General features: G+C 43.7%; 2 protein-coding genes and 1 pseudogene across 3 annotated transcripts; 2 read left to right on the top strand and 1 right to left on the bottom strand.

Moving 5' to 3' along the window:
* Nucleotides 1-27811: 27811 nt before the first annotated feature.
* phc2a (polyhomeotic homolog 2a (Drosophila)) lies at nucleotides 27812-35146 on the top strand. 2 transcript variants are annotated; one of them, XM_014135255.3, is made up of 7 exons: nucleotides 27812-27960; nucleotides 28580-28788; nucleotides 29022-29151; nucleotides 30999-31110; nucleotides 31986-32112; nucleotides 32250-32529; nucleotides 32817-35146. In XM_014135255.3, exons 2-7 carry the CDS (start codon nucleotides 28636-28638, stop codon nucleotides 32969-32971), a joined length of 957 nt encoding a protein of 318 aa, XP_013990730.1. In that variant the 5' UTR covers nucleotides 27812-27960; nucleotides 28580-28635; the 3' UTR covers nucleotides 32972-35146. The 2 variants fall into 2 exon arrangements, with proteins under 2 accessions (XP_013990730.1, XP_013990729.1); XM_014135254.3 differs by having other exon boundaries at nucleotides 27815-27960; nucleotides 28577-28788.
* A 15715-nt stretch (nucleotides 35147-50861) lies between these two features.
* LOC106566921 (beta-lactamase-like protein 1 pseudogene) lies at nucleotides 50862-52480 on the bottom strand (annotated as a pseudogene).
* A 10437-nt stretch (nucleotides 52481-62917) lies between these two features.
* On the top strand, nucleotides 62918-121275 carry LOC106566817 (ephrin type-B receptor 2). Its single transcript, XM_014135243.3, has 15 exons — nucleotides 62918-63110; nucleotides 93102-93166; nucleotides 94692-95376; nucleotides 108729-108884; nucleotides 110938-111273; nucleotides 112238-112362; nucleotides 112453-112615; nucleotides 112763-112936; nucleotides 113215-113337; nucleotides 113700-113947; nucleotides 115182-115397; nucleotides 116141-116290; nucleotides 116553-116746; nucleotides 117040-117195; nucleotides 117450-121275. Exons 1-15 carry the CDS (start codon nucleotides 63014-63016, stop codon nucleotides 117556-117558), a joined length of 2997 nt encoding a protein of 998 aa, XP_013990718.1. The 5' UTR covers nucleotides 62918-63013; the 3' UTR covers nucleotides 117559-121275.
* Nucleotides 121276-122770: the final 1495 nt, after the last annotated feature.

The raw sequence follows: 122770 nt of genomic DNA, 5'->3' as shown, positions 1-122770 counted from the left end.
AGTGCTGAACTGGGTTTGATTTAGTTTTTGTCCCTTTTAAATATCCTAAAGTCAACATCTCCATACTGTGAACATTTCTCTCATGTAAATGTTGTAGCTACACAAAAAGAATAAACAATTTATTTGGGAAATATCCAGTCTTTGCTATTTTCTTTATTACCATGCTGATGATTTCAAGTTGTATTGGAAGTATTTTTCTGTTGAAGACATTGAATACATGTTTAGTATATTTACCACATTTAGGATGTACATTTTTCTTCTCTGTGAAGTAAGTTCATGTGATTGGTTTATGTAGATACATTTAAATGTTTAACACACAGTAACCAAAAACCTGCTCTAATTTGCATATTCATGCTGAGTTTGCAGCAAATAGAATGTTCGCCACAAGTTTCCCAGAATTGTTTTCCAGAAGATCACAAGTTGCTGCAAATTTACAGTTTGCCATAAAACTAATTTGCATGTGAAAATATGATCTTGCCGCAATAGTAAGTAAAATGAGATAATTGAACATTTACTTTCCTTATATTCGATTCAATCTAATTTCAGATGATTAGAAACTCAAACATGCTTTGCATAATAAGCGTCATACAATGAAACAAATTTGTTTTTTAAGGACAATAAATAGATTGGGCTGTATCAGGTCAGGATAAGGGTCTTAGTGCATTTAGGAAATGGAGCAACTGGCGGTGCAACATGGCCAGTGAGTGGTACACAGCATGTAGTGGTGTATGATTCCATGCTTGACAGTGGGTCACTGCTCACACATAATCCCTTCTGTTATCTTTACCAGATTATGAAGCAAAACTCCTCCAATCAGCAACTCCCCATTACTGTGATGCCAAATCAAATACTTCGCTTTAACGCTCCAAGCTCTATCACATGATGACAGATCAACACAAGGCTATAGGAAACACTTTGTTCAATGTTCCTAAATATTAAGAGTAGGTGAAATGGAATTGCAGAAAATGTCTAAATTGTAGAATAAACATGGGAGAATGGGTGGGCCTGGGAGGGCATTGGCCCACCCACGGGAGCCAGGCCCAGTCAATTAGAATGAGTTTTTCCCCACAATTATTTTTTTATTACAGACTGAAATACTCCTCAGTTTCATCAGCTGTCTGGGTGACTGGTCTCAGACTATCCCGCAGGTGTCATGTCCTGACCATAGTAAGAGGTTATTTTCTATGGTAGAGTAGGTCAGGGCGTGACGGGGTGTTTTGGGGTTTTCTATTTCTATGTTTTAGTTCTAGTTTTTTTCTATTTCTATGTTGGGGTGGTTTGGGTTAATCTCCAATTGGAGGCAGCTGATCCTCGTTGCCTCTGATTGGAGATCGTATTTAAGTAGGGGTTTTTCAACCTGGGTTTTTGTGGGTAGTTTTCTGTTTAGTGCATGTCACCTGACGGAACTGGTTTCGGTCGTTGTGTTTTGTTAACGTATATTAATTAAAAGTTTAATATGAGCACTATACACGCTGCGCCTTGGTCCCCTTTATACGACCCGCATTACAGCAGGGGAAGAAGCCAGATGTGGAGGTCCTGGGCTGGCATGAATACACATGGTCTGTGGTTGTGAGGCCGGTTGGACACACTGCCAAATATTCTAAAACGATGTTGGAGGCTGCTTATGGTAGATAATTTAATGTTAATTTATCTGGCAACAGCTCAGGTGGACATTCCTGCAGTAGGCATACCAATTGTGCTCCCTCAAAACTTGCAACATCTGTGGCATTATGTTGTGACAACTGCACATTTTAGTGGCCTTTTATTGTCCCCAGCACAAGGTGCACCATGGTAATGCTGTTTAACCAGCTTCTTGATATGCCACACCTGTCAGGTGGATGAATTATCTTGGCAAAGGAGAAATTCTCACTAACAGGGATATAAGCAAATTAACACACAACATTTGAGAGAATTAAGCTTTTTGTGCTTATGGAAGATTTATTTTATTTCAGCTCATGAAATATGGGACCAACACTTTACATGTTGTGTTTATATTTTTATTCAGAATAGATTATTTTTCTCATCCCAAATTATGTCATGACATTGACTTCAAAATATTTCATCCATCAGAGGCTTTACAAAAATGTATTAAATTATATTCTTAGCAGATTTGGGTAAGAACAATATGACCCCAGGGCAAATGCATCTCAGTGGCACTAATGGACTATACTTGCGATTAGATTACATATTGCTCAGCATTGTCCCAGGCTACCAGCCATGTCTTATGCTGTAGTCTGATAAATTTGTGTAGAGCTGCAGATAGGATACACATAATATAATACATTGTACAAATAGGTCCTAGCTAGGTCATAACTAGCCTGCTATAACAGGATTACGCAGTATGCGCATGCCTAATTTCAGTCATCAGCTTCATACGTGCAGTACCATACTGTAATCAGATTATACCACAATCACACCATCTACCGCGCTATGGTTTATATCAACCGAGACAGCTGTATCTATGTAGCCATGGATATTTTTGCCGTATCTTCGTATTGCAAAAACACAACTACTTACACACAAACGCTGTAACGCAATACAATATTACTCCTCCAAGATCTTTAAATTATTTTTACTAACCCCCAAACAATCAAAGTCTAGCTCATCAACATGGGGCAATATTATTCCCCTAGGAATACTTGAACATAAACACTTTCAACCAAAACTCTGGCTTGTTACCACCCAAGGCATTTTCTAAAAGATATGATATGAAAAGCTGTAAGAGATTAAATGAATCCCCGGGCAGGGCCATTACCTGTTGGCTTGGCCCCCTGAACAGCCTGGTGGCTTCTGTGGGGCCAGGGATGGGGGTCTTGACCCTGTCTGTGGTGGACATGGTCCTCTGGTCCTATGGACCTGGTAGTGGAGGGAAGCTGATGGGCTGAAGGGTAGGCGGTGGTACTGCAGCAGGGAGAGACGGAGGCAGCTGTCTGATCCTGGCTGGATCCCACAGGGTCTGTGTGTTTGTCAGAGCTCCCATTCATCCCCTACCACCTCTGTCATCAACTGACACTGCAGGCCGCTGTGCAAACAGCCTATTGGACCGCACTGTTCAAACCAATCATTTCACTAAGCAAATTACATGGGATATTGCCGCTTTTAATAAACATATAATATGAAGCCATATGCAGTTTAGTAGTAGACATCTCACCTCTTTCTAAGGGGTGCTAATGTTTTGTCTATAGTGATTACATAAACTCAGCAAAAAAAGAAACTTTCCTTTTTCAGGACCCTGTCTTTCAAAGATAATTTGTAAAAATCCAAATAACTTCACAGATCTTCATTGTAAAGGGTTTAAACACTTTCCCATGCTTGTTCAATGAACCATAAACAATTAATGAGCATGCACCTGTGGAACGGTCGTTAAGACGCCAACAGCTTACAGACGGTAGGCAATTAAGGTCAGTTGTGAAAACTTAGGACACTAAAGAGGCCTTTCTACTGACTCTGAAAAACACCAAAATAAAGATGCCCAGGGTCCCTGCTCATCTGTTTGAACGTGCCTTAGGCATGCAGCAAGGAGGCATGAGGACTGCAAATGTGGTCAGGGCAATAAATTGCAATGTCCGTACTGTGAGACGCCTAAGACAGCGCTACGAGGAGATAGGGCGGACAGCTGATCGTCCTCTCAGTGGCAGACCACGTGTAACAACACCTGCACAGGATCAGTACATCCGAACATCACACCTGCGGGACAGGTACAGGATGGCAACAACTGCCCGAGTTACACCAGGAATGCACAATCCCTCCATCAGTGCTCAGACTGTCCGCAATAGGCTGAGAGAGGCTGGACAGAGGGCTTGTAGGCCTGTTGTAAGGCAGGTCCTCACCAGACATCACCGGCAACAACGTTGCCTATGGGCACAAACCCACCGTCGCTGTACCAGACAGGACTGGCAAAAAGTGCTCTTCACTGACGAGTCGCGGTTTTGTCTCACCAAGGGTGATGGTTGGATTCGCGTTTATCGTCGAAGGAATGAGCGTTACACCGAGGCCTGTACTCTGGAGCGGGATCGATTTGGAGGTGGAGGGTCTGTCATGACCTGGGGCGGTGTGTCACAGCATCATCGGACTGAGCTTGTCATTGTAGGCAATCTCAACGCTGTGCGTTACAGGGAAGACATCCTTCTCCCTCATGTGGTACCCTTCCTGCAGGCTCATCCTGACATGACCCTTCAGCATGACAACGCCACTAGCCATACTGCTCGTTCTGTGCGTGATTTCCTGCAATACAGGAATGTCAGTGTTCTGCCATGGCCAGCGACGAGCCCGGATCTCAATCCCATTGAGCACATCTGGGACCTGTTGGATCGCAGGGCTAGGGCCATTCCACCCAGAAATGCCCGGGAACTTGCAGGTGCCTTGGTGGAAGAGTGGGGTAACATCTCACAGCAAGGACTGGCAAATCTGGTGCAGTCCATGAGGAGATGCACTGCAGTACTTAATGCAGCTGGTGGCCACACCAGATACTGACTGTTACTTTTGATTTTGACCCCCCCCCCCCCCCCCCCCTTTGTTCAGGGACACATTATTCCATTTCTGTCAGTCACATGTCTGTGGAACGTGTTCAGTTTACGTCTCAGTTGTTGAATGTTGTTATATTTATACAAATATTTACACATGTTAATTTGAAAATAAACGCAGTTGACAGTGAGAGGACATGTCCTTTTTTGCTGAGTTTATTTATGAAAATGTCCCTGTTCCCAGTCTGTAGTTAAAAAATATATATTGATGTCACGACTTCCACTGAAGTCGGTTCCTCTCCTTGTTCGGGCGGCGGTCGGCGTCACCGGTCTTCTAGCCATCGTCGATCCACTTTTCATTTTCCATTTGTTTATGTCTTGTTTTCCTACTCACCTGGTTCTCATTTCCCTCATTAAGTGTTGTGTATTTAACCCTCTGTTTCCCCCCCATGTCTTTGTGTGGAATTGTTTGTTGTAAGTGCTTGTGCACATGTTTACTGGTGCGCGTCGGGTTTTGTACCCATGTTGGTTATTTATTTATGCTGTTGGTTTTGAAATTAAACTGCTCCGGCTATTTACCTAGTTCTGCTCTTCTGCGTCTGACTTCACTGCCACCAGTTACGCACCCCTTTACAATTGAACTAGCTAAAGTATTATGTTTGATCTCAATCTCTAGTATCAATGCGCATAATTGATTCAATTTGATCATAATAATTATTCACTTTACTGTTCCATTGCTGGGCCTTTTAGCAACAGTATAAAAACATCATCATTTGATCTGTTTCTGTCAATGTATTGACTAAACCTGTGCTTCTGAACCCTGCTCACTAGATGAGGCTGAGACACCTCAACACTACAGTATGATTCACAATACCATAACTTTACAAACAACTCCTGAATACGGGAACACAAACAGAAAAGCACTCAAATGAAATGTACATTTTAGGTATTGCAATATATGTATTCTTAAACAGATTATTTTGTTAGCAATTTTATTTTAATTCTCCCAGTAAAACTGACATATTTTCATTTACATTTTAGGCATGTAGTAGACGCTCTTATCCAGAACGACTTAGCGCATTCATCTGAGACAAGCACATATCACTGTCATAGTAAGTACATTTTTCCTCAATACTGTAAAGCAGGGGTTTTAAACTTTTCTTGCCCAGGGACCCCCGCTCAGGCAAACCGGCGACCCAGGGAACTCCATATGTTAGCAAAAAAAACGTTTTCAGATGTCTTGTCTTATCAGGTGAATTAGAATGGCAAGAATAATATTAAAGCAAATTTCCTGAAATTCTACACATCTTGCCATGCGGTGGAGTGAACATTTGGCAGTTTTAAAGCTAATTCCCTGAAATTCTACACATTTTGTCATGATTTATGCCATGTTCATGTGATATCTGAGTGAGAGTGACTAACAACATCAATGTGGGCCCCCTTGAGGTCAGGGACCCTGGGCACGTGCCCTGTCGGTAAGCTAATTCAGCCATAACTACAAGGTTAGATTGAAAAATAAAATATAAAAATCCGCAGACCCCCTGTAGTACCATGATTACTACAAGGTTTAGATAGCTGGCTAGACAAACTTACCAAGCAATCCCCTAAACATTTGCCGACATGGGTTAATTGAGTGACTGTCAGTGACTCACATAACAATAGGACATATATTTGTCCGGGGCCCTAAGCTTTGTCACATATTGGTTGGGATACCTTATTTACATAAGTATTCAGACCCTTTGGAGGGTGACCAAGAACCCGATGGTCAGTCTGACAGAACTCTAGAGTTCCTCTGTGGAGATGCGAGAAACCTTCCAGAAGGACAACCATCTCTGCAGCACTCCACCAATCAGGCCTTAATGGTAGAGTGGCTAGACGGAAGCCACTCCTCAGTAAAAGGCACATGACAGCCCACCTGAAGTTTGTCAAAAGGCACCTAAAGACTCTCAGTCCATGAGAAACAAGATTCTCTGGTCTGATGTAACCAAGATTGAACTCTTTGGCCTGAATGCCAAGAATCACTTCTAGAGGAAACCTGGTACCATCCCTACGGTGAAACATGGTGGTGGCAGCATTATGCTGTGGGGATGTTTTTCAGCATCAGGGACTGGGAGACTAGTCAGAATCGAGGCAAAGATGAACAGAGCAAAGTACAGAGATCCTTGATGAAAACCTGCTCCAGAGCTCTCAGGACCTCAGACTGGGGCGAAGGTTCACCATCCAACAGGACAACGACCCTAAGCACACAGCCAAGACGATGCAGGAGTGGCCCAGTCAGAGCCCGTACTTGAACCTGACCGAACATCCCTGGAGAGACCTGAAAATAGCTGTGCAGCAATACTCCCCATCCAACCTGACAGAGCTTGAGAGAATCTGCAGAGAGAAATCGAGAAACTCCCCAAATACAGGTGTGCCAAACTTGTAGCGTCATACCCAAGAAGACTCAAGGCTGTAATCACTGCCAAAGGTGCTTCAACAAAGTAGTGAGTAAAGGGTCTGAATACTTACGTAAATGTGATATTTCATTATTTTTATATATATATATATATATATGTATATATATATATATATATATAAACATTTGCCCAAATTTCAAAAATCCTGTTTTTGCTTAGTCATTATGGTGTATTGTGTGTAGATTAATGAGGGGGAAAAAACAATTTAATACATTTTAGATTAAGGCTGTAACCTAACAAAACATGCAAAAAGTCAAGGGGTCTGAATACTTTCTGAAGGCACTGTATACCCCCCCCCCCCCCCCCCCCCACACACACACACACACACACACATGCATCACGCACACACACACACACACACACACAAATTATGTTATACTATATTTGTAAGGACTTTTTGGGGACCAACAAATGATTCCAATTCAAAATCCTATTTTCCCTAACCCTCAACCTAACCCTAACCTCAACCTGTAACCATAACCCCTAACCCTAATTCATGTGAGGACTTCTGGTACTCACAAGTATCGTAAAACGTGAACAATGTTTAGGTCCTTCATCTGACACCGCCTTGTATAGAGGTCCTGGAAGGCAAGGAGCTCGGCCCCAGTGATGTACTGGGCCATATTTGCCACCCTCTGTAGCGCCGTGCGGTCTGATTCCAAGCAGTTGCTATACCAAGCGCTGATACAGCCAGTCAAGATCCTCTCAGTGGTGCAGCTGTAGAACTTTTTGAGGATCTGCGGGCCCATGACAATTCTTTTTTTGCCTCCTGAGGGGGAAGAGTCATTGTCGTGCTCTCTTCACAACTGTGTTGATGTGTTTGGTCCATGATAGGTTCATAGTGATCTGGGCCCCGAGAAATTTGAAGCTCTCGACCCACTCCACTACAGCCCCGTCAATGTGAATGTTTGCGTGCTTGGCCCTCCATTTCCTGTAGTCCACGATCAGCTCCTTTGTCTTGCTGACATTGAGAGGTTGTTGTGCTGGCACCACACTGCCAGGTCTTTGACCTCCTCCCTGTAGGCTGTTTCATCGTCGTTGGTGATCAGGCCAACCACTGTGTCGTCAGGAAACATAATGATGGTATTGGAGTTGTGCCTGGCCACACAGTTATGGGTGAACGGGGTGTACAGGAGAGGACTAAGCACGCAGCCTTGAGAAGCCCTGTGTTGAGGGTCAGCGTGGCGGATGTGTAGTTGCCTACCCTACAGCCCGTCAGGAAGTCCAGGATCGAGTTGCAGAGGGAGGTGTTTAATCCCAAGGTCCGTAGCTTATTGATGAGCTTGGAGGGCACTATGGTGTTGAACGCTAAGCTGTAGTCAATTAACAGCATTCTCACGTAGGTGATCCGTTTGTCCAGGTGGGAAAGGGCAGTGGAGTGCAATAGAGATTGCATTATCTGTGGATCTGTTGGGGTGGTATGTGAATTGGAGTGGGTCCAGGGTGTCTGGGATGATGGTAATGATGTGTGCCATGACTAGCCTTTCAAAGCGTTTCATGGCTGCAGATGTGGGTGTTACGGAGCAATAGTCATTTAAACTGGTTATCTTGGTGTTCTTGGGCACAGGGACTGTGGTTATCTGCTTGAAACATGTAGGTATTACAGACTGGGCCAGAGAGAGTTTGAAAATGTCAGTGAAGACACTTGCCAGCTGGTCAGTGCATGCTCAAAAGAATGGAGCTGGAGGGAATAGCAGACATTTTACGGGCTTCTGACCAATTGGGCTATTTAGTTTTTTTTTTTGTGCTGATCTTAAGTTTTTCTATACATCGGCAGGAAAGAACGGCAGCATCGGGTAAGCTCAGCGGTGGTGGTGTGTGTCTCCTTGTTAACAACAGCTGGTGTGCGATCTCGAGGTTTTGCTCCCCTGAGTCAGAATACCTCATGATAAGCAGTAGACCATACTATTTGCCAAGAGTTTTCATCTATATTAATCAGAGCTGTCTATTTACCACCACAAACTGATGCTGCCACTAAGACCACACTCAACGAGCTGTATAGGGCCATAAGCAAACAAGAAAATGCTCACCCAGAGGCAGCACTCCTAGCGGCCGGTGATTTTAATGCAGGAAAACTGAAATCCGTCGTACCTAATTTCTACCAGCATGTCACCTGTGCAACTGGACATGAATTAGTGAAATAAACATACTTTATGTCTAATTAAAGCAGAGGTATCCCAGCTGATCAGCACATGCTCTCAGTACGTGTCCTGGTAATCCGTCTGGCCCTGCAGTCTTGTGAGTGTTAACCTGTTTAAATGTCCTCAGGCAGATTACGTCGGTAGTCCAGTCATGATGGATCGGCGGGGCTCCGTATCGGCAGTAAAAGGGGTCCAGGCCATCTTTCTTGGGCATCTTTCTTTTGGTGTTATTCAGAGCCAGTAGAAAGGCCTCTTTAGTGTCCTAAATTTTCATAACTGTGACCTTAATCTGCAAGCTGTTAGTGTCTTAACGACCGTTCCACAGGTGCATGTTCATTAATTGTTTATGGTTCATTAAACAAGCATGGGAAACCGTGTTTAAACCCTTTACAATGAAGATCTGTGAAGTTATTTGGATTTTTACAAATTATCTTTGAAAGACAGGGTCCTGAAAAAGGGACGTTTATTTTTTGTTGAGTTTATATATATACACACTACCATTCAAAAGTTTGGGTCACTTAGAAACGTCCTTATTTTTTAAAGAAAATCTTATTTTCTGTCCATTGAAATAACATAAAATTGATCAGAAATATAGTGTAGACATTGTTAATGTTGTAAATTACTATTGTAGCTGGAAATTGTATTTTATTTTTTATTTTTTATTTTTTTATTTTTTAATGGAATATCTTCATAGGTGTACAGAGGCCCATTATCAGCAACCATCACTCCTGTGTTCCAATGGCACGTTGTTAGCTAATCCAAGTTTATCATTTTAAAAGGCGATCATTAGAAAACCCATTTGCAATTATGTTAGCACAGTTGAAAACTATTGTCCTGCTTTAAAGAAGCAATAAAACTGGCCTTCTTTAGACTAGTTGAGTATCTGGAGTATCAGCATTTGTGGGTTCGATTACATGCTCAAAATGGCCAGAAACAAATAACTTTCTTCTGAAACTCGTCAGTCTATTCTTCTATTCTTGAAGGCTATTCCATGCGAGAAATTGCCAAGAAACTGAAGATCTTTTTTCTTTCTCTCCCCTCATTCTTTATCTGTCATTCTTTCTGTTTCTCTCTCTTTCTATCCCTCTCTCTTTGCAGGTGATGCAACAGGCGCATCATAGACAGCCCAGTACTTGCAGCAGATTTACGCAGCCCAGCAGCAACACTTCATGTTAGACAGCAGCCCTCCAAAAGCAGCAGCAACTGAGCAACGCTCAGCTCCAAAGTCTAGTCGCTGTGCAGCAGGCGTTTGTGTCTGTCTGTATTTGTTGGAGCGTTAGTTGTTTAGAAGTTAATTTAGAAATAGGGTGATTATTAATGACCTTATTAATAGGGGGTGCCCTTTGAGCCAAACAAACCTATTCAAAAACAGTGTTACAGTGACATGTCATTTATAGCGTTTATGGTTTTAAGGGACATTTCAAAACAAGGCATAGGTGGTGTGCGCTATTGAATAGCTAGCTGACAGACTGCCAAAAATACTTCCCCAAGCTGCCTTCCTTCCCTCCATTTTTACCTGCGATGGCGATGCTTCCTGTGGGCTAATATGGGGCTAATGTGTGGATGGATGGAGAGCCATCTGTGCCTCTCTCTCACTCACACACACACACACAGAATGCCCCCAGGCTTCCTGAGCTTTGACAGTGATGAATGTATGTGTACCTGGGAGACTCCAAGGCATATACTAGTGTCAAGGGACCCACAGCATACTTCATATATAGTACCTTGTCAGAAAGAATGGGTTTTGTTTGGGGAAATGAGGGAAGGTCCAGAAACAGGAATACAAAGGTTGGCCATTTTCTAAACACAGAGATGATAGCTCTCGCAGTACATCCAAGTAAACATGTCAGTTGAATGGAGTCAATGTCCTTGCCTATGTCTCTGTCTCGCTATCCTGGGGTTCAAGGCATCGACTTTTGTTTAGAAATCTGTGAAAAATGACAGTGACATATAAATGGACCTCAATAGGATGACATTGAATTGAGAGTATATCTTAATAGCACAGGAGACTGCTGAGGGAGGAAGGCTCATAATAATGGCTGGAATGGAGTAAATGGAACGGTATCAACCACATGGAAAACATGTGTTTGTCTGCGATACCATTCCATTTATTTCATTCCAGCCATTTCTATGAGGCCGTCCTCCCCATTAACATTTTACTGCAGTGGGCTAAATCAGGGTCAGAGTTTCTTGGTAGCCTTAAACAAAAGTATACACCTCACACACATGGTTATGGGCTTAAAAAAAGACGAAACCTTTACCATGTCAGATATAGAGTTGAAATGTATTACATTTAGAATTTGCATCCCAACATTACACTTTATATATCACAGAAGACTGAAATATAACAATCGTTTGATTTTCAGCGCATTAAAAAAAAAGTTTATTAATTATGAAAAATATAAATAACGTTACACACGAGGCCACTAGAGGGCAATATGGTAATTTGACTGCAGGAAAGGGTTACGGTGCAGCCGGGCCTGTGCTCAGTAGAGATGGTTAATAGTTAACCTCTCTGATCAGTGGTCAGTGAATCGCGTATCTATCCTCCTAACAACATTGATTAAAACAATGAACAGTCCAGCATTGACAGCAGTCATTATAGCAGTAACACTTCACAGCCTGCCGGTATAATACTTTATAACTTGCTATAAGCATGTATGAGCCCCATTACAACTATAGCTAAAGAGAACTAATGGTTGCTCACAACTAGCCAAGTTAAGACTCCCGTATAGTTTCCCCCAACATAACATTAATTGGTTCTCCATCAGTATGAGGCCTGGCTGGTCAACATGGGCTCTTGATGGCTGACGTGTCAGTCCCTCCCTGGTGGCACACTCGTCTTACATCTTATGAAGGTCTTTACACTCCATTAGAGAAGCGTAGGCTACACTTGGGGGCTAAAACTGTCCATTACCCTGGCCTGTATTACATTTTCCCTATGTAGTGGCACATATAAGTAATAAAGTAAGTAGAGCCATTCAGAGCCAGAATAGTCCATAGAGCATTAGCCCGTGTCCTCTTTCTGTAGCCTGTGGCAGCTTACAAGTACACTCTCTGGACAGGACGCTAATCTATAGCATGGCCTACTTATAAGGTACAACATCATTGAATGTTTAGTATATTGCAGGGTGGCACAAAGTATCTATTGATGGTTTTGATATTGGAACCATTTCATTTCCTACATTTCCCAGGCTACCATAGTGGCAGGACGACAAAGCTACAATCTGAATGGGAACCCTTCTTAGCAGACAGGTTCCACACAGACCACTGTAAGTAGAACTGTTGTGATATAGCTGTCTCAGTCTGTAGCTAGTCCACTGAGTTCAATAACTGTCCCAGTTTCTGTCTGGTTGTGTCCTTGTGTTCTTGTTTATCTTGGTGTGTGCTACATGTCCACGTCCGTGAGTCTGTTCCTGCATCTCTGTGTCTTTTTCAGGACTTTCTGTGACTGATTATATATAGGGCATGTTCATGAGGGGGCAACCTTACAAAATGTTCATCACATTAACATATTGTGCTGAAGAAATATGTTTGGAATTGTGTTAGTATAGTCATAACAGTACACTTCTGGTCCCGCCCTCACCACCAGCCAAGCTCAGATGGTAAGGGAATGGCACACATGCACATTTCTCATTCCTATTTCACCTAGGTCAATAGTCATCTCCTCTCCACACGACTAGATGGGCCCCCTTCATCTGAATAGTGATGGAAAGTTTGGATATGGCTTTATTTTCTGAACTTTTCTTCCTCTGTCTACTCCATCTAGTTAATGTTTTCCATAGGATTCATTATGATGATTTCCTTCATGTGGCCAGGGTATAGAACTGTGCCACAGCAGAGGCTAATTTAGGTGGAAAACAAAACTCAAGACTTGAGTGTCAGTCATATTTTTCCTAGTAGAAATACTGAGGTTCCTCGTATGATTTTTGGAGGTACAATGCTGCACATGACTGGCCTTATTCAAAATCAAATTGCTGCCATGGAAGAAAATGCCTTAGCCATGTAGTTCATGGAGTTGAAAGTTATTTTTTGTCTTATCATGGTGGGATAACACAACCTTGGCTCAGGGCTTAGCTGGTCCTGATTTGGAGCAGTGTTAGTGCCAATATTTGTTCTTTGTCCCCCCAGCTCATCTTCACTCCAACTGCAGCTGTTGCCACTGTCCAATCAGAGGCCTCCGTACAGTCCGTCATCAACCAACAGTCTAATAGTGCACAGGTAATATTCACCCCACAACATGCACATCCATGTGCACTCACAACCTCAATGAGCACACATACTGTATGCACAGACACAGGCACACACATTATCACACAACACACACATGGATACTATATTGTCGTTCCAAAAAGCCCCATATACTACCCATCACTGCGACCTGTACGCTCTTGTTGGCTGGCCCTCGCTTCATACTCGTCGCCAAACCCACTGGCTCCAGGTCATCTATAAGTCTTTGCTAGGTAAAGTCCCCCCTTATCTCAGCTCACTGGTCACCATAGCAGCACCCACCTGTAGCATGCGCTCCAGCAGGTATATCTCTCTGGTCACCCCCAAAGCCAATATTCCTCCTTTGGCCGTCTCTCCTTCCAGTTCTCTGCTGCCAATGATTGGAACGTACTACAGAAATCTCTAAACCTGGAAACACTCATCTCCCTCACTAACTTTTAGCTGTCAGAGCAGCTCATAGATCACTGCACCTGTACATAGCCCATCTATAATTTAGCCCAAACAACTACCTCTTCCCCTACTGTATTTATTTATTTTGCTCCTTTGCACCCGATTATTTCTATTTCTACTTTGCACTTTCTTCCACTACAAATCTACCACTCCAGTGTTTTACTTGCTATATTGTATTTACTTTGCCACCATGGCCTTTTTGCCTTTAACTCCCTTATCTCACCTCATTTGCTCACATTGTATATAGACTTATTTTTCTACTGTATTATTGACTGTATGTTTGTTTTACTCCATGTGTAACTCTGTTGTTGTATGTGTCAAACTGCTTTGCTTTATCTTGGCCAGGTCGCAATTGTAAATGAGAACTTGTTCTCAACTTGCCTACCTGGTTAAATAAAGGTGAAATAAATAAAATAAAGTTCTAAATCCCCTGATTCCCGCAGGTGCAGAACCTTGCCATCCGTAGCCAGCAGGAGGCTCCCTCCTCCTCCTCTCAGCTCCAGGGCCTGTATCTCAAACAGATGTCTGGAGAGGCCCAGCTCTCCCTGGCTGGCCAGCTCAGGAGTCCCACCCTGGGGCCACAGGGAGCCCAGCTGGGGCCCCTGTAGGCACCTTCAGAGGGCGGCAGAAGCGTGAGGGCCACATGGAGCTGAGTGCCCACCTGGTGAGCGTGAGACGCAGTTTGACGGCCGTCAGCAGTCAACCCAGGTACATAACATTCAAAGCACCCTGGTCAGGACTTCCATGCTCAAACGCATTATTAGGTTAGCATAACAGAGAAACACAGGTTTTCATAAACATGATAACTGTAGTGCATGTAGCCACAGCCAGAGCTGCTATTTCTGTGCCATGCTGAACAGATTTGGAGAAGTGCTAAGCAACATGAGTGTCCACATTCAAAAGGGAATCATTCTGCTGTTGATTTTTTTTCCTTTTGTGATATAGACATCAAATTTCACACCCAGTTATGGCAAGTCTAAAGACGTGTTCTTTCATAATTTTGTCAAAAGGCACTTCCATAACCTTGTCTCCACTATAGGGCCTTTTGAGTTCTACAGTATTTCCAAACCACATCACCAGGGAGTCACAGGGCTGTCTGTCAGACCTATCCAAAGTATTTTCTGTAAATGCAGGCCAGCCCTTCAATAGACAGACAGCCCTATCCACGTGAACCCACTAACAGAGGAAATGGGTTATTATTACAGGACTTAAAGGGGAAATGGCCTAATCAGACAGAAAGCCTCAGCCAGACCCCAGTAACAGCTCCTATACTGAGCAAACATGGCAGAGATGAGTCCTAAAAATATCTTAATGGCAAGAGGAATGACAGCTTCAAAACACAGCAGCAGCAGTACACTCAGCATAATTCTAATATGAAGAGGTCCTTGACTATAACTAGATTTCCAACAGTCCAACATTCAACCTCTACTGCCTGTGTGCAGTATGCAACACTATGTGCAGACAGTGATCCAATTCCGTCCTTCAATCTTGTTATTGGTAGAATTGTTTAGAAATGTTGAGTTTTGTGCTGAACCTCTCCACTCAATTTTTTCCTCATGAGGATCTAATTAGAAGTTGGCATAAAGGGGATCTCCCAAACACTCTTACACAATCACCTCCTTCCTGCAGCAGTATAGCTTTAAGAAGCTCTAAGCAGAACCAGACTGTTTCCGTAGTGAAGCTAAAGGTGAGGAGGACAAGCTTGCAGCGGAGGCCTGACCCATGGGTCTCCACAACCGAGCTACAGTACTCCTAATCAGTTACTACCAGATGGGGGTTGGCTGGGTGCACGCCATTCAGCGCAGCACATCTTCCTCTCTGCCACCATGTGCTTACAGGAAACCCTCCCCCCCCATCTCAGGGACCAAAATCAATAGATCACAGGCAGGATCCTCTGTTTTCGATAAAAATGCATGCCACGATAGTTGCGCTTCTGTTTTGCTTAAAATCGTTTGGTGGTATTTCCTTTTGATTTAGTTGCGTTTGTTGGGTTATTTTGACGGGCTCAATTGGTTCATGTACGGAACATTGTGTGCTGGATTCTATTATTTATTGATATGTGTAAAACCAAAAGTAGACTGCGGTCTGGCCCCTTAGTCGCAATATTGAATTGGATGCAAAACAGCCTGCCCGCAGCTAGACAGTGGTGTGTGAATATTGGTCTGATGGTGTGCTTTTGTCACTTAAAGGTGTACTCTCAAACTTTTGGATAATTTCAGCCAGTTATTTTGAAAGTGGTGCTCACAAGGAAAAAATGGTCCACAAAAATTGTCAAATTGTGTACTTTGTTATCCATTTTGTATGATATGCTACAATTCGTATGATACATTATGAATCCAATTCGTACAATATGTTACGAACTTAAAGGGGAATTTCACTCTGTGGGAATCTGGGCTTGTTTTCATCATGTCTGGGGCATTTATTTGTAGGACAGTGGGGGGGTGGGGGGGGGGGTGTGTGTGAGATATAAAAATAAATGTAGTCCTGCTTTATGGCATTTCGCGAAGGCTCTATGTTATACTAATTGCAAAAATGTTTTGTCCATGTAGATATGATTGTCCTTGGACAATGGATGTCTTTCAGCGATATTCCTATCAGCGGATTCATTGATAAATATCCAAGCAGACCATTTTTTTCCAGTCTCTGAAAGCCTACAACTTGTGTTGGGCGGTGCTTTTTTGGTCTGGCCCCCATCCCTCCCCCAAGGCGGGCCTTTTTGAAAAGGAGTGTCACGGTTGTCGTTGCTAATGGAGGACCAAAACGCAGCAGGTATGTGGATGCTCATCTTGTGTATTTATTTACAAACTAAATGAACAACAAAACAGTCTGGCGAGGCACAAGGCTAAACTCAGAACAATCTCCCACAATTAAACAGACAAACACACCCAACTAATATAGGACTTCCAATCAAAGGCAACACCATACAGCTGCCTTCAATTGGAAGTCCACCCCAATTAACCAAACATAGACATACAACTAACTAGATCAACATAGAAATACGTAAACAAGGAACAGTGCCCAAAAACCCCGGAATACTTAAATAAAATGCCCTTTTTAGAAAACACCACCCCTAACCACATAAAACAAATGCCCTCTGCCACGTCCTGACCAAACTACAATACCAATTAACCCTTATACTGGCCAGGACGTGACAAGGAGGTGGACACTAACCACAAAATTGTTTGGGCAAAACTGAAAGAACTGACCAGACGCAATGACTTCAAGTGATTCCTCTTATCAATACGAATTCGACCATGGAGCATTTTTTTTTATAGAGATGCACGATATATCGAATCGGACGATATTGGCTAAAAATGCCAACATTGGTATCGGCTGATGTCTAGTTTAACGCCGTTGTGAAAAACCGATGTCAAAGCTGACGTGCATACATATATAACGTAGGTATGTGATGTTATGAAGCCACGTAAAATTTTGCGCTGCACCTGCAACACAGTATTCCTAACCTAGCCCACAATGTCTGCTGTGTGGATCGAGCAGTCAACAAGTCGAGCAGTCATTTGAAAGAGTAAGAAAATTTCAGCGAGACAACAAAGACAAAATCCATTAATGCCAAGATAATGGAATTCATTGCCCTTGACAATCAACCGTTCTGTCGTGGGTGATGGCTTTCGCGACTGGTTGAGCACTGGTACACACTAACGTTACCAAGTGCGCTATTGTTCAGATGTTGCCCTGCCGGAGTTACACAGTAATAGCTCACTGCTATTAGCTTCACGACATACTAGGGAACACCGTTTGGGTCTTTGCGTGTCAAAAAAGATACATGTCAAATAACACTATTTGACAATAACTCTATTTGACGTGTTAAACTCGCTTTTAATTTGACACATCAAATAACACAGTTATATTATAGATTGTTGGGTGTTCTGAATTTGCACGTGTAAGCCAAGCCCCACCACTACTATCAGTAGCACTGTCAAAGCTGTACAAAAAAAGTCTGGAAACACCGGCCACAAACAATGTGTTTACAATGCCGCGTGGGTAATAAAGCATTATTTGTTCAACCACAACTTCTGGGGTAGCTAGCTAGCTTTAGCTTGGTACCTAGCTAGCACCAATACAACCAATCTGAAAACAATGACCAGTAGAAACTGCAGTCATTTTCACTAATCTTAGCAATGATTTAGGAATCCTTGTGAGTAAGTATTAGCTAGGTAGCCACTTGTTGTTTGCCAATTGAAATTGAACTTTAGTTCATGAAAAATAAATAGCTAGGCAGCTACTTAACTCTGTTGCCCAAAGCTTTTTTTTTCTATTTTCTTTTTCTTATTTGTTTTACCTGTTGCCCAAAGCTAACGTTATAAGCAGCCAGCTAGCTTCATTGGCTAGTGAGGAGCGACCTGATCGGGTTATGTGTTGTGAAGCTAGACACAATAAGGATTAGGCACAATAGTGGAATTGCGGTTTGCCTTCAAAATAAAAGTACTGCTTTGAAAGTGATGCAGAAGGTTACAATTGGTGGAATCATGCCATATTTAGACTAGATAATGTGAAGCAATGAAATGGGGTATCAGTCTACTCGGTGACACCCACAGAACACAACTGTGAAGAGCTTACGCAAATATTAGTGTTGTAACTCTTATCGCGGGACTGTGACTGTGAAATCACCTCCTTAGTCAGCCTATTGACATTCATATTGCACTTTACAGCTTAACCTAAGGATTGGGGATCAATTAAATGGGGTAACAGTCTACTCAATACCCAATATATTTTTTCCCAACGTCCTTCTCAGTTATAAGACTCCAAACCATCCACACAGTATTGTTTTTCCTCTGGAATAGTGTTCAATACACATAGGTTGACAATACATGTGTCTCAATTCACAGTTTCAGAGTCCCGCAATAAGAGCTACGATGCGAATGATCTCTGGGTGTCACTGAGTAGACTGATACCCCATGTCATTGATCCACAATACATAGGTAAGGCTGTACAGTGAAATAAGTATGCCCCCAATGCAATTCTAAAGTATAATCCATGCAGTGTGATTTCAACAGATTTTTGTCAAATTAACAAATGATTGCCTTTTGTTGATTTTATATAACAACATTCCAACCTCGTTTAGCATGATCTATTCAATTATGTGAGTGGTGATCCTAACTGACCTAAGACAGGGAATTTTTACTTGGATTAAATGTCAGAAATTGTGAAACTGAGTTTAAATGTATTTGGCTAAGGTGTATGTAAACTTCCAACTTCAACTGTATATCAAATCAGTTCTCTAGGTTTAATTATTATGTGATTAAACTAATCATGTAAACATTAACTAGGAAGTCGGGGCACCACGGAAAATGTTGATTACGAAGTTATAATTTTCCGAATGTAACTCTTCAGATATTTTAATATCTGATCAATTAGTCTTCTATTAATGAATTCTGAATCGTTACCTTATTAGTCTCATTCCAAACGTCAAATTCATGGTTATCTGCACGAACCTTAGTTTCCATAATGAATCAGCAATATACAAATTGGCTTAATTATATATTTACTAACTAACTAAATAATGACACAGAATTACATAACAAACAAACAGTAGATATTGGTTACCAACAATGATAGAAAAGTTCCTAGTGGGCTAAGCTGAGATGACGACTTGGTAGTCAAAGGAAAGGGGTGTGCACTGAGAGCGGAAAAGACTAAATGGATTCTATGCACACAGTCTATAATTATATTAATTGAAATGCTAATCCTTTGCACATGAAAGGCCGCTCATTCGAGAACAATTGCAATGTATATATATTTACGCCTGTATCTCGTTGTTGTCTTCTCTGTTGGAATCCTCGATCATCCTATAGGGTTCATCAGTCTCTGGTTAACTTTCCCAGAAGTCACAATGTCTTTCGTGGTTGTAGGTGGTTAGAATGAATGCTTCAGAGTACCATTCAGAAATGTTCCAATAGATGCTTCGGCGGTTGTCGGTATTCTTGTTCTAGACTTACGTAATTGTCTAAGATTTGCTCTTATTCTGTAGTGATCGATAGTCTCAGAGTTTATCCATTTCCAGCCGTGTAGCCAAACTACAGCTGTATGGTCTCTGATCTTGTAGTTTTAAACCATTTCACACGTAGCTTCAGCTACATGTTTTCTAGTCTAATGTGAATTTCATCAGGAGTGGGTTTTATACTATTCAGTAGAAAAGGCCAGTTCCATGACGCCGCCGTAATGTCTGTGCTCACGTGGGCGTGGCCATTGATTTGGTTAACTTTATATGAAAACCCATTCTCTCATTTAGAAGGTTAACATCACATTACATCTTTTCGCAAATAGCTTCATGTTTAATCACATGTGTTTCACAATATTTAGATGTAAACCTAACAGCTGGGAAATGTACACTTGAAGAGATACAGTTATGTGTGTTTCCTGTCCTTCATGAGATCACCAAATGAAACACACTCGTCATAACTGTCCCCTAAGTGTCCACGGACCATTCCCACATTCTCAAAAGTAGAAATATTGTTTAATTCTCCCATTTTGGGGATTAGGTGTTTGGCCAAGAGGGTCTTGCTGGCTCCACCCCCATGCCTTATATGGACATCCTGCCCTAACGAGGCAAGCCTGTGCATCATTAAGCCATGGAGTGCTTGGGGATAAAAGAGGAAGCGGGCTGCACTTACTGAGAGAGGACTGAGAGTGTTATTGAGAGCGTGAGAAGAGAGAATTAGCTGTGTAATTACCCCCCCCAGACTGGACTGTGAACTGGTTGCTGAATTTCCCCCTTTCCCACAGTGTGCAAATCTCCATAAGAAATTCCCCATTTGTATTCTAGTTGTGTTTTGTGTGCGTTTTTGGTTATTGAACTTGGTGCCGTGGGAACCCCACCCCCCTTGAGCCTGCTACATGTGGTGGAGAATGCGGGCAAACCAAGCTCAATAACTAAACAGATATGGAGCACAATGGAAGCATTGGTGAAACAGCTGGTGGAGGCGAGCCTAGCGCAGCAGGCTATGCTTCGGTAACTGCTGGAGGAACAGCTTCAGCAGACCGCTCTCCTGCGAGCTGAACTCAGCAGCTGACAGCCGCCCAGGCCGGCGTGGCTGCAGGCGCAGCAGCCTCTTGTCCCTAACCCAGTAGGTTTATACTGAAGCTGACAGAGGCTGACGACATCGAGGCTTACCTCCAAGCCTTTGAGAGGATGGCGGCTACGGAGAAATGGCCCCATGAGCAATGGGCCAGCCTGCTAGCACCCTTCCTGTCAGGCGCAGCACAGAAGACCTATCAGGATCTGACGGCTGACCAGGTGATGCATTATGAGGGGCTGAAAAAGGAAATCCTGAGCCGGTATGGTTACACCCTGAATAGCAGGGCACAAAGATTGCAATATTGGGCGTATGATGCTACAGCGTCCCCCCGATCGCAAATGCATGATCTAATTAGGCTGGCCAAGAGCTGGCTAACTGTTGAATCACTGACGCTCACCCCCATCGAAAGTGGTCATAGATACATTTCTACACTCTATCCAGTTCAAAGCAAAAAATTTAGCAAGCCAAGCTAACCCGCAGAGCGCAGATCAGCTGGTGGAACTGGTGGAAGGTCAACAGGTGGCTTTGGAGGTCCTGCGCAGCGGACAACCACGGAAGGCTGAACCCTCCACTTGCCCAAAGGAGCGGAAAAGGGCGGAGGACAAGGACCATACCGGGACCCCCAACAACAGCCAGCTCCCCGAGACAACGCCACTTCCTGAACCTGGACAACAGGAAGAACTACAAGTGTGGCGAGCCGGGACACATCGCCTGGAACTGTCCAAACCGCGATGTCCTGATGCCTTAGCCACTGAGGTTGCCACCCGGAGTCTCTGCGGCTTGCTGATGTGCATGCTGGGCTAAGGAGAGTGGTCCTTCCCCTGTCACCCCGGTAAGACTTTCCACTCCTCTCCTCTTTTGACCTCACCCTCTCACCTTCCCCCCCTACTCACAAGGCAGGCAATACGCTTGACCTCATCTTTACTAGATGCTGTTCTTCCACTAATCTCATTGCAACTCCCCTCCAAATCTCCGACCACTACCTTGTATCCTTTTCCCTCTTGCTCTCATCCAACACTTCTCACTCTGCCCCTACTCGGATGGTATTGCGCCGTCCCAACCTTCGCTCTCTCTCTCCCGCTACTCTCTCCTCTTCCATCCTATCATCTCTTCCCTCTGCTCAAACCTTCTCCAACCTATCTCCTGATTCTGCCTCCTCAACCCTCCTCTCCTCCCTTTCTGCATCCTTTGATTTTCTCTGTCCCCTATCCTCCAGGCCGGCTCGGTCCTCCCCTCCTGCTCCGTGGCTCGACGACTCACTATGAGCTCACAGAACAGGGCTCCGGGCAGCCGAGCGGAAATGGAGGAAAACTCGCCTCCCTGCGGACCTGGCATCCTTTCACTCACTCCTCTCTACATTCTCCTCTTCTGTCTCTGCTGCTAAAGCCACTTTCTACCACTCTAAATTCCAAGCATCTGCCTCTAACCCTAGGAAGCTCTTTGCTACCTTCTCCTCCCTCCTGAATCCTCCTCCCCCTCCCCCCCCTCCTCCCTCTCTGCGGATGACTTCGTCAACCATTTTGAAAAGAAGGTTGACGATATCCGATCCTCGTTTGCTAAGTCAAACGACACCGCTGGTCCTGCTCACACTGCCCTACCCTGTGCTTTGACCTCTTTCTCCCCTCTCTCTCCAGATGAAATCTCGCTTCTTGTGACGGCCGGCCGCCCAACAACCTGCCCACTTGACCCTATCCCCTCCTCTCTTCTCCAGACCATTTCCGGAGACCTTCTCCCCTTCCTCACCTCGCTCATCAACTCATCCTTGACCGCTGGCTACGTCCCTTCCGTCTTCAAGAGAGCGAGAGTTGCACCCCTTCTGAAAAAACCTACACTCGATCCCTCCGATGTCAACAACTACAGACCAGTATCCCTTCTTTCTTTTCTCTCCAAAACTCTTGAACGTGCCGTCCTTGGCCAGCTCTCCTGCTATCTCTCTCAGAATGACCTTCTTGATCCTAATCAGTCAGGTTTCAAGACTGAGCATTCAACTGAGACTGCTCTTCTCTGTGTCACGGAGGCTCTCCGCACTGCTAAAGCTAACTCTCTCTCCTCTGCTCTCATACTTCTAGACCTATCTGCTGCCTTTGATACTGTGAACCATCAGATCCTCCTCTCCACCCTCTCCGAGTTGGGCATCTCCGGCGCGGCCCACGCTTGGATTGCGTCCTACCTGACAGGTCGCTCCTACCAGGTGGCGTGGCGAGAATCTGTCTCCGCACCATGCGCTCTCACCACTGGTGTCCCCCAGGGCTCTGTTCTAGGCCCTCTCCTATTCTCGCTATACACCAAGTCACTTGGCTCTGTCATATCCTCACATGGTCTCTCCTATCATTGCTATGCAGACGACACACAATTAATCTTCTCCTTTCCCCCTTCTGATAACCAGGCGGCGAATTGCATCTCTGCATGTCTGTCAGACATATCAGTGTGGATGACGGATCACCAGCTCAAGCTGAACCTCGGCAAGACGGAGCTGCTCTTCCTCCCGGGGAAGGACTGCCCATTCCATGATCTCGCCATCACGGTTGACAACTCCCTTGTGTCCTCCTCCCAGAGTGCTAAGAACCTTGGCGTGATCCTGGACAACACCCTGTCGTTCTCCACTAACATCAAGGCGGTGACCCGATCCTGTAGGTTCATGCTCTACAACATTCGCAGAGTACGACCCTGCCTCACACAGGAAGCGGCGCAGGTCCTAATCCAGGCACTTGTCATCTCCCGTCTGGATTACTGCAACTCGCTGTTGGCTGGGCTCCCTGCCTGTGCCATTAAACCCCTACAACTCATCCAGAACGCCGCAGCCCGTCTGGTGTTCAACCTTCCCAAGTTCTCTCACGTCACCCCGCTCCTCCGCTCTCTCCACTGGCTTCCAGTTGAAGCTCGCATCCGCTACAAGACCATGGTGATTGCCTACGGAGCTGTGAAGGGAACGGCACCTCCATACCTTCAGGCTCTGATCAGGCCCTACACCCAAACAAGGGCACTGCGTTCATCCACCACTGGCCTGCTGGCCCCCCTACCTCTGAGGAAGCACAGTTCCCACTCAGCCCAGTCAAAACTGTTCGCTGCTCTGGCACCCCAATGGTGGAACAAGCTCCCTCACGACGCCAGGACAGCGGAGTCAATCACCACCTTCCGGAGACACCTGAAACCCCACCTCTTTAAGGAATACCTAGGATAGGATAAAGTAATCCTTCTAACCCCCCCCCCCCCCCCCTTAAAATATTTAGATGCACTATTGTAAAGTGGTTGTTCCACTGGATATCATAAGGTGAATGCACCATTTTGTAAGTCGCTCTGGATAAGAGCGTCTGCTAAATGACTTAAATGTAATGTAAATGTAAGAACCAACAGAAAGGACACCACAGCACTTTTGGACTCCGGGAGTATGGTGACCCTGATCAAACCTGACTTTTCCCTGTCCCTGAACCTGACTGACACAGTGGCCATCACGTGCATACACGGTGAGACCAAGGACTACCCTACTACACTCCTCCACCTACAGACCACCAAGGAACAACACACAGGGCCAGTGGGAGTCGTCCCAAACCTGCCTGTGTCGGTCCTTATTGGGAGGGATTTCCTGATGTTCCGCTAACTGTGGACCAGTATGTCCGGAGACGTGGGGTACAAGAAGGGAGGAGGAAGCCGGAGAGGAGAGAGGGATGCCAGAAGGAGGGATGGCCGGATGTGTGGATTCCAGGAAGTGGACCCCCAGGCATCAACAGAACCCCTCTCGGAGGGTGACTCGGGTGAAGCAAGACTGGAGGAAGGTGTGGCGAGTCTGGAAGACATGTTCCTGATGGACCATGAGGTGGCGCCAGAGCCCGCCTCTCTAGCGGGCCGGTTCGGCACGGCCCAATTGGAGGATCCTAACCTGGCCAGCGCTCTCCAGCAGGTGACCATAGTGGATGGAAAGCCCATGGAGGGGGTAAGTCAGATCTGTATCAGGTCATGAAGAAGAATGACGAATGTATGGAGTTGTTGTTGGTGCCCCATCCCTTTGTACAATCTGCCATGCAGTTGGCGCACTCCCACCTTCTTGGGGCTCACCTAGGGGTGGAGAAGACCTTAGACCAGATCAAGGCATGATTTTACTGGCCAGGTGTGAAGAGAGCAGTGGAAGATTACTGCCGCAGTTGCCCGGAGTACCAGCAGGTGGCTCCAAAACCACACCTTATCAGCCCCTTAATTCTCCTACCCATTTATTTCAGTCCCTTTCAGCAGGATCGCAATGGACCTGGCGGGACCTCTACCCAAGAGCATCCGAGGGTACCAATACAGCCTGGTGATTCTGGATTATGCAATGGCCCACAGTTCTCAAATTCGCTTACGACTGGGGTTTCCGACACAACACCTCCAGCCCCAACTACCCAAGGTCTAATGGCTTAGCGGAGAGTTCAGTCAAAATTGTCAAAGGTCTGATGAAAAAGGCACACGATGGAAAGGAGAATTTCCTAAAAAGTCTGATCTACCGCAGCGCACAGCCGCAGAACGGACAAATGTTCATGGGGCATTGCATCAGAACCAACCTACCCATCCATGAGGACATGCTAACACCCAGAGGTACTCACAAGTCAAACTCGCAAAGGGAAAAACAAAGACAAACAAAAACAGCGACATGACAACAGTGCAAGACATTTATCCGAACTGAAACCTGGAGATCATGTATGACTCCAAGATATCACTACAAGAACCTGAATGCAGCAAGGACAAGTGCAGAGAGAAGTTGCACTGCGATCCTGTGAGATCCAAATGGAGCATGGATCACAACTGAGACGAAACAGTAGATCTAAGGCTTCAGCCATTCACGCAAGAGACTGAGGATCATCAGGAAGATACTGCTGAAGTGTCTGTACCACTGGACAAAAGAGTCAGAACAACCCTGAGTGACCACTGTCCAACTGTTTCAGTAAGCACTTCAGCAGAACGACCAAAAAGGACTGTCAGAGCCCCAGAAAGGCTTATTGAGAATTGCTCAAAAATTAAAAAAACACCTGGACTGAATGTTTTCGTTTATGTGAAAACAAATAGAGCCCCAATAGAGTATTGTTGGACAGACTGTTAAGTTGAAAAATAAAAATGTTTATTGCCTCTAAAATGATGAGCGATTTTGAGAAAAAAAAGGAAGAAATGTATGTTATTGAAAATTGTATGTTATGCAGGCTGAGTAAACAAATGTGAGATTTGATATGTGACATGTTTAGTTACAGAGAAAATGAGTTTTTTTTAAAGAAAGGAATATGTGCTATGTGTTAATAACATGAAGACTACATTACCCAGCAATCTATGTGAGGATGGGGGTAGTTAGAAGTATGCCTTAGATGGCTACACAAGGATATTGCTAGCTGAAGTATCAGTTTATTAAAAGCAGTTAAATCTGTATCCCCAGATGTTTGTTTTCTTTAAGTCCCATAGACCATGATAATGTGTTAGGCCTCAGGGCATCTATTGTTTGGTTTATAAACACATTCTATGAGCGGAAGCCTCAGTCCAGGCTTCACCGACTAAAGCCAAGACTAAACATGCCCTGGGGTGTCTGTCTGTTTGGGAAGTTATTGCTGTGGTAACCATCGTACAATATACCTGGGGCTTTATAGGCCTACACACTTAGGGCCAAATCCTAACTCAATGTGCTCAACTTATAATTGTGTACAAGGAATGTTTGTTGTTTATTGTTCGTTTTGTGAAAGATACCTGACATTTCTTAGTTTAAAGCAAAGACTAATGTTGATTTGTGTTGTTTTTACAGCGTACACATAAATCCAGACACCAGATCCTGCAGCAGCATAAACAGCAGCAGTTTGTGTTCCAGCATCACCAGACCCAGCACCTTCCTTTGAGGGGCCAGGCCCTAGTACTGCACACATCCTCCATCCACAGCCACTCTCAAGCCCAGATGCTACAGGCCCTGTTTATCCAGCACCAGCCCAAGCAGGGCCCTGTCCCTGTGCTGTCCAAACCCCCTGTTTGGACAGCACAGGTCCACCCACATGGCAGAGAAGGGTTCACACTCCCTCCCTCCCTCAGACTCACTCCGTCTGTAGGCCTAGGCAGCCCAGGCACAATGGCCATCCCCACTCCAGCACTCCCCTCAAGCGGATGACTAAATCTGTCACGCCCCAGAGTCCATTGTTCTGCCCTGCCACTTGGGGAACGCGACAGCTTTAGCCATAATTAGAGGAGAGGGGCCAGGCTTTGTCATTCTCCCCATGGGATAGGGGGAAGAAAGGAGCACTTGTAATGTCTGGCAGGTGTATATGCACAAGGCCCATCCACATTCAAACATGAATAATATACAGCAGTGGAGGCTTCTGAGGGGAAGACGGCTCAAATGAATGACTTGAACGGAGCGAATGGAATGGCATCAATCACATGGAAACCATGTTTGATGTATTTGATACCATTCCACCTATACTGCCCCAGCCATTACCTCAAGCCTGTCCTCCCCAAAACTTGCCACCAACCTCCTGTGATATACAGTACTTTCAAGAGGCCAGGAGGCTGTTACTCAGCATATACTGAAGAGTGTCCAACAGTGCCACTTGGCTGCTTCGAGTTAGAACACCATGTGATCAGGGCACTCCTCCTCTAAGTGTTATTAATAGGTGGTCCATATTATAGCCTTGATCTAGCAAGACCAGTGGTGCCTTGGACTAATTTTCAAGGGCCAGCATGTCTGCTTGTCTGACATACAATGAACATTGTCTTTACCATTTATGTCGTTTTTTGATATAATGATAAAATATGAAAACATTAGATGCCCTACCTCTAGGGTCGTAGCTCAAAAGTTGAAAAAAATCCATCTTTCAACATTTCCCATTCCAATGATGTCTCTAAATCAAGGCAAATGTTATTTTTACATAGACTTTCACTTCTGTTTTGCCACTATATTTCTCAAATAATGTGGTAGATTAAACTGGAAAGGAGTGGGAGGTGAAAATAGTGAGCCAATCCAACCAATCAGAGAGGAAGTCCGTTTGAGATACTCGCCGCCATTGGATCACATTCCAAATAGCAATGGTGGGGGCGCTTTATTTCCTATTCACTTCCCGCATACAAAGGGATTAAAGAGTGTACTGTGTGCTTGCTGCAGGGGTAATAGCGACCGAACAAACAGAAGAAAGCACGTTAAAACGTTGGAATGATTGCATTGCTTGTTTAACTTCTACTAATGTAACGGGTGCGTATTTCCACGAAATATTTGAGTACATGATTTGTGTGCTTCATGTTGCCTAGGCAGAGAGGATATGAAAGGAAAGGTTGTTTGGAGCAGTGGAACAAAAGGGTGTTCTTTCGCTCCGTGTTGACCATTGTCAAGGCGTTTGAATCAGTTATCAGATCCCCTATATTTGTAATTTCTTGTGGCGGGTTTCTCAATTTAAGTTAGTGTTCAAATGTGGTCACATTTACTTTTCAAGCAGATGTCGATGAAACCTTTGATTTTTGTTATAATTGATTAACATTACGAATTTGCGATAATCAACTTGCGTAAAATCATTTAGTTATTACAGTACACATTCATTGTATGAAATACAACTGTTTTTTTTGTAGGCCTAGGTGTACAATTTAAGTGGGGAGAAAAGTAAACAAACAATTTCCAAAGTGGTCCAGATATTCTGCTGAAATTATTCTCCACTGCATAAAATGTTAACAGATTACTCAACGACATGAGTGGTCATTCACTTAATTATTTTATTTTTGTATACATCAGTACCGACTCTTGCATGATGTCAGTCAACATTTGACATATCAATATATCATTTTATTTACTCGCGTTAGAATATTATTATTCCCAGCAGGTAAGGGAGACGCTGAGGGGCTGAATGCGCAACCAGGTGCAGGCTCGCTTCCAGTCATGACCTCGGGGAATGGGAACAATGCGCCCACGGTGACCGGCAGCACCCCTCATAATGGCGAGAGCAAACCGCCCCAGGCAATAGTGAAACCCCAGATCCTCACCCACGTCATTGAGGGATTTGTGATCCAGGAGGGAGCCGAGCCTTTCCCTGTAAGTAGTAGGATAATGAAGAAGCTTTCCACCCACTTGGCACATGGCTGTTCAGAAACACACAAAATATGTAAGGTGGGCTTTCAACTGAACCATAAGGACAGTTAGCACTGTCCACGAGAAGGAGTGCACTTCCCTCTAGTGGACAACATTTGACTAAAACCTCCATTCTGTACAGTTCAGCATTTTACTATGGGGGTAAAGCAGTATGTCTAAAGTGTCTGTCCTTTCAGGTGGAACGTCCGTTGTCATTGCTGATCGAGAACCTGAAGAAACACAAACAACAAACACATTCCGACTCTGAGAAAACAACCTCCTCCAACAGCACGACAGACTCTGAGATGGAGGACCTATCACACCAAGGTAAAGGGCCAGCCTGGAGGACATAGGGCTGCACCATGAATCAAATTTGCATCAAAATTGCAATACTGACATGTGCAATATCCATATTGAAAGAGATCATATCGCATGCAATATTTTGTTTACTCCGTTTGTCGTCTCTCTCCCTCTTCTTGCGGCTGCTTCCCACACATACAAAGCCCTGCCCACTGTCACTCAAGCAGTGCAGTTCTTCCTCGCTGTTAGATTCACTATACATTTGCATGATGTTCTTATAGGTCAAATGCAGTCAACAGATTGTACCAAACAAGAACGATTCTACTTTTTGTTTTAATGTAAATGGATATTTTTATGATTCCAGTTCACCCAAGTATTGGTCACATACACATATTTACCAGATGTTATTGTGGGTGTAGCAAAATGCTTGTTTTCCTAGCTCCAACAGTGCAAAGTATCTAACAATACACCAATCTAAAAGTAAAATAAAGGAATTAAGAAATGTGTAAATATTAGGATGAGCAATGTTGGAGTGGCATTGACTAAAATACAGTAGAATAGAACACAATATATACATATGTGATGAGTAAAGCAGTATGTAAACATTTATTAAAGTGACTAGTGTTCCATGTATAGAGGGCAGCAGCCTCTAAGGTGCAGGGTTGAGTAACCGGGTGATAGCCAGCTAGTGACAGTGACTAAGTTCAGGGCAGGGTACTGGGTGGAGGCCAGCTAATGATGGCTAGTTAAGTCTGATGGCCTTGAGAGAGAAGCTGTTTTTTAGTCTCTGTCCCAGCTTTGATGCACCTGTACTGACCTCGCCTTCTGGATGATGGCAGGTGAACAGGCTGTGGCCCGGGTGGTTGATGTCCTTGCAGTGTGTCCCCGGGGATACGTTGGGCAGACCACACCACCCTCTGGAGAGCTCTGCGGTTGCGGTCGGTGCGGTTGCTATACGTGGTGATACAGCCTGACAGGATGCTCTCAATTGTGCTTCTGTAGAAGTTTGAGGGTCTTGGGGGGCCAAGCCAAATTTCTTCAGCCTCCTGAGGTTGAAGAGGCACTGTTGCGCCTTCACCACACTTTGTGGACCATTTCAGATTGTCAGTGATGTGTACGCTGAGGAACTTGAAGCTTTCCACCTTCTACACGGCGGTCCTGGCTCCTATCTATATATATATATGGCTGTGTTCCCTCCGCTGTTTCCTGAAGTCCACGATCAGCACCTTCATTTTGTTGATGTTGAGGGAGAGGTTATTTTCCTGGCACCACTCTGCCAGGGCCCTCACCTCCCCTGTAGGCTCTCGTCATTGTTGGTAATCAGGCCTATTACTGTTGTCGTCTGAAAACTTGAGGATTGAGTCGGCCACGCAGTCATGGGTGAACAGGGAGTACAGGTGGTGTTAAGCATCAGCGAAGTGGATCTTGTTTCCTACCTTCACCACCTGGGGGCGGCCCGTCAGCAAGTCAAATCCCAATTGCAATATTTGGTTACATTTTTTATAATAATGATTTTGCCTTATCGTGCAGTCCAAGGAGGACATCTTCCTTGGCCCACTCTAAACCCAGAACTACAAGTTTCTCATTGTGTCATTGGCTACCTGGCTTCATAATCTCACTTCTGCTGGAATTTCATTGGCTCATTGTTTGCACAAATTGGCACTTTGATAAGTGCCTTGATATTTGGCACATACTGTACGAATTTCTTGTATACCTTTTTTTATTTGTGTCAAATCTGGCAAATGTCTGAGCCATGTAACCATGCCACTCACTGCCTGCCATGTCAACTGGGATTCAGTGTTCAGACCAACTGTATTTTTTACCACTGCATCCCTGGTTCCCATTTGATGATATGTATCTGTTTTGCTGGGCAGAGCTGAAGCAGCAGGAGGAGCCCACCCTGACGTGTGAGCTATGTGGCAGAGTGGACTTTGCCTACAACTTCAAGAGATCCAAGAGGTTCTGCTCCACAGTATGTGCTAAACGGTAAGGCCTGGGTAGAGAACATGCTGGGACTGAAATCTGAGGTGTATTCATTAGGCACCAAATGGAAGGACACAGACTGCAAAAGGTAAGGACTATTTGAGCCAATTTTCTTTTCCCATTGTAAAACATTTTGCTAAGGTGTGGTCTAATGCAGTGGTTCACAAACTGTAGGGGGCGTGCCCCTAGTCCAGCTTTAAACTTACTCTTGAAAGTTGTAATAGTAAAATGTGCAATTTCAAAATTGGCTAGTGCATCATTTCCTCTTGTCATGTTAGTCATTGTATACGTTAGAGCTATTTAACTTATCAGAAATGTCCAGATCAACTAGCCCATGCCAGCATTTTTTAAAATGTATTATTTTTTTTGTCACTCAAATACAGTATCACATAAATACACTATAGACTTGGCAAAATGTATACAATTGCAAGAAGAAAAATGTGTGACCCATGACAATGTGTAGAATTGCACTAAATAACCTTCAAACTTCCAAATCTCAACATCAACAAGTTGTCATGAACAGTGCTTGTGCCCATAGAAATAGACATGGTGGACGCAGGGTATTCTCCAATGCTGGAAGGGGGGCCTAGAATGAAACAGTTTGGGAACCCCTTGTCTAAATAATACAACTCAGGCTTTCTGAAGGACATGTTTGTCAGCAGTTGTTGCTGTAGTAATTATAGCAGTAGTACACATGTGTACGTGCAGAAATAACAAATAAATGCTTGTTCTTTACTTTAGCCTATAATTTGTTTCTCTGACAAATGTAGACCCACAATTAAATGGCTTGCTCAGCTTCTGACATACTTGATTTCCCAAGCTACTTGTTGATACATTGTCCATTCTCCACCCCCACACACAATTTCATTTTTGTGCAGGTATAATGTGGGGTGTACAAAGCGAATGGGCCTCTTTCCAAATCGACAAACCACCATGGAGAAGCTGAAGAAGCAAAGAATGTCGGCTGGAAACCAACAGAACTCGAGTTCAGAAACCAAAAAACGGGTATAGAGAAAATGTAGAGAATAAATGCATTATGACTTTAAAAATGTATTTCCATTGATGCCCTCTTTCTGCAAGGCAGGTTGAAGCAGACCTGTCCTATATGATCACTTAAAAGCTAAACCCTCCTGTGTTTTCAGACTCCCACCACTGGCCAACAAACTGGGGGTGGATCAATGACATCCAGCCACCCCTCTCACGGGGAGTCCAGCCAGTGTTCGGACATGTCTAGCTACGAGGGTCCTCCTTCGCCCCCCCTGTCTGCTGCCAGCTCCGGTGCTCACAGGCCCCAGCTGGGCAGAGGGCCCGAGCACGTGGATGGATGTGGACAAAATCTGCCCCTCACCCAGCACTTCCTGCCCAGCGACCCAGCCAAGTGGAACGTGGAGGACGTCTTCGAGTTCATCTGCTCCCTGCCAGGTTGGCACTGCCACATTTTCCACATACCCCAACAGATGTTTAATATCAGCCAAAATGCCGGAGTAGCAGCCCCATACAGCAGTGGTCACCAACCTTGGTATTGGAGATGTGCAGGCTTTTGTTTTAGCCCTGTAGTAAAACACCTACTTCAGCCAACACTTAGTTCAAATCCAGCTTGAAGTTAATGTTTATTTTGCACATGACACAGCAGGTGTAAGACAGTACAGTGAAATGCTTACTTCCAAGCTCTTTCCCAGCAATTCAGTGGCTGTTTGATTTGTTCCCAGGTTGCCTGGAGATAGCCGAGGAGTTCCGCTCGCAGGAGATTGACGGCCAGTCCTTGCTGCTGCTGAAAGAGGACCACCTTATGGGCACAATGAACATTAAACTGGGGCCCGCGCTCAAGATCTTTGCCCAGATCAGTGTGCTGAGAGACTCGTAGCCCCTCTCTGGAGTTGCTACACTGTTTTCCTGCAATGTTCTCTGGACCCCTCAACTCCGACCATGCTCAAGCCTACTGCTGTGGCAGGTGCGTTCCAGGGTGGTGGCGGATGGACGAAGGTTGTCTCTGTCCCATAGAAGATGATGGTCCACAGGATATTGACAGCGCTATTGAATTTTAGAGCTTTGACTCTGGACTCTCCTATGCCATGCAGGAACTGTTATCTACTGTATGAGTTGTACTGTGGATCTTGTACTGTTCACATTTGATTCACAAGTAGCTCACCCAGCCAGACTCCAAGTGGACAACAAGGTGGTACTTAAGTACAGAAATGCCATTACTAGTAGTCAGTTTCTAACAATTGTGAGATAGTTGCATCGTATAACTTTTCCATAGATAATATATTTTTGGTTCTTGACTGGAAGTTGGTGTTTAGGGCATTTTGGTCTTGGTGGAAAGTGGTTGAAAACCTGCCTAGGACTGTATTTTACAGTTCATGCCTTGAAATGTTGTAATTAAGTATTTTTTTATATATATATATATATATATATATATATACTGCTCAAAAAAATAAAGGGAACACTTGAACAACACAATGTAACTCCAAGTCAATCACACTTCTGTGAAATCAAACTGTCCACTTAGGAAGCAACACTGATTGACAATACATTTCACATGCTGTTGTGCAAATGGAATAGACAACAGGTGGAAATTATAGGCAATTAGCAAGACACCCCCAATAAAGGAGTTGTTCTGCAGGTGGGGACCACAGACCACTTCTCAGTTCCTTTGCTTCCTGGCTGAGACGCTGTGGAGAACGTTCTGCTGCCTGCAACATCCTCCAGCATGACCAGTTTGGCGGTGGGTCAGTCATGGTGTGGGGTGGCATTTCTTTGGGGGGCCGCACAGCCCTCCATGTACTCGCCAGAGGTAGCCTGACTGCCATTCCCCAGACCTGAATCCAATTGAGCACATCTGGGACATCATGTCTCGCTCCATCCACCAACGCCACGTTGCACCACAGACTGTCCAGGAGTTGGCGGATGCTTTAGTCCAGGTCTGGGAGGAGATCCCTCAGGAGACCATCCGCCACCTCATCAGGAGCATGCCCAGGTGTTGTAGGGAGGTCATACAGGCACGTGGAGGCCACACACACTACTGAGCCTCATTTTGACTTGTTTTAAGGACATTACATCAAAGTTGGATCAGCCTGTAGTGTGGTTTTCCACTTTAATTTTGAGTGTGACTCCAAATCCAGACCTCCATGGGTTGATAAATTGGGTTTCCATTGATTATTTTTGTGTGATTTTGTTGTCAGCACATTCAACTATGTAAAGAAAAAAGTATTTAATAAGATTATTTCATTCATTCAGATCTAGGATGTGCTATTTTAGTGTTCCCTTTATTTTTTTGAGCAGTATATAAATTCAACAAGATATCCTCAGAAATCATTGCATCCTTGTAAGTGTTTGTCTGGTATTTTCTCTAAAGAACCAGTGTTTTGAGGATTGTAAATTGGAATTACTGTGTTCACTTTCTCAATATTCTTTCTACTTCTGTGAAGGCCATTTTCAAAGGGACAAGCCGTAACAATATGTAATTGTCTGTCCTAACTGGCTTCAAAGTAGTTTCCCTGGCCTCCAGAAATCAGGGCTAATGGAAATGGATTTACTGTTATGAAAAAGTAACTCTCATTCCAAGTTTGAATTATTCCGTGTGATGTACTGAGGTTTAATTTGGCAGGAACATTGGAGGGATGTTCAGTTTCCCTCACCTGTTGTGGATGAAAAACCTCTGACGTTTTGAATAAATTGGTGGGTTAAAATGATAAAGGAATCGATTTACCAGACCATCACCATTCCCAATTCCATTTGGTACTCAGTATTGAATTAAAGGGTTAGTTCACGTAAGGAAAAGCAGATGTTAATAGATTTAAATCGCTCTGAATTTTGTTTTTTTGGTCATCACTGCAACATGTCTAGTAGGCATTTATAGACTTTATTGAAGCCTGTTGTAACACTTAAACCAAAGCAGCATCATGTTTATCTGATGTTTAGTATTAAACTCACATTGCATTCTTCAAGTTCTAAACTTGGTTGTTTGAGTATTTGTATTTATGGAACTAGTTCTCTCGTACCACATTTTGTACCTCAAAAATAAAACATTTAAATGGTATGTGTTTATTCTTCTGCACCAGACCATACTGTCATTTATTACAAATTAATTCAATTGTGACAAATCCAGATGGAAAGATTTGACTGTTTGTGAATGTTTAATTGAAATACATTTTGAGTGGTGTCTCCCATACAAATAATCAGTTAATAAGAACTATTCAACTGGCTGATTTTAAAAATAAACATCTTTCACAAATGTGCTCCTCTACTGTATAAACTTTGAAAAGCCATGACCCATGTAAGAGTACGAAGCTTATCAAAATAAGACATGGTGAGAAAACAGCAATTGAAGATGAATATTTTTCGATCAGACATATTTTGGAAGAAGCTGACAATTTGTAAAGAAATATGAAATGTATCTAGAATGTCTTATTTTAGAAAGGTTGGCAGCTGTTTATTTCAACAGCCAGTACAAGTGGCAAACACACAGATCTCAGAGTCATGAGGATGGGCAGCCACAAAAGTTGTTCACAAACACTCAAATTACCACTGAATATTCTTAAGTATTTACACAAGCATACTTATCGGTGCTCACAAGATTACAGTAAGAATCCACTAATCAGCAAATGGACTAGACAACACTATCCTTTTGAAGATAAATGTGAAAATACCAATGTTTTCAGCCGATCAATCCTCGGGTTGCTCCCTCTTCTCGTGACTCCCTCAAACTCCTTTAAAATTACAGTCTGGGAGCTTAGTTGCTAATTAGCATGGTTCCCATTCTGGACCGCAAACCGCGGATCCCTGATCCAGTTTTAGTCATGAGTGCACCTAGTGGAAAATGTTATGGAGTGCAGCTTCAACTCACCTGGCCTGGCACAAAGGCATGAATGTTTATGTTAGAGAAGACTTGGCACACACAGCCACTGTGCTGGTCTTTGCCAAACGAGGATTCTGCTTAAGGCTCCCTTCACTTCCAGGGAGAATATGAAGTCTCCTTCCTATGGAGAAAATAGAATACAAAAATGGATCATTGCAGCAGCTAGGCACCATGTGCATAGTAGTGCCCAGCTCACACTCTAGGAGTGCTTTTGGAAAAACCGCAACAGAGAAATACAATGCATTCGGAAAGTATTCAGACCCCTTGACTTTTTTCACATTTTACATTACAGCCTTAATCTAAAATGTTCCTCATCAATCTACACACAATACCCAATAATGAAAAAGCAAATACAGGTTTTATATTTTTTTGCAAATTTATAAAAAATGAAAAACAGATACCTTATTTGTGTAAGCATTCAGACCCTTTGCTATGAGACTCGATATTGAGCTCAGGTGCATCCTGTTTCCATTGATCATCCTTGAGATGTTTCTACAACTTGGAGTCCATCTGTGGTAAATTCAACTGATTTGACATGATTTGGAAAGGCACACATCTGTCTATATAAGGACACACAGTTGACAGTGCATGTCAGAGCAAAAATCAAGCCATGAGGTCGAAGGAATTGTCCGTAGAGCTCAGAGACAGGATTGTGTCGAGGCACAGATCTGGGGAGGGTACCAAAAAATGTCTGCAGCATTGAAGGTTCTCAAGGACACAGTGGCCTCCATCATGCTTAAATGGAAGAAGTTTGAAACCACCAAGACGCTTCCTAGAGCTGCCCCCCCAGGCCAAACTGAACAGTCGGGGGAGAAGGGCCTTGGTCCGGGAGGTGACAAGGAACCCATTGGTCACTCTGACAGAGCTCCAGAGTTCCTCTGTGGAGATGGGAGAACCTTCCAGAAGGACAACCATCTCCGCAGCACTCCACCAATCAGGCCTTTATGGTAGAGTGGCCAGACGGAAGCCACTCCTCAGTAAAATGCATATGAGTTTGCCAAAAAGGCATCTATAGGACTCTCAGACAATGAGAAACAAGATTCTCCATGATCAAACTCTTTGGCCTGATTTCCAAGCATCACGTCTGGAGGAAACCTGGCACCATCCTTACGGTGAAGCATGGTTGTGGCAGCATCATGCTGTGGGGATGTTTTTCAGCGGCAGGGACTGGGAAACTAGTCAGGATCGAGGGAAAGATGAACGGAGTACAGAGAGATCCTTGATGAAAACCTGCTCCTGAGTGCTCAGTACCTCAGACTAGGGCGAAGGTTCACCTTCCGGGACAACGACACTAAGCACACAACCAAGACAACGCAGGAGTGGCTTCAGGACAAGTCTGAACAACAAGACTTGATCCCAATCGAACATCTCTGGAGAGACCTGAAAATAGCTTTGCAGCTACACTCCCCATCCAACCTGACAGAGCTTGAGAGGATCTGCAGAGAAGAATTGGAGAAACTCCCCAAATACAGGTGTGCCAAGCTAGTAGCTTCATTCCCAAGAAGACTCAAGGCTGTAATCGCTGCCAAAGGTGCTTCAACAAAGTACTGAGTAAAAGGTCTCAATACTTATGTATTTACATTACATTACATTTAAGTCATTTAGCAGACGCTCTTATCCAGAGCGACTTACAAAATGGTGCATTCACCTTATGATATCCAGTGGAACAACCACTTTACAATAGTACATCTATATCTTTTTTTTTTGGGGGGGGGGGGGGGTTAGAAGGATTACTATATCCTATCCCAGGTATTCCTTAAAGAGGTGGGGTTTCAGGTGTCTACGGAAGGTGGTGATTGACTCCGCTGTCCTGGCGTCGTGAGGGAGCTTGTTCCACCATTGGGGTGCCAGAGCAGCGAACAGTTTTGACTGGGCTGAGCGGGAACTGTGCTTCCTCAGAGGTAGGGGGGCCAGCAGGACAGAGGTGGATGAACGCAGTGCCCTTGTTTGGGTGTAGGGCCTGATCAGAGCCTGAAGGTATGGAGGTGCCGTTCCCTTCACAGCTCCGTAGGCAATCACCATGGTCTTGTAGCGGATGCGAGCTTCAACTGGAAGCCAGTGGAGAGAGCGGAGGAGCGGGGTGACGTGAGAGAACTTGGGAAGGTTGAACACCAGACGGGCTGCGGCGTTCTGGATGAGTTGTAGGGGTTTAATGGCACAGGCAGGGAGCCCAGCCAACAGCGAGTTGCAGTAATCCAGACGGGAGATGACAAGTGCCTGGATTAGGACCTGCGCCGCTTCCTGTGTGAGGCAGGGTCGTACTCTGCGAATGTTGTAGAGCATGAACCTACAGGATCGGGTCACCGCCTTGATGTTAGTGGAGAACGACAGGGTGTTGTCCAGGATCACGCCAAGGTTCTTAGCACTCTGGGAGGAGGACACAAGGGAGTTGTCAACCGTGATGGCGAGATCATGGAACGGGCAGTCCTTCCCCGGGAGGAAGAGCAGCTCCGTCTTGCCGAGGTTCAGCTTGAGCTGGTGATCCGTCATCCACACTGATATGTCTGACAGACATGCAGAGATGTGATTCGCCGCCTGGTTATCAGAAGGGGGAAAGGAGAAGATTAATTGTGTGTCGTCTGCATAGCAATGATAGGAGAGACCATGTGAGGATATGACAGAGCCAAGTGACTTGGTGTATAGCGAGAATAGGAGAGGGCCTAGAACAGAGCCCTGGGGGACACCAGTGGTGAGAGTGCATGGTGCGGAGACAGATTCTCGCCACGCCACCTGGTAGGAGCGACCTGTCAGGTACGACGCAATCCAAGCGTGGGCCGCGCCGGAGATGCCCAACCCGGAGAGGGTGGAGAGGAGGATCTGATGGTTCACAGTATCAAAGGCAGCAGATAGGTCTAGAAGGATGAGAGCAGAGGAGAGAGAGTTAGCTTTAGCAGTGCGGAGAGCCTCCGTGACACAGAGAAGAGCAGTCTCAGTTGAATGCCCAGTCTTGAAACCTGACTGATTAGGATCAAGAAGGTCATTCTGAGAGAGATAGCAGGAGAGCTGGCCAAGGACGGCACGTTCAAGAGTTTTGGAGAGAAAAGAAAGAAGGGATACTGGTCTGTAGTTGTTGACATCGGAGGGATCGAGTGTAGGTTTTTTCAGAAGGGGTGCAACTCTCGCTCTCTTGAAGACGGAAGGGACGTAGCCAGCGGTTAAGGATGAGTTGATGAGCGAGGTGAGGTAGGGGAGAAGGTCTACGGAAATGGTCTGGAGAAGAGAGGAGGGGATAGGGTCAAGTGGGCAGGTTGTTGGGCGGCCGGCCGTCACAAGACGCGAGATTTCATCTGGAGAGAGAGGGGAGAAAGAGGTCAAAGCACAGGGTAGGGCAGTGTGAGCAGGACCAGCGGTGTCGTTTGACTTAGCAAACGAGGATCGGATATCGTCAACCTTCTTTTCAAAATGGTTGACGAAGTCATCCGCAGAGAGGGAGGAGGGGGGGGGGAGGGGGAGGAGGATTCAGGAGGGAGGAGAAGGTAGCAAAGAGCTTCCTAGGGTTAGAGGCAGATGCTTGGAATTTAGAGTGGTAGAAAGTGGCTTTAGCAGCAGAGACAGAAGAGGAGAATGTAGAGAGGAGGGAGTGAAAGGATGCCAGGTCCGCAGGGAGGCGAGTTTTCCTCCATTTCCGCTCGGCTGCCGGGAGCCCTGTTCTGTGAGCTCGTAGTGAGTCGTCGAGCCACGGAGCAGGAGGGGAGGACCGAGCCGGCCTGGAGGATAGGGGACAGAGAAAATCAAAGGATGCAGAAAGGGAGGAGAGGAGGGTTGAGGAGGCAGAATCAGGAGATAGGTTGGAGAAGGTTTGAGCAGAGGGAAGAGATGATAGGATGGAAGAGGAGAGAGTAGCGGGAGAGAGAGAGCGAAGGTTGGGACGGCGCAATACCATCCGAGTAGGGGCAGAGTGAGAAGTGTTGGATGAGAGCAAGAGGGAAAAGGATACAAGGTAGTGGTCTGAGATTTGGAGGGGAGTTGCAATGAGATTAGTGGAAGAACAGCATCTAGTAAAGATGAGGTCAAGCGTATTGCCTGCCTTGTGAGTAGGGGGGGAAGGTGAGAGGGTGAGGTCAAAAGAGGAGAGGAGTGGAAAGAAGGAGGCAGAGAGGAATGAGTCAAAGGTAGACGTGGGGAGGTTAAAGTCACCCAGAACTGTGAGAGGTGAGCCATCCTCAGGAAAGGAACTTATCAAGGCGTCAAGCTCATTGATGAACTCTCCAAGGGAACCTGGAGGGCGATAAATGATAAGGATGTTAAGCTTGAAAGGGCTGGTAACTGTGACAGCATGGAATTCAAATGAGGAGATAGACAGATGGGTCAGGGGAGAAAGAGAGAATGTCCAATTGGGAGAGATGAGGATTCCAGTGCCACCACCCCGCTGGCTCGATGCTCTAGGGGTATGCGAGAACACGTGGGCAGACGAAGAGAGAGCAGTAGGAGTAGCAGTGTTATCTGTGGTAATCCATGTTTCCGTCAGCGCCAGGAAGTCTAGGGACTGGAGGGTAGCATAGGCTGAGATGAACTCAGCCTTGTTGGCTGCAGACCGGCAGTTCCAGAGGCTGCCGGAGACCTGGAACTCCACGTGGGTCGTGCGCGCTGGGACCACCAGGTTAGAGTGGCAGCGGCCACGCGGTGTGAAGCGTTTGTATGGCCTGTGCAGAGGGGAGAGAACAGGGATAGACAGACACATAGTTGACAAGCTACAGAAGTGTTGTTTCTTGTATTATTGTCTCTTGTGTCTTTAGAGAACTGTTTCACTTTGATATCCTTTTTCTTCTGTCCTGATTTTCTCTTTCTTTTCTTCTGTTAACTAGATATTCTTTGTTGTTCTTCGTTAGCTAGCTAGCTTCTTCCAAAAGAGTCCCTAGCAACTGCTTAGCAACTGGTAAACAATTCAGCTAGCTAAGATAACTACAATTTTATGAAAAATAGTTATTTTTCAAAAGCCTATCTTCTTTGTTTGTTGCTTGTTTTTTCTCCTATTCAGTCTTGCAGTTTTCTTTTGCTTTTTTCCGATGTACTTCACTCTAAAAACCATGTAAATTTCAATATTTGTACGAGCTCATTTTTCAGCTGCTGCTGCTCAAATTGGAGTTCCGGAACAAATGTAAATTTGATATTTCCATTTTATTTTATAGATTTGCAAAAAAAAAAAAAAAATGTTTTTGCTTAGTCATTGTGGGGTATTGTGTGTAGATTGATGAGGGAGGGAACTATTTAATCAATTTTAGAATAAGTCTGTATCAAAAGAAAATGTGGAAAAAGTCAAGGGGTCTGAATACTTTCCAAATGCACTGTATATACACATTGATTTGAGGTTTCCAGGTTTCTGCTTTGTTGTCCGCAGGAAGAGGTACCCACTTGCATAGTTGATATGTAGCTACCTGATGGCTGTTTCACTTAGTCTTTTTCCTCTAATTATTTGAATGCTTCTTTGTGGACGCTGTTCAGGTGAACTCTACACCACACAGGCTACCATCTAACCCGACAATACATTTACTTGTGTCTCTCACATCAATGTACTCAAAATAATCCCATATGGGGCTTTGTCGTTATTGACTGAACACTGGTGGTTTGCTGCTGCCATTGTTCACGCTCTGCACGCCCTTTGGCTATCTTAACTACCTAGCAGATTTCTTTACTGTTAGCTAGTGATAGCTAGTGGTAATCTACTATTTTTTAAATTTTATTAAACAGTAACATGCAAAACACAAAAAACAGAACAGCCAGAGGGATTACCAAATCAAATACAGACATGTAGCGATTACATTTTTTTGACATTTTGTTTTGCATACATTTTAATGGTTATAAATGGTTTTACAAATCAGATAAAAAAAAGGGGCTTTTTTTCATACATTTTGATTTGTGTATGAACATATTTCCTAATAAAATAAAGAGATTTATGACATACTGACATTCAATTGTGGAAACAGTGTTGTAAAATAATATGTCAAACTTATTATTAAATATTTCAATGGTTGTAAACCTTTTGTTGCCAAGATATCGTTTCACATCAGTCCAGAACACCTCCTATTTAAACAATTACAAAATAAGTATTCAATAGATTCAGTTTCTAGTTCACAAAAACTGTATTCACTGGTAACATCAGGTATATATTTAGAAATCAAGCTATTACATGGGTAGAATCTATGGATAATCTTAAAGTAGATCTACTTTACTTTATTGGTCACCTTAAATATGTGTGGAGTGAGTCAAACACGGCACCATTTCACATCAAATGATGAAGCCCAACAAAGTATAGCAGAAGGAATAGAATTCCTGTAGAAAATAACCCTTAGTAAACAATTGTTGAATTGCTTATCTAGTAAACCTATGCCATTCACCTTGATATTGCTGACAATAGATGTTCCAGAATATGCATTATTCTGTAGTAAAGATTTTATCCCAGTAGGTATAGCTTTTATAACAGTGTCATATTCCTTGCTTGAAACTTCAAAGTTGTATCTTTCCATAAATTCTCTCCGTATAAAAAGATTCCCACTAATACTAACTAGTTGGCTGACAAGGACAATGTTTTTTGAGAACAAATTATGGTAAAATAACATCTTGTTTCTATGTAATGTCGACCCATAATTCCATATAAAACATTTATGAGGTGAAATGTTATGTTTATACAGCAAAGCCCAGCACATTAAAGCCTGCTTGTGAAAAGCCGCCAATTTCACAGGAAGTTTACTCACAATATAAGGACATTGTAGTAAAAAATTAAGCTCTCAGAGTTTATGAAAAAAAATTAGGAACAATATTCCAAAAACTATGAGGATTTTTTAAGTCCCTTTTAACCCAGTTGACTTTTGATATCTGATTAAGGAGAGTGAAGTCTAAGACATTTAGACCGCCATCACAAACCCTTTTTATCTTATGTGGCTTGTTTTTCCATATGAAGCTGTACAATAGCCTTTCTAAGGATTTGGGAATGTCAATAGATGAAAAAAGATAGGATTTATGAGATAGCCCCTCAGCTTTGGATAAAAGCACCCTCCCTTGAAGACTTAAATCTCTCTCTAACCATGAGGATAATTTAATTTTGATAGATTCAGTTACATGATTCAAATTAAGATCATTAACAGCCATAAGATTTTTGGTGATCTTTACACCAAGGTAGGTTACAGTATCTTTTTCAGAGATGTTACAATCTGCTGGAATGACAGCTCCTTTCAGAACAAACATCACATTTGGAAACACGTAATACCTAACCTGAGAATTTGGAGAACTGCTTCACAATATCCAATGCCAATCTAGCTTGTGACACATAAAAAAAAAAAAGTGAGGTGTCACCCGCCAGTTGGGATATCTTGCGCTCTCTGACTTGGAATGTAATGCCTTCAAATTGACTTTGAGAAACTAATGAGCATAAGGTTTGAGATACTAACAAATTAAAAAAGGTGAGATTGGACAACCTTGTCGTATTCCTTTGTTAATGTTAAACCTTGAGGAAGTTCCATGACAGAGTTTGATTCAGCTGTTGCCACCATTATACAGAGTTCTAATAGCATCAACAACAAAAATTACCAAACTTCAAATGCTTAAGACAATCAAAGATACATCGGAGGGATCGAGTGTAGGTTTTTTGAGAAGGGGTGCAACTCTCGCTCTCTTGAAGACGGAAGGGACGTAGCCAGCGGTCAAGGATGAGTTGATGAGCGAGGTGAGGTAAGGGAGAAGGTCTCCGCAAATGGTCTGGAGAAGAGAGGAGGGGATAGGGTCAAGCGGGCAGGTTGTTGGGTGGCCGGCCGTCACAAGTCGCAAGATTTCATCTGGAGAGAGAGGGGAGAAAGAGGTCAAAGCATAGGGTAGGGCAATGTGAGCAGGACCAGCGGTGTCGTTTGACTTAACAAACGAGGATCGGATGTCGTCAACCTTCTTTTCAAAATGGTTGACAAAGTCGTCCGCCGAGAGGGAGGAGGGGGGGGAGGGGGAGGAGGATTCAGGAGGGAGGAAAAGGTGGCAAAGAGCTTCCTAGGGTTAGAGGCAGATGCTTGGAATTTAGAATGATAGAAAGTGGCTTTAGCAGCAGAAACAGAGGAAGAAAATGTGGAGAGGAGGGAGTGAAAAGATGCCAGGTCCGCAGGGAGGCTAGTTTTCCTCCATTTCTGCTCGGCTGCCCGGAGCCCTGTTCTGTGAGCTCGCAATGAGTCGTCAAGCCATGGAGCAGGAGGGGAGGACCGAGCCGGCCGGGAGGATAGGGGTCATAGAGAGTCAAAGGATGCAGATAGGGAGGAGAGGAGGGTTGAGGAGGCAGAATCAGGAGATTGGTTGGAGAAGGCTTGAGCAGAGGGAAGAGATGATAGGATGGAAGAGGAGAGAGTAGCAGGAGAGAGAGAGCGAAGGTTGCGACGGCGCAATACCATCTGAGTAGGGGCAGAGTGAGTAGTGTTGGAGGAGAGCGAGAGGGAAAAGGATACAAGGTAGTGGTCGGAGACTTGGAGGGGAGTTGCAGTGAGATTGGTAGAAGAACAGCATCTAGTAAAGATGAGGTCAAGCGTATTGCCTGCCTTGTGAGTAGGGGGGGACGGTGAGAGGGTGAGGCCAAAAGAAGAGAGGAGTGGAATGAAGGAGGCAGAGAGAAATGAGTCAAAGGTAGACGTAGGGAGGTTAAAGTCACCCAGAATTGTGAGGGGTGAGCCATCCTCAGGAAAGGAACTTATCAAGGCGTCAAGCTCATTGATGAACTCTCCAAGGGAACCTGGAGGGCGATAAATGATAAGGATGTTAAGCTTGAATGGGCTAGTGATTGTGTCAAAGGAGGTGATAGACAGATGGTTCAGGGGAGAAAGAGAGAATGTCCACTTGGGAGAGATGAGGATTCCAGTCCCGCCACCCCGCTGACCAGATGCTCTCGGGGTATGCGAGAACACGTGGTCAGACAAGGAGAGAGCAGTAGGAGTAGCAGTGTTTTCTGTGGTAATCCATGTTTCCGTCAGCGCCAAGAAGTCGAGGGACTGGAGGGTAGCATAGGCTGAGATGAACTCTGCCTTGTTGGCCGCAGACCGGCAGTTCCGGAGACCTGGAACTCCACGTGGGTCGTGCGCGCTGGGACCACTAGGTTAGAGTGGCAGCGGCCATGCGGTGTGAAGCGTTTGTGTGGCCTGTGCAGAGAGGAGAGAACAGGGATAGACAGACACATAGTTGACGGGCTACAGGAGAGGCTATGCTAATGCAAAGGAGATTGGAAAGAAAATTAACTAAACAACTGGGGAAGCGAGAGAGCAGGGCCTCCCTCACTAACCATTCGCTGAAACACTCAAATATAACTATTCCAACTTCCACTTAGAAATTATAATTGATGTAAACTACAGTGGTTCATAAGTAATACAGGTTGAGCGGATTTTACATTTCTGCAGTTCCCAATATTTCCCATATTCTGCATTAGAGGTAGCTAAATTCCAATAAACAGAAATTTGATTCGTAATCATCATTAAGAAATCATCATGCAATAACAATGAGTTATTCAATTTTCAATAACAACTAGAGTATTTCTTACCATCATTACTGTACATTATTACAGACAGCCATATAACGTTATGATCCATCAGGACTGCAGGCAGTATTTTTACCTCTACAGTGTTGGGCTCAAGGCTAGAGGTTATCACCCACAAGTAAATTCTTGATTGTACTGAACATTCTCTATTACTACATGTGTACTGTTTCTCTCCAGGGTTTTTAACTCTCCATATGTCAATTAAGTCCAGGCTTTGGCAGAAATTCACCAATTTGTTCACACCAATGTTAGGCCTATGGGGCAATCTATAAGTCTCATTAGAATAAACCATATTAAAATCCACACCAACTATATTCTGACTGGATGAGTATTTTCCCAGAAGACTTTTCTCAATTTCCTATAGAAGTAAGTCATTTGCAGGACTAGAACATTATACATATACTGTACCAGTCAAAGGTTTGAACGCACCTACTCATTCCAGTTTATTTTTTATTTTTACTATTGTAGAATAATAGTGAAGACATCAAAACTATGAAATAACCCATATTGAATCATGCAGTAACCAAAAAAGTATTAAACAAATCTAAATATTTTTTATATTTGAGATTCTTCAAATTAACCACCCTTTGCCTTGATGACAGCTTTGCATTCTCTAAGGATTTTTATTTAACCTTTAACTAGGCAAGTCAGAAGCATTGAGCATTCTCTCAACCAGCTTCATGATGAATGCATTTCAATTAACAGGTGTGCCTTTGTTAAATTGGAATTTCATTCCTTCATAATGCATTTGAGCCAATCAGTTGTGTTGTGACAAGGTAGGGGTGGTATACAGAAGATAGCCTATTTGGTCAAATATACCAAGTCCATATTATGGCAAGAACAGCTCAAATAAGCAAAGAGAAACGATAATCCCCCTTTACTTTAAGACATGATGGTCATTCAATCCAGAAAATTTCAAGAACTTTGAAAGTTTCTTCAAGTGCAGTCACAAAAATCATCAAGCGCTATAATGAAACTGGCTCTCATGAGGACTGCCACAGGAAAGGAAGACCCAGAGTTACCTCTGCTGCAGAGGACAAGTTCATTAGAGTTACCAGCCTCAGAAATTGCAGCCCAAATAAATTCTTCACAGGGTTCAAGTAACAGACACATCTCAACATTAACTGTTCAGAGACTGCATGAATCAGGCCTTCGTGGTCAAATTGTTGCAAAGAAACCATGACTAAAGGACACCAATAAGAAGAGACTTGCCTGGGCCAAGAAACACAAACAATGGAAATCTGTCCTTTGGTCTGATGAGTCCCAATTTGAGATTTTTGGTTCCAACCGCTGTGTCTTTGTGAGATGCAGAGTAGGTGAACTGATGATCTCTGCATGTGTGGTTCCCACCCTGAAGCATGGAGGAGGATGTGTGAAGGTGTGGGGATGCTTTGCTGTTGACACCATCAGTGATTTATTTAGAATTCAAGGCACACTTAACCAGCATGGCTACCACAGCATTTTGCAGCGATACGCCATCCAATCTGGTTTGCGGTTAGTGGGACTATCATTCGTTTTTTTCAACAGAACAATGATCCAACACACCTCCAGGCTGTGTAAGGGCTATTTGACCAAGAAGGAGATTGATGGAGTGCTGCATCAGATGATCTGGCCTCCACAATCACCCGACCTCAACCCAGTTGAGATGGTTTGGGATGAGTTGGACCGTAGAGTGAAGGAAAAGCAGCCAACAAGTGCTCAGCATATGTGGGAACTCCTTCAAGACTGTTGGAAAAGCATTCCAGGTGAAGCTGGTTGAGAGAATGCCAAGAATGTGCAAAGGTAAAATCAAGGCAAAGGGTGGCTACTTTGAAGAATCTAAAATCTAAAATATATTTTGATTTGTTTAACACTTTTTTGGTTGCTACATGATTCCATATGTGTTATTTCATAGTTTTGATGTCTGCACTATTATTCTACAATGTCGAAAATAGTACGAATATAAAACCCTTGAATGAGTAGGTGTGTCCAAACTTTGACTGGTACATTACACAACAAAAATTATATGTCCACTAGCCAATGTCCATTGGTTTCCATTTGAGTAAAAAAAAAAACAGTTAAAATTGTGTGCTAAAATTGCAACCCCAGTTGAATGATTAATCACATGGGCCAAGAAAATTTCACTGCCTTACTGATTCTTCCAAAACATATAGTCCTCTTTGCATGAATGTGTCTCTTGCACGAATACAAGATCTGCGTTGCAGTCCTTACAAAACATAAAAAAGCTTTCCTCTTCAACAAGTTTCGTATCCCCCTGGCATTGATTTACAAACTTCAAGTCCATATATACAAAATAGAAAGGAAAATCATATGCAATCTCAACTCTACCCTCTCTATAGAAAGATTCTTCATAAATGTATTAACAGAAGTTAACTTGTAAACCATAACACCACAATTCAAAACTAGAACACTAGTTTATTGTGGAGGAAGTGGCTAACTTGTAAGCCTACCAGTGGAGCAAATCACCCCCAGTCGAGCCAATCAGAGCCTTTTCCACCTGCAAAAAAGGCTCTGATTCCCTTGTAGTATCCACCCTTTCCTTGACTTCGGGCCTATTGGACAAGAGGCCACAACTTTGCCTTTGCTGCCTTGTCTGCTGCAGTCAGGTCCTCACCACTTTCCTTTGCTTTCTTCCAAACTGCATCTCTCGCTGTGCGAAAGCGCACTGGATGAGGATCGAGCGGCTGCCGATGGCATCTTGCTTCTTCCCAATACTATGAGCGACATCCACAGCCATGTCCATATATCATTCTGGGAAGTCCGGGGCCACACGGTTACAGATGTCACTTACTTTGTGCATCACATTCTCACCCTGGTCCTCAGGACACCTTAAAGCTGTAGCCCCCACCTTCTCCGGTATTGCTCTGCTTCCGACAACTGCTCTTGATGATGGCAATGGTTTTTTCCTGTGCAGTACATTTATCAGAGGTTGCAGTGTTTGCAAGTTTAAGATCTTTGATACTCTCCTTTTTATGTTTTCAAGTATAATTTTCTCCAGACCATCAGCTCTTTCATTTATCTTTGCAGTGACATCATCGATTCAATTGACCTGGAGTTAGCGCAAAGACAATTCTTTGTATTTTTGGGTGCAGAACTACTGACTGGAGAATCAGAATCAACCGAATGTCCAGATTCCTCCATTTCTTCTCCTGAGGAGTCTGGTGGCGGTGTCTCTCAGGTGTATGAGGGGAACGGCACCTCCGTACCTTCAGGCTCTGATCAGGCCCTACACCCAAACAAGGGCACTGCGTTCATCCACCTCAGGCCTGCTCGCCTCCCTACCTCTGAGGAAGCACAGTTCCCGCTCAGCCCAGTCAAAACTGTTCGCTGCTCTGGCACCCCAATTGTGGAACAAGCTCCCTCACGACGCCAGGACAGCGGAGTCAATCACCACCTTCCGGAGACACCTGAAACCCCACCTCTTTAAGGAATACCTAGGATAGGATAAAGTAATCCTTCTAACCCCCCCCCCCCCCCCCCCACCCTTAAAAGATTTAGATGCACTATTGTAAAGTGGTTGTTCCACTGGATATCATAAGGTGAATGCACCAATTTGTAAGTCGCTCTGGATAAGAGCGTCTGCTAAATGACTTAAATGTAAATGTAATGTTAAATGTAATGTAAATGTATGGACTGGCGACCTGTCATTCAGGGCAGAAAATATATGGAGAGTTGCACCATGATTGGCTCAGTGCTCTGTCATTCATGGGGACACTACGTCACTGCCAAGTCTAACGGTAGAGCTTGAAAATTCAAGCCCCTTGGGTGCTGCCATAGAGTTACATTAGAAGTGCCCATCCAAGAAGGCTCAGGGTTATTAGCTGAGTGCTTTTTCACACATATTTTTCTTCCCTTTTGCCAAGTTTCAGATTAAATTAGCAGTCTACTGAGTGTTGTTCTCTGTTGTGTTAACTATAAACTGAGTTTTGTTACATTTAAGTAAGTTTGAGAAGGATAAAAGTTTAGGTTACTCGGAGTAAGATAAATTACCATCTGCACGCATCGCCATCTTTTCTCTTCCCGGTAATTGGTTTTTCTGATAGCCACGCTAGCTTCACCCTCTTGTGGGTTCCAGCAAGCTAGCTAGCATGCTAGGTAGTGCTATAGCTTCAAGCCCCAATCCAGTAGGGGCTTGAAGCTATAGTGAGCTTCGATTTGTCATTGAAAATGAATGGGCTTCTGTTGTTCCATCACCACCCAACATGCTCTATTGATCTCGGCCATTATGCACAAGCTAGGCCAGTTTGAAACATCACCATCTCGTGGCAGCATTTACCTGCCAGCTTCAGAAGCTTTTTTTAAGCTTAAAAACCCCATTAGATTTTTGCCCAAAACTAAGATGAAAAAAATACTAAAACTGCATCTAATTGATTATGGTTTTTATTTTACGTAGTTTTTCCAACAGGTTTCTTAGTTATTTTATGTCAGTTTGCAATTATTATTTTTTATGATTCGTTTTTGACACAAAGTGTCAGTGTCAGAAAGATTGACTTTATTTTCCTGTTCAACGTCATTATGAGGATTGTTTTAGGACAGAGATTCAAGTGGACACTATTTCAGAATTTCTTACAAATTAATAAATAATGTATTAAACTTTGACCTTATTAGGAAATGTTTTGAATGAGTTCTGTTAGTCAGCCACCAACTCAATAGGGCTGACTTATTTTTACAGTGATTCAGTCATTCAGACACATGACAGGGACAAACATAGTAGTGACACTTATGGCTCAGCCTCCTCGAATGAGACAGGAGTTCCCATAATTGCAACTAATGTCCAACTTTGGGGGGGCTCTATAATTTAACCATGCTCATACAATATTTGTTTAAGGGTTCCACAGGCGGAACGGGGTTCTACTAGCGGAACGTCTGTCCTCAACAGGTTAAAATGCAATTTTGTTCTTCTACAATGGTAAATATGAAATAGCTTATTCAAAATGAAACTAACACCACCACCACTCTGTCATGGTTTAAACCATCTTCTTTCTATTCTGCCTGTCTGTCTCTCTCTCTCTCTGTCTGTTTTGAGCTTCCGCTAGCAAACTTGCAACATTGTTTAAACTGTCCATTGAGCTCAGCACAGACACAGACAGCTGTATTTGCGTCCTGTACTTCAGACCCTTTTCAGGTGTCCCAACTTTTCTTTTTACAAAAAAGGTTTATTTGTCAGCAAGACGCATAAATTAATTCAGACTACAAGTGTGTGTCATTGCACTTTTTGGTGTTTTGTAACAGATGTCTCCTTCTGTTCATCTAAGCGCAAGCGCATGCTTAAATAGGAAGTCCTGTGAAGAATATAGAGCCCCTCCCGAATGTCACGCTATAATTTGCACCCTGTTCTGAAATGATCCACTCGAAATCTAGGATTCCATGTTATTCCTTACCATAAAAAAAACAGTTCAGTGTTCAGTGTTTAACCGTTGAAGATTGGCGGCGAGCTATCCGGAGTATTTTGTAAGTGTTGAGTCCAGGGTGGTGAAATCCAGATGACACGCCCTTCTTGTTGAAATTGTAAAAGTTAAAGAGTTGCCTGTCCTGGCTCTCCAGAGACACTGACATGCCATTGACCTTCAGCTTGCAGTGGTACTCCCCATCGAACACCACCCTGAACACCCTCTCCTGCAAGAAGTCCAGCCTGATAGTCCTGTACTTGGCTGGCACTGTGGTGTCCACCTGGGACCCAAACTGCTGAATGACCAGCACCCCATCCAAGCCGCCTTGAGCTCATAGAAGGTCGTGTTCTGGTAGTTGAAGAGGCCCGTGTAGGGCGTGGGGTCGAGGGTCGGGTGGCAGGGAGAGTTTGCGCTGTGCGTCTCTGAAGGTGCTTTCCATCGCAGGGATGAGGTGGCTGTAGGCCTGTATGACCAGTTCCCTGTCTGCTGCTGGCAGCCTCACTCCGGCTATCAGCACCACCAGGCCCACTTTTAGCCGGAGAACCAGGGAGAAGGTGGCGGCGCAGCCGCCCTGTTCTCCGTCCTTACGGACCACCTCATAGCCCAGCTGCTCATTGACCTCCCAGGGTGTGCCAGTGTAGTTGGTGAAGTAGCCCTTGTGACGCGGAACAGAGGGGTCAGCAGGGTCTTCAGGATGTCCTCTTAGAGGAGGGACTGGCTGTAAGCCCCCAGAATCACCATGGCCAGTTTGGCCATGTTGGTCGCTGTGGAGTACATCTGGCCAGCGGGCCGGTACCAGCCCACGTCATAGAGGAGTGCCAATTGGCCGCTGCTCTACACGCCCACTGCCATCTGGCTTTGAATGGCCCGGGGTGATGGCAAAGCCTGTCTCCTCCATCCTCAGCTGCTCCAGGATGTTGTCAGACACCCAGCGCTGATAGTCCGAATATGAGAATTTCTTGGCCAAGACATTAGCCAATAACGAAAAGGCCACGTTGTTGTAGTGACATGTAAGGGAGCAGGAGGAAACATTGGTAATGTCTCAGTCACATGAAATCCCCACCACCCTTTACAAAAATGTACTGGATAAGATGTTGACAGGAAGGGGAATTAGGTGTACCTTACTTGGTGCTTGGGTCTGCCACAAGGGCATCATCCTGTAACAGATCTATAGCAACCGCTGTGTCTCCACCCCACAGTAGATTTGTTGCCCGAAGGTGCCTGAAATGGAAACACAAATTTGGGAGTCAAACGCTATGGTCAAATGAATGACAAAACTGAGTTCTGGAGTCAAAGGAATGTACAAGGGAACTTTCCTCAGGTTTAATCCAGTGAAAGTACAGTACAGTACAATACAGCACAGACAGAGGGATCTGGTCAGGAGAAAAGGCTAACAAGCCATGAGCTCATTAACCTCTAAGTATACTCTCTCTTCTCTAATCACGTAATGGCCAGGGTAAGCTAGTCATGAAGAGGAAGAGTGCCTTTACAAGAGAGCTGTCCGGCCATCAGGGTGACATAGGTTTGAGTGAGGCTGGGTATATCTGAACCAACCTTGACATCCACATCATCCCACCGCTTCCCCAGCAGGTTTTTGATGGTGAAGTTTGCTGCATACTTCTCCAGAGTCATCCAAGAAGGCCACCTTGCCTTCCTCCCATAGCTTGTACAGCATCAGTGTGGGGACGATATCCGAGAGACTAGCGATGCTGCGGGGAAAACAATTGTCTAGTGTTATTCCTCCTGCAACCTGTGGATGGAAAATACATTAAAGTTGGTCTCCAGTTATCTTACAGATATTGCACCTCTTAAAGTATTTTCCTCAATCAAAGACTTTACCTAACTAAGCATTCCTAGGCAGATGAGGATAAATTGGTTAGTGGACAAGAAGTGTCTGATTAACACAACAGTGCCTAATATCTTTTCAAAAGTAAACATGACATTGAACCAAAAGATTGTTGTATCAAGCACATGGCAGTCTATAGGAATACAAGCCAATAGCAATACAAACCAGAACACTGTCAATCCCAGGTGCTAATGCAATCAAATGTACTACCCATTGCTATCTACCCACACTTAATCCTAGCCGGTGATCCCTGAACGGGTGATTCTATTCCCTGTCCGCCAACTAGGGGCTGTGATGTCATAATCTGCAGAGATTCTGCTGTAAAGCCATGTTGGAGAAGGCCTAGGAGAGGAGGGAACCCTTAAGCTCAGCTCTCATCCTCAGCAATCAAATCAGTTCACGACAAACAGGGGAGGGCAAATAGATTCACATTTCACAAATCACCCATCTATACCATTCTCTTAATTACACTTGGGATTTAAGAGCAGACACATGGTTGGTGTGACCATTAGAGATCTATGGAGAAATACTTGTTGATGATTGTAGATGTGGTCTAATTAGAAATTGGCCATGTACGTTTGACATGTACTACTGTCTCTCTGTAACACTAATCTATCACACTGTCTCTCTCTACTTCCACCAAGCCATTAGGTTTGCCTCTGGTTGAAGCGATGTACTTACAGCATTGAGGACGAGGATTTACACCAGCTAGAGACAAATTATAATTCACCTCTTCACGTGACAGCCACTGTAGCTGAGATTTGGTTTTGGGTGCCAAGATTACCACTGCCTGTATATGTTGCTTTGGAAGAAGGATTACATTTATATGACATATGTAATATGCACTCAATTCCAACACATATTCCCCTAACACAGATACTCCTGCTTTCATGTCAAAAATGATAACCCTGTTCAATGAGCATTGTGTTTCCGTTAAAGTGCTGGTTGGAGATTTCAATTGTACCCGCAACTCAAATCTGGACAAATAATCTCAAGTCCCCGCCACAAACCCCAGATTGGCAAAGATGTTGAACTCTCTTACTATAGAGATGGGACTGATAGATATCTGGAGAGAGAATAATGGCTTAGCTATGGACTATACATACTATTCCAATGTCCATAACACCTACTCTCGTATAGATTACATTTTTATCCTTAAGATTTTCATAAATTCTGCCACTTGTACAATCAGACCCATAGCACTTTCAGATCACGCCTTTGTCTGCCTCCGCTTTGACCTCTGTAAAAACATCCCGAGGTCAAAGAGCTGGAAATTCAACATCTCCATGCTATCAAACAAAGCATGCCATACATTGGTCACTACATGGATAGACAACTACACACAAGACAATAAAACATCTCCTTTTTCTCCGGCCACAATGTGGGGCTCTGAAAGCCACACTAAGAGGTCATCTGATTGGATATGCTTCCTCTAAGAAAAAAGCAATGGAAGCACACAGGTTAGATCTTGAGAGGGAGCTGGAACGCTGTGAAAAAGTACATAAACAATCCCCAGACAGCGCCTCCTGGAGTCAACTTAAAACAGCCAAAGCCAAACTAAACTTTGAGTATTCTCGAGAGATAAAAAAACTGTTTTCTTTACTAAATAGAATACCATAAGTATGTATCTTCTGATCCAAATAAGATACATTTAACTTTTCATGATTTTTAATGCAAATTATATATTTCTGAGAGAAAACATACAGATGCAGAGACCGACCAAGAACATCTCAACTCCCACTCAGTCCTGAGGAGGCCCTAGAGGCATTTACCTCCATGCCACCTAACAAGTCCCCAGGCCCAGACGGATTTCCCAGAGAGTTCTACAAAGCCTTTTGGCCCCAGCTTAGCCCTATTTACATGCCAATCCTGGAAAACTGCGCTTTCCCAGACCCTATGTACACAACCTGCATTACAGTGTTTCTCAAAAAGACAAGGACCCTCTCTCCTGCTCGTCCTTCCGGCCAGTAAACTTGTTGGACTTTGACAACAAAATCATTACCAAATTGCTCACCAAAAGACGAAACACCCTTCTTCCCAAAATAATAAAATCGGAGCAAACTGGATTTATTAGAGACAAGTACTCTTCTGATAACATTCACTGTCTTTTTGATATTATAGATGAACTAAACACACAGAAGACCTGCTGTCCTGCTGGCTTCACTGGATACTGAGAAGGTGTTCGACAGGATGGAGTGGAGCTTTCTGTTCTCAGTCTTAGAAAAGACATTTGGCATTTCATATGCTGACTGCAGAAAGTTTATGGAAGCACTGGATATAAGTACATATGTATGAGGAAGGGTTTATGATTTATACAAGTACAGGTAGGAAGCAGATGGGTAGGAAGCTCAAATACCTAAGAGAGACAGATACAGTAGCTTCCTACATAATGTATCAGGCATGACGCATTCGAGTCATAACGCGTTCCAATCAGACCACAAGAGGGCAGTAGATACTGTGGCTATAACCGGGCTGCGGCACACTCATCACATCATAAAAGATTAAAACTGGATTTGGTAATAACAACCATGATAGCAACATTAAGCACCAGTAAGGATTGATTGGATTTCTCCGGGATCTGAGTTAAGCCAGCAACAATATTATTAGGATAATATAATTGTGTCTAACAAAACACATTTTCCTCTATTAGTGTACTCAGAGTAGGTTCTAGATATACCATGACAGCTCTAACAAAATCTAAACTAATGTATGCTTTTAGTGCAGAAATTGAGGAGGCCTTATCAAAATAATTTTAAGTAAAGGGGTGGAGGTGCCTGACCAAGTTAGAGTAACTACAGTAATCATGTGAACTGTGTATGCTCTCCCATTGGTCAGTTTAAATGAATTGTTTCTGTGCTCTGACTGGTTCCAGGTGTGACTATGAACAATGCACCTCCACCTGTTCCCTCAAAATAGTGGTAAATTTCCTGAAGCCTGGTACAGTCCTGCTGTCTCCAAAGCCCCGCTCCAGATATAGTCCATGAACATTCCTTTTTCAGTTGATAATCCTTTTTCAGTCTCTGTGTGTTTTTTGTAAGGTTAATAGTAGGTATTCTGAATACAACTATTGTGTGTTTTTATATTGTGTTGGTTAGTACATTTAAGGGCTTGACTTATTTGTATGCATGCAGCATATATAGTCCCATTGTTCATTGCTTCGCGTGATGTATTGTTGCCTCTACCTTCTTGCCTTTGTGATATTCTCTGTGCCCAATAATGTTTGTAGAATGTTTTGTGCTGCTACCATGTTGTGCTGCTGCTATGTTGTGCTGCTACCATGTTGTTGTCATGTGATGTTGCTACCATGCTGTGTTGTCATGTGTTGCTGCCATGCTATGTTGTTGTTTTAGGTCTCTCTTTATGTAGTGTTGTGGTGTCTCTCTTGTCTTGATGTGTGTTTTGTCCTATATTTTTATTTTTAATCCCAGCCCCCGTCCCCGCAGGAGGACTTTTGGTTGGCCGTCATTGTAAATAAGAATTTGTTCTTAACTGGCTGCCTAGTTAAATAAAGGTGAAATAAAATAAATAAAATGTAGCACTTTTTAGTCTTTATGACCCTTTAACATTTAATGTCTATTTTGGGATAACTTTGTGTTGCATGCCTTCCATACCAGGTCTTTATTGACCTTGGCCTATCCTAGAACTTGTCTTACAGGCTGGAACTAAATCAACCCCCCCCCCCCACCCCGCACACACACTTCTTTATATATATATATATATATATATTTTTTTTTTTTTCTTCTTCATATTTCATATACATTTCATGGTTTACAATATCAGATTAATTCATACAGTCAGATGGGTCATTACACCATTTTTTAAACATATCTTTTTTTAAAGCTTGCATTTAATTGCCACTCCCTGTTGCACACAACAACAAGCTTTCATTCCCCCTGTCATATGGGGATTCATGGCTGATTTAAGATGAAATCGTGAAACCCTGTTATGGTCAACACTGTTACTTTATTTGGCACTTAATAGGCACTTACTATAGTCCTTTTTTTATTTAACCTCTTGAGATGGGATAACACGTTTTTTATTAAGTTGGACATTATGCACTTTACGACAGAATGTTCAAATGAAATGAAATCATAAGTCATTTTTTATCTAAGTTACACTTCTCAAAAGGCACCAAACTGGTGGAACAGCCAATATATATTTAGATGGGTAATGGACATGGACATTTTTACATTGTTAGAAGGCCATGCCTCCACATACCTAAAATGAATGAGAGGTTAGATGGGTCCTGAGGGACAGGACCAAGAAGCACAGCTCAGAGGTATACAGACAGGTATGGTAGAAGATTCTCAGCGGGACTAAGCCATCCACACATAATGGATGCAAATCAAATATTTTAAAAATAAATAATTACAACAAAAGCAACAACATCAGTCAGGCAAGCAGTTTTCATATTCAAAATGAAAGAGGTAATAACTTCATCTAGATTGTTAAAGAAGGATTTAGTAAGAAAAACTGGAACACATTAAAATAGATGGATAAACCTTGAAAGAAGCATCCAGCTCTCAAAGTCTAGTTTGGTATGTTATAGTAACTTTGTTTGCCTTTAGGAGGTCTTTCAAATGGCGGGTAACTGAGACACCCAGATATGTGAACCCTTTTGAATGGAAGTGCAGCTGAACTGATGGAGCCATCATGAGAGAACACAAAATATTTGACTTTTATGCAGATTCATCTTACGTCCAGATATTTTCCCAAATGTTTCGAGAAAATTCTATTAAATTCTACTACTAAGGAAGTTCTGCTCACAAGAACAAAGGACCTCCAACTTCCTAACATAACTTTATTATTATTCGTTTGGAAATAAATTTGTATCACAGGCAGTCGGCATACAGTAGCTACAGACAAAACACAAAGTGAAACCACACCCTTAGAAAAAAGGGTTCCAAAATGGTTCTTCGGCTATCCCCGTAAGATAATACTTTTGGATCCAGGTAGAGCCCTTTTGGGTTCCATGTAGAACCAACAGAGTTCTAGCTGAAACCAAAAAGGTTTCTTCAAAGGGTTTTCCTATGGAGACAGCCGAATAACCTTTTTAGGTTCTTCAATAGTTCCTTTTTTTCTAAGAGTGAATCCTCAGAATGGATGACTGCATGTGAGTGTAGGAGGAATTCCTAAGTCTCGGAGCCTGTCTTATGTTCACAATGTGTGTTAGATATGTCCTTATGTGAGTAATTATGGACTGTACCAAAATGCAAAAGAGAGAGAGAATGCAAATTAGAGATTTTCTAGACACCTCTCCACCCTTGCTCCACAAGCCAAGCCACTTCCGGATGGAGTGAAAAGAGGAAGCTGCTATTTGCTGCTGTCCATTTCTGACCCCTCCTATCTCTGCTGTGACCTCATCACTGCAGCCAAGCAGGAGAAAGTGGGAGGTCACTGACAGACAGGACTGACAGACAGATATGTATTAACCCCATGCAGCGTTAATAGTTTTTCTTCACACTGCCATCATACAGGAGTCAAAGTGAGATGTCAATTACAATCATCTTGACATTTATATGTTCTATATCATTCCTTAATTAATATTGACTTTATAAATTAAGATTTTTGATTATGCAAAAATAACAGAATGTAGGTTTTGGGCACCAGTATTGCACGACTGACTGCCTATTTCTGCTAGTTTCTTCTAAACAGCATTTATGAAAAATCTAAAATAAAAAGATGGTGAATTCTCAGAAGAACAATGTCTGGCACGAGATATTAAAGTACTTATTAATTACTGTATTTGCTTCTTCCTGCAGCTGCGTGGCAGTCTTTGTAGAGACCATTTAGCTCCGGAAATGTCTTCCAGAGCAGGCTTGTGTCACCTCCATCAGCAAGGTCAATTTTTTCAATTTAGTGCAGAGGCCTGAAAGGCCAGACGCACTTCAGTACGCATCATTATCAAGGACAAGTTCACTGGGTGCGTGGGACTGGAAATTGTCAGGGTAGTGTTTACTTACTGTACTTCTCATTTCAGGAAACAGTTAGGATTTGTGGTGGTGAAATATTGAAAAAAATATATATATTAAGTATGGCATTAAGTACGGCATCCATATTAGCACATCTTCGGACATCTTCAGACATCCACCATGTACCTTGTCACCTCTTCACCTCACGCCTCACTCTGACTTATCTCACTCCGCCCTGCACTAGTCAGGAGTCACCGAAAAGTGACCTTGACCATTTCAACCTTATTCTTTGCAATGAATTAATTATCATATTTTTTTGTCTAGTAAATACTTATTTCCCAAGCACTGGTTTTTGCCTGGAGGCCCAATTTTTCCACATAATGATCCAATCCCTGATGGTTTTGTTTTGTCATTACAGGCAGGAAAAGGTCAGGGGTGTTGTTTGATCATAGTGTGAGTCTTCAGCATTTGCCTCGGGGAAAATCAGGGAAGTGAGTGTGTGTCTTTTCGTAAGTCCATAGACTATTGAATTCTATAAAAAGACCTTTATCCAAGACCACGCTAGTTGTGTAGCTCTTTTGTACACCGTGTTACCATGTGTGTACGTATCTGCGTGTGTGTGTTTGTGTGTTTGTGTGTGTGTTTTATCCCTTTGTATTTGAGGGTATGAGCTGACCATGGATCAGTTTTATAACATTCATAAAAAAATCTGTGGCCGACTTTACTTCCCTATCTAGTCAGGTTGTGTTGCTAAATTTGGCTGTGTGGCAGGATCGACATAAATTAATAAAGAAATGAGCGTTATCAGTGAAGGAAGCCAGAGAGGGAACCAGCTTCCAAGTTCAATTTATGACCCATAAATCAAGACAGATTAGACCTGACTGGATTGTTGGTGCCATGTGTGACCTACAATCTGTGCTCAGCGCGCATTGTCAGACTAGAGGGTGGCCGATCTCCCTGTGCAAAGGTTTCCATGGGAACGACCTCTGGCTCCTCTAATCTGCTTTTTTCCAGCCCTCACTCATCTTGAGACTGAGTTATGCTGGATTCCTTTATGTCAGTCCCATAATCTTCTGCTCTATTTCCTCACCCTAGACCCACTCCCTCTTTGCCTCCCCCCGCCCCCCTCCTCACTACCTCCCGCCCTCTCTGGTCAGCAGGCGCTCTGCTCTGTTTTATCTTCCTTACATCTTTATCTACCGAAGCTCTACTGTGTTTTGCTGTGAATCAGCCTGGTTTTCCAACTGAAATACCAGCAGCATGTTTCACATTCATCTGCTATATAATTGAATTAAAATACCCAAAAAATATGTCAGATTTAAATTTTTCCAGAAAATGCATTGTATGATTAATGTATACAAATATTTCAGATGTAAATATGAAATACACAGAAGCACGACTGGGATGCTTTGTCATTATTTTGTTATTTCTCTTGACATTGAGCGGATCTCAGCTTTCCACAGGCAGCACAGGAACACAGATGCAGCGCCAGCCTGCTGCGTACTCTCTGAGAGTGTACAGTGACAATAGACATGCATATGGTTTTGATCAGCACATCAATGTGTTTGATGTGTCCCTGTGCATCAAGCATGTATAATTCAGAATCCAAATAGATGTGATGTGCTAGATCCACCTAGCCGCTAAATGACGCGAGTACATCAAGGCCCATAGAGTACAGTATTCAGGTAGGATCAACGTTCACATTATTAATGCAGTGGCCAGTGGGTGGTTTAATTGTTTTCATTCTAAATCGTTTTTTCATTGGTTGTATTATTCTGTCTTTATGCAATATGGAAACAGGTTTTTTTTTACTACAAAATATTATCTTAAATACATATTTATTCAAGCTATTAAATTAGGACTGTATCCAGCAATCTTATCATAATTAATTTATTTTATCATAATTATCTCATCATAATAAATGTATTGATGGGCAGATCTTAATGAAGGTGTTGTTGGGAAATGAATGTACTGTTCTTACAGTAGGGGGTTTTAAGGCTTGATATCAGGAGCCCTGGGCTCCATGTCTGTCACATTACTTTAAGTGCTGTTGATTAGAGAAATGCAAAGTGTTAATCCATGACTAAATGGGGGTCAATTCCAGGATGCATAGCTTTGTTGATGTTCTCAGGTTAGGGTCAAAGACCAAGTGTGCACTTGACAATGGGCCACTTGTTTCTTACTGACCATACCAAATCCTAGCATTTCAATTGGATGATCCATCACACTAAGCAGACTCAGACAATAGTCTACCCTCTCTATGATTTTAAAGCCCCAATCTGTAATTTCTGTTTCCAGCAGTCAACCTGACTCCCAACCTCTCCAGAAACCATTATGTCTAAAAAACACAACTCATATCATGTCGTTTCTATTTCCTACTCAGGGTGGCACCCTTGTTCTTGAAGGATACTGTACATTCAGGTAAAGCACCAAAGATGTCTGACCTTTTCATCTGAAAATAGTTGACATGCTTATCTTTGTTTATTATTCACCTACAGATTATCATAAGTATAAATATATACATGTATAAAAATGACACTTACTGCTGAGGCATTTGAAAAGTCATAATATTTGAGCAGAGAGATTTAATAATGTTCATGCAGCTGTTTCAAAGAGCCAGTGGCTTTAATGACCATTAGTTAAGAAACACTATGCAGCTTCTATCTCCACTCAACAGTGTGATCCTAACACGTGTGTGTGTGTGTGTGTGTGTGTGTGTGTGTGTGTGTGTGTGTGTGTGTGGTGTGTGTGTGTGTGTGTGTGTGTGTGTGTGTGTGTGTGTGTGTGTGTGTATGTGTGTGTATGTATGTATGTATGTGTTTATGTGTGTTTATGTGTGTTCCAAAACATGTCCTATAAAGACAGGCTCAGTCAATCAACAAAACAAACAATTTAACCACTTTATTCAAATATTTTATGAATGTAGGCTCTATGTAATTGTAGCTACAACTGGTAGTAGGCTATGTATAGTGGTGGTGGTAGTATTGTTGCTAGTATGTACACAAAAAATATGAAATCCACTGTATAATAGTGTACATTGAGTTTATTTAATTACAACAATTATTAAAATCGCAACAGGAGGGATCGTGCAAAGGAAGATTGCAGCCATCTCCAAATTACAGATACACTACAAAAGTATTTGGACCCCTGCTCGTCGAACTTCACATTCCAAAATCATGGGCATTAAAATGAAGTTGATCCCCCTTTGCTGCTATAACAGCCTCCACTCTTCTGGGAAGGCTTTCTAGATGTTGGAACGTGGCTACGGGGACTTGCTTCCATTCAGCCACAAGAGCATTGGTGAGGTTGGGCACTGATGTTGGGTGATTAAGTCTGGCTTGCAGTCAACGTTCCAATTCATCCCAAAGGTGTTGGATAGGGTTGAGGTCAGGGCTCTGTGCAGGCCAGTCAAGTTCTTCCACACCGATCTTGACAAACCATTTCTGTATAGACCTCGCTTTGTGCATGGGGGCATTGTCATACTGAAACATGAAAGGGCCTTCCCCAAACTGTGCGTCTAGAATGTCATTGTATGCTGAAGCGTTAAGATTTGCCTTCACTGGAGCTAAGGGCACTAGCCTGAACAATGAAAAACAGCCCAAGACCATTGTTCCTCCTCCACCAAACATTACAGCTGACACTATGATTTGGGCAGGTAGCATTCTCCTGGCTTCCGGCAAACCCAGATTCGTCTGTCGGACTGCCAGATGGTGAAGTGTGAAGAGCTATACACCATTCCAGACGACGCTTGGCATTTGGCAGGATGATCTTGCTCGGCCATGGAAACCCATTTCATGAAGCTCCCAACGAACAGTTATTGTGCTGACCTTGCTTCCAGAGGCAATTTGGAAATCGGTTGTGAGTGTTGCAACTGAGGACAGACGATTTTTACACGCTACGTGCTTCAGCACTCGGCGGTCCCGTTCTGTGAGCTTGTCTGGCTTACTGCTACGTGGCTGAGCTGTTGTTGCTCCTAGACGTTTCCACTTCACAATAACAGCACTTACAGTTGACTGGGCAGCTCTGAAATTTGACGAACTGACTTGTTGGAAGGTGGCATCCTATGATGGTGCCACGTTGAAAGTCATTGAGCTCTTCAGTACGGGCCATTCTACTGCCAATGTTCGTCTTTGGAGATTGCATGGCTGTGTGCTCGATATTATACACCTTTCAGCAACGTGTGTGGCTGAAATTGCCGAATCCACTAATTTGAAGGGGTGTCCACATACTATTGGCCATGTAGGTACATTGCCCCCTGTATATTTCACGTTGGTTTCGCCCAAACGTTTGGATTATGCGTGTTCTCCCTGCAAAAGCGGTTCGTTCTAACCATTGGCTGTGTGTGGTTTTGCGCTTCTGTAGATGAATTCGCTGTCAATGGCCCGCTGGTGGACCTGTTTTCTATGAATGCCTTGGCTTCTTACAGCCAAAATGCCAAGTATTTCAGTTGTTATGGATATCTTATATTTTGTATGGATATTTCCAATGGTAGGGGCTGTCGAAGGTAAGAACGATGCTTTTTCTTTATCTCGTCAGAATGCATAATTAAAACGTGCATGAACGACTGTCATAAGCTCTCAGCAAAAATCTATTAATTCTACAGTGTCAATTATTCATTCCGTAGGCGTAAGGTATAGCGCAAATACCATGTAGCCTACATACAGGAATGGTGTGGTATTCTGATAGTATTTTCGATTGTTTAAAAAAAAATGATGACAGTAAAGGCTTTCTGAGGGACTGTCACATTGGAACGCCGATGTTTGTATGCATGAAAGCCTGATGGAATTCTGTTGAGAAAAAAAACTATTATATTAGATTAAATGATCAAATAGAAATGCAGTATATCGTTTAGCAATGATAGGTAAAACAGTGTTAGTCATTTTAATAGTCCAAACCACAAGTTTTGACTCATAAACGAAGTGTAGGCATAAATATTGTAGCAATGAACATGTTTCATAGCATATAATTATAATACGGTAGCAAATGTCGTTTAGACACCTAGCTGTGTGTGGTGTGTGTGTGTGTGTGTGTGTGTGTGTCTGTGGAGGGGGAGGGGAGGGGCATACTTGTAGTGAACAAACCCTGTAACCCCATGCTCATGGCAGTCGTTTGTGTTATTCCTTCGATAATAGAAAGTAGAGTACATCAAATAGACTGCCTATACACGAAATATTAAGAACACCTTCCTAAAATGTAGTCGCCCTCAGAACAGCCTCAACTTGTCAGGACATGGACTCTACAAAGAGTCGAAAGTGTTCCACAGGGATGCTGGCCCATGTTGACTCCAATGCTTCCCACAGTTGTGTCAAGTTGGCTGGATGTCCTTTGGGTGGTGGACCATTCTTGATACACACTGGAAACTGTTAAGTGTGAAAAACCCAGCAGCGTTGCAGTTCTTGACACAAACCGGTGCACCTGGCACTTACTACCATACCCCATTCAAAGGCACTTAAATCTTTTTGTCTGGCCCATTCACCCTCTGAATGGCACACTTACACAATCCGTCTCAATTGTCTCAAGGCTTAAAAATCCTTCTTTATCTTGTCTCCTCCCCTTCATCTACACTGATTGAAGTGGATTTAACAAGTGACTTCAATAAAGGATCAGAGCTTTGACCTGGATTCACATTGCCAGTCTATGTCTACCAATCACTGGACCCATATGTTCACTTGGCTACGCATGCCTCTCTCTAATATCAATAAGCCTCGTCCATTACTGTCCTGGTTAGTGATTACTGTCTTATTTCACTGTAGAGCCTCTAGCCCTGCTCAATATGCCTTAACCAACCATGTTGTTCCACCTCCTACATATGCGATGACATCACCTGGTTTAAACATCTCTAGAGACTATAACTCTCTCATCATTACTCAATGCCTAGGTTTACCTCCAATGTACTCACATCCTACCTTACCTTTGTCTGTACACTATGCCTTGAATCTATGCTATCGTGCCCAGAAACCTGCTCCTTTTACTCTCTGTTCCAAACGTGCTAGACGGCCAGTTCGTATAGCCTTTAGCCGTACCCTTATGCTACTTCTCCTCTGGTGATCTGGAGGTTAATCCAGGTCCTGCAGTGCCTAGCTCCACTCCCACTCCCCAGGTGCTCTCATTTGTTGACTTCTGTAACCGTAAAAGCCTTGGTTTCATGCATGTTAACATTAGAGCCCTACTCCCTAAGTTTGTTTTACTCACTGCTTTAGCGCACTCTGCCAACCCGGATGTCTTAGCCGTGACTGAATCCTGGCTTAGGAAAACCACCAAAAACCCTGAAATCTCCATCGCTAACTATAACATTTTCCGCCAAGATAGAACTGCCAAAGGGGGCGGTGTTGCAATCTACTGCAAAGATAGCCTGCAGAGTTCTGTATTACTATCCAAGTCTGTACCCAAACAATTCGAGCTTCTACTTCTAAAAATTCACCTTTCCAGAAACAAGTCTCTCACTGTTGCTGCTTGCTATAGACCTCCCTCTGCCCCCAGCTGTGCCCTCGATACCATATGTGAATTGATTGCCCCCCCATCTTTCTTCTGAGCTCGTGCTACTAGGTGACCTAAACTGGGACATGCTTAACACCCCGGCCATCCTACAATCTAAGCTTGATGCCCTCAATCTCACACAAATGATCAATGAACCTACCAGGTACAACCCCAAATCCGTAAACATGGGCACCCTCATAGATGTCATCCTAACTAACTCGCCCTCCAAATACACCTCTGCTGTTTTCAATCAAGATCTCAGCGATCACTGCCTCATTGCCTGCATTCGTAATGGGTCTGCGACCAAGCAACCACCCCTCATCACTGTCAAATGCTCCCTAAAACACTTCTGCGAGCAGGCCTTTCTAATCGACCTGGCCGGGGTATCCTGGAATGACATTGACCTCATCCCGTCAGTAGATGATGCCTGGCTGTTCTTTAAAAGTGCCTTCCTCACCATCTTAAATAAGCATGCCCCACTCAAACATTTTTTTGAACTAGGAATAGATATAGTCCTTGGTTCACTCCAGACCTGTCTGCCCTTGACCAGCACAAAAACATCCAGTGGCGTTCTGCATTAGCATCGAATAGCCCCCATGATATGCAACTTTTCAGGGAAGTTAGGAACAAATATACACAGGCAGTTAGAAAAGCTAAGGCTAGCTTTTTCAAACAGAAATTTGCATCCTGTAGTACTAACTCAAAAAAGTTCTGGGACACTGTAAAGTCCATGGAGAATAAGAGCACCTCCCAGCTGCCCACTGCTCTAAGGCTAGGAAACACTGTTACCACCGATAAATCCACTATAATTGAGAATTTCAATAAGCATTTCGCTACGGCTGGCCATGCTTTCTACCTGGCTACCCCTACCCCGGTCAACTGCCCGGCACCCTCCATAGCAACCCGCCAAAGCCCCCACCATTTCTCCTTCACCCAAATCCAGATAGCTGATGTTCTGATAGAGCTGCAAAATCTGGACCCATACAAATCAGCCGGGCTAGACAATCTGGACCCTCTCTTTCTAAAATTATCTGCCGAAATTGTTGCAACCCCTATTACTAGCCTGTTCAACCTCTCTTTGGTATCATCTGAGATTCCCAAAGATTGGAAAGCTGCCGCGGTCATCCCCCTCTTCAAAGGGGGAGACACTCTAGACCCAAACTGCTACAGACCTATATCTATCCTACCCTTTCTTTCTAAGGTCTTCGAAAGCCAAGTTAACAAACATATTACCGACCATTTTGAATCCCACCATACCTTCTCCGCTATGCAATCTGGTTTCAGAGCTGGTCATGGGTGCACCTCAGCCACGCTCAAGGTCCTAAACGACACCATAACCGCCATCGATAAGAGACATTACTGTGCAGCCGTATTCATTGACCTGGCCAAGGCTTTCGACTCTGTCAATCACCACATTCTTATTGGCAGACTCGACAGCCTTGGCTTCTCAAATGATTGCCTCGTCTGGTTTACCAACTACTTCTCTGATAGAGTTCAGTGTGTCAAATCGGAGGGCCTGTTGTCCGGACCTCTGGCAGTCTCTATGGGTGTGCCACAGGGTTCAATTCTCGGGCCGACTCTCTTCTCTGTATACATCAATGATGTTGCTCTTGCTGCTGGTGATTCTCTGATCCACCTCTACGCAGACGACACCATTCTGTATACTTCTGGCCCCTCTTTGGACATTGTGTTAACTAACCTCCAGATGAGCTTCAATGCCATACAACTCTCCATCCGTGGCTTCCAACTGCTCTTAAACGCAGGTAAAACTAAATGCATGCTATTCAATCGATCACTGCCCGCACCTGCTCGCCCGTCCAGCATCACTTCTCTGGACGGCTCAGACTTAGAATACGTGGACAACTACAAATACCTGGGTGTCTGGTTAGACTGTAAACTCTCCTTCCAGACTCACATTAAGCATATCCAATCCAAAATGAAATCTAGAATTGGCTTCCTATTTCGCAACAAAGCATCCTTCACTCATGCTGCCAAACACACCCTCGTAAAACTGACCATCCTACCGATCCTCGACTTCGGTGATGTCATCTATAAAATAGCCTCCAACACTCTACTCAACAAACTGGATGCAGTCTATCACAGTGCCATCCGTTTTGTCACCAAAGCCCCATACACTACCCACCATTGCGACCTGTACGCTCTCGTTGGTTGGCCCTCGCTTCATACTCGTCGCCAAACCCACTGGCTACAGGTTATCTACAAGTCTCTGCTAGGTAAAGCCCCGCCTTATCTCAGCTCACTGGTCACCATAGCAGCACCCACTCGTAGCATGCGCTCCAGCAGGTATCTCACTGGTCACTCCCAAAGCCAATTCCTCCTTTGGCCGCCTTTCCTTCCAGTTCTCTGATGCCAACGACTGGAACGAACTGCAAAAATCTCTGAAGCTGGAGACTCATATCTCCCTCGCTAACTTTAAGCACCAGCTGTCAGAGCAGCTCACAGATCACTGCACCTGTACATAGCCAATCTGTAGACAGCCCATCTATCTACCTACCTCATCCCCATACTGTACTTATTTATCTTGCTCCTTTGCACCCCAGTATCTCTACTTGAACTTTCATCTTCTGCACATCTACCATTCCAGTGTTTAACTGCTATATTGTAATTACTTCGCCACCATGGCCTATTTATTGCCTTAACTTACCTCATTTGCACTCACTGTATATAGACTTTTTGTTTTCTTTTGCTCTACTGTATTATTGACTGTATGTTTTGTTTATTCCATGTGTAACTCTGTGTTGTTGTATGTGTCGAATTGCTACGCTTTATCTTGGCCAGGTCGCAGTTGCAAATGAGAACTTGTTCTCAACTAGCCTACCTGGTTAAATAAAGGTGAAATAAAAATAAAAAAGAAATGTCATGGAAAGAGCAGGTGTTCTTAATGTTTTGTATACTCAATGTATATGTTTCTATGTCGTTGGTTCATCCCTCACCTATTCTGAACATTAAAACAAAATGAGAAGAAGATTTGAACTATGAATTCTCAGATGACGAATGGAAGCAAGTATTGTTTAGTGTCCCTTTATCGTACATTTGTGCTACACATGTACTTGTTCATGTGCCCAAACCTAAATCCTCTGTGACCGATATTCTTAATGTTTTGTACACTCAGTGTATGTTAAATGTTATGTTGAATCATGGCCTTGCTTGCAATTCAATTACACACACGCACGCGTGCACACATATACACACACAGAGCGAGAGATACGTACACGCATGGTAACAATGTAAAAACAAATGCAGTGTACAAAAGAGCTCCAAACCTGTGGAATGTTCATCCTAAGGAGAGCCCAGCCCATCCCCTGTTGTTCTCTGATGAATAGCATGGTAATATATCTTTATGTAGGTATATCCTATTGTATTTACAGGTGTCATTTTAAAAAAGCAAGCATTCACTCTGAACAGCACTCCATGGGATATTTTGGTCTGGGGTTAAGTTATATGCTCCCTCGGTCATTCCACAACAGTTCAAGTTTCTTCTGTATTTAATGAAAGATGGGTTGGAATTGGGGAAGCATAACTGACCCATGATTGCCAAATCCAGCCCAAAGAAATCAGATTGGTTGTGCTTGGAAAGGCTTTTTGTATTAAAAAGCTGATCTGGCCCTGTGGTGTGATTTTTCAGGGTTTGAGAGTTAAAGCTACTTAGTCTGAGTTTAAAGAATATGATTGCGAGAAGAACTTAAAAGATATTCAAGATTCCTTCATTTACTGCTTTGGTAACAACATTGTAACAACTTGTGATGGCATAGACACTAACTAGATCCGTAATTAAAGCTGCAATATGTAACTTTTTGGGCGACTTGACCAAATGTACATAGAAATGGGAGTTATAGATGTGTCATTCTCAATCAAAGCAAGTCTAAGAAGGGGTAGATCTATTTAATGTGCTCTTTCTATTCTTCCCATTTTTATGTTTCGCTTTCTGTTTTGTACACCAGCTGAAAATAAAATATTTGGTTATTAAAAATATATTTCAGTGGTTTAGATGTTAAAATGATTCTCTACACTATACATTGCTTGTTTTGTCACATAAACTGAAATGAGGCAAACTATTTGAATTTTAGCAACCAAGAAATGGCAAAGTGATTTTCGCAATTGCACCTTTAACATTGAAAGTACATTTGAAACTTAACAGAAGTTATTATGATGAAGAATTGTAACTTGTATATCTCTGAGGTCACTGAACTAGTTGCAGTATAGAGCCTACATGGGATAAAGGCAAGTTCATGAAGTTTTACCTTACATGTTACAACTTGATACATCAAGATATGTGATAAGAAATCACAGAAAATGACTTAACAAATGTGTTACTGGTTAACAGTATGCCTGCCTAACTGTGTGACTGTTGTGCTTATGTGCATAACATCATGCATATGCCAAGCCTATTACAATGTCACCAAACCTCTGACAAAAACTGTTCTAAAATCTTTAAGTCTAGATGCCTTTTAATTATTCCCCTCACCCCCTTCTTACTAAGGGACCATATTCTCTTGCTTCAGTCAGTCAATCAAAAAAAAGAAGTTGTGGGATCATGTGATATCTGTCTCTCGGCCCATGTGACGTCTGCTTTCTCTGCTCTCACAGCCTGCTGTCCTCTCTTGTCCCGCTGTATCATCAGTGAGACCTCCCTCCCGCCCCCTGGCTGGGCTGCACTCTCTCCCATGTTTCCAAGCCTTTATGTAAGCAGGGCAGACCTGACCGATTTCAGCCATGTCAAGAGCTATCGACTCAGCACTGGCCTGCATAGACTGCCCCCCTCTTCCTCTCTCTCTCGCTCTCTCTCTCTCTCTCTCCCTCTCTCTCGCTCTCTCTCTCGCTCCCTCTCTATCTCCTTCTATTTCTCTCTCTCTCTCTCTCTCGCTCCCTCTCTATCTCCTTCTATTTCTCTCTCTCTGCTTCTCTCTCTTTCTTTCTCTCTTTCTTTCTCTCTCGCTCTCTCTCCCCACTATGTTCTTTCACAGACATGGCTTCCTTTTTTTGTCTCACTGAGTGGGTTCTTTGTTGTGGTTGGTTACACATAACAGTTAGATGCAGATGGTACCCATGTATGTGAATTTAGGTATTTTTTTATCCAGAGGAGAGGAGTGCAAATGTAAATGTTTGGCATGTGTACCTGGGTGTCATTGCTGTTCCACACCTGGCCTACAGGCTAGGACTGTGTGGTACAGTATGTACTCGTTCACAGCAGCAGTAGGCTACTGCAGTTCGGTAGTTCTTCTTTCCATCCACCTCTTTGGTCTATCTATACACTTTTTACCATGGTCAAATAAAATAGCAGATTTTTTGAGGAAAAATTAGCTCTGCAATATCACAACTCTGCCGCAAATAGTCATGCCATGCATTAGTCAGCGTGATTTTTAGCAATGTCTTGCGACATGTGCCAGTCTAAGTCCATTTTGGTCCACCTTAAGCCCAGGCCATACCTGGCCATTGGTTCCAGACAAAACACACCACTTATATTAAACACAAGTTCAATCAAATCCCTGAATCACATTTTCTTCACTTATGTATTCAGAAGAATAGCCTTTCTGCTCTTTGCAGACATTTTGTTGTGCAGGACAATCAATATTCAGTGTTATGCTGCTCTTCAGTGCAGTACTCTTTCCCCTTTCCCCTCTGGGAGCAGTGACAGAAAATATTGAGCATCAAAACAGCCCATGACCTACTTCTCCTTCTGCCCTATGGTGGGCTTGCAAAACTCAGAGAACATGGTTACGCTTACATGACTGAGACACTCAACAGTGAGTGATATGTAAATGTAACAAGCTATATAGGATGCCCCGCATCTGTGCATGGGAGTCCTAGAAGGCTACAATGTTGAGCCTAGAAAAGAACTACTGACATTTTTTAGGGGGGTACTTGATTCCGAAAATCCTGTTACTGAAGGCAAATCTCTAATCTGTAACTCCTTGTCCGTCCATCCGGATTGTATAATGTGTGGATATCTGTAAAGAAACCGTCACCTATAACTCAGCTGGGGTAGATAGTGGTAGACTACGTGGAAGAATGTCTTTCCAGCTGTCTACCACAGCCGAGTTATAGGTGCTGGTTTGGATAAAGATAGGCTCAGACGGTTTCTTTACAGATATCCACACATTATACAATCCGGATGGATGGACAAGGAGTTGTGCATTATAGATATACCTTCAGTAAGAGGATTTTTCGGAAACAAGTACTTCCCTAAAAGATTTTGACAGTTATTTTCCGGGCCTCTGTCACGTTCGTTGGAATTAATATCGGACAAAGGCGCAGCGAATGTTGAGTTCCACATTATTTATTAGAAAGTGAAACTAAGCATAGACAAAAACAAATAAACTAACAACGAACTGTGACTACAGAGAATGCTACATGCACTAACTCAAAACAAACAATATCCCATAACACACAGGTGGAAAAAATGCTACTTAAGTATGATCCCCAATTAGAGAACGATAGCCAGCTGCCTCTAATTGGGAATCATACCAAACACCCAAACATAGAAAAACTAAACTAGAACCCCACATAGAAAAATAATAACTAGAAAACCCCAGTCACGCCCTGACCTACTCTACCATAGAAAATAAGAACTTACATTTACATTTTACTCATTTAGCAGACGCTCTTATCCAGAGCGACTTACAGTAATGAATGCATACATTTAATTTCATGCATTTTTTTGTACTGGTCCCCTGTGGGAATCGAACCCACAACCCTGGCATTGCACACACCATGCTCTACCACAGAGCTCTCTATGGTCATGACAGCCTCGCCTTGTAGCCTTCTAGGACTCCCATGCGCAGATTCACGGCATCCTATATAGGGCTATATATACCCTAGTTATGGTTATAGATTTGTTATGGGTCTATCCTTGTAACCATGTTGAATTATAGCCTGACAACCATTCACCAGATAAGAAGGACAAGCACATGCACCAAAGAAGCAAATCTGCCTCTTGGACAGATTTATTAAGGGTTTGCACCTGTGGAACATTGACACATTTTGTATCTAAAAAATGTCTCTAAATTGGATAGTCCTACACCTTACCTCAATACCTTATTCCTTCTCTACGTTTCATGTTTTATTCCCTCTGGATGACAACAGGTATAACTTTTCATTGTGGCAAAGGCTTAGTAAATCATTGTCTTTATACATTAAGGTTAAATGTCCAATGCAGCCGTTTTATCTCGATATCAAATATTTTCTGGGTAACAATTAAGTACCTTACTGTGTATGTTTAATTAAAATGGCAAATAAAATAAAAAATTCTAAGCCAAGTGCAATTTCTCAAGCAATAATTTTACTAGAACTGTCTGGGAGTGGTCTAAGTGGGGAGGGGACAACTAAAACTAGCTGTTATTGGCAGAGTTATGGAACTCCCTTTCTTATTGGTCTGTTAACTAATTTACCTCCTGGTGATTTCACTAGGCAGGTCAAAACTCCATGCCACCAAAACAGGCTGAAATGTAATGTGGTCTTTTCAAACAGCTCTTACACTGAAAGGGCATTATCATCGTTTTCACAATTTCACAGTATTATTCCAATCTTGTAGTGTGGAAATATACTGTATATAAATACAGGAAAATCACATTTGACTGCACCTTTAAGATCATTTTATTGGTCAAAATTTGACTTCTGCTTTTAACCCAACTCCTCTGGGGAGCTGTTGTGGGGTTAAGTGCCTTGTTCAAGGGCACAACGGCAGGCAATGGCATCTAGGATTTGATACCAGCAACCCTCCTGTTGCCAGCTCGCTTTCCTCCTGATTTTTCCCGTCGGTCCCAGGATTCAAACTGGCAGCCCTCTGGTTGCTGGCTTGCCTCTATAACTGCTAGGCCACCTGCCTATCAGGTTTCAGGTAAGACCCAAGTGCAGACTGTGTTGAAGTAACAATGTTTATTGCAACAACAGGGGAAGGTAAACGACAGGTCAAGGCAGGCAGGGGTCGATAATTCAGAGTAGTGAGGCCAAGGTACAGGATGGCAGGCAGGCCCAGGGTCAGGTCAGGCAAGGCAGAGGTCGGTAATCCAGAGTGGGGGCAAAGGCACAGGACGGCAGGCAGGCTCAGAGTCAGGACAGGCAAGGGTCAAAACCAGGAGGATGGGAAAAGAGAGACTGGGGAAACAGGAGACAAAGGGCTGTGAGACATGGGTTTAGACACATCAAAAGTAGGTATACAGTGGGTACGGGGCAACAGAGGATGAACAGCAGAGGGGCTATGGATTTTGGAGCGGGGGGGAAAGATCTTGGCTTGTAGCTGCGGGGCTATAGCGGCGTGCCAGCGCATGCAGCTTAACCTCCTTGGGTGCTGGTCGGTGTTGTGGAAGCGAAGTGGCCCGGGCCTTACTGAACCCCTCCCGGAGGTCCTGGTACTCCACGGGAATGGCGGAGAGGTTCGGGGCAATTTCCAAGCCCCCAGGAAGACATCCCTGGGCAAGCAGAGCTGATTTCAGGCAATGGGCATGGCAGAACAGGCTCCAGCCCACGATGGCACCAGTAGACCGGTCAATCAAGGGATTGTGTCGCTGGAGCCAAGAGAATGCAGAGACTCAATTAGCAGGAATTAGATTGTCTCGCTGTAGTTCCCCAACACTCGTAGGTTGATGGGAGGGGTTGAGTGGGGATGCCTAGCTCGGACGCCAGGGTAACGTCCATAAGACTCATATCGGCCCCCGAGTCGATGAGTATCTGGAGAGACCCCACAGCAGGGTGGCATGGAGAGGGGGGCGAGAAGAAACATTATCCTTAAGACCCACCAGAGTACTCATTCCTACCAATGAGCTAGGTCTCTTGAAGGGACAGGTAGACACATAATGACTGGCAGAACCACAATACAGACAACTCGGGGTGTTAAGTCTGCGTACACGTTCGGCTGAAGACAGCCTAGCCCTGCCGAGCTGCATCGGCTCGGGAAAGGGCAAATCGGCAGTCTTTGGAGGCTCTTGGAGGGACTCGGGTAAGCTCGGATCCTCTCAGGGACAAAGACGCCGGGGACTTCCGGAGTTCATCAGATGTAAGATGGGATCCTTGAATGAGCGATTGGGACCGCAATCAGACGTCTTGTCTCTCCTATGTTCCCGTAGCCGACCATCGATCCGGATGGCTAAAGCGATGAGTGAGTCGAGATCCGTTGGTTGTTCCCAGGCTGCAAGATCATCCTTTACCTGCTCCGATAATCCGTGCAGGAACGTTTCGAACAGCACTTCCGGGTTCCAGGCACCCTCCGCTGCTAACGTGCGGAAATCCACTGCATAGTCTGCCACACTGAGGGAGTCCTGCCGAAACTGAAGTAACTTCCAGGCAACCTCTCTCCCGGACACTGGAGCCTCGAAAGCCTTTCTCACCTCTGCCACAAATACCTCCAGACTGAGGCAGATAGTGGATTGTTGCTCCCACACTGCCGTGGCCCAGGCGAGTGCCCTCCCGGACATCAGCGTAATATGTATGCTATCTTCGAGGAGAACGAAGAAGGCTGCAGCTCGAAACGAGGGGGCACTGGGAGAGAAAGGCCCGGCAGGTTCTGGAATCTCCATCGCAGCGCTATGGGGTAGGTAAGCGGGGTTCCCGGGAAACCGGGGTGACGGCACTGCTACCAGCCAGGTTACTGAGGGGCTGGGAGGTTACCGTCGTGGTAGGCTGCCTAGTAGGCAACCCACGGAATTGCTCCCTCAAAGCGTCCAATGCTAGGTCGTGATGTTCGGCCACGTCCTGGAACCCTTCCATCAGACCACGAAGCATCTCTTCATGTCTACCTTGGGAGGAGATAGTGTTGCGGAGCTGGTCCAAGTCTGCTGGGTCAGTCATGGCCAGTTCGTACTATCAGGTAAGACCCAAGTGCAGACTGTGTTGAAGTAACAATGTTTATTGCAATAACAGGGGAAGGTAAATGGTAGGTCAAGGCAGGCAGGGGTCAATAATCCAGAGTAGTGGGGCCGAGGTACAGGATGGCAGGCAGGCCCAGGTCAGGCAGAGGTCGGTAATCCAGAGTAGGGGCAAAGGCACAGGACGGCAGGCAGGTCAAAACCAGGAGGACGAGAAAAGAGAGACTGGGGAAAAGCAGGAGCTGAGACAAAACGCTGGTTGACTTGGAACAAACAAGACAAACTGGCACAGACAGACAGAAAACACAAGTATAGATACCCAGCGGATAAGTGGGGAAGATGGGCGACACCTGGAGGGGGGTGGAGACAAGCACAAGGACAGGTGAAACAGATCAGGGCGTGACACCCGCCGCCCCGCTTAGCACTAATTTTGAATTGGAACAGGATCAGGATGTTGTCCAGTTGAGACTTGATATGGTCACCAGTGGGGGAGAAACTTTATTTTCTTCCTTGAAAATCATTGAAAAGTCATTGACAATTGGAGAGTGGGAAATCCTGATGAATGACAATGTTCTGAGGTTTACTGAGGTGAGCACTCCAGTGACAGAGGTAGAATAACTGTAAAGATCAGCAGAAGAACTGTAAACCTCCCAGTTATTGTACTCTTAGCAACTTCAATGAACTCCCATATTTCCAGAGTGGGCCTACCTGTTTGCAATTTCTATTTATCCTTTTTACGTCATTCTGTCACATGACTCCTGAGTGGCGCAGTGGTCTAAGGCACTGCATTTCAGTGGTAGAGGCATCACTACAGACCCTGGTTCGATTTCAGGCTGTATCACAACAGGCTGTGATTGGGAGGCTCATAGGGCAGTGCACAATTGGCCCAGTGTCTTCTGGGTTAGGGTTTGGCCGGGGTAGGCTGTCATTGTAAATAAGAATTTGTTCTTAACTGACTTGCCTAGTTAAAGAAATAAAACATCATCCCAAGTACTGTTTATGTTACCATACAAGGACAAATACTAACTTGAGGTACTTGTGTGTGAACATTCAAGCATAGAGTAATCTACGTCAGTCACATGGAGAACATAAGATTTCAGGCCCTCAACTCATGCAGTCACAATGATTTATTTTGACTCAATGAATGTTACTGATAGGAAGGAGAGTGCACACACACTTGGTTTCTCTGGCAGAAAACACTTTCAGGTTTTGATACAATTTAGCCTTACATTTTGTGTTGCAATGTTAATCTGTTAACAGCTGCAACTGCAAATTAATTTGAGTTCAATGTACTTGATCCAGTGTATTGTGTCAGTCCTGTAAGCCTCATCAGTCAAGTGTTTTCCACCACAATATTTCAACCTTCTCACAGTACAGAGAGACTGACAGAAATGGAGCACTTGAAAATCAATGGGTCCCAGTTCTCCCATTAGACAAATTCTGTGTGCTGCTCCCATGAGCAGTAGCATACTAAAGAAGGTCATTAACTGGGACACTCCTTATAAATCAGTGCATGCAGCGTCTGTCTGTCCATGGAATGGAAATTGATATACAGTACTTCAGCCTATTTTGAAAAATGTTACCCATTGCTCAACTTCTCTTGTTTTGTTCAGTTCACTTGACTGTAACTTTACTGATTAGGTTCCCCCCCCATTGGCTTAACACTTAAGACCAATACATTATTTTGCCTCCACATACCACAAATGAAAGAATTTGAAAGAACTCAGATAAGCCATGCGTTGCATTCACTTCCAGGTAAGACTTTATTTGATGCCTGGATACATTTACATCACTTTTACGTCATGCTTGTTTTTGTTTGCAAACTTTGTGATGGCTTCGCTTCATTCGTTATGTAGGAGTTGTTTAATCAACATTGAAGTGGGACATGGAAGCTGAAACAAATGCTTTGTTGGGATGTCCTTTAAAGTTCATCAGATATATTTAGGGCTGGAATACGCACAAACAAATGGTTGATACCTGTTGACTGCATCTGGTGGTCCAAAGGAATGGAACACCACATGGGTCTGTCATTCTTCAGAATTACCACGTTTCATACATACTAACTATTTGGGATGAAATGTATTCCGTTTTTCTATTCACTTCAATGTAAACATTATCACTTCTGCTACATATGCACACAACTCTTTTCCTGACATGGCTTGGAATGGGGCAATGAAGGACATCCAATGTGCCTTTCACACAAATGCCAATACCAGAGAAGAAGAGTGAAGAAAGGCTCTGCTGGTGTTCTTTTCTGTTCTAGGTCTTGACACAGTGGAATGATAGCCTTACTGTAAAGGTATGCGTGAAGGGCTGTAGGAAGTCAGGCAAAGGAGAGCAGATAGTTGGTAGCAAAACGGAGCCTTTTATTTGGCGACCCAAAAGCACACGGAACAACTAACATGAAATACAAATAAGGGTTTAACATAACCCAGTGTAACCAGCCTAACGTGCGCATGCATGAACAGATAAACAAACATGGGGGAACAGAGGGTTAAATAATGAACAAGTAATTGGGGAATTGAAACCAGGTGTGTAAGACAAAACAAATGAAAAGTGGATCGGCGATGGCTAGAAGGCCGGTGACGTCGACCGCCGAACGCCATCCGAACAAGGAGAGGAGCGAACTTCGGCGGAAGTCGTGACACTTACTGAGAGTATGGGCACTTGGGCAGGCAGGGAGGTGGTGAAAGCTTTTCAACTGGAGCAAGTCACGTCGGATCAAGGCTATGCTGTGAATTAGTTAACCCGCCATTAATTATTCAGCAAGTTTCAAGAGCTATCCATGAAATCTACCATTATTCCTCTTGGGAAAGTAGACAATGATCTTAAAGATGTCATATTACATAAAACTGTTTTTAAATTCACAAGCACTGGTCTTGAGTATGCCCACTCTGAATGCAATATCACATGCTTTGATGCAATTCATTTATTTTGATATTAGAAGCTCCATTCCCCATCTGGTAAAAATCTTCTAAACTTGTGAAAACTTGTAAAACCTAAACTGTCCAGTATACAGTTTCACTATGTCTTACCATCATAACCAAATTGGGTATATACATTGCCCTTTGATTCGATTGTTTGCCTTTGCAGAACATGCATGAGCCAAGATGATTTGGTCCATTTAGTTGCATTCTACAATGCAGGCGGGTCTCTGTGCATGTTATAGTGAAACATGACACAACTCTGGGATGTTCCCTTCCAGTGTTAATATAAAAGCAGCAGAAGAATCAGGGCCATAAAATGGATACATTTGAAATGTGGGACTGAGAGTTGCGGGTGCGGCGGGAGGCACAGTAACATAAAACCCAGTGAGGAAGCCCAGGGATGTGTCCCCTGGGTTTAATCCAGTGTGGCGTACAGAGCATGTCACAGCCTGCAAGGATTATGTGTGCTGGACTAAGTTGCCCTACTCTCTCCTCGTTGCCCTACTTTTCATTGAAATATGGAGAGAAAGAGAGCGAGAGAGGGATAGATTTCTATATTGTAGGAATGCAGGGACAGATGGAGTCATGTGGTGGGGAGGGGGACATAGAGAAAGAGGTAGTGGGAGAGAGAGGCAGAGAGACCACCACAACTTTATTCCCCTCTCCCTCTCACATTGTTAATTCTGGTTTAAAAATACTTATTGGGCGGTAGATAATGGTGGATTTGTTTGTTACACATTACAGGCGTGTTAGCTTTGTCGTGCATAGTTTTATTTTAGCGAGAACAGCCTCAAAACCTACCCTTTAACCTTACCACACATAGCATTGCAATTTTAGATATTACGTTTTTTATTTTTATTTTTTTATTTTTAGATAACCTCTTTATCTCATACAGAATGTATAATACTCAGCTTTAACATAGCCTTCCATGTGTTGTGTGTAACACGATCTCGGCAACATACTGTGCACACTCAGTTGGACTGAAACTGAAGAGCCTTGATGACACATGTCTAGTCATGAAAGAAGTGTGACACGCAGTAACTAATGTCACCCCCCTTCCCCTGTCCGCTAATGCAGCTACAGTTCATCATATTGTGCATGCCTTCAGTGTTGAGCCTTGTGTGTTAGCTACTGTATGACATGGAGAGCTGTAGCTAGCATCCACATAGACCCGCCTTTTCCCTTCTCCATCCTTTCCACTCAGACTCCCGCTCCCTTCCCTAACCCTCTTGGCTCAGTCCATGGGAATTCTTAGTGGGTCACTACCCCTGGCCTCTTTATTCCCATTTAGCAGCAGCACCAACACCTGGCTCGCCACTTCCTCACAGCTCCTCATTAATCCACACTGATACTAACAGGAACTGAGCACCCGGAAAATGGCCTAATTGGAAGCAACAGTGGTTCCCTGTGTTCAGAACTGATTTGCAGACCAATTGTTTTGTCTGAGCTTGACTATAAAATGTTTACTGTTGTAATGTCATATACACCTATGTGAGAATGCTGTTCATTGACTGTAGCTCAGCGTTCAACGCCATAGTGCCCTCCAAGCTCATCACTGAGCTCACGGACCCTGGGACTGAACACCTTCCTCTGCAACCAGATCCAGGACTTTCTGACGGGCCTCCCCCAGAAGGTGAGGGTAGGCAACAACACATCCGCCACACTGACCCTCAACATGGGGGCCCTTAAGTGGTGCATGCTTAGTCCCCTCCTGTACTCCCTGTTCACCCACGACTGCATGGTCGCGCACAACTCCAACACCATCATTACGTTTTCTGACGACACAACAGTGGTTGGCCTGATCACCGACGATGAGACAGCCGATAGGGAGGAGGTCAGAGACCTGGCAGTGTGGTGCCAGGACAACAACCTCTCCCTCAACATCAGCGAGACAAAGGATCTGATCATGGACTACAGGAAACCGAGGGTCGAGCACGCCCTCACACACATTGACGGGGATGTAGTGGAGCAGGTCGACAGCTTCAAATTACTCGGAGTCCACATCACTAAGGAATTATGATGGTCCACACACACCAACACAGTTGTGGAGAAGGCACAACAACCCCTCTTTCCCCTCAGGAGGCTGCAAAGATTTGGCATGGGCCCTCAGAACCTCTAAAAGTTCTACAGCTTCACCATTGAGAGCATCTTGACGGGCTGCATCACCGCTTGGTATGGCAACTGCTTGGCATCTGACCACAAGGCGCTACAGAGGGTAATGTGTACGGCCCAGTACATCACTGGGGCCGAGCTCCCTGCCATCCAGGACCTCTATACCAGGCGGTGTCAGAGGAAGGCCCTAGAAATGTACTCCAGCCACCCAAGTCATAGGCTGTTGTCTCTGTTACCACACGGCAAGCAGTACCAATGCACCAAGTCTGGAACCAACAGGACCCTGAACAGCTTCTACCCCCAAGCCATAAGACAGCTAAATAGTTATTTAAATAGTCCGGGTAGCTATTGGTTACCTATCTGCATTGACCCTTTTATTATATCATTTATTTTTATTGTATTTAACCTTTTTTTTTACTTGGCAAGTAAGTTAAGAACAAATTCTTATTTACAATGATGGCCTACCAGAAGGCAAAAGGCCTCCTGCGGGACTATCTCTTTTGACTCATCACACACGCTGCTGCAACTGTTTATTATCTGTCCTGTTGCCTAGTCACTTTATCCCTACCTACATGTATATGTACATACAGTGTCTACCTCAATTGCCTCGTACCCCTGCACATCAACACGGTACTGGTACCCCGTGTATATAGCCAAGTTATCGTTACTCATTGTGTATTTATTCCTCATTTTATTATTTGTCTATTTCTTTAAGTATAGTAAGCCTTTCACTGTTGATCTACAGCTGTTGTTTACGAAGCATGTGACAAATAGAATTACATTTTATTGATGTCCTTTAGCCTCTCTGATCAGTTGATTATGGGAAGTTTTAAATCTTTTGTTGTTACTCCACTCCCTCTCTACCACAGGTGGCTTACATGAAACTGGAATCGTTGACCATTGTGGTTATTTGTGGTAATGTAATTGACACAGATATAGTAATGGACACTAGATCCTGGTTCATATTGGTCTAGTTTAATGTTTGGTCTCATATATTGCTGACATTATAACATTCTAATGTGGAATTTGTTGTGCTAATGCTGGTTACAAAGACTTTCTGGTTATAAAAAGTATTCTACATGGCCAAAGGATGTTGACACCTGCTCGTCGAACATCTCATTCCAAAATCATGGGCATTATTATGGAGTTGGTTCCCCCTTTGCTGCTATAACAGCTTCCACTCTTCTGGGAATGCTTTCCACTAGATGTTGGAACATTGCTGTGGGGACTTGCTTCCATTCAGCCACAAGAGCATTAGTGAGGTCGGGCTCGCAGTCGGTGTTCCAATTCATCTCAAAGGTGTTCGATGGGGTTGAGGTCAGCGCTCTGTGCATGCCAGTCAAGGTCTTCCACGCCGATCTCGACAAACCATTTCTGTATACACCTCGCTTTGTGCACGGGGGCATTGTCATGCTGGAACAGGAAAGGGCCTTCCCCAAACTGTTGCCATGACGTTGGAAGCACAGAATCGTCTAGAATGTCATTGTATGCTGTATCGTGAAGATTTGCCTTCACTGGAACTAAGGAGCCTGAACAATGAAAAACAGCCCAAGCCCATTATTCCTCCTCCGCCAAACTTTACAGTTGGCACTATCCATTCAGGCAGGTAGCATCCTATGATGGTGCCACGTTGAAAGTCACTGAGCTCTTCAGTACGGGCCATTCTACTGCCAATGTTTGTCTATGGAGATTGCGCGGTTGTGTGATCGATTTTATGCACCTGTCTGGTTGTTCAATGTCATGACCGAGCACTCTGAGCTGGCTCTGTTTGGCAAACAGTAGGTTTGCCTATCTGTTTGTACTTTCACTCTGCCTCTGTGTTTTCACTATAATCAAATAGTACAGTAGGTGGTTAGCTAGGTCCATATTGGTTCACATGTACTGTTAGAAGGATGTTAGAAGAATCTCAGATCAATGATCATTAGACGTGATGAAGTATAGAGTAACTACATGATGTTGTGATCCATCTCTAAGAACTCAGGATCAGCCATGGTCTTTGCCCTTTCAGCAACCAATGGTGTAACAAAGCAATCTGTCAATCAATCAAAGTACATTTATATATCATTGTTACATCAAAAATAACCTAGCCTAGATCCCAAAGACCAAGCAGCAGCACAGTGGCAAAGACAAAATTAAATCTGGAGAGAAACCAGACTCAGAGGTTCCTCTGATAATGGATATCATAATGTACTGTATAGTGTGTCCCATCTCTCCTCTCTGTCCATCAGTCGAGAGTTTTAGACAGAGGTGTGCTAAAGAGAGATCATCTGGGGCTGTTTTTCTCCTGAACATGTGACTTGACTGGGGGGAAAAATGTTTGTTTTTTAATGGTTAAAAGCAGGAGATTTTCCTGGTTGGGTTTGGTTGCCAGTGCGAAATCCTGGCCCTAGCATGGCGACTCGAGTGTCGATTCTCTAGGGTGGCAGACTGTATTTCAGTGTCTTTGTGGACCAGCCATTGATGCTCATGGCTTTCCATAAGTCGTTGTCCTCAACAGCAGATGTGGGGGTACCAGGCAGTGTGTTGTCATGAGGATAAACACTTGATAAACAACTAACCCTTTCCCCCCAAAGTATAGTTTCCATATAGTTCAATTTTGCTAGAGAGAGAATGGTGCTCAGTCTGCATAGTCAGAGAACAACCCATGTTCTACCACTGTATAGGTATATTGTAGCCTGTCCCCCTCCCTGTATTCCCTACCACCATATAAGGCTTAAATATATCTCATCACTCAGCAGCACTGCACTGATAGGACCCTGTGAATAATTTAAAATGTGTCAGTCTACACAAGCAAAGTCAGTCTACACTGGGCGAATTGTGGCCGACTTGCCCTCCCCCCTCTGGTGGGGGTAGTAAGATGAGAGATTATGAGCTTTAGTGTGTGTGTGTGTGTGTGTGTGTGTGTGTGTGTGTGTGTGTCTGGATACTGACGTTCAATTATTATGGATTGGTTATAGTTCTAGATTGATGGCGCTGTTTGTATTTTTTGGTGTTGCTGTGTGTGAGGAAGAGTGAGAGAGAGGGGGGGACGAGGGCAAGACAGAGCAGATGTCACCGGGCAGAGTCATCCATGACCCTTCCTTCTGTAGCAAGTGCGGTTGAGGTGCAGCAGAATGTCCCTGTGTCCCCCTTAGCGACTGCACAATAGAGGTCTTCACAGGTCCAACAGGCACGAAATTCTGAGATCTGACCTGGGACCCAAGCGGGTCCGGGTCCTAAATTTAGACTTTTGTCTCGGATCTGGGTCGAGTCTGATATAATTGCCATGAGTTTCGGGTATGTGCAATTAAAATAAATGTACTGACTGGACCCGATTGGACCCGTCCTCTGTTAATTTAATGTGTGTGAGTCAATGAAAACTGTGTGAGCTTGTTATCTGTGTCAGCCAATTGCAACACAATAAAACATATAGCTTATGTCCAGCTGAAACTGGTTCCGGCTGCTCACGTCACATGCGCCTGATGCTGGCGAGTGCGAGTGAAAGGAGCCTTGGCCTGGGCTACTGTTGATTGCGTAGATGGAGGCCTTTTTTATTGAAGTAAAGCAAAAGCTAGAGGAGAAAGAGTATAGTGAAAAGCAACTTACAAGACCCCGGAGCACAGAAGACGGTATCCCGGAGCCTATTATTTTCTCTTTGTTTGTTATTTAAATATACACCCTTGAAACCGAGCTAATACAATTCTGTCCGTGTCTAATCTGTGTAAACGTCTTGACCAAACCCCCTGGTTTGTATTTGATCCCCTGCTGATTTTGTACGTTTGCCCACTTACAAAGAAATGATCAGTCTATAATTTTAATAGTAGGTTTATTTGAACAGTGAGAGACAGAATAACAACAAAAAAATCCAGAAAAACGCATGTCAAAAATGTTATAAAATTATTTGCATTTTAATGAGGGAAATAAGTATTTGACCCCTCTGCAAAACATGACTTAGTACTTGGTGGCAAAACCCTTGTTGGCAATCACAGAGGTCAGACGTTTCTTGTAGTTGGCCACCAGGTTTGCACACATCTCAGGAGGGATTTTGTCCCACTCCTCTTTGCAGATCTTCTCCAAGTCATTAAGGTTTCGAGGCTGATGTTTGGCAACTCGAACCTTCAGCACCCTCCACAGATTTTCTATGTGATTAAGGTCTGGAGACTGGCTAGGCCACTCCAGGACCTTAATGTGCTTCTTCTTGAGATACTCCTTTATTGCCTTGGCCGTGTGTTTTGGGTCATTGTCATGCTGGAATACCCATCCACGACCCATTTTCAATGCCCTGGCTGAGGGAAGGAGGTTCTCACCCAAGATTTGACGGTACATGGCCCCGTCCATCGTCCCTTTGATGCGGTGAAGTTGTCCTGTGCCCTTAGCAGAAAAACACCCCCAAAGCATAATGTTTCCACTGCCATGTTTGACGATCGAGATGGTGTTCTTGGGGTCATAGGCAGCATTCCTCCTCCTCCAAACACGGCGAGTTGAGTTGATGTCAAAGAGCTCCATTTTGGTCTCATCTGACCACAACACTTTCACCCAGTTGTCCTCTGAATCATTCAGATGTTCATTGGCAGACTTCAGACGGGCCTGTATATGTATTCATGTTGCTAGGGACTCTTTTGGAAGAAGCTAGCTAGCTAACGAAGAACAACAAAGAATATCTAGTTAACAGAAGAAAAGAAAGAGAAAATCAGGACAGAAGAAAAAGGATATCAAAGTGAAACAGTTCTCTAAAGACACAGGAGACAATAATACAAGAAACAACACTTCTGTAGCTTGTCAACTATGTGTCTGTCTATCCCTGTTCTCTCCTCTCTGCACAGGCCATACAAACGCTTCACACCACGTGGCCGCTGCCACTCTAACCTGGTGGTCCCAGCGCGCACGACCCACGTGGAGTTCCAGGTCTCTGGCAGCCTCTGGAACTGCCGGTCTGCAGCCAACAAGGCTGAGTTCATCTCAGCCTATGCTACCCTCCAGTCCCTAGACTTCCTGGCGCTGACGGAAACATGGATTACCACAGATAACACTGCTACTCCTACTGCTCTCTCTTCGTCTGCCCACGTGTTCTCGCATACCCCTAGAGCATCGAGCCAGCGGGGTGGTGGCACTGGAATCCTCATCTCTCCCAAGTGGACATTCTCTCTTTCTCCCCTGACCCATCTGTCTATCTCCTCATTTGAATTCCATGCTGTCACAGTTACCAGCCCTTTCAAGCTTAACATCCTTATCATTTATCGCCCTCCAGGTTCCCTTGGAGAGTTCATCAATGAGCTTGACGCCTTGATAAGTTCCTTTCCTGAGGATGGCTCACCTCTCACAGTTCTGGGTGACTTTAACCTCCCCACGTCTACCTTTGACTCATTCCTCTCTGCCTCCTTCTTTCCACTCCTCTCCTCTTTTGACCTCACCCTCTCACCTTCCCCCCCCTACTCACAAGGCAGGCAATACGCTTGACCTCATCTTTACTAGATGCTGTTCTTCCACTAATCTCATTGCAACTCCCCTCCAAATCTCCGACCACTACCTTGTATCATTTTCCCTCTTGCTCTCATCCAACACTTCTCACTCTGCCCCTACTCGGATGGTATTGCGCCGTCCCAACCTTCGCTCTCTCTCTCCCGCTACTCTCTCCTCTTCCATCCTATCATCTCTTCCCTCTGCTCAAACCTTCTCCAACCTATCTCCTGATTCTGCCTCCTCAACCCTCCTCTCCTCCCTTTCTGCATCCTTTGATTTTCTCTGTCCCCTATCCTCCAGGCCGGCTCGGTCCTCCCCTCCTGCTCCGTGGCTCGACGACTCACTACGAGCTCACAGAACAAGGCTCCGGGCAGCCGAGCGGAAATGGAGGAAAACTCGCCTCCCTGCGGACCTGGCATCCTTTCACTCACTCCTCTCTACATTCTCCTCTTCTGTCTCTGCTGCTAAAGCCACTTTCTACCACTCTAAATTCCAAGCATCTGCCTCTAACCCTAGGAAGCTCTTTGCTACCTTCTCCTCCCTCCTGAATCCTCCTCCCCCTCCCCCCCCCCCTCCTCCCTCTCTGCGGATGACTTCGTCAACCATTTTGAAAAGAAGGTTGACGATATCCGATCCTCGTTTGCTAAGTCAAACGACACCGTTGGTCCTGCTCACACTGCCCTACCCTGTGCTTTGACCTCTTTCTCCCCTCTCTCTCCAGATGAAATCTCGCGTCTTGTGACGGCCGGCCACCCAACAACCTGCCCACTTGACCCTATCCCCTCCTCTCTTCTCCAGACCATTTCCGGAGACCTTCTCCCCTTCCTCACCTCGCTCATCAACTCATCCTTGACCGCTGGCTACGTCCCTTCCGTCTTCAAGAGAGCGAGAGTTGCACCCCTTCTGAAAAAACCTACACTCAATCCCTCCGATGTCAACAACTACAGACCAGTATCCCTTCTTTCTTTTCTCTCCAAAACTCTTGAACGTGCCGTCCTTGGCCAGCTCTCCTGCTATCTCTCTCAGAATGACCTTCTTGATCCTAATCAGTCAGGTTTCAAGACTGGGCATTCAACTGAGACTGCTCTTCTCTGTGTCACGGAGGCTCTCCGCACTGCTAAAGCTAACTCTCTCTCCTCTGCTCTCATACTTCTAGACCTATCTGCTGCCTTTGATACTGTGAACCATCAGATCCTCCTCTCCACCCTCTCCGAGTTGGGCATCTCCGGCGCGGCCCACGCTTGGATTGCGTCCTACCTGACAGGTCGCTCCTACCAGGTGGCGTAGCGAGAATCTGTCTCCGCACCATGCGCTCTCACCACTGGTGTCCCCCAGGGCTCTGTTCTAGGCCCTCTCCTATTCTCGCTATACACCAAGTCACTTGGCTCTGTCATATCCTCACATGGTCTCTCCTATCATTGCTATGCAGACGACACACAATTAATCTTCTCCTTTCCCCCTTCTGATAACCAGGCGGCGAATCGCATCTCTGCATGTCTGTCAGACATATCAGTGTGGATGACGGATCACCAGCTCAAGCTGAACCTCGGCAAGACGGAGCTGCTCTTCCTCCCGGGGAAGGACTGCCCGTTCCATGATCTCGCCATCACGGTTGACAACTCCCTTGTGTCCTCCTCCCAGAGTGCTAAGAACCTTGGCGTGATCCTGGACAACACCCTGTCGTTCTCCACTAACATCAAGGCGGTGACCCGATCCTGTAGGTTCATGCTCTACAACATTCGCAGAGTACGACCCTGCCTCACACAGGAAGCGGCGCAGGTCCTAATCCAGGCACTTGTCATCTCCCGTCTGGATTACAGCAACTCGCTGTTGGCTGGGCTCCCTGCCTGTGCCATTAAACCCCTACAACTCATCCAGAACGCCGCAGCCCGTCTGGTGTTCAACCTTCCCAAGTTCTCTCACGTCACCCCGCTCCTCCGCTCTCTCCACTGGCTTCCAGTTGAAGCTCGCATCCGCTACAAGACCATGGTGATTGCCTACGGAGCTGTGAAGGGAACGGCACCTCCATACCTTCAGGCTCTGATCAGGCCCTACACCCAAACAAGGGCACTGCGTTCATCCACCTCTGTCCTGCTGGCCCCCCTACCTCTGAGGAAGCACAGTTCCCGCTCAGCCCAGTCAAAACTGTTCGCTGCTCTGGCACCCCAATGGTGGAACAAGCTCCCTCACGACGCCAGGACAGCGGAGTCAATCATCACCTTCCGGAGACACCTGAAACCCCACCTCTTTAAGGAATACCTAGGATAGGATAAAGTAATCCTTCTAACCCCCCCCCCCCCCCCCCCTTAAAAGATTTAGATGCACTATTGTAAAGTGGTTGTTCCACTGGATATCATAAGGTGAATGCACCATTTTGTAAGTCGCTCTGGATAAGAGCGTCTGCTAAATGACTTAAATGTAATGTAAATATTCTTGAGCAGGGGGACCTTGCGGGCGCTGCAGGATTTCAGTCCTTCACGGCGTTGTGTGTTACCAATTGTTTTCTTGGTGACTATGGTCCCAGCTGCCTTGAGATCATTGACAAGATCCTCCCGTGTAGTTCTGGGCTGATTCCTCACCGTTCTCATGATCATTGCAATCCCACGAGGTGAGATCTTGCATGGAGCCCCAGGCCGAGGGATATTGACAGTTCTTTTGTGTTTCTTCCATTTGCGAATAATCACACCAAATGTTGTCACCTTCTCACCAAGCTGCTTGGCGATGGTCTTGTAGCCCATTCCAGCCTTGTGTAGGTCTACAATCTTGTCCCTGACATCCTTGGAGAGCTCTTTGGTCTTGGCCATGGTGGAAAGTTTGGAATCTGATTTGATTGATTGCTTCTGTGGACAGGTCTTTTTTACAGGTAACAAGCTGCGGTTAGGAGCACTCCCTTTAAAAGTGTGCTCCCAATCTCAGCTTGTTACCTGTATAAAAGACACCTGGGAGCCAGAAATATTTCTGATTGAGAGGGGGTCAAATATTTATTTCCCTCTTTAAAATGCAAATCATTTTATAACATTTTTGACATGCGTTTTTCTGGATTTTTTAAAATTGTTATTCTGTCCTCACTGTTCAAATAAACCTACCATTAAAATTAGAGACTGATCCTTTCTTTGTCAGTGGGCAAACGTACAAAATCAGCAGGGGATCAAATACTTTTTCCCCCCACTGTACGAGTTGATAGCTCAGTTCATCCGTGCCCAACAGCAGGCAGTTCAGGCACAAACGCTGGAGGAACAGCGCCTACAAAATGTCCACCTCGTTGAGGAAATTAGGAAGCTACAAGGAGGAGTGAAGCTCTATTGGACTCCAGAAGTGTAGTTACGCTCGTAGCCACAAGCCTGCTGGCCCAGGTGACCGAACGTGGCAGGGAGATGTCCGTTTCCTGTGTCCACGGTGACACCAAGCGGTATCTGACCGTACAGGCCAACATCGTGACGCCACAAGGGAGCTGCCAGATGATGGTGGGTGCCGAACCGGAGTTGCCGATACCCCTCCTCGTGGGACGAGATTGTCCGCTGTGGAGGCATGAGCTGAGGAAAAAGGTACGAGCCAGCGGGAGTCGAGAGCGAGAATGACCCGTTCGCCTGCACGGCCCGGAAACAAGCGGTTGACAAACCCTTATGTACAGGTTTGGAGTCTGAGGGGGCGCCCGACACCCCCCCCCCCCCGGTGAACAACTGGAGCCCATCCTCCCCCTCATCAATTTTGAGACAAGGTGCTGGTCTTAATCCCCATGGCAGAAAGTATGTTCCTGGCAACATGGCACGGGCCGTACGAGATGATAGAGTAGCTGGAACCCGTCAATTACTGCGTACAGCAACCGGGGAGGCGGAAACCCCAACAGATTTACCACATTAACCTATTGAAGAGGTGACACGAGAGGACAGCCTTGGCCGTGTTATGGTCAGGACCCAGGATGCCAACGGTACAAGTGGTGGTCCCAAGCAATAAGGATCTCGACCCGACCCAGAAGCAAACGCTCCAGGAGCTTGTTGATCGGAACACGGCGGTCATTGAACACCACGTTCGCACCCAGTTCAGGGGAAACGATACGAAAGAGGCCATGTCGGATCCCCGAGGCCCGAAGGAAGGCAGTGAAGCAGGAAGTGGAGGCTATGCTGAGGATGGGGTTCATCAAAGAGTCCCACAGCACATGGTGAAGCTCCATCGTGTTGGACGGTAGCCTGTGGTTCTGTAATGACTTCCGGGGTGTGAACAACATCAGCTTGTTTGATGCCTACCCCATGCCGAGTGTGGACTAGCTCATCGACCGATTAAGAAAGGCCCAGTACATCAGCACCCTCGACCTGATCAAAGGATATTGGCAGGTACCGTTGGCAGCCTCCTCCCAGAAGAAGACGGCGTTTTCGATACCGGAGGGCTTATATCAGTACCGGGTGCTCCCATTCGGTCTCCATGGACCCCCGCCCACGTTCCAGCGACTGATGGACCGAGTCCTCTGACCCCACCAACAGTACGCAGCGGCCTATTTGGATGATATCTACAGCCAAGGTTGGATTGACAGCAAACCCCAAGAAATGCAAGCTAGGGTTCGAGGAGGTGGAGTACATGGGGTATTTGATCGGACAGGAGGAATGTCAAACCCCAAGAGAGGAAGGTCCATGCGGTACGTGACTGCCCATTCCACGTACCAAGACACACGTCAAGTCCTTCCTGGGAATGGCAGGATACTACAGCTGGTTTATCCCCAACTTTGCGGCTATAGCCTTCCCCTTACCGATCTAACCAGGGTCCGCCTTCCGTAAACAGTGAAATGGACGGGTGAGATCGAAGCGGCATTCAGGCGCCTAAAGGATGCGCTGTGCTCCCATCCGATTCTCGTAACGCCCAATTTCTAGGTACCAATGTTGGTCCAGACGGACGCATGTGACATGGGACTAGGGGCCGTCCTGTCCCAGGTACATAATGGGGAGGAGCACCCCATCATGTACATAAGCCGAAAGCTGATACCCAGAGAAAAAATTTACTCTATTGTCGAGAAAGACTGCCTAGTGGTGAAGTGGGCGCTAGACACTCAAGACCATGCTCCCCTGGTCTGGATGGCCAGGGGAAGGGACACAAACGATCGGGTCACCAGGTGGTTATTGTCCCTTCAACGCTTCTCGTTTTCTGTTGTGTACATGTCTGGAGCGAAGCATGGGAACGGGGATGCCCTATCGAGAAGGGAGACATACGTTGCACTGAAGACACCCCCCTCCCCGACAGAGCTAATGTGGGGTGGGGGGGGGGTTCCATGTACAGTAGGTTAGCCACCAGGGGGAGACTCGTCGAGGCCTGGTGACAGAGTCTACATCACACGCCGATGGCTCCCTCTGCTGGATGTGCCAGGTCTCAACGGGCTCTCCAGCCAGGTCTAATTGGGGCTGATTGTGGTTGGTGAGTAATCAAGGAGCTGATTGCTCACCAGCTGGACAAGTCCCATAAAGCTGCAAGAAGGACAGCAGACGGGAGTGGGGACTGGGGGAAGAGAGTAACAGAGGGAGCTCAGTTTTGTTCCCCACAGGATACAGCAAGACCCCGGAGCCCAGAAGACAGTATCCCGGAAGAGGTCTCCTGGAGGAGACCTATTATTTTCTCTTTGTTTGTTATTTAAATAAACACCCTTGAAACCGAGCTAATACAATTCTGTCCGTGTCTAATCTGTGTAAACGTCTTGACCAAACCCCCTGGTCTGCCACAATGCCTATATCTGTATAGCAGAGGTAGCCTATAAAGAAATGCATGTCGTTGTCGGAAACACGGAGCCGGAATATCTCTTATCTTTCTCTGGTTGCTCTAGGACTAGGACTAACCTTCTCTTCCGTTATATTTATATAAAAATTGTATCATACAGTAGATGGCTAGCCCTATAGGTTTATATGCATGCAATGCCCAGAGGCATTTGGCGCTCATATCTCCGACTGATGAACCATGAAGTGGACAGTTATTGCTTTAGGAAAGTAAAAACCAATAAAACAATAGGCTATAAAGCAACAAAAAAAATATTGAATTTTTTGCAAATGTATTAAAAATAATACATGAGATGAGACTCAAAATAATGCTATGAGACTGGAAATTAAGCTCAGATGCATCCTGTGTCCATTGATCATCCTTGAGATGTTTCTACAACTTGATTGGAGTCCATCTGTGGTAAATTCTATTAATTGTACATGATTTGGAAAAGCACACACTTGTCTATATAAGGTCCCACAGTTGACAGTGCATGTCAGAGCAAAAACCAAGCCATGAGGTCGAAGGAATTGTCTGTAGAGCTCTGAGACAGGATTGTGTCAAGGCACAGATCTGGGGAAGGGTACCAAAATATTTCTGCAGCATTGAAGTTCCCCAAGAACACAGTGACCTCCGTTATTCTTAAATTGAAGAAGTTTGGAACCACCAAGACTCTTCCTAGAGCTGCCCACCCAGCCAAACTGAAAAATTGGGTGAGAGGACAAGTACATTAGTGTGTCTAGTTTGAGAAACAGATGCCTCACAAGTCCTCAACTGGCAGCTTCATTAAATCGTACCCGCAAAACACCATTCTCAACATCAACAGTGAAGAGGCGACTCTGGGATGCTGGTCTTCTAGGCAGAGTTGCAAAGAAAAAGCCATATCTCCGACTGGCCCATAAAAAGAAAAGATTAAGATGGGCAAAAGAACACAGACACTGGACAGAGGAACTCTGCCTAGAAGGCCAGCATCCCGGAGTCGCCTCTTCACTGTTGACGTTGAGACTGGTGTTTTGCGGGTACTATTTAATGAAGCTGCCAGTTGAGGACTTGTGAGGCGTCTGTTTCTCAAATTAGACACTCTAATGTACTTGTCCTCTTGCTCAATTGTGCACCGGGGTCTCCCACTCCTCTTTCTAGTCTGGTTAGAGCCACTTTGCGCTGTTCTACAGAAGGGAGTAGTACACAGCATTGTACAAGATCTTCAGTTTCTTGGCAATTTCTCGCATGGAATAGCCATCATTTCTCAGAACAAGAATAGACTGACGAGTTTCAGAAGAAAGTTATTTGTTTCTGGCCCTTTTGAGCCTGTAATCTAACCCACAAATGCTGATGCTCCAGATACTCAACTAGTCTAAAGAAGGCCAGTTTTATTGCTTCTTTAATCAGGACAACAGTTTTTAGCTGTGCTCACATAATTGAAAAAGGGTTTTCTAATGATCAATTAGCCTTTTAAAATGATAAACTTGGATTAGCTAACCCAACGTGCCATTGGAACACAGGAGTGATGGTTGCTGATAATGGGCCTCTGTATACCTATGTAGATATTCCATAAAGAATCTGCTGTTTCCAGCTACAATAGTCATTTAGAATGTTAAATGTCTACGCTGTATTTCTGATCAATTTTATGTTATTTTAATGGACAAAAAATGTGCTTTTCTTTCAAAAACAAGGAAATGTCAAAATGACCCCAAACTTTTGAACGGTTGTGTACATGTAAAGACTCCAGAGATATACAGGTAAAGACTCCATAGAAATACAGAAAGAATCCAGAGATCAAGCGAAGAGCAGAGGGGATAGGTAGCCCTGTTACAACCCTCTATCGAAGGATGAAAGGATGAACCTGTGGCTAGAGAAACAGACTACTATTTTCTCCTCACAATATTTCACAATGACAATAACATGTGTCTTGCTGTACGGAGCGCCCTGTTTTGCAGTTGTGCTTTTTAATAGTACATGAACTTGTACCTCTTGATTTCTCTGTAGAAATACTCATGGACTCTACGACGGCAACAGCAGAGCTGGGATGGACTATCTACCCAGCATTGGGGGTGAGTAGAACGTTTTACTAACTTTTAAAACTTTTAGTAATTTTGCAGATCCATTTTTGGATCGTCTCCAGTAGCATCAACATGAGAAGGCCAATGTCGAACAACAACAACAACAGTATATCATGAATTAATACTTACCCCTATTTGTTTACAACCATGTTCATACGGCACTGTTGTTGGGAATACAATTAGGGGCAGTAATACTGTATATCAGGTCTTACGTAGGAAAAGACCATCAACCAGCTTGTGTGAAATGCAGGTTGACATTTATTGTTATGAGTCTTGCCCTGGAGGCAGAACTGAGTGATTTCCTCTAGATGGGCCAGCTTCAAAATCAAAATTGGCTATATTGTAAAAATGAATGGAAACAAAAATGTGCTTTTTGGTTTTAATTTAAGGTTAGGGTTTGGCATTAGGGTCAGCAGTGTGGTTAGGGTTAGAGTTGGGTTTAAAATCCAATTTTATGACTTTGTGGCTGTGCCAGCTAGTGACCACTCTGTAGAGCTGCCTCCAGGCAAGATTCATGACAATAAATGCCAACCTCCCCGTGGTGTAGGGGTTAGAGTTAATCAAAATAAACTTCGAAGTCAAAGTGATTTGGGGGAAATTTGCCTACGGATGCCTTTTCTGTAAAATGGAGAGGTGGGAGTTTGATGAATTGCAAAATTGTTTTATTTATTATGCTGAAGGAAGATTGTCTTGTCATACAGAAATTAAGCATTTATCAAGTGTGTGTGTGTGATGTAAGGAAGATAAACAATGTGAAAGCAGGTCAAGCCGCAAACCAAGTGATATTTCAAGGGAGTCTTATTGCTAAATAGTCTGAGTGTCAGCTCTTTGTGCAAGCCTCTGAACAAGGTAGCCCAGGAAGACAATTGTCTGACATGAAAATGTACTATTTTATGTTTGGTACCTACGGTCCACAGGAGGTTGGTGGCACCTTAATTGGGGAGGAGGGCTCGTGCTAATGGCTGGAGCCGCATAGGTTGAATGGTATCAAATACATCGAACACATGGTTTGATGCCATAACATTCGCTCCGTTCCAGCCATTATTAATTGCCGTCCTCCCCTCAGCAGCCTCAACTGCTACGGACTGTGTTAGTAATTTTGAAGAGGTGTGAAGTCTGGCTCATTTGCCCTTCTAATTTATTCATTTTTCACATGCAGAAAAAGTTACATAGACAAAGGTCTAAATTAAAATGCAGAAATATAGCAATCTTATCTGATAAAAATGTTATCTGACAGTTTATTCAATTGGATTTTGTAACTTAGAAACTTGTCCAAAAGTGTCCAATTGGATGATTTATGTATTTCAATTATATTTCATATCATATGGTCATATCATATTGTTACCACATTTATTGTGATAATAACCATAATATGGGTTTTGGGGGTTTTATTCCCTTGAACAGTAATAAAATGACCAGTAATCAAATGTCCTGTTAAATTAATACGTTGACTGATGACTTGTTGTCACTGGTCATGGATGTTAAACTGACCTCTTGCTCTGTCTGTCCCTGGCAGTGGGAGGAGGTGAGTGGATACGACGAGAACATGAACACCATCCGCACTTACCAGGTGTGCAATGTCTTTGACAACAACCAGAACAACTGGGTACGCACCAAGTACATCAGCCGGCGAGGGGCCCAGCGCATCCACGTGGAGATGAAGTTCTCGGTGCGGGACTGCAGCTCCATCCCCAGCGTCCCCGGCTCCTGTAAGGAAACCTTTAACCTTTACTACTACGAGACGGACTCGGACACGGCCAATAAGTTGTCCCCGGCCTGGATGGAAAACCCCTGGATCAAGGTGGACACTATCGCAGCCGACGAGAGCTTCTCCCAGGTGGATCTGGGCGTCCGGGTGATGAAAATCAACACAGAGGTACGGAGCTTTGGCCCTGTGTCACGCCAAGGCTTCTATCTGGCCTTCCAAGACTATGGCGGCTGCATGTCGCTCATCGCCGTGCGCATCTTCTACAGGAAGTGCCCCCGCGTGGTCCTGAACGGCGCCGTGTTCCCCGAGACCCTGTCAGGGGCGGAGAGCACCTCCCTGGTGGCAGCGCGGGGTGTGTGTGTGCCCAACGGGGAGGAGGTGGACGTGCCCATCAAGCTCTACTGTAACGGGGACGGGGAGTGGATGGTGCCCATCGGGCGCTGCATGTGCAAGGCTGGGCACGAGGCGGTGGAGAACGGCACCGTGTGTCGAGGTGAGAGCTGCTGACATAATGTGTTTACTGCTACTGTGGGCGTTTGGCCTTAGGGTCTACAAATGTTGCAGAATGAGAAGGAGAGAGATATTGTTGTGGTCTCACTTATGTTTACCAAGATCCTCCCATATAGAAATAATCATTATGTTTACTAGTGAGACTAGTGATAAACCAGAGGATAGAGACATAAAGTGTCATGGACATAAGGACTTTGGTTTACTAACTACAGAAGTATCACTAGGGGAACAAAATGAATGCCCGGAAAGATGGATCATGAATGTACTGTAAAGGGTAGAATGCTGATGGTAATTAGAGGTGTCTTTAAACCGTAGATTTGTTCCCAGCCAGCCTGGTCTCATAGACTGGACGTGACATAGGAAATGTAAATCCTGCACACTCAAATTATACTGAACAAAAATATAAACGCAACATGCAATAATTTCAAAAATGTTACTGAGTTACAGTTCATATAAGGAAATCAGTCCTTTCAAATAAATTCATTAGGCTGAATCTATGGATTTCACATGACTGGGCAGGGGCATAGGCCACTCCAACAGTGGGAGCCAGGGCTTTATTACAGACAGAAATACTACTCATTTTCATCAGCTGTCTGGGTGGAAGGTCTCAGACGATGCCGCAGGTGAAGAAGCCGGATGTGGAGGGCTGGAGTGGTTATATTTGGTCTGAGGTTGTGAGACCGGTTGGACGTACTGCCAAATTCTCTAAAACGATGTTGGAGGTAGCTTATGGTAGAAAATGAACATTCAATTCTCTGGCAAAAGCTCTGGTGAACATTCCTGCAGTCAGCATGCCAATTGCACGTTCCCCCAACATTTGAGACATCTGTGGCATTGTGTTGTGTGACACAACTACACATTTTAGAGTGGCCTTTTATTGCCCCCAGCACAAGGTGCACCTGTGGAATGATCATGCTGTAACCTCTTGGGGCTAGGTGGGACGCTAGCGTGCCACCCGTGGTGCACTCCATCAACAGCAGGTGCATTTCAAGAGCGGCAAATTTGAATCCAAATAAATGTCAAAATTCAAATTTTTCAAAAATACAACTATTTTACACCATTTGAAAGATAAACATCTCCTTAATCTAACCACGTTTTACGATTTCAAAAAGGTTTTACGGCGAAAGCATAAATTTAGAGTATGTTAGGACAGTACATTTACAAGAGTTGTGTGTAATGTTTTGTCAAGTCAAAGACAGGGTCACCAAAACCATAAAACCAGCTAAAATGATGCACTAACCTTTTACAATCTCCATCAGATGACACTCCTAGGACATTATGTTAGACAATGCATGCATTTTTAGTTCTATCAAGTTCATATTTATATCCAAAAACAGCGTTTTACTATGGCATTGATGTTGAGGAAATCGTTTCCCTCCAATAACCGGCAGTCAAGTCAGCATCACAAATTAAATAATTAAAATTAGAAAACATTGGTAAAATATTATATTGTCATTTAAAGAATTATAGATTTACATCTCTTGAACGCAATCAACTTGCCAGATTTAAAAATAACCTTACTGGGAAATCACACTTTGCAATAATCTGAGCACTGCGCCCAGAAAAATACGCGTTGCGATACAGACTAGACGTCATGTTGGGGAGATCTAAAATCGAAAATACTATGTAAATAATCCATTACCTTTGATTCTCTTCATCAGATGTCACTTCCAGGTATCACAGGTCCATAACGAATGTAGTTTTGTTCAAAAAAGCTCATCATTTATGTCCAAAAATCTCCGTCTCGTTAGCACATGATGTAAGCCAGCCGGACTTCTCGTCATGAACGAGGGGAAAAAATATATTTCCGTTCGTTCAAACATGTCAAACGTTGTATAGCATAAATCATTAGGGCCTTTTTTAACCAGAACATGAATAATATTCAAGGTGGACGAATGCATACTCTTTTATAACGTATTGGAACGAGGGTACCCAACATGAACTCGCGCGCCAGGTGTCTAATGGGACATCATCGTTCCATGGCTCTTGTTCGGTCAGATCTCCCTCCAGAAGACTCAAAACACTTTGTAAAGGCTGGTGACATCTAGTGGAAGCAATAGGAAGTGCCAAAATATTCCTAAGCCCCTGTGTTTTTCAATGGGATAGGTTTAAAGTCAATACAACACATCAGGTATCCACTTCCTGTCAGAAAATGTCTCAGGGTTTTGCCTGCCAAATGAGTTCTGTTATACTCACAGACACCATTCAAACAGTTTTAGAAACTTTAGAGTGTTTTCTATCCATATATAATAAGTATATGCATATTCTAGTTACTGGGTAGGATTAGTAACCAGATTAAATCGGGTACATTTTTTTTATCCAGACGTGCAAATGCTGCCCCCTAGACCCAACAGGTTAATAAGCTTCTTCATATGCCACACATGTCAGGTGGATGGATTATCTTGGCAAAGAAGAAATGCTCACTAACAGGAATGTAAACAAATTTGTGCACAAAAATTGGAGAGAAATCTGCTTTTTGTGCGTATGAAAAATGTATAGGATCTTTCAGTTCAGCTCATGAATCATGTGACCAACACTTTACGTGTTGTGTTTATATTTTTGTTCAGTATAATATGATTGGTTACATAAGGTTACTTAAAGCAAAAAATGAAAGTCGAGTGGTTGGTCAGGGTGGATGAGTCGGCAAATTACGACATTATTATTATTATTATTATTGGAGCGTCTCAGATTTACATTTACTATGTTACGTCTACACCTGAGTCCAGGTTGCATCCTTACTTTCAGAAAGATCTCACTGTTTGCCAAGAAAGCACTACCCTGTCTCTTCCCTTACCCCTGGTGTAGGGAGAGACAAGGAAAATGTCAGTCTTACTCTCTCACACACACACACACACACACACACACACACACACCAGTGATGTAGTGTTAAAAAAAATAGGTGTGTAAACGCTGATCGCCGTTCATGGTGAGTAAAGTAACACTCCCTATACTTTCAATAAAAGTGGGTTAACACTCAGGCAAAATAAAAAGGTGCGTAACCGGTCTTTGTGTTTATTCTCCACTGCACCACTGTCACACACACACCACACACACACACACACACACACACACACACACACACCCCGTTAGACACATCTAGACAACAGACAATTTTTTTTCCTCTGTACCGGCGGATATGATTCCACTGAACGAGTGGGGAGTAAGAATGAAGAGAGACTTTTGGCAGCGCCCTCCCTGCTGCCATTGACAGAATCTAAATGGGGGGAGCTGATGGATGGAGATGGCTAACATCCTCAGCTGCCGTGCGGCAGCAGTATGTCTCACTCATTTCCCCCCACAATAATCCCCTATAATTCCTTGCTTTAATGGCGGCCATAATTTACTAATTGTGAGCATGGGAGGGCTCATTTTCATGTGTCCCTGGTCATTTAATTAGAAATATCAAGCTCTGCTAATGAAGCCCTCAACGACCCATTCTGCTATGTTTCACGGTGTGATGGTTTGTATCTTTGGGGGGAGGAGCATTTAAATAGCCAGGGGTAGCCAATGATATCACTGCACTTTAGTCATATTGTTACACCCAGTGATACCCAGTGACATTTTGTTTAGTCCTTCAGGAAGTCATTATTCCAGAGTCCATTTGTGATTGTAATTTGACATGGCAGGCCTCGTATGACAATTGAAGGAAGACAGAGACTTCATTTCACCATCATACTTACTTTTATACCTCATACTTAGCTTTTATATATAGTCCATAGCCGACTCATATATTAATAACCTACGGTGAGCTCCAAAAGTATTGGGACAGTGAAACATTTAGTTTTTGTTTTGGCTCTGTATGCCAGCACTTTGGATTTGATATGATACAATGACTATGAGGTTAAAGTGCAGACTGTCATCTTTAATTTGAGGGTGATTTTCATTCATTTCTATTGGGCACAAAATAATCTGAAACACAACCAAAACAAACAGCAAATGCATCCAAAATGCATTTGCGTCTAATCATTGCATGCTAGGATATAGGAACAAATACTAAACTTTTGACTATTTTAATACACATATAAGTGCATTTGTCCCAATATGTTTGGTCCTCTAAAATTGGGGGACAGTGTACAAAAGTGCTGTAATTTCTAAACGATTCACCCGATATGGATGAAAATACAGTCAAATTAAAGCTGCTAGTCTGCACTTTAAACTCAGTAATTGTATAATTTCATCCAAAGTGCTGGAATACAGAGCCAAAACAACAACAAATGGTAAATATCCCAATACTTTTGGAGATCACTGGATACTTCCAGGTTTACGTAAGCTATGTTAGGACCAGAAATGCCATATGTTTGGAGGAAAGACATGAATAGAGATTGTATTACCACAGCTCCTCAGTCCTACATCCTGAAGGCAATAGCACAGCAAATACTGTAAAATACAGTCTGTGATATGACATTTTGGCCATATCGCCCAGCCCTACATACACCGTAGGCATTTACACTGTCCTGTGGGGAAACCAGGGTTATCTCCTGCAACAGTGGATCTTGTCCTGTGAGTTTTGGCTTCTACTGAGAATTCAATGGTCATTGAACATAACGATAGAGAGAGAGTAAATCAAATGCTCAATTAGGTTCCTCTCATTACATTGTAAATTCTTACATTGTAAATTACAATAAAAATTCTGTACACATTTGTAGAGTGATTTGCAAAGAGTACACTATGCTTTATGTGAGAGATGTGCATGACTGCTTCTGTACATGCAACATAGCACCACCCTGTAGTGTTTACCCCTCTCTTTCTCCACCCAACAGACAGATGGTGCTATGGAATGCTCTGCCACACTCAGATTATTGGGTGTAAAATAGTAATTTGAGGCAAGCCATTGCAAAGGAAGTGTTTCTGAGAATAAAATGTCGGACTATGTTAGGGCAGACTCCCAAGCCCAAGCGTTTACTAACGGGTCAGGAGATCCCTCTTTTTCTCTTTTGCTCTCTCTCTCTCTCTCTCTTTCTGTCCTCCCCCTCTCTCACACACACAGTTGATACAGATGCGACTAATATATTGGCACCCTTGCACAATTCACTATTTCTTCAAAATTCACTATTTCTTCACAATTTTTCTATTTCTTTTTTGGTGCTCATGCGTATTTTCAAATATACAGCAACAAGAAAATCTTAACTGAACTTTAGATTTTTAATTCACCAAAATGGCCTGGACTAAATTATTCAAACTTCAAATGAATGTTGTTGGAGGCAAGGGATTCTCGTTTACTGGTAATTTATCTGTGGTAAGTTGCAGGTGTCTACTGGGTTAAACTAGCCATTCAACTAGTTTTTGAAAAGACAAATCAGAACATTCTGCTCCATTGCACTGCATTGTACATGTCTTGGTTGCCAATATATTTGACTGCATCTGTATGTTTTGACTTACCCACAGTGTTCAAAGATTCACAGGCCTGGCTATGTAGAGGAGACAGAGTGATAATGGTGGAGGTGGCCTATCAGGATATTGCTTTCAGTACCCTTGCCACTCCTGAAATCAGCTTCTCTGATACAAGTGCCTCTTCTTCGTCTCTGACAGAGCCTATTAGTGCAGACTGTGTGTTGTGTGTGCATGCAAGTGGGCCTATTTATAGCCTATATGGTCAGGAAACACAAACAGCTTCTCACCCTATTACGAGAATGTCCCCTCAGAATGTTAGCGGCATTGCATGGCACTGGCTTTTCTCTACCTGCTACTGGACCAAAGTCAGGCACTGTTTAGAAATTGACCTTTGCTACATGTCCTGTTTTGTTAAACTCTTGATAAGGGCAAAGTAAATTGTTGACTGCTACAGAATAGTATGCCACATCAGGTTGACTCATTCATTATTTCATTTTGTAAAGAGAAAGTGTCTAAAAGAACATGATTATTTAGGTGTTTTCAGTTTCAGTTTTTACTGTAGCATCACATAATGTAAGCCAACACTTTTAAAAAATGTTTTCAATCTATAGATATTTTGTAAAGTGACATGTCTATTCCCATATGGCATATACCTAATTAAGCACTTAAAATCGCATAGAGTATTTGTAGGTTACATGCACGTATATCTCCATATCGATTCTATTTCAAAACCTAGTTCGATTTCATCTTTCTAACTTCCAGTTCACATACAGTAGAATCTCCAGCCTAGATATCCTGTCAGTGTCTACATTTCCTGAACAGCCTGATAGGACAGAGAGCCAGACCTAATCTCTGCTGATTGGTGTCTGTCCACACAGTTGTTACTGGGGGAAACCCCTTTTGATGGAGTGCAGGTGTGCCGTTGTCATCGCCGACAGACTCATTGATCAAAGGTTTCTCGAGGAGCGGAGCTGTCGTCCCTCCGGCTCCAGCTGCCTATCCAAGGATCTGCCTCGAACAGACACTTCCTGTCAGTGGCGATCTCACTTCCTCCCGGCTCTCCTTTCTCTCTGCCGGGCCACGATGAGAGAAGTTGGGCACCAGAACGAGACAAAGGAGAGAGAGAGAAAAAACATTATTTTCCTCTCTTATCCGCCCTGTAACATGCCCTGGACTCAATATTTGTAAAGCATTCATTATTTGCGGTTGACCTATTCATTATGAAGTGATGTACACCCGATAATTACACACCCTCACAAAAGTCAAAAGTTTATGGACGTCGTTGACCATATAGGCTAATTAATGTAGCGTGGCTGGGAATAGCCACACAGAGGAGTGGGATGTCCTTGTGTAACAGTGTCAGTAAATGACAGTGTACTCACTGCTCTCGCACATCAACTCACACCTGCTCAGATAGGTGCTGCCAAAACCACATTGATGGGAGCAGAGGGGCACACACCCACAGCACATAAAGCCATTGAAGTGATAATGACAGTCGTAACAACATCAAAAACATAATCATAATATTGATAATACTTATAGAGTGATTATCATAAATGATGCTCAAACTTAACAGAATATTGATAGTTGCATGGGAGGGTTGATCACAATACATTAAGTTAGATAAAATCAAATGAAAAAGCTTTCAAAGGGACTCGCAAATAGAAACAGATTTTGCATAGTTTCCCAGTAAAGAGAGTGACAGTATTTTGTAGGTTTCACCACAGTAACCAGTGTTTTTGTGGCAGCTGTGGACTCCAATGAGTCAGCAGTGAGTGGTGTTAAGTAAAAATACTTTAAAGTACTACTTAAGTCGTTTTTTGAGGTATCTGTACTTTACTTTACTATTTATATTTTTGCCAACTTTTACTTTTACTTAACTACATTCCCAAAGAAAATAATGTACTTTTTACTCCATACATTTTCCCTGACACCCAAAATATTTGTTTCATTTTGACAGTAAAATGGTCCAATTCACACACTGATCAAGAGAACATCCCTGGTCATCCCTACTGCCTCTGATCTGGCAGACTCACTAAACACAAATTATTTGTTTGTAAATTATGTCTGAGTGTGCCCATGGTGGCTATCCATCAATAACAATAAATGAATAATAATAATTTGAGCAATTCCATTTACTTTTGAGTATATTAAGTATATTTAAAACCAAATACTTTTAGACTTTTACTCAAGTAGTATTTTACTGGGTGACTTTTACTTGAGTCATTTTTTATTAAGGTGTCTTTACTTTTACTCAAGTATGACAATTGAGTACTTTTTCCACCACTGTGAGTCAGTCACTAACATACTCATTGAACCTTCCTCTGGTTCTTTATGGATGGATGGTGTATTTCCTCCATAATGATCATGTCATATTTTATTCACACCATACAGTATAATACATATGTTGGTTTACTGTATGGATTGTAGTGTATATGATTTGTCTGTTTGACTATTTAGCCGTGTAAATAGCTTTCAATACTCCGAATTGATACTCTATTTTCTCATGTTTTGAAGGGTACCATGTTTTAACACCTACTCGCCACACCTTACTTCAGTGGGAATGCCAAAGCCTCTGTTTCTACGTATAATATGATTTGACACTGTTCTCGTGGTCACACATTTACGGATCACTCACCCGTTAGTGTACACACCTGTACTCACACACACTGTACACAGACAGACAGACACAGACAGACACAGACAGACAGTACACTAGTAAGACCAAGAGATCTAAAAATCACAAGTATTTTTTTACAATAACAGCAAAAAGAACAAAAAGAAATGGGTTCTTTTTACAGGTGACAAAGGAAGCAGGAAAATGACCTCTTGAGACCGGTATCTCAGGCGCCGGAGAATAGTGAAATATTAAAGGCAAACACCGATGAATAGATATATGAAAAATGGAGGAGGTGTTCCCTGAATGGACAGATAACACTACTTATTTCTTTACTCAGGGCATGAAACTGCTGAGCCATAAAAGTACAATCAGCTTGATGTTAAAGACTGCTCTATTCACAACCGTATATGAAACTGTGTTTTGTGTGTGTGCGCCCATAAGCAGGAAGGTTCTGATTAGGTGGCCGTATTACCGCCCCACCGGCGGTCACGTGTCATGACTGCAGTCAAATTCCACGTGACCGTTTAGTCACGGTAACTAGGCTTCTCCAAGCTCTGATGCTGCTGATGGTCATTAGTAGCCTACCAAACTTACTTGCTTCCCTGGTACCCCGCACGCTATTGTCCCTGTAATCTAAAATCTAATCAAACACTTGATAGCCCATTGCTCAACATTTCTATAGGCGATGCAATTGTGTGAGAATACCGAGTGATGGCCTTTATTAAAAAGAGGAGGATCCCATCAGCTTTCTATAGGCTAGGCCTACTATATTTATTTCTCAACTTTCCTAATATTAAGCACATTGCTTCTCTTTACAACAGGAGTAAATCCTACCTGGAGGAAAAGCATCATCCATTCGCTATTTAAGTGCATAGACATGTCCTTTTTTACGCTGCCCCTGTTTCGAGGCAGGTGCATGATAATGGTCCATTATATATCAAAACAAATTTCACACCTATATTATTTAGTATATGTAAAGACAAGATTAAATGAAGAATAGTGTGACAATATTAGCCTATTACTTGTGAATGATGCCCAGCTTAATGGAAATCAGCACGTTTCTTTTTTATTTGCAAATCATAGTCACACACCTCATGTAGCCTTTTTTTTTAAATACTAAAATGTATCCCTTATTTTACCAGGCAAATTGACTGAGAACATTCTCATTTACAGCAATGACCTGGGGAATAGTTACAGGGGAGAGGAAGGGGGATGAATGAGCCAATTGTAAGCTGGGGATGATTAGGTAACCAGGATGGTATGAGGGACAGCTTGGGAATTTATCCAGGACACCAGGGTTAACACCCCTACTCTTACAATATGTGCCATGGGATCTTTAGTGACCACAGAGAGTCAGGACACCTGTTTAACGTCCCATCCAAAAGACAGCACCCTACACAGGGCAATGTCCCCAATCACTGCCCTGTGGAATTGGGATATTGCTTTTAGACCAGAGGAAAGAGTGCCTCCTACTGGCCCTCCAACACCACTTCCAGCATCATCTGGTCTCCCATCCAGGGACCAACCCTTCTTAGCTTCAGAAGCAAGCCAGCAGTGGGATGCAGAGTGGTATGCTGCTGCCAAAATATTTAGATAAAATATGTTAATTAAAGTGGCCAAGTAACTTCTTAAAATGAAGCACATTAATCTGCTTTACAACGGCTGTAGAGCCTAACTGGCATACATACACAGAGCGGGAGTTTCAAGTTTGGGGACGATCATTTCACCATAAAAATGCACCTTTCTAATAAAAACATTACATGCATAATTGCATTTGTGGTCACTTTTGACAATGGTGTTTTCCTGCTACTGGAACATACGCGCATACTGCCATGTGTGCATTGCTGCACTTATAATGTGAAGAAGTAGCCTAATAGTTGATCAACATTTTAAGCTAAACGTTCTCATCTGTTGCACCAGGCACATTGTTTAAAACATGTTTTTTGATGCTAGTGGTTGTATTCATTTGGGATCTATTGCATCTGACTATGGACGGTGGAATATGTATTTCTCTCCCAGAATAATTGGGTATAGTAGATTGACATAGGCTAGTGCTTTTGCTGTTCGTTAGGCCTACTCATCTTGTTGGCTGACGAAAAGTAAATGTGGATAGTTCTTCCAATATCTTCAATATGCACCTCAGAATTGGATAAAATAATATAATATAATGCCATAGAACTGCTAAATGAACTAGTGTAGCCCACAGCCATTTGGCATAGCCAGATCAGGGCTTAACATAAGGACAACTCAGAGTATGCTATTCTGTTCTTCTGAAATAGACATTTTCTTCATATCATGTTTCTTTAGACCTGTCTAAAATAAATGATGGATTTATTGTGATGGTGTAGGCTATATTACATGGATTTATTAGACTTTTAAAATGTAAATGTTCCAAAGGTCTGCATCGGTGGCTTGTAGGTTCTGCGTGGAAGCCAGGAGATGCTAAATGTTTTTATTTTAATTAACGGTCAATTATAGTGAGACCGGCAGTTATTTGCTTGACAATCATTGGCTGACAAAATGTCATGACCTCCACAGCCCTAGTTCTGATCGAGCCATTCAGACACATTATTTAAATATTATTGTACAATACCATTGTATTTCATAGTACTTCACCATTAAAAACACATGATTTTATTTAAGCAACTATTAATAGCTTGACATTTCTGCCTGATGATGGCCTGAAGTGGCCGCCCCACCACCGTTGTTATTGTTTTTGTTGAGGAGCGTCTCGCAGCATGGTAAAAGAAAAATGCAGTACGATTGCGCATGCGATAATGTCAGAAGGGGAAAAACTGTTTGGTGTTTGCACTAACTTCTTTGTCTTTGCAATATCGCAAACGGGCGTGGCTGTTTCACCATTAAGGATTACAGATTTAAATAACATTATATGTTTTTAATGGTGAGCAAGCATTGCACCTTTTCTTTTATTTGTATTTTATTATATTAGATGAGTTTATTTGTTTATTAGTCACATGCACAGGGTATTTGTAATTGCAGGGTACAGTGAAATTCTTAGAATGTCCCAGAGGGAATGTCCATAGGGGGAGCAGCAGGGAGGGATATGAGAAGTGAATGAAACAAGTATGATACAAAATTTGGTTGCACCTCAGAGTTGTTGGTTGAGCCCCCTCCACTTCTATCCATATTTTACAGTATCTGAAATGAATTTGATAGAGAGCTGTGAATGCTTGGTGATACGGTATGCTCATCCATTTCTAACAGGCAAAATCAATGTTCCACCACAAGTCTCAGATGACCCATTCAGATGTGTCAATAGCTCTCCACAAGATTTAATGATGGCTGTTATTGAGCCTTTAGTTTGCTATTCATTACTGTACTGTACGATTCATAACACATTTGTCTCTGGAGGGCGGTGTTGTGGGAGAAATAGAATGACTAGAATGGGAAAAGCACCTGAGACCACTGTAATTTGAATGCATCCTCAGTGACTTCAAAGGGGAAACCCATTCTAGTAATTATATTTCTATGGTGGTAGGATCCAGGATCCAAGATCCAGGGGCTGGGATGACATTGGTCCATACTATATTTGAGTGTGCAACTTTATTTCTTTATTGAATGACTCTCTGTCATAGAACTGTCAATCCCCTCTCCTTTTTCTCCCCCTTCAGTCCTCCTCTCTATCTGGGTCTAGCCATGGGGGTTCCCTGGGTCCCTCTGCCAATAGACTCTTCCTTTTGTCTCGTCACACTGGCTGTCCTTTGACCGCCTAGGATTCCTAGAGCTTCTCATTGTGGAAGTGGAAGACAGGACAGTTATTCAAAGAGGGGTGACGTGAGATACCTCCCACTGGGCAGAAACTGGTTGAATCAACGATGTTTCCATGTAATTTCAACAACAAAATTCAATGTGAGGACATTGAATCAACTTGGAAAACTGATTGGAAAAAGTCATCAACTTAAGGAATTTTAAACCTAAATTCAATGACAGGGTGATTTTTTGTTGTTGATTTCATATTGAATTAACGTTAGTTGAGAACTCAACCAAATGTAAATTGAACGTCTGTGCCCAGTGGGTTTGTTAGGGAGTGTTTGGACCTCTTGGGAAATAAAACAAAACCTAAATGAATTCAACAAGATGAAACATGTTTTAAAAGAGGCAAACACTCTTTCAATACAAGAGAATAATGTGGTGATAGTGGGTATAATAAATATACTACTGTATATATTTGTTCCCACTGGCATGACACAGACTGGATAAATGCACCCCAGAGAGGTCTGGGATAGACTACCACGTCTCTGCCAGTGTCAGACAGTCAGAGTATGTGTCCCAAGTGGCACCCTATTCTTTTGTAGTGCACTACTTTTGACTAGATCCCTATGGGCCCTGGTCAAAAGTAGTGTACTATATAGGGAATAAGGTGCCATTTGTGACAAATCCAGAAAGTTGAGGACGTGCCAGCCAGGCATCTAATTACTTTCACACCATCTTGATTGGATTAGCTTGCAAAGCTGGAGGCTGCAGTAACCTTTACACATTTATTTTACCCTTATTTTACCAGGTAAGTAGACTGAGAACACATTCTGATTTACAGCAACAATCTGGGTAATAGTTACAGAGGAGGGGGGATGATTGAGCCAATTGGAAGCTGGGGATGGCCAACTGACTTGCCTAGTTAATTAAAGGTTAAATAAAATAAAAAAATAAAAGATGGTATTTCACATCACTTACCCCTGCTTCAGATGACACACTCCATGGTTTTTGTAGGATATTGATTAGCAGTATGTGCTGTTTGGAACAGAGGGTTCTACACAAACTACAAGTGTACAGTGAGACATTGTAGGAAATCATGGAGGAGAATGTATGATGGAGAGTAGTAGCCTCCTGTGGTGGTAATATTTTTCTAACGATCCCAATAAGATTTGCTACCGATCCCATTCTCTCTTTAAACCCTATTTCAACACAGTACTAGAATATGTATAACCCTTATAAACTGGCTCTTCCACTCTACCTCCCCCTTTCCCTCTTTATCCCTGTTTATAGCCATTCAATTCCAGACCTCCAGATTTCAAAGTCTCTTTGACTATGCCTCACTCTGTTCTTCCAGAGTTTCAAATGCCATGAGACAAAAACCTGAATAGCAACAAGCCTCAGACTCCTGGAAGTTATATTTTATTAACCATATGAAGAAGGACATGCCAAAGCTTATTATGTCTGCATTTCAAGACCAATATATTGTTATATGTCTGGGAATTTGTCTTTCTATCGACTCTGTACCCTTTTTTCTCTCAAGCTGTCATGTTGTAAAATGTCTGGAGTATGCCATTTTATGTCACTTTAGTATAATAAGTTCATTCATAACCTCTCTAACTCTCTCTCTCTCCCTCTGTCTTTCCCTCTCTCTCACGCTCTCTCATCTTCAGCGTGTGGCTCAGGGTTCTTTAAGTCTTCCCAGGGGGACCACCTGTGTCTCCAGTGTCCCATCAACAGTCGCACCACCAACGAGGGGGCCACCAACTGTGTGTGCCGCAGCGGGTACTACCGCAGCGACTCGGATCCCCCGCAGATACCCTGCACCAGTAGGTTTCTAGACCTTACAGTTCCACATACTCTCCATGGGTGGTACTACACAGTGTTAAGGAAAGACACAGTAGAGATTATCATACAGCACTCTATTTAGTAGGCTTTTGTGTATATAAGAATTGTATCAAAATTCACATTTTAAATAATTAATTGACAAATGGTCCCAGGACATTATGGGCCATTATCAATTGTTGAATTGAGTTTTCATTTTGTCTATGAATTTACTAACAGAATCCATCAGCTCAACCCTAATAATGTAAATGCAGGCCTTATGTGGCATTCACTATAGAAAAGCACCTGTCTAGCAAAGACAGAATGATTCTGATATATGTTGTGTATAATGCAATGAGCACAAACAAAAGTGCTAACCTCAAGCCAAATCTTTTCAACTTTCACTTTTTTACCAAGACTCCAGCTCCACTCGTACATTTTCACATAAAAAAATACCAAAGTCATGCATTCTTCTAGGTGCCCAAGGGCAAAACAAGGGTTATGTTTCATTCCAACAGCACTGAACTGTTGGAATGTCCCTTCCATTCTCTTCCATTGGTGCACCAGTCCGACAAGGACCTCAGAGAAAATATCCTGAGAGATTTGCATAAGCCTGTCCATTATGAAGGGGGCAGCTGTTTTGAATGTGAAAATGGGGTCTCGGTCACAAATGGAACCCTTTTGCTTTTATAGTGCACTACTTTTGACCAGAGTCCTATGGACACCCTATGGGCCCTGGTGAAAAGTAGTGCACACAAAAAGTCAATAGGGTGTCATTTGGGATGTAGCCAGGGCCACAATGGAGATGTGGCCCTCAGCGGTCTCTCTCTAATTAAAGAGGCAGAAATGAGCATGCGGGGCATTCTTTGTGTCTCTCAGATTCCACCAGGACACTAGTTAACTACCACACTGCTCTTTTCATCGCTCTCTCTTCCTTCTATAGAAAAGTTGATCTGAAGCCTGATGGACTTGAATAGAGCTCATGCAAATACTTTGGAGTCTTTGAATTTAGTGTCCGAATAAAATTTCTATTTGAAATCTTTTGGACATCAGAGCAACCGTGAGGTAATCTTATTTGAGTCAGAAAAATATCTTCATATGATATGATATATACAACCTTGCAGAGAGCATATCCAACTGACTGTCTCTTAGAAAAAATATAAACATTTGGAACCAAGACTAAAAAAGAACTGATGTTGGCACAAGATGGAGGGAAAGTTAACGAAAATATACGCTTAATCCAGTATAAACTAATGTATTGAATTTATTATACAAGAGACAAAACTCACAAATTCTGCAGCACATTGACAGAGTCGTGTCTTAAGTGTAAAACGAACGATGACTCAATAATCCATGCTTTCTGGGAATGCTAGAAAGTCCGAAAGTTGTGGGCGGAGCTAGAAAGTTGGCTGTCAGAAGTATTAACAATGTAACCTTTTAATCCATCTGTCTGCATATTTTAAGACGTCATATTGGGGTCTAGTTACATACACGATGGGTTGGACCATTCTCTTCTCATCACTCATCTTGAAAAAACATATACTAAAAACTTGGAAATCTATCAATCCGCCATCATTATCACAAAGGAAAAATCAAATGATTTATTATTTAAATATTAAAAGTGTGTGGGCTGCAGAGAGAAACAAAATGCAGTTTCAGGCCATGTGGTTGGGAAGTGATGCATGCGCTAGAGATGGGGGGGGGGGGGGGGTGTGCTAGTGGATCTGGGCAGGAGTGATGTAGTAGATGTTTGCATGTGTATGTTTTGTATTGTTTATAAAAGAACAAAAAAATTAAAAATTGTGTCCGAATATTGAAATGTGGAGACTAGTTTTGTGACCTACTGTATACTACTCCAACCACACAGAGTTAATTTATTGCAGATTTAACCAGCGGTCAACAACCCTGATGCTGGAGAGCTATAGTACAGGGTGTGGGTTGGGTTGGAATCAGACGCTGAATCCCGTGTAGCTCCTTATGACCACTGTCTGGAGTATAAACCTCATCATCACTGATCCTCCCTGAACTCTTCTTTATCTCCCCCCTCTCCTCTGACAGCCATCCCCTCCGCGCCCCAGAGCGTAATCTCGATCGTGAACGAGACGTCCCTGAGGTTGGAGTGGCGCGCGCCACGTGATGGCGGGGGCCGCGAGGACTTGGTCTACAACATCATCTGTAAGAGCTGTGGAGGGGGCCGGGGAGGCTGTTCACGCTGCGGGGACAACGTCCAGTTCATCCCTCGCCAACTGGGCCTGACAGAGACCAGCGTCCACATCAGTGACCTGCTGGCCCACACGCAGTACACCTTTGAGATCCAGGCAGTCAACGGGGTCTCCGACCAGAGCCCCTACTCACCACACTTCTCCTCAGTCAACATCACCACCAACCAGGCCGGTAAGGGAGACAGCAATTCATTCACTCTCCTCTCAAAGTACTATGTTCCAGTGCGAAGTTCAGTGAAGAGATATTATCAGGAGTGTGTTCAGTCTGATAAGGAGTGGCACAGGAAATATTACACCTAATATGGGTTTAGATATTTTGATGGTATTTTGCAAGGGCAAGATCTGTATAAGTAAACCTATATGTCTTGTAGTACCAATGAACAATGTCTGTGTAAGCAATGTTTATGATGTCTGCCTGAACAATTTAGCGACAGATGTGTGACCCTTATTAGTATTGAGGGAGTTCAATTGCATTTAGGGCACTTGAAATGCAGTATTCAGACATGATTTACTGCGTTATTTGTTGAGGTTCAAATTTCAAATGGACTGGGTGTTAAGTAGTGTTGATATTAGGGTCAGGCTATACACTTCCTACTCTCTGCCCTTAACACTGTAGTCTTTTCTCCACTGCACTAGCTGTCAGTCCTAATTACTGTCTGGGATGGGACTGTGAAAAGAGCAAACTCAGGTTCCCATGAGCCCCAGTGTTTTTACAGGGTATAACCGAAAGCACTGTTACATAAACATGCCCTAATTAAGCCCTCATTAGGAAAGGCCTTGTGTGTGTCTTTGCCTGCTGAGTGAATATTTCACACATCAGAGTGAAAACAAATACATTATTACTATTAGTTTTTTCAGTGAATGGGTGGCTGTAATAATACTCAATAAACCATCTCCGATGTTCCTGGCTCTTTGTTCCTTGCTGCATCATTAGTCTTGTTCTTGATTACCAGGGGATTTGAAAGCTTCTTCCTAGTGTTGTAGTAATGTCACTAACCTTAACCCTTTTCTCTCTCACTCACTCACTCACTCACTCACTCACTCACTCACTCACTCACTCACTCACTCACTCACTCACTCACTCACTCACTCACTCACTCACTCACTCACTCACTCACTCACTCACTCACTCACAGCACCATCGGCTGTGTCGATTATGCACCAGGTGAGCCGGACCCCTGACAGCATCACTCTCTCCTGGTCCCAACCGGACCAGCCCAACGGCCTCATACTGGACTATGAGCTGCAGTACTATGATAAGGTAAAGTCAGTTGACAGGTTTTACTACTGTAATTCAAACAGTGAGCAGATCCAGTCTTACACCCTTTGTGTGTGTGTCTGTGTGTTCCAGAGCATGGCAGAGTGGAACTCATCGGTGGTGCGCAGTCAGACCAACACAGCAGTCATCCGGGGCCTGAAGCCCGGAGCTATATACGTCTTCCAGGTACGGGCTCGAACCGTGGCCGGATTCGGACGCTTCAGCGGAAAGATGTACTTTCAGACCATGACCGAAGGTATGCCATTCGAACCAGTGTTTTTCAAACACTTTTGAATTATCTTACCGGGTATATGGTATAGTCCCAAAAGTTCAACATTACAGAGTAGGCAAACCTTGTAGACGTTAATAGGAGGAATGGGTTTGTTTTGTTGTGTATTTGCAGAGGAGTACAAGTCCAGCTTTCAGGAGAAGCTCCCCCTCATCATTGGCTCAGCTGCTGCAGGTGTGGTCTTCATCATCGCTGTCGTCGTATTGGTCATCGTCTGCAACCGAAGAAGCTCTGAGAGAACAGAATCTGAATACACAGACAAGGTCCAGCACTACACCAGTGGCCACAGTGAGCAACATGGTTTACAGACAACCTTCTATCCATGGGAAATGGGTTGAATAGTGGAGTGAAACATTTGTTAAGGAATAACACTACCATCCTGGGGACAGTGGTGACATTTCCATTAGATGTAGAATACTGGAAGTTAAAGGTTACTACTATATCTAACCACCTGTATCAGGTCTAAGCCCAGGCAAGATTCCAGCTGCTGTTTTCTGTAGCCAATACGTACTCCCAGGCTGTATATTATGCATATCCTCTGTTTTTTCTCTGTTTCTCCTTCCAAGTGTCTCCAGGAATGAAGATCTATATCGACCCCTTCACTTATGAGGACCCCAACGAGGCAGTGAGGGAGTTTGCCAAAGAGATTGACACCTCCTGTGTCAAGATTGAACAAGTCATTGGCGCAGGTAAAAAATCAACCGGTGAAGGTGAAAACCCTATATACTGTACATTATAACATATACATAATAACACAGATTAAGCTTAGTCCTGGACTAAAAAACATTCTCAATGAAGATTCTCAGTTGAAGGCACTTTTTAGTCCTTGACTAGACTTAATCTGTGTCTGGGAAATTGCCCTATAAAATGTTATATTGATATGCAGTGTTGATTAAACCCAATAATACATCTTGTAAGATATTCTTACAGTACATTTAAGATATCCAAGTTACAGTCCCATGTCACACCACTATAAGACTTATCCAAGTGCTATATCAGAGTCCTTTGCTGATGGACAGTATATCTGAAACCTGAACCTATTATTGTTCAGGAGAGTTTGGGGAGGTGTGCAGCGGGAACCTGCGTCTCCCTGGGAAGAGAGAGATCCTGGTGGCCATCAAGACACTGAAGGCGGGCTACACAGAGCGCCAGAGGCGGGACTTCCTGTCTGAGGCATCCATCATGGGTCAGTTTGACCACCCCAACATCATCCACCTGGAGGGCGTGGTCACCAAGAGCGCCCCCGTCATGATCATCACTGAGTTCATGGAGAACGGATCGCTGGACTCCTTCCTCAGGGTCAGTACAGATACAGATCTTCATTTCATTACCTTGTTACAGGAGAAGTTTCCTAGTGTATTTGAGGTTTGCAATTTCCACAGCATTGTTTCCACTTCATTTAAACCCCACAAATCGATGTGATGACGTTGAATCAACATGGAAAAGTCATTGGATTTGCAAAAAGTCATCAATGTAAGAGCATTTTGAACTAATCCAATGATATGGTGAAATGTTTATTTCTTCAATTTATTTTGTAAATATTTTCATAACTCATTCACCTGTTTTATTCAGTGCATGTGACAAATAAAACATGTGGGCATGAAGTACCTAAATAACATGAACTACATGCACCGGGACCTGGCTGCCCGCAACATCCTGGTCAATAGCAACCTGGTGTGTAAGGTATTTGGTTGATTTCACGTTGAATTCACGTTTGTTAACAACTCAACCAAATGTAAATCTAAACTAGACGTTGAGCTGACGTCTGTGCCCAGTGGGGATTTTCCCTTACGAAAAATGTAGCAAACTGGCCCAAATGAAGGTCCTAGATATGTAGGTCAGTGGGCCTCAAAGTTGGGCATCTCAATACTCTGGAGAGACCTCCTCCCTTTTCTACTTTCCTCCTTCTTCCAGACATGTATCAGGTTACATCAGGTGGCTTTCACCTGTCTTGTCTTTTGGATCAGTGCAAACAAATGGAAAGGCGACTAGATTAGGAGAGGAGTACCTAAAGGCTAGATCTCTGCCTAATCTCAGTGATGAATTTCTGAGATAATAGAATCAAAATTATATTTAGACGTGAAGCATTGTAGGTCATATGAAATATCACAGTAACCATACAGATTTTTCAACTATTTTCAACATCAAGAACCCAATGGATTCAAGAACACAGTGGCTGTCTTTCCTTCACATCTACACTTAATAGGTTTTTGGTTTTTGATTAGTTCTGGTGGGTCCCTCCCGGGCTGGCCCAGGTGTGAGGTGTGTAGAGTGGGCTTAGTTAAATCCAGTGAGCTCACAGATCCAGGTGAGCGGATCAACCAGACGCTCAATTTTGTGTGGCTAACAATGCTAGGGCAACTAATATGAGAACCAGCCACATTTTTTGGAAAGTGTAACACATATCAGAGAATATAGCATACAACATAATATAGCATTGCATAACATAGCTTAATATAGCTTAACATATCAATATGGCATAACATAGTATAACATAGCATAGCAATATAACATTTCAGTGTTTTTTTTAAAGCAAAATGATGGGCAGTTCACGGTGATCCAGCTGGTGGGCATGCTACGTGGCATTGCGGCGGGCATGAAGTACCTAAATGACATGAACTACGTGCACCGGGACCTGGCTGCCCGCAACATCCTGGTCAATAGCAACCTGGTGTGTAAGGTATCTGACTTCGGGCTCTCGCGGTTTCTGGAGGAAGACACATCAGATCCCACCTACACCAGCGCCCTGGTGAGTGTGGCTCTGTCCCAATATCCATACTTCCATACTATATAGTATGAAGCAATGTATTTTGGGCAAGTTAGACCCCACAAACACCAGTGTCCTGGTGATTATGGCTCTGTTCCAATCATAGGAATAGATTATATTTCTATGGTCCCAATATACACACTAGAATACCACTTATTATGAAGCAATGTATTGGGCATGCATTCTAAGTGGTATGCTAGTATGGAAATGTATCAGGTTTGAGATTATACATGCAGGACACATCCTAATAGTCTAATGTGGATTCCTCTCCTCGGCTCATTCCTTTCATCACCACTGATTTGCAAGTATAGGACACAGGAAAGCAATATCAGTGTCTCAACAAAGGATTTGCTTTTACGTGTCCAGTGCTATCAGATCAGTGCAGAAGAAGACAACGAAACAACGCCACTTCTTGAGACTACTGAGATCCACCCACAACCTATGCTTTATTTGCGGGCTGCAGTCTGGTTTTCTACCCTTCTCCTGAAGTGTGCACTGAAGTACTCCTTCTTAGAGATTTAAAAGAAATGGTCTGGTTTAAGAAATATGGTGGAAACTGACTAAGTCACTCTGGAGAAGATGATCTACTTAATGACCAAAATGTAACTCCCTTCAGGCATACTTGCACCAATCCAATACTTCTAAATGCATGAGGGGAGTGACCAAGTGCACAGTCCTGGCTGAAGGGTGGAGAATTGGTACGGAACACTTGTCTGTCTTTACAGGGAGGGAAGATCCCTATCCGATGGACCGCCCCGGAAGCCATTCAGTACAGGAAGTTCACCTCCTCCAGTGATGGGTGGAGCTACGGCATCGTCATGTGGGAGGTGATGTCATACGGTGAGAGGCCCTACTGGGACATGAGTAATCAAGATGTGAGTATCCAGGAGGAGTCATTATCATCATCGTTTCACCTACAATGTTTAGTCCTAAAGCAGATTGTTGCAGTCACTTGGAGAAAACAGAGAGAAAAGGGGGGAGGGAGCGATTGAGACAGAGAAACACATTCAGAGAGAGAGAGACTGAGACAGTCTTACTATACATTTTATTCAGGCTGTATTAACTACATGGGAAGACCAACAATTTAGGCCAAGGCCTCTATTAATTTTCATATCAATCTGTGCCAATGCCCTGTAGGTGATCAATGCCATAGAGCAGGACTACCGGTTGCCCCCGCCCATGGACTGTCCTAGTGCCCTGCACCAGCTCATGCTGGACTGCTGGCAGAAGGACCGCAACAACCGGCCCAAGTTCAGCCAGATTGTCAACAACCTGGACAAGATGATCCGCAACCCCAACAGTCTGAAGGCCATGACGCCGCTGTCATCAAGGTAAGGCACTCACGGGCTGTGTCTCAGTCATCTTAAATAGCTTCCATCCTTTCCTCATCTCCTTTCCACAATGCCGACCACACATTTTAGTGGACTCTCCAGTCCAAGGAAAGGACTTAAGGAAAGGAAGCTGTAAAGGACAGACTCATGCACTGTTTCATCTGATGCTCTTTGATTCACTGTTTCTTTCTCTTTACTCCTTTCTTTTGGGTTCTCACTGGGTTCTCAATGGATTTGTTTGGGTTGTCATTGGGTTTGTCTGGGTTCTCACTGGGTTCCTCTCCTGTTTCTAGTGTTCACCTACCTCTGCTAGACCGCAGCACGCCTGACTTCTCCAGCTTCAGCACCGTGGATGAGTGGCTGGATGCCATCAGGATGGGCCAGTACAAGGAGAACTTTGCCAATGAGGAGTTCACCAGCTTCGATGTGGTCTCCCAAATGACCACAGAGTAAGTTAACCTCCCCCGACACCCTCCCCCTGCTAAATGTGTCCTAGACTGTGTTGAATGTGTTTTAGACTAATCTTAATGTGTCATAGACTGTCCTAGATGTGTAGTGGACCTAGACTGTGTTAAAAGTGTTCTAGACTGTGCTAAATCCGGCCTCATAGACTGTGCTAAATGTGTTGTAGACTGCTGTGTTGCTGACTTGCTAAATGTGTCGTAGACTGCTGTGTTGCTGACTGCTTTCTCTCTCTCCAAAGGGACATCCTCCGAGTAGGGGTGACGCTAGCAGGCCACCAGAAGAAGATGCTGAACAGTGTCCAGTCCATGCGGGCCCAGATGAACCAGATCACCTCTGTGGAGGTCTGACCTCTAGACGGGGAGGACAGCAGACTATACCGGACCCCCAGCCTGGTCTCCCTGTCAGACTGTGACCCTCCACCCCCATCAGACCCCTTTCTCTAGACCGTCTTCCCATGAGTTCAGTCAACAGTCTGCAGCCTGTACTGTACGCTCAGTCTGGTCAGTTTGCAGCCGTGCTCAGTCCACAACCACCGCCCCCTCATATGTTAAGTCTGTCTCTAGTGCTGAGCCTACGACTGTGTCCAGACTGTGTCCGGTCTCCAACTGCAGCCTGTCTGTGTTGAGTGCACAGCTGCAGCCCCTCCCTCTGTTTGTAGTAGGATATTGTTTACAGTCTATTAGTTGGATATGATTTCTACTAGTCCCCAGACTGAAACTCAACAACAAGACTGCCCTTTAAAAGGGCTATTAAGAGAAGGTTGGGACCAGACTTCATAGGACTTTACTCTCATCTTTCACAGTGAGGTTCTGAGGGTATCAGCGACTCCAACAATATGACCAGTACTCTGAACGGAGTGGATGGAAAAATGGCAGACTTCAATACAGTTCCATAGACTTTATGGATGTAAAATGAAATTACTCATCTTCTAGAAGCATCAGACTCAGCGTTCTTGTGAATAAGGCTCTCTTTTGACAGTTAGAAAATTGTGGCAATTATATTTCTGTTTGCTACCTACAGTACCTACACTTCCAATCTCTTGAAAATACATTTTCAACGTTTTTTTTAAACCTTTGAACACACTACTTCCAACAGCCCAAAAAAACCATAATATAAATGTAATGTACTGTGCATGTCATTGTCTGGTACATATCAGATGCACCTGAATCTCTGTCTGCAGACTATGCGCTGCACGTAGGGCCCCGCGGTTGCTAGGGTTCTCAGTCGGGGTCTCAACTTACTGTTGAGAGTTAGAAACGTAGATTACACAAGGTGACATTTCGGAATTTGGTTGTACATCAGCAGTTCCAAAATTATTGGGAGATTTTTTTTAATTTTTGTGGTTGTTTTAGCTTTATACTCCAGCACTTTGGATTTGAAATGGTACAATAACGATGAGGTTAAAGTGCAGACTGTCAACTTTATTTTGAGGGTATTTTCATCAATATCAGGTGAACCGTTTAGAAATAACAGCACTTTTTGTACATAGTCCCCACATTTTAGGGGACCAAAAGTATTGGGAGAAATTCACTTACATGTTTATTAAAGTATTTGCTATTTGTTTTGGTTGTGTTTCAGATTATTTTGTGCCCAATAGAAATTTATGGTAAATAATGTATTGTGTCATTTTGGAGTCACTTTTATTGTAAATAAGAATAGGATATGTTTCTAAACACTTCTACATTAATGAGGATGCTACCATGATTATGGATAGTCCTGAATTAATTGTGAATAATGATGAGTGAGAAAGTTACAGAAGCATAAATATATCTCTCTTCGAAAAATGCTAACCTTCTATGTTATATGAAATGGTAAGAGGTTAGCAAGTCTTGAGGGTATGATATTTGTGCGTCTAACTTTCTCACTCATTATCATTCACAATTCATTCAGGGCTATCAATAATCATTGTATCATCCACATTAATGTAGAGTGTTTAGAAACAAATGAAACATACCATCAAATGTAAGCTGACAGTCTGCACTTTAACCTCATTGTCATTGTATCATTTCATATCCAAAAGGTTGGAGTACAGAGTCAAAACAACAAAAAATGTGTCACTGTCACAATATTTTGGAGGTCACTATATTGTCAGTCAGTGACAGTAACTCAATTAGCCCATGTCAGCTAACCAAATCTTGTTTAGGATCCCCTAAACCCTAGGGTCTCTCCGTTGTTTCTCTCTCTTCTGGGAATCGCAGGTTGCCATAGCCACTAAACCATGTCGGCCATTTTCACTGTTTTGGAGTTCTGCTCTGTGCAATCTTTGCTTCAGTGACTCAGTGAGTAGTTTTTTTAATGTTTCAATGTGCACCTTAATGATGAAGTAGGATGGGCGCTACCATGAATTCTTCCATTACAAAAATGTTGTGTGCAAAGTTTGGATTACGCTTTCCTTTTGCCCTCCGCTATGTTTAAAGGATCTCATGTGAATACCAATGTACTTTGGTCCTGTCATGAAAAAGCACTTGTCCTCCCCTTTATGGTACATACAAAATGGCTGCCTTAGGTTATGCAGAAAGGTGTTCTATACTGTACTTGCACAAAATAGCAGCCTCTGAAGCGCCACAGGTGGGAAATGATTAGAAAAGTAGCCTGCTGGTATTTAAGACTTCACAGAACACTGTGCTCATTTGGTTTGTTTTTAAGTGGTTTTTATTTTTTGTTTTTATACTGCTACCATGATCACCTTTGACAGTATGGAGCTGTGAATTGTCACGTAATCTGGGGTCATACACTGCCAGCATATTGACATGTATATACTGTTGCTGTTACTATTTAAAAAGCTAGAACACGTGTTTATGAATCGTCTCAGAGAAAAGTGGGGACTTTTTAAAGAAATGGATGAAAGGTCATTTAAAAAAAGGACAGGCTTCAGTTTTTGTTGTACTGAGAGGTAGGGTCTACGTCTTCCTCCTATTGTGGCAGCACAAATCACAACAAGTTTACACGTTGATACTCCGTCCATAACGTACTGAACTTGAGGTTCAGGGATCAGCAGGAAAACGTTTTAAATGTTTTTGAAAAGTGTTGTTCTAAGCAGCCAAAAGATACTAGACAAGTAAAACCAGGATATTGCAACCTCTGCTCCTTGAGTGCTACAGTGTCTGCATGCTTCCATTGTCTCGGCCCTTCATGGATAAATCGCAATCAGCCATTCCAGCATCTCACATAGCATTTAATAGTTATAAATAAGGTACTAATTAGGAGACAACTCAATGAGACAACAGTCTTATTAAAATGTTATACTACTGCTACCCAACCAACAAACTCTGCTTTTCTGGGGAAAAGAGACACTCCCCACTTCAATAAATAGGGATATGTTCTTCAAAATACTATCATCTGCAGTTCTTTACAGATACATTGTCCTCATCTTATTATGTATTATCTGTTGTTTAGCATAGCTTCTCATCAAGGTACAGCTTGTGCATTAATGTGTTGGAAGCTTTGCTATTTGATTCATATAGGATAGCCCCAGACACTAATTTACTTTTTTTTTATAGGCCTAGCATAACAAGTGGGGAGGCAATGTACTATACAAGATCTGAATTTGTGAATGAAGACTGTCAAATCAAACAAATCTTTATTTGTTTATTTTTTGCTTCTGTCAACAAATACACTCAGAAAGAGCCTGTCATCTCTGAGTGTGTGCCATTTGCTAACAAAAGAAACCAAAAGGACGCTTCTACTGTAACCTCAAGTCAATATAGTTGTGCCCTCTATATGACCACATTTAAGTTTTTGTCATTCTCTGTGTGTAAAAATAACTCTCATTCCCTATGCTGGTCCCATGTTAAAACTGTACTATTACTATACCTCTATACCGTTATAGTACCTTTTTCACATTCTTTCACTTTTGTCCTCCGTCCTTGGTCTACCCCCCCCTCCCCGTCCAGTCCTAACCACTGTGATTGCATTGGGACATCTTGTTTTCTGTATAAATGTACATTGACTGTAACCCTGTGAAGGATGTAACAATTTTAATTATTTGTAATACTGTTATTTGTCTATTTTATAAAAAAAAGACAAAACAAAAGAAAACAACATCTACAACAACAAACTGAAAAGCCGGTACAACTGTTTCAATAATAATAATAATAAAATATTGGTTACATTCTGTCTCAAAGTACTCTTATTTTCTTCAAGAACTTTTCCCCTTTATCTTGCATTACATTTATATTTCATCAAATAAAGATGTTATCCCTTACTATTTTCTATATTTGACCATGTCTTCTACTTATGTGTTTTATCTTCACTGTAAAATAACTGGTCCTGAGACTGTAAAGAACACATTGAACACAAGAGGGAAGTAGAGACCACTCTAGGATATTTGTCCAACAATGTCAACAGTCAAGATGCTTGTCTGCTGGTTTTTGCATTGGTGAGCATTTGCCCGAAGTCTCATCTGTTTAGTCTTTTATCATATTGTAATTACATTTCCAAATAGAAGAATTGGAAGCCTTGATTCCAAGTTGTACATCAACAGTTTTCTTTCACTCACTGGGTCATTGTGTGGTCATGTGTGCTTTCTGAGAGAGTGCTGTCATTCTTTACCATCAAATGTAAACAAATTCTGAGCAAATCCGTATATATACATACATCTGTCAATGTAACGGACGTGGGTGCAACTTTCTCTGCTAGATTAGAGATTTCCTCAGCTGAAGACATTTGTGATCAAGTACTTCTGGATTCCTTTATTTCAGAAACATAATCTGGGTAAGTGTATCCCATTTCTCAGAAGGCACATTGTACTACATCCTCGAAAGCCTGCCTGCCTGCCTGCCTGCCTGTCTGTCTGTTTGTCTGTCAAATTCCTGCAGCTTGATCCTGATTCTTGATAGTACAGAATGTAGCTAGACTTCCGTCAGATATCACAAAAGATGACTCACATGGCTGCCAACCTTGTTCAAGTCTCACAGTTGGCAGGTGTGGTGTTTGGACACACGCACGCACGAACACACAGAATAACTGACAGGTGGTCTCAGGTTTCTTTTTGAAGAAGAACAAGATGTCTGTCTAACTTTCCACAGTGGTACTCCCCCCTAAGAGCCCTAGCTCTCTGTCCTTGACTGGCACCCAGGCTGGGTACACAGCCAACAGTCACACCTGCCAACGTGCAACTAAAGAAGTGACAGCTGGAACCCACTGTCTTGGATGCTTAGGTCACTTTGAGAATGACCGTTGGAAAGTGAGGCGCCATGCTTTTCCATGGCGCCTCCCTCCCTCCCTCCCAGCCCTGTATGTGCAGCTGTTCCTGACCCAGGGTGCCACACATTAGGTTACACTGACATTTATTTACATGCTAAACCTGAACTGCATGGGGGGGAAACAACTTAGCCTATTTTCACTTCATAGGGCCCTAATGGCCTCTGCAGGGAAGCTCCCTACAATTACACTAAAGAATACTGACTTATCAACTAGTCAATAACAATAATAATTTCTGTGTTGGTGCCAATGAAATTAGTGATTAATGTTGATGCAGGCAGGTGCACAGATAGGGCTCTAGGGGTGCCTGAGCACCTGCCCTGTTGCCCTCCTATAAGTGAAGTGCCCTTTCCATTT

The sequence above is a fragment of the Salmo salar genome, chromosome 13 (assembly GCF_965601325.2).
Source record: "Salmo salar chromosome 13, fSalSal1, whole genome shotgun sequence".
NCBI classification, from domain to species: domain Eukaryota; kingdom Metazoa; phylum Chordata; class Actinopteri; order Salmoniformes; family Salmonidae; genus Salmo; species Salmo salar.
This window is presented reverse-complemented; position numbering and strand designations above follow the sequence as displayed.

What these genes read in the sequence shown, in the direction of transcription:
- phc2a (XM_014135255.3), top strand. Translation starts at nt 28,636, where the DNA reads ATGACCTCGGGGAATGGGAACAATGCGCCCACGGTGACCGGCAGCACC. An exon ending in GGAGGACCTATCACACCAAG is followed by an intron (nt 29,152 to 30,998) that starts GTAAAGGGCCAG and finishes TTTGCTGGGCAG; the next exon opens with AGCTGAAGCAGCAGGAGGAG. An exon ending in TCCACAGTATGTGCTAAACG is followed by an intron (nt 31,111 to 31,985) that starts GTAAGGCCTGGG and finishes ATTTTTGTGCAG; the next exon opens with GTATAATGTGGGGTGTACAA.
- LOC106566817 (XM_014135243.3), top strand. Translation starts at nt 63,014, where the DNA reads ATGCCTTGGCTTCTTACAGCCAAAATGCCAAGTATTTCAGTTGTTATG. An exon ending in GAACGGCACCGTGTGTCGAG is followed by an intron (nt 95,377 to 108,728) that starts GTGAGAGCTGCT and finishes TCTCATCTTCAG; the next exon opens with CGTGTGGCTCAGGGTTCTTT. An exon ending in CCCGCAGATACCCTGCACCA is followed by an intron (nt 108,885 to 110,937) that starts GTAGGTTTCTAG and finishes CTCCTCTGACAG; the next exon opens with CCATCCCCTCCGCGCCCCAG.